This window comes from Podarcis melisellensis (assembly GCF_964234715.1).
Source record: "Podarcis melisellensis genome assembly, chromosome: 6".
Lineage (NCBI taxonomy): Eukaryota > Metazoa > Chordata > Lepidosauria > Squamata > Lacertidae > Podarcis > Podarcis melisellensis.
Genome location: NC_138538.1, coordinates 48120780 through 48248650, shown reverse-complemented (window position 1 = coordinate 48248650; position 127871 = coordinate 48120780). Strand labels below are relative to the sequence as shown.

Here is a 127871-nt window from a genome sequence, read left to right as displayed (position 1 = left end):
CAGAAATATTCTCCATTTCATTACAGTTTTCTGCAACATTTGGAGGTATCCTTGGTAGTAAGGGAAGGCACTCTGCATATGCTCAGAAATATTATTTATTTCATTGCAGCTTTCAGAACTGAATCCTGCTGCTAAATTATACCTGCTCAGGGAAGCTATCATGAATATGCCATGCAGTTTCCTTTGGCAAAAACTGACCACTTCCCCAAAAGAAGATTTTTTTTCAAGTCAGTCATTAAGAATGATTAATGCTAATATTTTGACTGTGGATGGAAAGAAGTGAAACTTTAAAATAGAAAGGAAGATAAAAGGAACTATTTCTGTATAATAACTTTGCATAAATATCCCATGATGCATGATGAATCACTTGGTAATCATGTAGAAGCGTCGGAGAAGACATCCGGCTGCAAAAAATGTTTTGTTCAGCTCTATAATTGGCAGTTCATTGACCGTGAACACTTGGTTTTATTTTTGCTTTAAGACATTAACAATTACATCAGCATTCCTAATATTAACCAGTGTCTGTAGTACTATATTGCTAAGGTAGGTTTTTAAAAATGCAAATTTTCACTGCAATCTAATAGCCACTAACTTTGAAAATAAGCCCCTTTCTTGGAAGTAGACATGTATCAAATTACAGTTAGAAAGGTATGAATGGCATCAATTCAAGTTTTCATACTATATACATGATATTAGGCGATATGAATTGCTGTGGTAAATTAATGCAGTTTTATGGTCTTCCTCAATGGATTTCTCACTCAATTTGACCCATATGCAATTGTTTGGCAGGATCTCTGGTTATTATGAGCCATTTTTGATCACAAGACGTGCTATTAAAATAAACCTCTTTTTTGCATTTATTTAGAATATATCTGAGCATATATTTTTGAACCTTGTTATGCATTTCCCACCAGCTCTGCTGAAAACTCTCCTCCCTGTCCTTACCAATGAAATCTGAGATTGCTCCCCTGTTCTCACAGCTTCTACCAAAAGCTGTTTGTTGAATAGAAGTTATGTATAAGATTAAAAAAAAACTACAGAAGCAGAAAGAGGGAACCTGCATAAAACTAGACGACTGCAATCCTTCTGGTGTATAGGATTGCCCTGGGTCAGATTAACAGGGCAAAATCCACAGCATTGGTTTCAAACAGATATTAAATATAGCAAATTTTACCAGCTAAGCATCTCTGACTATGTATGTAATTAAACACACACCCACACACCCACACACCTCTAGAGTGTCTTGGTTATTTAGCAACAATGCTACAACTATTAAGTATGAGAGAACTTGAAAGATCCAATTCTCAGGTAACATCTTTTGTATTTCACTCTGACAGGATTCCTCTTTCTGCTGCTCCTTTCTGAGCCCCTCCAATATTTCAAGGCATGCTCCTGTCTGCAATTTACCATAAAGTGTACCTGTTTCTAGACCCATTTCCTCTGTTTGCCCTTCTTTCATCCCTATCCCTTTCCACCTGGTTCAGCTCCCAGTGTAAAGGTGAGTGCCTGCTGCTGCTTTCTCAGGTGGCAACCCTGTACACCTGGACCTGAGAGCAAGTCCCTTTGCACTCAGTGGGACTTGTTTCTGAGCAGATATGTGTAGGGTTGCACTCTCAATCACTGGCAGCCCGCCTCTCGACCAGGGTATGTTGCTCAATGATTGTCGCATTTCATTTCATTCTCTTTCCTCACCTTATCTTTGTAATAATCTTCTTGTATCTTCCATAAACATGCGTCTTTTCTTCTCAGAATTGTGGGCATGGAGTGTTTTTGCCCAAATAACCACACAAAATAAACACAAGCTTTTGTGCAACCGTGGATGATTTTTCAAGTGTGGGTACCCGCTTTCCGAACCATTCACATGATGTAGAGAAGTACATACCTCCTTCTTTACAATGAGCATCAAATATTTCTTAGGTCAAATGGATGAAGTTGAATGAGCACATCACAGAATTCTAACTTCTATTGTCTAGTGAGGTTTCTGTGATGGACAGAAGCACTCTCAAAAAAGGTGGCTAATGCCCTCATCTGACAAAAAAACTTTGAGGAAAAAGCACTTCAGGATTTTTTGAATTTCCACATTCCTGTTATCTCCTTGTTTTAACTCCTCTCCTTGGCCATTTTCACACAAACCTTTAATTCAGATTAGCACACACACAGGGCCGGATTTAGGTTTGATGAGGCCCTAAGCTACTGAAGGTAACATATTTTAATATGTGATATTTTAGGGAGCAGGCTAGCTGGCGAGACCCATCACTTACATCATAGGAGCCCACGCAACACAAAACACTGTTGCTGTATGTAGGTTTAATTTTATTTGTTTTTTATCTTATATTTTGGAAATGTACATCCAGTTCCCCCCTTTAGATCTTATCTTAGATTTTGGAAATGTACATCCATATTTTTTCTTTAATTTTTTTGGGGGGGCCCCAAGAGAGTGGGAACCTAAGCTATAGCTTGTTTAGCTTATACATAAATCTGCCCCCACATCTTTGTTTCGATGCTATCTGTTCTTACTTAGATCCAATTCATATAACCATTGGATACCTGGTAGCTGACTGTGTGCAAATGTGGCTCATGCATGGAGCTGAACTATTGCACACCGCTGCAAATGCTTTTTAAAGAACAAAACAACAAACCTGACTCCTGCAGTAAAATCTGACACAGGATGGTGGCTGCAAATAATCAGATGGCTAGAAGCAGCCAAGGCGGTAGGCAAATCTCTCAGTTTCAGGTTCTCTCAGTCTTTCCCCCATTAAAAATTAGATTCTCTGCATTTCTACATCAGTTTGTGAATTTTGTTTAAGTCCTCGTGAAAATTCACCAGTGAATTTCTCCTAATATACACTTTTGTATGCAATTCTGTGCAATATACATGTTTTTGCAGAGCAATTTCCCCTGAAATAATGCATTTTGTATGCTATATTCACCAATATGTGCATCTTTATACACACATTACCCCAGTATATGCAGTTTCTTATGCATTACTTGGCCTAAAAGGAGAATTGCAAAATTCAGGGACTTTTGAAGGATGGCTGTGTTTCGATTCATGTATAGCTTCAGATAGTACAGATTTGGTAGGTTCACCTTTAAATGCAAACACTGTCAAGTTTCTCCTCCATCCCTACAGTAGGTGACAGCTTTTCAGTGGTCACTATACGCCAAATGTGACTTGATCTGGGGAGAGGAGTTAAAATGGAGGTAGCAGGAATATGAAGTCCTCTTTAAAGAAGTGAGCATACCTCTGTTTCTGGTTTCTGAAATAGGAGCCTGGAAGCTGGAGGCTGCAGAGCACTAACATGCCCCAGGCTGTTATTTAAAAAGAAAAGAAAAACCACACATGGCTGGTTGTGGCTCTCAGTCTGCCTCCTATGGAGGTCTGAATTGGGGGCGTAGGCTGTGGCTTGCCTCTTCAGTACCTCTGTTCATTGCTGATTTCAACCTCAAAACCTCTCCCCTCCATGTGATACCCTTTTTCCTCCAGTTTACTGGAAATCCCTTCTTTTTCTCTCAGTTGCTATGGCAACCATGAGAAGGTCAATTAGATAACGGATGTGCATGTAGGGATTAGATGTCAGATGGTTAACAGCCTGGCTTGATAGACAGCTTTTCCTCAATTTTTAACAACTTTGCTGTCGTAGTAACTGATTACCCTCAGTTGCAAAAACATAATAGCCTTCTGTAATTCAACTTCCTTCAAACGGCACAAGTGGTTTACACTTATGCTCAGGCATATTGTACCCTTTCCTAAATTACAAAATGTGCGACCCGTTTTTTTTAGTTTAAAAAACCCTCACTCCTGACTGCGCGCCAACTTTCTATGGAAAGCAAATCCACAAAGGTCAGGCTAACACGGAAAGCTGAATGAATATCTGTAAAAGTAAGGTTGGGAAATGCGATGCCCTGCTTACTATTTTGGGATCTTGAATTTAAGCTGCTGATTACAGAATTATACGAGTGGACAAGGCTTGATCAAATCCCACCACAGGCCATAAGGATACTGTGCACTTGCGTTGTATACACACAAGGACTGCAGTCTAGCTCGTTGTATTAATTAATCCAAAGAAATTTATTTCTAATGCTGTGGGATGCGGGTGGCACTGTGGGTTAAACTACAGAGCCTAGGACTTGCCGATCAGAAGGTTGGCGGTTTGAATCCCTGCGACGGGGTGAGCTCCCGTTGCTTGGTCCCAGCTCCTGCCAACCTAGCAGTCTGAAAGGATGTCAGTGCAAGTAGATAAATAGGTACCGCTCCGGCGGGAAGGTAAATGGCATTTCCGTGTGCTGCTCTGGTTCACCAGAAGCAGCTTAGTCTTGATGGCCACATGATCCGGAAGCTGTACGCCGGCTCCCTCGGTCAATAAAGCGAGATGAGCGCCGCAACCCCAGAGTCGGTCACGACTGGACCTAATGGTCAGGGGTCCCTTTACCTTTACTTTTTAAAGGGTATCATTAGCAACAGCAGCCTTGTCACCCCACTCCCAAATTCAAAAAGGCCAGTGGGCAGTATTAATAGTAATAGTAGTAGTAATTGCTGCTGCTGCTATCATCATCATCATCATCATCATCATCAAGGTGCTTACTCACAAACTCATCACCAAGAGGTAAGAAGGTGAGGCAGTAAGATCTGGCAGTTGGCAGCTATTTGGCCCTTTGACTACCTGTGTCTACGATAATGTCACAGTCCACACAGAACCGAGAAGTAGAATTAATCTGAATGTTGCAAACCTAAAATTACTGGTAATAATACCATATTGGCCCAAATATAAGCCGCACCTGCAAATAAGCCGCACCTTTAAAATTCAAAGGGGAAAAGGATAAAAAGACAATACCTGAATATAAGCCGCCTGCAAAAGTTGCCGTACAATCTCTAAAATCGTGAATCGCTATTCAATTGCTACAAATCCATAGGCACTCACACCCGTAAATGGCAAATGTAGAATAAAATCCTATGGGTACTAGAGAGGACCCGCAAGTGGGTTAAACACCTGTTCATAGCACTGTAAATACAAATAAAAAAAAAATATTGCACTGTAAAATACGGGGAAAGCCATGAATGACATTAGAATTAATTGCACAACAGTCTCAAGCTTGCAAATCAGAAATAAAACATTTTTTGTTCTGTTTTACCGTATGTCTGTTTCAGCAGTGATATCATAAAAGCCAATTTTTATAAGGTCGCGAATTTAAGCTACACTTTGACTTTTCATGGTCGGAATTTGGAAAAAAAAGTGTGGCTTATATTCGGGCCAATACGGTATATTAACAATAATGAATGAAGCAAACATAGTAGGGCAACTGGAGTGGAAAGTCAACAGTGATCTAGAGGAGGGAGGAAAATAAGCAAGGGTCCCACACCACTCTTTCAGTCCGGGGTTTGTTGACATATTTTCCAGCTGGCAATAGTTATGGTGGCCTCAGCCTCATTCTGGAGGGAGAGTTTGAAAACAAGTGGGGCAGTGGGAATGGTCTCAGATCAGGTTGTTCAGCACTGCTCACTAAGTTACCGTCACCACACTTTCTCCCTCAAACAGGAATGGTTGTCTTGTTTTTCGGTTTTGCTTTTTTTTGAAGGGGAAGAGGAATTCTCACTGGATCCAGCTGCTGGCTGTCCCTTGGGCCTCACCTCAGAAATCCAGCAGGCCTCTGGACCAGATAAAGGTTGCCTTTGATCCTTGACTGAAACAATCCTGTGGTGAAAGCATGATAATACAATCAGGTACGAGATATTGATATGATGAAGTACAGAAATGATGCAATAAGCTCTCACAGCCCTTTGTCCTTTACTGTTACCATTGGTGGTCCTGCTAGGGCCATTTCCCCATCTTAAACCTGATCTCTGGTGTGGCATGGATGCTACCCCACCCCTGGTGCTTTCCTTGGATTTGCTGCCTTGGAATTCCTCCTCCTTAGTGACACACGTTGATACAGGCTTCAGTTGCTCATGGTGAGGTATAAATATTCTGCAAATGCCTTGGAGGAGCTCTTTAGCCATACATTTTGGAGTATTGCCTTTTTGCCCAGTAACAGATTCTGGAGAATCCCTGCCATGCATTCCCCTCGTAATTTGGAGTCACTGTGTGGCACCATTGTCCCCTGGCTTTGGAATTATTGCTATGATTTTCATGCAATAAATAAGATTAAATTATCTGTATCTATAAAGAAGGAGCAAAGTCAAAAAAATCCCTCCCACTTTGATAAGAGCAAGACAGGGGCAAAGATTTAAGCTCTCTACCTTGGCCTGTCTTGAGGGTAGACCCCACCAGCTTTGTGTGAAACAAAACCAAACCCAGTGGCACAATGACATTGAACGTCACATCCTTTAAAAGACATAAACTACAGAAATATCTCACCTGAAAAGTCCCTTAGTTAGCTTGGATAGGCTGAGCCACTATGCGCAGCAGAATAAAATGGGAAATTTTGGGAATACGACTCTTTACCTACAAGTCTGAAGTAGTGCCATCCATTCAACTATCTCAGCATTCTTTTGCCTCATTCTGCTGAATGAAGCTGACTATGGCTTGGGACAGATTCAGCTAACTGGTCCCACCAGCAGAAGCCCATGAAAGATGTGCACTAGCACAGTTGGGCTTCCTTACCCCTTACCAGTAGTGCACACTGTTGGGGAAATCTCTGCTTGGCTTAAGAGCAAAGTGTTTTTCAATGAAGAACAATCTGGTTGAATAAGAAACCAAAAAAAACCCCTCATTTCACCACTTTGCTAAAAATAAGCACAGCCTGTGGTTTAAACTGTATAGAAACATGTCTCGTCTTGAACTCTTTAATGAAGTGAAACAAAAATCCATACATTAGTCATCCTTTACACAGTCTGGCTGGCAAGTCTAACTTGGACTAGTTTATTCTTATTCGTATTATTATGTCTGGCGGTTCCCTCACTGCGAGAAGCGAAGTTACAAGGAACCAGGCAGAGGGCCTTCTCGGTAGTAGTGCCCGCCCTGTGGAACACCCTCCCACCAGATGTCAAAGAAATAAACAACTATCTGACATTTAGAAGACATCTGAAGGCAGCCCTGTTTAGGGAAGCTTTAAATATTTGATGAATTATTGTATTTTAATATTTTGCTGGAAGCTGCCCAGAGTGGCTGGGGAAACCCAGCCAGATGGGCGGGGTATACATTATTATTATATTATTATGCTGGGACAGAGATGGTTAGACTGATACAGCTTTTTTTTTTGCCAGGAAAAGGATTTTCACAGGGAGTGGGGAGGATGTAGGAGTGGGATGAACATTTTGAATTTTTCTTTCCAGCTATTCCTTGAGTGGGGGCTAAAGCAAAACCCTCCTAAAAATACAACAACACGATGGGGAGGTGGGAAAGGAATTTCTATGAAATTTCCAGGAAGGGTTAGCCATCCAACTGACTTGACCTTAGAGGTGGCCAGGATTTTCCATGTTTTCTTTATATATATAATATTTTAAGTTTTAAAAGAAAACTTAAAATAAACAGTGCATCAACAAAATGAACACTGAACCACCTCTCTAGATAAGCAAGGTAAGCATTTTTTCAGTGCCATTATTTGCACTTCTGGGCAAAATTGTCAGATGAATCAGTTCCCAATCAGTTCCCAATGCTCACATCAGCACAAGTCTCCATCTGCAGCTTCCTGCTGGCTGCACTTCCTGGAAAGCCTTGGGATCAACTCCACAACAATTGCATTGTTTTGCTCCCAAGGCATCGCGTTGTTTTGCTGCCAAGAAAGTGTGGCTGGCCAGAAGTGTCTCAAGGTTCTCTCCATAGCATCTTACCAGCTGCACTTACAGGGCTGGTGGGGGTGTGGCCTGGGGAGACTCCCAAGGGCCAGAGAGAGAGAGGGCTAGAAGGGTGCATTTGGCTACTGGGCTTGGGATTCTCCACCCCACCTTTAACTCTTAAATTGCTACCATTAACTTTCAGTTTTCCTAATGACCCCTCCCCAGATGTGACAAAATCTGATGTGCGGGTTTCTTAACAATGTGTCCCCGAAGCTGTGAGCTTATGGAAAGTATACATTATGGAGATGTCTCTGGCAAGTGCAAAGAAAGCTGATTCTCTTCTACACAGCTTTCATAGATACCCCTGATTTGACCTTCGTCCTTGAGACCTTTTCATTTGTCAGGCTTTTTTCTTTCATTTTCAGAGGCCAAAGGTTGAGAGACATCAAAGTCCTTTTTTATCCCAAGTATCCTTACAATTATACAGGACTGCAGTCATGGATCCTGGCCACTAGAGGCCACTGTAGTCTTTATGCATATATAGAGAGACAAAGACAGCAATTGTTGGTGACGGAGTTGGTTTATTAGGGAGAGGGAATCAAACATGAACTAAAAATATCACAACGTAGCAAGTATCCAGACATCTGTTCCTTATCTCACATCCCAGTTACACACCCCATTTATGGGAGCTAATTCATTATTAAGTGTAGAACTATGGGTTGGCCACTCCCTCTCTCATCTGTTTTCTTGGTTGCCTTGTTGTGGAGCACACACTCCATATGCATAATGTCATATAATCCTAGAGTTGGAAGGTACCCCAAGGGTCATCTAGTCCAACCCCCTGCAATGCAGGAATCTCAGCTAAAGCAACCATGACAGATGGCCACCCAACCTCTGCTTAAAAACCTCCGATGAGTCCGCTACCTTCCGAGGGAAGATCAAGCAGCTCTTACTGTCAGAAAGTTGATTCTTAGCATCCATCTATCTCAAGAGACTATGGAGTGCAGCTCCAGGGGAGAAGTCAAACTTCTGGAGAATCACAGCAGCTGCTGTGGCATGCCGACACCTTCTAGGAACTATACATGTATTTTAAGAAGCAGATAAAATTGGGATATTATTTCATCTATTTCCATAAGGATATTGTAAGTGGCTTTTGAGATGTAACCCTGAAGTAGAGCTTCATACATTATAGTGACCTTTTTGATCATGCAGTGGGATTACTAGCATAAGATTAATAATATTTCATATTGCCCAGCTGTCTACAGGCTTCCAAAATGTAGCCCTTCATATCCGAGGTAATAAGAGCCTTATCTGTTGGTTTAAATATAACATGCACTCAACTGCCAATATGATAATGTTGTTGTGTAAATATACAATGTGACTGCATCTGGAATAAAGTTCTGGCCGCCTCACCTGAAAAAGTATTTCTCTCTCTCTCATAGTACTAGAACTTGGGGCTATCCAGTGAAGTTGAGTGTTGGAAGATTCAGTACAGTACAGACAAAAGAAAGCTCTTCTCACAGCGTATAGGAATTTGTTCCTACAAGAGATGGTGGTGGCCACCTCCTCAAACGGCTTTAAAAGAGGATTGAACAAATTCATTGAGGACAAGGGTATCAATGGCGGACAACCACAATGGCTATGTTCTACCATCAATGTTGGAGGAGGAATGCCTCTGGATAGCACTTACTAGGAATCAGAAGTGTGGATAATGCACTCCCATTCTGCTTGTGGGATTCCCATGGGCATCTGGTTGGCCACTGCAAGACAGGATGCCGAACTAGTTCTGCCTTTGGCTTGATTCCACAGCCACATCACACGGCCTCATGTACTTTCTCTACACTTGGAGAACACCGATGAATTTTATGTTTTAATTTCAATGGCAGATTCCAATTGTAAGATCACAGAGCGCACAACCAACGTCTTTGCTGTGGCCATCAAAACTAGATCACAATTATTGAAGGGGAAATTAGTCCAAATTTTCTGAATTTTTACCTGTTTCTGGATTTTATAATGTTCTTGCAAAAAGGGCACAATTTGTGTGCGGGGGCAGGTGCTTTGTTCCCCCCTACCCCACTTATCTTGACACTCTTACAGTATATTTGATGTTTATGGTCTGTTGACAAACTTGAATATTCATTATGTAAAGTGTAGAGTAACGTGACGACTCATTCAAAACATCTGCTGTCAGCATTTCCTAGTTCCTATAAGCTTTAAGTCTCAAGCATTCATTACCTCAGTGCCAACAAGACCATGAGGACTGCACTCATCTGCCTTCTGGGTGAGTAGGAAATTGCTAGGCTAAGAAATCCAACGTAAGCAAGGAGAAATAGTTCAGAGTGAGATCAAATGCATTGCACATAGAAGGCGGCAGACTCAGTCTCAGTCCCTGTCATCAGCAGTTAAGAGGATCAGGTAGTAGCAGGCAATGTGAAACAACTCTTTTCTTCCTGATACTCTGCAGATTGGCGTGTGCATGAACTTTCATTGGGCTACAACACAACAAACTGCAACGAGGACCATTTAGCCAAAGCCTTCAGCACACTCTATTTTCAGCGAAAGTGGTAGACACATATGCAAGGATTAGCACTAGCGTAACTCAACTTCCTCCCCTTTCCTCCCCCTATATGAACCCACACAGCCCCCAGCATCTGCGTTGGAGGTTTGGGAGAACCCCCAGAATAGCCCCAGGGGGCATGCGGGGGGGGGGGGAGGAGAGAAAGAGGGAGGACTTTCCAGCACACAAGGAGAAATCTTTGCATTGATGGACTGTTCTCTTTGGCACTGTGTTGAATACCAGGCTCTCCCAATAGCTCAGTTGGTAAAGCATGGTACTCTTGATTTCGGGGTCTTGGATTTGAGCCCCATGTTGGGCAAAAGTTTCCTGTATTGCAGGGGCTAGATGATCCTCATGCTCCCTTTCAACTGTACAATTCTATGATTCTATGATTAAGGAGGAGGAGGCGGCAGGGAGTTACAGGCCCTTCCAGGGAAAAAAAACACACACCTGGGAATATTTGAAGGATATCTATTTCAGTAAAAATGCAAAGGACCCTTTGGCATTTTAAAGATGAATGCATTCAATTTTGTGAGGAAGACTTTTCTGCTTTAGACATCTTTTTGCTTAATTTCCAAGCATCTGCCGTCTCAGCAACGTTCTGTTAAAAGAATCAATACAGGGCTTTCTATCCCAGCAAACAGGTGATTTTTAACACAAATTTATTTTGGTGTTTGGATCATTTTTCACAGGATTATCTCCGGATTTCTCATCCTCGAAAATGTAAAAGGTAGAAATTACTTCATCTGCTGCGGGATGAGGAGGGAAGGTCAGTGATAACTTAAGTTACTGCGGCTGTGATGCAGTGTATCTATGCCAGCTCATTTTCTTTGCAGTGAAAGCCTGCTTTTCATCATGTTGTCCCTTTTCTAAAGTTATCCATAACCACAGCAGCTTCTAAATTATTGAAAAATAAGGTTTTACAAAGCCCAGTCTGGGATGCTAGTTCTCCTGCGCTGCATAGAGCTCACTTGAACTTACGGGGACAGGCTAGTGCAATTCCAGCCATGTCAATGTGTTTGTATACTCCATATTTTTATGGAACATTCAAAACATTTTTGGTATTTGTTGGCAGCAAAAGTGGGACCATGCTGGTGATTTTCAGGGAGGGCTTCTCGCAGGGGCAGTAGTGGCAATCCTCCAGCTGGCGGCTAACCCCCCATCTTAAAGTGCCTTGTTCAGCAGCTTCCTGTTTTCACCATTTTCAATTTTGTATAATACACATATGCAAGTAAAAAAAGAAAGTGATAAAAATGCTTCTTCTTCTTTTAATAGGAGCACTTGGTCCACAGCAACAGCTCCCTGCTGCATATTGGATTCTTTTGGAATCAAAAGGTACATTTTGGACCATATCTGCAGCATTAGCAAATCATATGCTAAATAAACTGAATAGTGCACATAGCACCATGGAGTGGTGCCTGACACTGAACAGACACCAACACAGCAATTTCACCTGTTATAAATCAGCATATAAAGTCCATGCAACCATATACAAGTGACCTCATGGCACAGTGTAGATTGCTGTAGATTAGTAGAGCATTTGATTGCCACAGAACTAGCTGCAAAAATCCATTGACTAAGCAGCATTTAAAATTTAAATATTAAATCATAACAAAATCCAGGACAGGATAGCCAGATTAGGATTCTCAGTCTCAAGGATAGCTGTCATCAAGTTGCCAGATACTGAGATGAAGTAAGTACAGTGGTACCTCGGGTTACATACGCTTCAGGTTACATACACTTCAGGTTACAGACTCCGCTAACCCAGAAATAGTACCTTGGGTTAAGAACTTTGCTTCAGGATGGGAACAGAAATCGTGCGGCGGCACAGCAGCAGCGGGAGGCCCCATTAGCTAAAGTGGTGCTTCAGGTTAAGAACAGTTTCAGGTTCAGAACAGACCTCCAGAACAAATTAAGTACTTAACCCAAGGTACCACTGTACTACTTTTCCTGTCAAATGGAGGAGACTTTTCCTGGCCTCTTGCCATATTGCCATGTGACATTATTTGGACACATGCCTGCTGACTTGCTAGTAGCGATGAGTGCAGCCATGGTCCACCGTTGTCATTGGCCGATTCATCTGCCACTGTGACTCAACTGACAGGACCACCATAGAATTGTGGAGTGGGAAGGGACCCCGATAGTGATCTTGTCAAACCCCCTACAATGCAGGAGTCTCATCTAAAGCATCCATGACAGATGACCACCCAATCAGTGAAGGAGAGTCCACCACCCTGTGAGGCCTTGTGTGGATCCCAGATCCCCTCAATTGCTGCTCATTGCTTGGTCATCTATGGCCCTCTATCCTATCACTGTGACTTAATCAAAAGCTGACATTTATTCAGAGGGAACCAAGGCAGTATAAAATAGAGATGGTCTGAAAATATTGCATAGAGCTGATCATTGTTCCCTTTTCAGATGAAAGTCATTGCACTAGTTAGTACTGCTTCTGCATGTTTGGCGTAACTATTTGCTGGTTGTCCACACCTTCCTAAGTACTTGTCAATAAGACCTCTTCTGGATGAATTTGGATGAAAGAGGGCACCATTTCTGCCCTTGAAACACACTTTTTCTTTTCCTAGGTTTCTTTACTGGGCATGAGGAAGACACGGACTTCAATGGCAGTGGCATAGTCTGTGAAGAAGGATACAGGGTTGTATCTAGGAAAAAGATTTACCGGTATATGTGTATAACACTGTGACGCCAGATGGCGGTGTGGAGTCCCGTCTTTCATCGCTGTGATTTCCCTTCATGAAGTTTACAACACGTTTGACTGAAACGCTTCTTTAATGTGTCTTGATCCATCCTATGTTAAAGCTACTGTTCTGAATTTTGCCCCATGCTCTGCTTATATATCACAAACTGCTGCAAACATTAAATAATGGATTTTTTTTATTTTCCAGAAAAATGAAGAAAGCACTGCTTCAGGAAAACAACAGAAGGTGGAAAAGCCATAATCCAGTACTGTGTTTCGGTATCTATCTCCCATGTCCAAATTACAACAGAATGAAACTGGACAGACTACAGGAATGTTTCAGATCCAGACAAATATTCCTTGTTTGGTTGCCTTATCCTTTTTTAGAAAAAAGATTATTTTGCATTTTTGTAGACGTAACATAGAAGAAGACACCCCCTTTCCATCACAAGAGTACCTCCGAAAGTCAAGATGCTCCCATCTTTTCGATGTACCAGGATTCCAGAACCATGCAGATGCTGAACTCCAAGACCTTTCCTATTGATATTAGCATTTTCTCTCTGTAACTTAAAAAAACCCAATATCTTTTTTAGATCTCTAACATTCCTCTTGCACTTTCTATTTTTCGATGGGACAGTGTGTGCTCTTAACAAAGCAATGGATTGAAGAAACACAGCAGAGAGAACACATCACTATTATTGGAGCTGCTCAGCAGTGCCTTGGCAGCAGCACATTATTCGCAATAACTCTCTCTCTCTCTCTCTCTCTCTCTCTCACACACACACACACACACACACACACGGTGATCCTTGAGTGTGTGCTTGGGTTGTTGAATTGTGTGATAAATGAAGACTGTGAATGGATATATTAGACTGCATCGGGGCTTTGCATGGATGGACTTTAGAGGTCAATCCCCGTGAATGCCAGTTTGGTGTTATCCAGGACCAGTACACATGTGGGTAATCTGCTTGGAAATTGGCCCTTTTCAGTCCAGGATTCCAATGTGCTTTGATTCCAATGAATGTGAATGGATTATTAGGAGCACCAACCAATTATATATTCCACTTTCCAAATCATACTGGTCCGTCTTCTGAGATGAATATAAGGATAACTAAGAGAAACTAATGGGAGAACAAGGAGACACAGTCCTATCCCCTCTAGTCAGGTTATGGCAACATGTGATTACCAATGAGGGCAGGCATGGGGAACCTGTAGCCCTCCAGATGTTGCTGGACTATAACTCCCATAATCCCTGAGCATTTAAACCCCTAAATGGCCTCGGTCCAGTATACCTGAAGGAGCGTCTCCACCCCCATCGTTCTGCCCGGACACTGAGGTCCAGCGCCGAGGGCCTTCTGGTGGTTCCCTCTCTGCGAGAAGCCAAGTTACAGGAAACTAGGCAGAGGGCCTTTTCAGTAGTGGCACCCGCCCTGTGGAACGCCCTCCCATCAGATGTCAAAGAGAACAACTACCAGCCTTTCATAAGACATCTGAAGGCAGCCCTATTTAGGGAAGCTTTTAATGTTTAACAGACTATTATATTTTAATATTTTGTTGGAAGCCGCCCAGAGTGGCTGGGGAAACCCAGCTAGGTGGGCGGGGTATAAATAATAAATTATTATAATATTATTATTGGCCATGGTCCAACAGCATATGGAGGGCAACAAGTTCCTCCTTCCTGCATTAGGACTACCTGTATCTCACACTGTATTGCACAGTAGTTGCTATGCATTATTAATACAGCATGAAAAAGAAAATAAATCACAAGAAATGAATTTAACATCTTTTGGTGTTTTTCTCCCCTGCCTTGCCCTTCCTGCTGACCTCAGAAATGGCGTCCCAACTTCACTCACAATAACTGTAAGCTTTTGCACATGGATTACTACTAAAAGCTCAGCCTTGGGGAAGTTTATTAATTTGGAATTAACAGTTTTCAGGTCATATTTGCCAATGCCATGACCTGCAGGTTCTTTAAAGCAAATACTAATTTTAAAAGGACAACATTGGAGCTGCTACTTTTAGCTCAAATACACGGTTATGAATTTAAAATGCAATTTGAGTTACCGTATTTTTCGCTCCATAAGACGCACTTTTTTACTCCTAAAAAGTAAGGGGAAATGCCTGTGCGTCTTTTGGCACAAATGTGTGGTCCCTGGAGCCAAATCGCCCTTGCCCTGCACTCCTGGGCTGCTCTTTGGGGGTGGGGGGAGGAGCGACGCTGCTCTGCCGGCAGCCTCCACTTTCCCCTGATGCCCCAGCAAGGTTTGCAAGCAGCAGGAAGGCTGTGTGCTCCTGGGCTGCTCTTTGGGGGTGGGGTGGGGGAGCAGCAAATTGCCACCTCTCAGTGCCTCCTAAGTCAACTGCAAAGACTTGATTGCCTAACTGGATTCTGAGCTCCATTTGAAGTTTTAAAATATTAAGTTTGGGGATTTCTTCAAGCAGCAGTTTTGCGGAAATAGTCATAAATACATGCAAAGCATCTCCACAAACCAGTAATAGTGAGCTCAGCTAAAACTGAACAGGCATCTGGCTCAGGAACAGTTTAAACTGCACAACTATAACCGGACATCCTGTGTGTTTGTGTGTGGACCATGTTCCTAGCAGCTAATCTTTATTGCAGAAAAGAGGCACTGATATTCCACTCCAAATCTATAATCCATTATACAAATTCTTACAAGTACAGTCCACCAAAAACATTGTGTTCTCTTGGTATTGAATGGAAGCTATTTATCTGCCCTCTTTTCCTCCTCTGTTCTTTGCTCAGTCACTCCATTTTGAATCTTCCTTTCGAAACAACCATGCCTGTTTTGAGAAAACTTCACAGATTTAGGAACTGTGAAGTTCATTTGATTTCTTTGCTGTTCCTCCACACTCCAAGCACTTCTCATTTGCACAACCCTGGTTTCTCTCCCTGACTATTACCATTCTTCATTAATAACAGTAAAATGCTCAAGTTTTAGTTTATGCGACGGCTGCCAGTACTGACTTCCCAGTGATAATGAAAACAGCTACATTGTAATGGAATGTCTATCCTTTTCCCATTCTCTTCATTATATACTGTGGCTCACTTTAAAGCAGCAAAGCGGACAGGAGCAACCCGCTTTGCTGTTTTAAATAGTTTAGTACAACATTTGAGTACAATTTTTTTTTCTTGTTTTCCAGCTCTAAAAACTAGGCGCGTCTTATGGTCAGGTGCGTTTTATGGAGCGAAAAATACAATGAGTTGCTGTTGCTTAAAGGTACAATTATTTGGCAGTGCCTTTGCCAGTCCAGGAGCCTTTAAATGACCTTTTTTAAAAAGCATTAAATTCCAATTTCGATAGAATTGAAGCTCAAAAACATACACTCCTGGTTTAAATGAAATTTATAACCAACCAACCAAACAAACAACAACGATGAAATTCTTAGTGCACGACAACTTCAGAATGCCACACAGCTCTCAAAACAATATACTGAGACTTTAGTTATCTATTTAGCCAAGTTGTGCTCAGTGCCACAGTGTTTCCCAAATGCCACTATGATGCTGTGCCAAGCTAGCCCAAGACACTTTGCTGCCTGAGGTGAAAGACAAGAACACACCCTTTTCTCCATTTAATGCACACAATTCAATATGACGGGCACTTTTATTTCAACACTGGTCATGGGGCAATGCCCTCCACCATATTTGAGGGCAGCAGGCTAATTTAGGGGTCACAGGGCAGGCAGTGTGGCATCCAGAGCTATGCCCCTTAAACCCTCACTGCCACAATAATTGCTAGTAACCCTTCTGGTTTCTTAGGGAGGGGAAAACCCATCAGTAACTAAAATGGTCACAGTGCAGTGTGCATACAGAAATTGTTCCTCATTTCACACTTCAGTTAGATAAACAAGGAAGTAGTTCTTAATTGTAGAAATGGGGCTCGGGAACTCGCTCCCAAGTTAACTCGCTGCAGTTAATAGGGTCTTGGACAGGAGAATTCAAACCCCCAATCTGCCATTTTGGAGCGGGGAGGTTGCATCCTCGTTGGCACTAGCCAATAAACCCCCCAAAACATGGTGCTTGAGGCAGGGAAGGGGTCAGGGATAGGGGAGAAACTTGAATTAGTTTGCATTTGTAGCCAAATCTATCAATTCTACACTTTCTGAAACAATAAGCAAACTGAAGCCCAGCTATCCTTCAGAATTCTGTTATCAGAATTTTGTGATGCAGTTCTGCAACCTATCAGTGTTTACAAAAATAGCAATAGGAATGCGGTGGTCTACACCACTGAGCCTCTTGGTTAGCAGTTCGAATCTCCCCGATGGGGTGAGTTCCCGTTGCTCTGTTCCAGTTTCTGCCAGCCTAGCAGTTTGAAAGTTTGTGAGTAGATAAATAGGTATCGTTGCAGCGGGAAGGTAAACAGTGTTTCCATGCTCTCTGTCTTCCATCACGGTGTCCTCTTGCACCAGAAGTGCTTTAGTCATGTTGGCCACATGACCTGGAAAGCTGTCTGTGGACAAACACTGGCTCTCTCGGCCTGAAAGTGGAGATAAGCGTCACACCCCATAGTCGGTTTCGACTTAACTGTCCAGGTGTCCTTTACCTTTTTTTTTTACCTTTACAAAAATGCATAATTATTAAGGAAAATAATACAGAGGATTGCTGTGGGAAATAATGAAGGCAGTGTTTAAAGGCATATGTACTCAAGAAAAATGAAGACTCATTAAAATATAGAGGTCACCAAAGACACAGAACAGGAAGTCTCCTCTGTGGAACAAAGGCACAGGACAACAAGTTCAAAACATGAAAAAGCATAATTCAGGGGGAAATGTGCATGAAAATGAAGATACTAGTGAAAATATCATATGAAAAATACATTATATTAAGAAAATTGCTTGCAAAAAGGTGAAAATTAGTCAAAAACTGCCTCTACAAATGTGTTTATTAAGAGAAATTCACACTAAAATGCTGGTGAATTTTCAGAAGGATTTTTTTAAAATCGCAAATTGCTGCAAAATGGGGAGAGCCAAATGAAGATTGGAAGAATGAGAACTAGAGAGAACTGAAATTGACACATCCTTCCATCCCTAGTGGGGCACTCTGCTGGATCCCATGCCAACTGCTGCTGGGACCAAGAAACAGAGAAATGTGGAAAGTAGAGTCCACCCAGGTTTGGTATTTAGGTCTGTGTTTTTTAACATATTCAGAAGATTAGTGAATGGTGGCTCAGGGGAGGGCATTCTCTCCCTATGTTGTGGAACTCTCCATAGAAGTGTGCCTGGTGCCTTCATTATATAGCCTTTGGCAAATGCTGAAGATGTGCCTCTTTACTCTGACATATTTTTCGGACCCACTTTATTTCTGTGAATCTAAGTTGTTTTCAACTATTTTTAAGATTGTGTTTTAATTGTTGAAACCTGCCCTGGGACCTTAGAGTAAAGGATAGGTTATTATTACTACAGTGGTACCTCGGGTTACATACACTTCAGGTTACATACGCTTCAGGTTACAAACTCCGCTAACCCAGAAATAGTGCTTCAGGTTAAGAACTTTGCTTCAGGATGAGAACAGAAATCGTGCTCCGGTGGTGCGGTGGCAGCAGGAGGCCCCATTAGCTAAAGTGGTGCTTCAGGTTAAGAACAGTTTCAGGTTAAGAACGGACCTCCGGAATGAATTAAGTTCTTAACCCGAGGTACCACTGTACTATTATTGTTAATAATAAATGAATGAATAATGGTATAGAGTTAGGAGTGAGGTGGTGAAGTTGCTGATGATACCAAATGTTTCAGTGTGCTTTTTGTGAAAAGCTCCAAAAGATTCTCTCCTGATGGGATGAACAGTCAGTAAAATGGCAAATGCAGCTCATTGTAAGCAACAATAAAATGGTGTACCCTGGGGCGTTTGGTTTTTTTTTTTTTTTTGAAATTTTGCATATACTCTCAACTGACCGGGAAAGAGATCTTGGGGTCATAGTGGGGACTGAACTTGAATACTACTTATGGGAACTGTTCTAAACTTGTGGTTTCAGCATTTCTTAGTTCCTTTTTGCTTTAACTTCTAGTAACAAGCATAAACAAACCATTCATTAGCTCAGTACCAACAAGACCATGAGGACCACACTCAGCTGCCTTCTTCTGGGTGAGTAGGAAATTGATAGGCTAAGACATTCAACATAAGCAAGGAGAAATAGCTCAGAGGCAGAGCAAATGCATTGCATGTAGAAAGTTGTTGATTCAGGCTGCATATGCCCCATATATTTAAAGGCATATTTAAAACACATTCGCCCCCAAATGGTTCTCGGCATGGTAGTTTATGCTATAATTCCCAGCACCACCAAGAAGCAAAAGTTCTCAGGATTCTTTTCTCCCTCCCTCCCTCCCTCTCTTTTTGCAAGGGGATGTGCTTTAAGTGTGTTATAAATGCATGGTAGTATGTATGTACTGTTAGACAGGTAAGATACTAGCGGGTGATGTGAAAGACTCCTGTTTTCATTGGAGAAATGTCGGAGGTTGTGCTGTTAGGACTGGCTTGTGCAGGAACTTTCAAGTTTCATTGTGATGCAGTAGAATGAATTGCTGTGAAGACCATTTAGCCAAAGCCTCCATCACACCCCATTTCCAACTCAAGTGGCAGACTCTGATGTTCTGGGTGGTATTCAACTAAATAAAAGCACTAGTACAAGGGTAAGCACTAATGCAATTGGACCTCCCCCCTCCTACCCCTCTATGCACTGCACACTGCCCCCAACTCTGCTTTGGAGGGTTGAAGAATCCTACAGAAAAGACACAGGGGGAATGGGAGGGGAAGGGGGAACATTCTTCTGCATTGGAAGAAACCCTTGCTTTGAGAGAACATTGTCCTTGGTGCTATGCTGAATACAACCCTTTGTAATTATGATTAAGATGGAAGCGGGGGGAGGAAAGGGACAGACACAAACCTGGAACAACCAAAAAACATTAGAGGAAATCCGTTTCTGCAAAATATGAAGAAGTCTCTAGCATTTTAAAGATGAATGTACAGAATTTTATAAGGAAGAACTTTCTGCTTTAGGCATTTGTTGCCTCAGCAATGTTTCTTTTTTAAAATAAAACTCAGTATGGGGCTTTCTATCCTGGCAAACAGCTGTTTTTAATATCGTTTTTTAAATATTGGTCCTAGGATTTGTTATTTGTCAAGGGATTTGTCTTGGATTTGCTGTTGTGCACGAAGATGAAAGAGGTAAAAATTATTTTCTCCTGGAGAATATTTGGAAAAACGTGGGAGCAATAATTGATTCAATTTTTACAATTGTTTACTATTATTTTAATGTTGTTGAAGAGGGCAATGTTCTTGGCCTCTACTCCTTCCAGATATCCATCTATTTAAGAAATGTATTTAATCAAATGATCTATCAGCACATGTCATCACATGTCTTGCAAAAGAGTACAAATTTTGGGAAAAGGTGATGAAGGAAATTTCTGAATAATAGACCTCAAACTGTGGTTTTTATATATTTTTATGGGTCAAATATAGACTTAATATATAACCATAACATAGGAACTGAAAGTAATGTCAAACTACACGTGCATTGTCCTCTGTACCAGACTTTGGAATGAAAATAAAAGGGTGGAGAATTCCTGATGCATGGGTTTCACTTCAGAAGATGGCTAGCTAATTTGCAACTGCAAGATCCGGACAGAAAGTGAGATGGGGAGAATTAATATGGGCAGCAGTCAGCTTCTTAGTTGAAGCCCAGGGACAAAGGTTAATCCCTCTTTCTTTCCTTTATCTGCTGAATAGTCCATAGCGTTTATATTATGTACACATCCTATCCTCAAATGCAGTAGAAAGTACTTCCATGTAAAGATATCTTGTTCATGGGACTCTGCTTCTTTAAAAAATGTTAACAATTGCTGTTTCTTTGTAGGATCAGGTGGTCCACGACAATGGCGATTAGATAAAATTTTGAAGCCTTATGATATAGGTATGTTTTGGACCATGTTTGCATCGTTAGCACCTGTAAATCCCATGCTGGAGCAATTGAAAGAAAGGGTCACAATGCACATTGCTCCGTGGAGCCTGACACGGAACAACACGGCATTTGCACTTAGAATCATAGAATCATAGAGTTGGAAGAGACCACAAGGGCCATCGAGTCCAACCCCCTGCCAAGCAGGAAACACCATCAGAGCACTCCTGACATATGGTTGTCAAGCCTCTGCTTAAAGACCTCCAAAGAAGGAGACTCCACCACACTCCTTGGCAGCAAATTCCACTGTCGAACAGCTCTTACTGTCAGGAAGTTCTTCCTAATGTTTAGGTGGAATCTTCTTTCTTGTAGTTTGGATCCATTGCTCCGTGTCCGCTTCTCTGGAGCAGCAGAAAACAACCTTTCTCCCTCCTCTATGTGACATCCTTTTATATATTTGAACATGGCTATCATATCACCCCTTAACCTCCTCTTCTCCAGGCTAAACCTGCCCAGCTCCCTTAGCCGTTCCTCATAAGGCATCGTTTCCAGGCCTTTGACCATTTTGGTTGCCCTCCTCTGGACACGTTCCAGTTTGTCAGTGTCCTTCTTGAACTGCGGTGCCCAGAACTGGACACAGTACTCCAGGTGAGGTCTGACCAGAGCAGAATACAGTGGCACTATTACTTCCCTTGATCTAGATGCTAAACTCCTATTGATGCAGCCCAGAATTGCATTGGCTTTTTTAGCTGCCACGTCATACTGTTGGCTCATGTCAAGTTTGTGGTCAACCAAGACTCCTAGATCCTTTTCACATGTACTGCTCTCAAGCCAGGTGTCACCCGTCTTGTATTTGTGCCTCTCATTTTTTTGCCCAAGTGCAATACTTTACATTTCTCCCTGTTAAAATTCATCTTGTTTGTTTTGGCCCAGTTCTCTAATCTGTCAAGGTCGTTTTGAAGTGTGACCCTGTCCTCTGGGGTGTTAGCCACCCCTCCCAGTTTGGTGTCATCTGCAAATTTGATCAGGATGCCCTTGAGTCCATCATCCAAGTCGTTGATAAAGATGTTGAATAAGACCGGGCCCAAAACAGAACCCTGTGGCACCCCACTAGTCACTCTTCTCCAGGATGAAGAGGAACCATTGATGAGCACCCTTTGGGTTCGGTCAGTCAGCCAGTTACAAATCCACTGAGCGGTAGCATAGTCAAGACCGCATTTTACCAACTTTTTTTACAAGAATATCATGGGGCACCTTGTCAAATGCCTTGCTGAAATGAAGGTAGGCTACATCCACTGCGCTCCCTTCATCTACCAGGCTTGTAATTCTGTCAAAAAACGAGATCAGGTTAGTCTGACATGACTTATTTTTCAGAAATCCATGCTGACTATTGGTGATCACAGCATTCCTTTCTAGGTGCTCACAGACTGTTTGCTTAATGATCTGCTCCAGAATCTTCCCTGGTATTGATGTCAGACTGACTGGGCAGTAATTATTTGGGTCCTCTCTTTTCCCCTTTTTGAAAATAGGGACAACATTTGCTCTCCTGCAGTCTGCTGGGACTTCGTCTGTTCTCTAGGAATTCTCAAAGATGACTGCCAGTGGTTCTGAGATCACATCTGCCAGTTCTTTTAATACTCTTGGATGCAGTTCATCTGGCCCTGGAGACTTGAATACATCTAAACTAGCCAAGTATTCTTGTACTATCTCCTTAGTTATTCTGGGCTGTGTTTCCTCTGCTGAATCATTTGCTCCAAATTCTTCAGGTCGGGCATTGTTTTCTTTATCGGAGAAGACTGAGGCAAAGAAGGCATTGAGGAGTTCAGCCCTTTCTGTGTCCCCTGTTTGCATTTCACCATCTTCTCCTCTGAGTGACCCCACTGTTTCTTTGTTCTTCCTTTTGCTACGAACATACCCATAAAAGCGTTTTTTGTTGCTTTTAACCTCTCTAGCAAGCCTGAGTTCATTCTGTGCTTTAGATTTTCTGATTTTGTGTCTACACGTGCTGGCTATTTGTTTGAATTCCTCTTTGGTGGTTTCCATTTTTTCCATCCCTTTTCCATTTTTTGTACACATCCTTTTTAAATCTTAACTCAGTTAAAAGTTCTTTAGATAGCCACCCTGGCTTCTTTAGGCACCTTCCATGTTTCCGTCTCATTGGTATTGCCTGAACTCCCTTTCCTTTTAGTATTACTGTCCATGGGATCTCACCCAGCACTTCCCTAAGTTTTATGAAGTCGGCTTTCTTAAAGTCAAGAAATTGAGTCCTAGTATGCTTGGCTGCTCCTTTCCGCTGTATAGTAAACTTCAGAAGAGCATGATCACTCGCGCCTAATGATCCTTCCACTTCTACCGCACTAACCAGGTCATCAACATTGGTTAGGACCAGATCTAAAATGGCTGTTCCTCTTGTTGCTTCTCCCACTTTCTGGACAATGAAGTTGTCTGCAAGGTCAGTGAGGAATCTGTTTGACCTTATGCTCTTGGCTGAGTTTGACATCCAACAAATATCCGGGTAATTGAAGCCCCCCATTACTACTATCTCCCTTCCTTTTGCATGCTTGGCCATCTGTTCCAGGAAGGCATCATCTATGTCCTGTCCCATTAAACTTTAATTAGTTTAATGTAAATGCCCAGTGCACTTCCTTCTTTAAAAGTCTCACCACGGCAGAGGATTTCGCGCAGCAGCTAAGAAGGGCAGGAGAGGCAGCATCTTCCCAAAAGGAGTCCTGGAGCATGCGGTTTGTAAATCAAAAATAAGGTTTATTTACAAAACACCAAAAAACAATCCTGGCGACGAACCACACATCTCAGCAAAACACACACCCAAAAAGGGAGAAGGGGGAGAACAAACAAACAGGGGGACTATTTATACAGACTCATGTTCCTGGAAGCCTAATGACCTCCAGCTGCTCAGTGATTAGAGCGTTTCTGCTACTCTTTAACCCTTTGATAGCAACACCCCCTCTCGCTCGTAACACTGAGCTGTACCAACCTTAATACAAATTTAAACCTGAACAGAAACATTTATGAGATTGCGGACTCAAAGCTTTTGTAAAACCGTCTGCGAGATTTTCTTGGCTTGGACAATACTTTAGTTCAATTAAACCTTGTTTTACACTTTGGCATACATTTTGATAACGGATATCCAAGTGTTTTGTGTGCGCCTTGAATTGACCTGATTTAGCTAGTTTAATACAAGGTTGATTGTCTTCCCACACTCTGATAGGTAGGGAACATTCTCCAAACAATTCTTGTACCAGTTGCTTATAAAATTCCAGTTCTCTACATATATCTGATAACGCATTGAACTCAGATTCAGTTGAACTTAAAGCTATAAGTGATTGTTTTCTTGATCTCCAACCAATTAGTGCATTTCCAAATTTTATCGCCATTCCTGACACTGATTTTCTATCTGGTCCAGCATCTGCCCAACTGCTGTCGGCCCAACATTCAAGTTGTGTGCTGCCCTCTGCTGATAGTTTTAAGCGAAAGCTTTTGGTAGTTTGGAGATACCTTAAAACTCTTTTTACTCCTTGCCAAGCATGCATTGATGGTTTTTCAGCTTGTCTACACAGCATGTTGACAGCATATGTTATATCGGGCCGAGTCCACTGTGCAATGTGGAGTAGACTGCCTATCGCTGACTGGTAAACCCCGGGATTACAGAACTCTGCCTTTTGCTCAGTTTGAGCATCCTTTGTGTAACTTAACTCCATTGGGGTTTTAACACCAGCACAGTTGTTCATTTTAAACCTTTCCAGCAACTGCTGGATTTTAGCTTCTTGGCTAAGCCAATAGTTACCATTTTCATCTTGCTGAATTTTAACTCCTAGATAAACAGATACATTGCCTAGTGATTTTATCTGAAACCTTTCTCCAAGCTTTGTGGCAAATTGTTGTGCAAGTTTATCATCCTTTCCACTGTATAATAAATCGTCAACGAATATCAAAACTGCTTCTTGTTCACATGCCGAGCCTTTTAGATAAAGACACGCATCTGCTGCGCTCTTTCTGAACCCCATGCTCTCTAGAGCATCGTTTAAGCAGGAATTCCAATTACGGGCGGACTGTTTCAGCCCATAAATGGATTTGTGTAGGCGCCAGACCTGGTTTGGCTTGTCTCCTTCAAAACCTGGTGGTGGTGTCATATAGACTTCCTCCTGTAAGTCTGCATTTAAATAAGCCACATTGACATCAAAATGAAACAGCTTATTTCCCTTCTTAGCTGAAGAGGCTAGAAGCATTCTTAATGACTCCGATCTTGAAGTAGGGGCATAGATTTGAGAATAGTGAACACCTTTGCGCTGCGAAAACCCTTTTGCAACTAGCCGGGCTTTATATTGCAACTCTTCAGTAGTTGTGGGCTTTAAACGATATACCCATCGACAACCTACAGCTTGTTGCCCTTTCGGAAGCTCTGTACTTGTAAACACACCGAGAGACTTCATTGAAGCCATCTCTTTTTCCATTGCTTCCTGCCACTTTACGGCTTCTGAGCTTGGAAGCTGTTGTACTTCCATATAGCTTTCTGGCTCACACTGTGCCATATTTACGTATACACTTGTCACCTTAAACCGCTCTGGCGGCTTGCCCTTCGTGGCGCGTTTTGACCTGCGCAATTGCTCCTCTTGTGCCCCCTCTGACCGTTGGCTGTCAGAATCTGTCTCAGACTTTATGTCTGGACGTGCCTCTAGGGATAAAGACCTCCGTTTAGATACCTCCCTTGGGCTTGGTGTTGCAGGTGACCTGCTTTGCTTTTGCTGTCTGCTAGGCCTACTGACTGGCGAAGTTGGAGCACTCCTAGATTCTGGCTTTTCTACCTTAGGAGAAGAACCTCGTGCCTGATCAGAATCTGCATCTGAACCATGTGCACCATCCCCTTCTGGCTCATCACTCTCTGGACTTTCTTTCTCAGCATGAATGCCTAAATCATCTCTCAAAATGTCAGGGTTAGCGTGTAAGTGAGTCCATCCGGACTGCTCACAAAAATCAGCGCTCCTACTGAGGACCACTCTTGTAGTATCCCCACCTGGGTCCACAAACCTCCAAGATTTGGCATGTGGTTCGTACCCGCAAAAGATGAGTTTCCTAGCCATTGGACTTCCCTTTTTCCTTAACGCTTTTGGGATAAGTACATAGGCTTGAGATCCAAACACCCGAAAGTAATTAACTTTGGGCTTCTTCCCATATAAAGCAAAATAAGGCGTAGTATCAATTACCGAATTATATACTCGGTTCAGAATATGAGTAGCCGCCTGCCAGGCTTCCGCCCAGTAACTTTGAGGAAGTTTAGCATCAAACAACATAGAGTTTGCCAACTCTTGCAGAACCCTATTTTTACGTTCGGCCACGCCTCCTTCTTGGGGGGAATAAGGTGTAGACAGACGATGCTTAATTCCCTTTTTCTTAAAGAAATTCTGCAACACAGACCCGGTAAATTCTGACCCTCTGTCTGTCTGAAAAGCAAGTACTCTAGTACCGAATTCAAGTTCTACCGCATGAACCCAATTTTTAACTGTTTCTGCAGTATCTGCTTTTGTTTTGAGAGGAAAAAACCATGTAACCTTTGTTTTGTCATCCGAGAGACACAGTGCATACTTTGAACCTCCCATGCTAGCAACAGGCATTGGGCCACACAGGTCCATATGCACAAGTTGGAATACTTTGTCAGATTTCCTATCTGAACTGGGATAGCTGCATCTATGAACCTTCGCACTTTTGCATGCAGTACAATCCAAATACTTAGTACATTTGTTCAATTTGCACCCTTCTGATAATTCAGGTTGCCTTTTAACATACTGAAAATTAATATGCCCTAAACGGCGGTGCCATAAATGAACACAAGAATTATGGGTAGGCGTGTTCACACAACCAGCATGAACCTGTTCAACTTCATCTGGACTTGTCTCAAAATAATATAACCCATTTCTGCATTCCACCTGCAAAAGAGATACGTTATTCTTTGAAATAGTGCAAACCCCATTTTCAAACACAGTTTTAAACCCATTTCTATCAAGTTCTGACACAGACAAAATACACCCCTTTAGTCCCTTTAGCACGTAGGCATCAATTTCTGTTTGCAAACAATTCAAGAACACTGTGCCTACAGTCTCTAAGGAACGTTTAGTTGAATCTGCCATTGTCACAACTTTAGGGGTTTGCAAATGTCTGCAATTCTGCAAACGTACACTAGATGGCGCCACCAGGTGGTGAGATGCACCACTGTCGATCAACCAGCGTAGATTGCTGCCTTGGCCACGCCCTTGCATCAACGCCATTGCTGAAGCCATGTGCTGTGTGCTGTGGGAGTAGCCACGACCTCCTCCTCTTCTTCGACGTCCCCTGGAACTCCTTGTCTGGTAACTAGGGGTAACGGCCTTGTTGCTGTCTTGACCAGGTTCACGTGTGCAATTCCTGATTAGGTGGGAAGGGGAACCACAGCGAAAACAGTGTCTAGCTGCAAAAGCATTTACTGTGTGCTCAAACTCAGCATCAACACTCTTAGGCACAGCATAACTCCCCTTTAAAGACAAACCTCTTTCTCTTTGCCTTTTATCCTGTTCATCCGCAAGCCGAGAAGAAATGTATTCAAGGGTTAATTCAGTTGAAGGCATAGCTTCCAAAGTTAGAGCTAGAGTCTCATAGCTTTTATCAAGAGAAGACAACAATATGTATGACTGCTGCTCCATAGAGAAAGGAATGCCCAGCTGTCTTAGTTGATTAAAGGCAGACACCATTTTGGCAATATGTTCTTTCACACACGCTCCCGGTTGGAGACGTAAATCAAACAAACATCTTGTAGCATGGATCTTGGCCCCCGCAGTGTTTCTGGAATTTAACCGCTGCAGAACCGTCCAGACCTCATGCGTGTTCTTTAACTCAGAAACATAAGGCATTTGCTCTGGTCCCACTGCCAAAACTAGTAGACCTTGGGCTTTCCTGTCGCGTTTCTGTGAAGCTGCTGCTGCTGCTTTGGCTTCTGCAGACGCGTCTGCAGCTGCCTGTAAAGGCGGTGCTTCAGTACAGCTCCACAACTCTTTTGCTTGCAACCAAACCCTTACTCTAGCCTTCCAATCTTGGCAATTTTTTCCCATTGAGTCGCGTAAACGGGACAGTAAAACTTTCCTGGGACTCTGCCATCCTCCCTGGGGCTTAGGAACGATACTCACACACCTGTAGACCGTCTCCCAGCTGCTGAGGTGGCTCCTTGAGGAATCAGACGTCTTCCAGCGAGTACAAACTGCGCAGTGCCTCTTTAAAACTTTTCTAGGCACGTTGCAGGACTCAAGCTGCTTTGGAGGCTTTCGTTGTCGGCAACCGCTTCTGTCTTCACTCCAGTCCTTGCATAAATCACTCTGAACTGCTCTCCTTATCTCCTTCTTGACGTACAAACATCCCATAACCTGTCCCATTAAACTTTAATTAGTTTAATGTAAATGCCCAGTGCACTTCCTTCTTTAAAAGTCTCACCACGGCAGAGGATTTCGCGCAGCAGCTAAGAAGGGCAGGAGAGGCAGCATCTTCCCAAAAGGAGTCCTGGAGCATGCGGTTTGTAAATCAAAAATAAGGTTTATTTACAAAACACCAAAAAACAATCCTGGCGACGAACCACACATCTCAGCAAAACACACACCCAAAAAGGGAGAAGGGGGAGAACAAACAAACAGGGGGACTATTTATACAGACTCATGTTCCTGGAAGCCTAATGACCTCCAGCTGCTCAGTGATTAGAGCGTTTCTGCTACTCTTTAACCCTTTGATAGCAACATGTCCTCTGTTTGGCTTGGGGATCTATAGTAAACTCCCACAATGAGGTCACTGTTATTCTTCTCTCCTTAAATTTTGACCCAAATGCTCTCACTTTGGCTTTGAGGTTCTAAATCTTGGATCTCTTCACGGGTATACACATCCCTGACATATAACGCCACTCCTCCTCCTTTCTTGTCTGGTCTGTTTCTCTGAAATAGATTGTATCCCTCCATTATTACATTCCAATCGTGGGACTTATCACTTGTTATGAATCAGCGTGTAAATGTTATACGAAGCATGTACAAGCAACCCCATCACACAGCAGAATTTGCCAAAAACGTGTAGGCCATTGGCATGCATTTGATTGTCACAGTATGTACGCATTAAACCATGACAGAATCAACTTTAAAGTTAATACAGCAGCCTAAAGAATAGTGATCTGGGTGGCATTGCGAGCCTTGCCTCACCTTGGATCAGACTGATTTAACTGACCAATTGTGTCACAAATAACTCGGTTCTGCCCCCTCCCCCAACATAAAGCTTGTCCCTCTAACATTAGGCCTGCCCCCTCCCCAAATAAATCCTGGCTATGCCCTTGGGGCCACCATGTTATTCTTACTGGTATAATGATGTAGAGCCCTGACCCTATCAGAGACTATCAAGCCAGTATAAAATGGAGAGGGTTTGAAAATATTTCATAGCCAGCTGGTGGCAGTTCTTTCTAAAAGTATTTTGCATGAAAATCAGTGAGCTCATACTGTTTATATACTTGTCATTGTGATAGTTAGTATTGCTAAGTAACACTGCTTATATACTTGCGGATTAAATATTTGCTCCTTGTACACTTCTTCCTCGGGTGGCGCTGTGGTCTAAACCACAGAGCCCAGGGCTTGCCGATCAGAAGGTCGGTGGTTCGAATCCCCGTGACAGGGTGAGCTCCCGTTGCTCGGTCCCTGCTCCTGCCAGCCTAGCAGTTCGAAAGCATGTCAAAGTGCAAGCAGATTAAAATGTACCACTCCAGCAGGAAGGTAAACGGCATTTCCGTGTGCTGCTCTGGTTTCGCCAGAAGCGGCTTAGTCATGCTGGCCATATGACCCAGGAAAACTGTCTGCGGACAAACGTCGGCTCCCTCGGTCAGTAAAGTGAGATGAGTGCCGCAACCCCAGAGCCGTCTGCGACTGGGCTTAATGGTCAGCGGTCACCTTTACCCACATCTTCCTAAGACCAAACAGTTCTTCTCTGCCCTCAGTGCAGGAGGGCACAGCTTGCCTGTGGAATACCATTTTTATGTTTTCCTCTGTTTAGTTTATGTGGATGATGAAGACAGTATTACCAGTGACAATGACACATCCGTAGACTGTGGTCCTAATTCTGTTTCATATAATAAATCCAGCTGTGTCTGTGAAGAAGGATACAGGGAAACGACAACTTTGGGAACCAGTCACACCAGTTGTGAGAGTAAGTGTGTTAATTCTCAGATCCTTTAAATGGCATCTACTTGAGCTGCACAGTGATGAAATTTGATATTCAGTCATTGCTAATGTCATAACCAATGGCAATACGCCATTATTGTTCTGTCAATTCTAAACTGTTTCTCAGAGGGTTTTAATTGTCCTTGTTTCAACTGGCTTCTTTATTGTATGTTTTAATAAATGGCGTTTCATTCCTCTCTTATTGAATTGCTATTGTGTATTATCATCACAAATGAATGTCCTAATTGATTCTATAGTTGTAAACTGCTTACAAGCCATTCTGGAATGCAAGAAGTATATAAGTTAATAAATAACACTGGGGTTTTAGCCATCCCAAAGGGTAGAAAGTATTTCTTTATTATCAATAAAATCCTAATTCTGTAGGTGGAAAGATGGTGCAACTGTCAGGATCAGAAGCCGAAGCTCTTTAGGCACAGATATCAGCAGAGGATTGCTGCAAAACCTGGTGGGTTGAGGGTGGGGGCTACAATATATTCTTCACACATAGCAGTCTTCTCTTACACATATAAGCTTAAATTATTATTACAGTATACAAAAGCAATCCATGCTAAAAGTGTTTAGTATTTAGAAACCTGAACTCTTTTAGACCCCAGTTCAATACATTCAGAAATAACTAGTAGATATAATTTTTGATCAGAACAAATGGTGGCACAATCTGTCATCTCCACACACATAACAAGCACACAAATCGTACAAGTTTACATGGAGCTCATGCATTGCATGTTAGTTGTACATTATGTTTCCTTTACAGAAATTCCCTACCACTGCCAACCAGATATTGTAAGACAAAATGGTGGTCTAGGGGTGTGTTTCAATGCAACAGAACCAGAGGTATGTGTGTTGTGATATGTGTGAAATTAACACAGTTCTGTAAATCTGATATGCTTAACCTTACTGGGTTGGTTGGTATGCTAACACTGTCAATGTTTCTTCTTTGAAATGCAAATGGTGATTCTCCCCACTAGAACAGTAGTGCTAAATGCAGATTAGATGTTTTCATTGTTAGCTAACTCGCTCTCATTCTCCAAATCTGTTGAAAATTGAGGAAACTGGAGGGAAGGAGGAAATTGGACAAGGGAAATGCTTGATTCATGTTCTACTCACTCCTTTACTTTATGGATAAAGGACATTTAAAAAATGTTGAAGTGATTCCTTCCCATCTTCTGGAAATTTGTTTCTTCAGTTGGGCGGGTGGGTGGGGAAAACCATTTTCAACTGATTAGAAAAATAATTATTGGAACACATTATGAAAATCCTGTGCTAAGCATGTGTGGGAGGCAACCTGCTTATGATTTCTATATGCGGAGCTAATTACTCTATATATCCTCAATATTCATATATATTCATATATATATATATATATATATATATATGCTTTCGTAGATTTTCACGGGTACAGGAATGCAGGTTTTGGTGTCCTCGGGTGTCTTCCCGTGTAAAAGTTGGGGTGTCTAGGCGACGTTTCGACGAGGTCTCACTCGTCATCTTCAGGCTGGTGCTTTCGGCTTCTTGTTACTGGAACAGAGCAGGATCTCAGTGTTTGAGTTCCTATAAATACTGTTGAGGGGGTGTGGTGTATAGCCTCCAATGTTCTGGGCAGAGAGGAAGTTCCCAGGCTAGTGTGCCTTTTCTTCTTTTGTTCCTTAATTACTTGAGGGATATCTTGAGTGATTTCTTGAGTGATATCCTGAGTACCACTTAGGTGGGTCATTAGGTGTGGATTAGTTGCTAAAGTCTTCTGTCTTGACCTCTTGAACTTTGTGAAGAGTTTTTCTGAGAAGATGGCTGTACTGCACTTAGTTGTGCTCTGGCTTGGCTTCGTGTATAGGGGCGAGCTGTGGTTTTGTGGCCTGTGTCAGCCAGATCTGTGTAGGGATTGCAGGGGGGTGCAGCATCCGGAGGTGCCACCATACACGAAGCCAAGCCAGAGCACAACTAAGTGCAGTACAGCCATCTTCTCAGAAAAACTCTTCACAAAGTTCAAGAGGTCAAGACACAAAGACTTTAGCAACTAATCCACACCTAATGACCCACCTAAGTGGTACTCAGGATATCACTCAAGAAATCACTCAAGATATCCCTCAAGTAATTAAGGAACAAAAGAAGAAAAGGCACACTAGCCTGGGAACTTCCTCTCTGCCCAGAACATTGGAGGCTATACACCACACCCCCTCAACAGTATTTATAGGAACTCAAACACTGAGATCCTGCTCTGTTCCAGTAACAAGAAGCCGAAAGCACCAGCCTGAAGATGACGAGTGAGACCTCGTCGAAACGTCGCCTAGACACCCCAACTTTTACACGGGAAGACACCCGAGGACACCAAAACCTGCATATATATATATATATATATATATATATATATATATATATATATATAATATTTTGTGTTGCTCATTGTTTTAAAGTTTACTGGTTGTAAAATGCTTTTGTTGTATTCTGTCTTTGAGACTTTTATGTTCGTCACTAATAAATGTAATAAAAATTATTATTATTATGTTCCAGACCTCTCTCTGATGTTAAAGACAGGGTGTGTTAAGAAAGGGATTGGGGGAGGGTTGTGAAAGAACCACTGTTTTTGTGAAGAGCTGCTGGAAGGAAAGGGAGGAAACTGAAATAGGTCTTATCTGCCCAACATCTCTGTGAAGTAAGTTTGGCTGAGAGATAATGGGCAGATCCGCCCCATACATTTACAACATATTCAATGGACAATAATCACACAACTTCCTTCACAAAATCCTGGGAACTGTAGTTTGTTCAGAATTCTGCAAATTGTAGCCCTGGGAGGGGGGGAACTACAGTTCCTAGAATTCTTTGGGGGAAGTAATTTGCCTTAAATGCACAACTGATCTGCCCAGCAACATGGCCAAAGCTCTCCTAGTGAGCATCATACCTAAGAGGGGATTTGAATCTGGGTGTCTCTAATCCTAGTGCAACCATTATAACCACTATTTGGCCCAGCAAAATATTTTCTGCTCATGCCTGGGGAAATATCTGATCATTTGACGTAACCCAGCCTATACTACTTTTTTGGGGGGTATTTCATTGTATTTCCTTGTCAGCTGATCTCTGCCAACACGCATTTCTTCTCTTCTCTTAGAATTACTTCAGCCATAACACCAGTTTCTACTGCTCAGTGGTAGGGCCAGCCTTCAATGTTTTTTTATCCTTCTGTGAAAATGGCAGTGTGATACCAACTTCCTTGCAGGTAAGGCTTCCCAAGAACTGAGGCAACATTTGGCCACAGCATCTCCTTCCGGAGAGGTTCTGTGCCTTCCTGTTTGCAAGACTGTGTGGTTTCCTACTGTGTACTGTGGTCAGTGAAGGATGGGTGGATCTATGACAGTTTACACAGACAAGGCTTTCAATGTTCAAAACTGTTTCATTTCAAACAAATAAAAATATGGAGATCATGTGGCCCTGCAGGTGTTATTGGACTAGAACTCCTATCATCCCTACCCATTATCCATGGGAGAAGAATATAGAAAGAAAGATAATATTTTTTGGTCTTGAAGTGGTCTATGTAGTTGATATTAAGTTGTAAATTTTGTTGTTGTTTCACAATTAAAGAACAGACAGATAGGTAGATATTTTTTTTTTGCTCTAGGATAATGTACAACCATTGAGCCGTACAAAATCTACTGTGCTATGTACATATTCTGAGAATTCATTCATTTATTTATTGAATTTTTATACCGCTCTATACCTGGAGGTTTCAGGGCGGTTCACAAAAAAGATCACAATATATGAAAATAAAAACAATAATCCAATAACCCTCCTCTCCCCAAAGAGTCACATTTTAAATTTCAGCCAAATTTCAGCCAAAGGCCTGGTTAAAAAGGAATGTTTTTGCCTGGTGCCTAAATTTCAGTCCAATTTCAGCCAAAGGCCTGGTTAAAAAGGAATGTTTTTGCCTGGTGCCTAAAAGTGTATAATTAAGGCACCAGGCGAACTTTCCTGGGGAGAGCATTCCACAAATGAGGAGCCACTGCAGAGACGGCCTGTTCTCATGTAGCTACCCTCCTGCCTCTCTTGAAGAACTGATTGTAAGAAGGCAAGCAAGGTTTTGAATTGTCATGTGGTTTCTTTGCTTCTTGTAATGCTGCAGGACACAGTGGGCTCCGTTGACAAACTTCTTGTCAGCAGTTCCCTACAGAGTATTGAAACAAATGAGGAGCGTGTATCAGCTGTGACATTGGTTTTGGACGGACTGGCCTCAGCCGCAGTTGCAAAAGCTATTGCATCTCCAGAGCACCAATCTCAGACTGTGGTTACTAACTCAATAGGTAAGGAGAATTGTCCATGGCATTTTCTTGGCAGGGATACTGGAGTGGCTTGTCAGTTCCTGCTCTAGGTGGATCATGTTTAGTCAAAACTCTCCACTATGACCTGTCCATCTTGGGTGGCCCTGCACCGATAGCTTATAGTTTCTCTGAGTTGTTCAGGCGCCTTTGCCATGACAAGGCAGTGATCCAACTACCACACAATTGAGCTCATTTCACATGCTAGCAAGGTTATGCTTAAAATTCTACAAGGTAGGCTTAAGCAGTATGTGGACCGAGAACTCCCAGAATTGCAAGCTGGATTTCAAAGGGGCAGAGGAACCAGAGACCAAATTGCAAACATGCGTTGGATTATGGAGGAAGCTAGAGAGTTCCAGAAAAACATCTACTTCATTGACTATGCAAAAGCATTTGACTGTGTTGACCACAGCAAACTATGGCAAGTTCTTAAAGAAATGGGAGTGCCTGATCACCTCATCTGTCTCCTGAGAAATCTCTATGTGGGACAAGAAGCTACAGTTAGAACTGGATATGGAACAATTGATTGGTTCAAAATTGGGAAAGGAGTACGACAAGGCTGTATATTGTCTCCCTGCTTATTTAAGGCTGGACTGGATGAACCCAAACCAGAATTAAGATTGCCAGAAGAAATATCAACAACCTCAGATATGCAGATGACACAGCCTTGATGGCAGAAAGTGAGGAGGAATGAAAGAACCTTTTAATGAAGGTGAAAGAGAAGAGCGCAAAATATGGTCTGAAGCTCAACATCAAAAAAACTAAGCTCATGGCCACTGATCCCATCACCTCCTGGCAAATAGAAGGGGAGGAAATGGAGGCAATGAGAGATTTTACTTTCTTGGGTTCCATGATCACTGCATATGGTGACAGCTGTCACGAAATTAAAAGATTCCTGCTTCTTGGGAGAAAAGCAATGACAAACCTAGACAGCATCTTAAAATGCAGAGACATCACCTTGCCAACAAAGGTCCGTATTGTTAAAGCTATGGTTTTCCCAGTAGTGATGTATGGAAGTGAGAGCTGGACTATAAAGAAGGCTGATCGCCGAAGAATTGATGCTTTTGAATTATGGTGCTGGAGGAGACTCTTGAGAGTCCCACAGACTGCAAGAAGATCAAGCCTATCCATTCTGAAGGCAGTCAGCCCTGAGTGCTCACTGGAAGGACAGATCCTAAAGCTGAGGCTCCAATACTTTGGCCACCTCATGAGAAGAGAAGACTCCCTGGAAAAGACCGTGATGCTGGGAAAGATAGAGGGCACAAGGAGAAGTGGACGACAGAGGATGGGATGGTTGGACAGTGTTCTCGAAGCTACCAACATGAGTTTGATCAAGCTGCGGGAGGCAGTGGAAGACAGGAGTGCCTGGCGTGCTCTGGTCCATGGGGTCACGAAGAGTCAGACACGACTAAACGACTAAACAACAGCAACAACAGAGATTTAAGAGGGCTTTCAAAGCAGCAGCAGCAGCAGGAGGAGAAATGTTTTGTTTGTCTTCATTTTATATTGCTGAAACCCAGTGGATAAAATTCTGCTTCTGCTTCTCCTTTCCTTCCTTCCTTCTGTTTCCTTGTATTTCTGTTATGATGCTAACAGAAAGCCATGATTGGGGATTTTTTACCAGCTATATTGGAAGGTTGAGAAGGAAGGTTTGGAGATTTTGAGAGATTTCTCACACATAGGGATGGAAGAGAATTCTGTTTGGTCTGCACTTTAAACAGAACATACATGATTTGCAATTAACAGACTTATACATTGAGTGGAACACAGTTAAAAACTCCCCTGCATACAAAGGGGGTTGGGGGATGAGTACAAAATGTGTATATAAGGAGAAAATGGATGAAAGCACACAAACATTTTTCTTCCAAAAAAAGGTGCAGTAAATGGGTTGGAACAGACTTATTATTGAAGCATGTGAAACCAACTCAAATGGAAATAAGCTGATCCATACACCCCTAGTCATTTATAGTGATGGGTGAGCTCTCAATGGCTAGATCGGGAATGAGCTAGGCTTTTTGTGAACTTTCATGCTTAGTGTTTGGAAAAGTCAGTGTTTCATGGTTTGTGTTTCATGACATGTGTGCTCCTGCCTTCATGTCTGTTGTTGCAGTCCGTTCTGGGATTTGCTTTTTCATTGTCCCACAAACACATTGTTAGTCATCATGATGTGTATCTAAGAACCCTTCTTTGCTCATTGTAGTGATTCAAACCCACATAATAAGTGAAGAGGTTATTTCAAAAAATGAAGCTCTGCATTTAGAGGCTCAAGAAGACCAAATGACCATTGATCCTAGAGCAGTGATTGACAGGTTCACCCAAGGTATGCTTTCTGCTCATTTCTCAGATAACACTTGTTCAAGATAAAAAAAATAGCCACTTATCACAGTGCTTCTAAATCCCTTAGAAAAGTACCTTGAATATTCTCTTTCTTCAAACACACCAAACTTTTTACTATCTTTACCATGTACTTTTAACTAGTTTCATTGACTGTCAGCATCAATTTGACCTGTATTTCTCAGCAGTAAAAAAGTGCAACCTAATTGTACATATTTGAGAAGGAGGTCCAGTCTTCAGGTACAAACCACTGGCCCAGGCTGGGAAATGAGAATCTGGGACTTGTGGCAGGACAACTAGAAAATATGACTCCCTATCCCTTGTGGCTGGCATCAGGATGTGGTGTCCCTGTGTAGGGACAAACAGTGCATTGTGCAGACAGCAGCATGAGAAATTTATATGTGTGGAATTGCCTAAGGGACAATCAGATTCTTACTCCTGCAACACTCTATTCTACCAAAGAAAAGTACATGTGTGTATACTGAGGCAATCTTTGGTATGTGACATGTATTTTCACTATTCTGCCTCCGATATTCTTTCTGTCTCTTGCAGGTCCTGTCGCTGTGGCCTTTATGTCATACAGTGGACTGGGATCACTCCTGAGTGGGATTCTTCTGCAGGATGAGACTCAGCAGAGCAGGGGAATTCTGGGAGAAGTTTTCCGCATGAACTCCAGGATGCTAAGCGCTTCCACCAGCTGCTGGATGAGGAATATTTCCAGCCCTGTCAACCTCACCTTTCGTCACCTTGAGGTGTGTAAATGAATTCTGCAGAGGAGATCAGGGAAGTGTTTTTTCTGTTCATACTGTGAATATCTATTAAGACGTGAGAGAGACCCCTCCCCCAATGTCAAGGAAAAAGTAGAGCTGGGCCAAGATCCTCAGCTGAACTCCCTTTATTCATCCAAGCTTTGTTCCCTGACACTCAGATTCACAGGCAGATATCCTAGTTTATCAGAAATGTTGTCGTAGACATACTGTAGTTCCTTCTGTTTGTCATGTATTCTTTACCTGTTCAGGGGCGCCGACTTATAAAAAATATTGGGGGGCCCATACCGACTTATAAAAAATATTGGGGGGCCCCAAGACCTCCAAACCGCTGCTGCTGGGGGAACGAAAGGGGCGAGCCCTGGGCTGCCCCGACCTTAAGTGAACCTGTGAGGGCCCGCCCTTTGCGGCAGCCGATTGGCTGCCGCCGTGGGTGGCGAATATTAATGATGTATCATTTTTGTGCTTCATGCTGTGGCCACAGACATGTGATCTGATGGTGAATTTGGGGTGACCCAATGCAAAAATCCTGAGAATCCCTGTGGATCCATGCTTTGTAACCACGTTTTTGCACCATTGCAGCCCCAGGCAACAGTGGGTGTGTGATTTTGGGGGGGCAGGCTGTAGCCATGGACATGTTATGTGCTCTGATGGTGAATTTGGGGTGACCCAATGCAAAGATCCTGAGGATCCCTGTGGATCCATGTTTTGTAACCACGTTTTTGCACCATTGCAACCCCAGGCAACAGTGGGTGTGTGATTTTTGGGGGGCAGGCTGTAGCCATGGACATGCTATGTGATCTGATGGTGAATTTGGGGTGACCCAATGCAAAGATCCTGAGGATCCATGTGGATCCATGCTTTTTAACCACATTTTTGCACCACTGCAGCCCCAGGCAACAGTGGGTGCGTGATTTTGGGGGGGCAGGTTGTAGCCATGGACATGCTATGTGATCTGTTGGTGAATTTGGGGTGACCCAATGCAAAGATCCTGAGGATCCATGCTTTTTAACCACATTTTAAGTGGGGAGGGAAGGAAAAACACAGAATGGACAAGGAGCACGAGAGGGGTGTGCAGAGAAGCAGCTGGCTAAGAATGCAGGGGAGGGGTATAACGGCAGGGAGGAAAGGAAGGCAAAAGTTTTCCCTCACCTACCCACCCAAGCCAGCCAGCTCGCACACTCTCTCTCTCTCTCTCCCTCCTGCATGTTTTCGGCAGCACTCTGCTTTCCCCTCTCCTTGCCTGGAGGGGAGGGGCTTTCCCTGCTCTTTGTTCCGTTTGAGCAAACACAGCAAGGAAACAGAGGAGGGTGGGCAGTAAGACCCTGAGGCAGAATGCAGGAAAGCAGCCGCTTCCTCTTTTCAGGTTTCCCTTCTCCGACGCGCAGTTTGATTTTTGCCTGATTTTTCGGCTCCAGGGACCACACATTCGCTCTATAACACGTTCTATAACACGCGTGTTATAGAGGGAAAAATACGGTAATAATTTTCTTAAATTTTTTTGGGGGGTGGAGCCCCCCCAAATGAATTTTTGAGGGGGCTCGGGCCCCCTCAGGCCCCATGGAGTCGGCGCCTATGTACCTGTAACTTTGCGGCTCCTATTCTTTGCATCAGAAAGACGCATAACTTTCAGTGGACTTTCTCCAGGTCTTCCTCCAACCCTTCCCCTTTCTTACAGAATAAAGTTCCCCAGGAAAAAGTGGTTTGTGTCCACTGGGACTCTGCAAGCAGAAGTGGTGCCTGGTCCCCTGAGGGCTGCCAGCTCCTCCAGTCTAACAGCACTCATTCAGAATGCAGCTGTCAGTACCTGTCCAACTTTGCTGTGCTGATGGCCCCCACTCCAAAACAGGTGAGTCAGACTTAGGCCTGACAATGTCTGAGTTCCCTGTTGGAGGAAAGAGTGAAAGACCAGACCCTAAGTCACCGCTAATCCATTTGTTTTGGGTCTTGTTATAGTACCGTATTTCATGGATTAGATAGTGTGAGGCTACTCCAGAGTTAGTGGTGGAGAAACACATTCATAGAATACTTCTGCAAACTGCTGCAGGTTTCTCTGTCACCATTAATGGTTAAAAGGGCAATTCAGACACCTGATGTGCTGAGGTGCTGCACACTGGAGCTTGTGGAAGCTGAGGATTTTGTTCCTTTATGGAATCGAAATCTGCTAGATGCAGTGTAAAAAAACCATGTTTATCAAAAGTCAGTTTTTGGTTCTGAGAGCCACTGTCCTGTGTTACAGGGAGCTCTGATCCTCTCCATTATCAGCTACATTGGACTGATCATCTCGCTCATCTGCCTCTTCTTGTCCATTGTTACCTTTCTCTTTTGCCGCTCCGTCCAAAACAGCAGCACCTTCATCCACCTGCAGCTGAGTTTGTGCCTCTTCTTTGCAGACCTCATCTTCTTAATCGGAATTGACAAAACACACAACAAGGTATTTTGGCACATCTTTGAAGGATATGGCAGAGACTCGATAACTCTGCTCACTACCCCATCCAGTCATGCACTCTGATCCAAAGCAGTACAGGATTCTAGTACTGAGTACTGACAAAAGGGTGCCTTTTATTTCCATTCCAGATCCTGTGCTCGGTCATAGCTGGGACTCTGCAGTACCTCTTCCTGGCCTGCTTTGTGTGGATGTTCTTGGAAGGTGTGAACCTCTTCATCATCGTCAAGAACCTGAAAGTGGCAAATTACGGCGGTACCAGCAAGTGCATGAAGATATCCATGTACCTCTGTGGCTATGGGCTCCCTGCCATGATAGTTGGCATTTCTGCAGCAATTTCACCCGGGTCCTATGGGACCCATTATCAGTAAGTGTCCTTTTTAGAATATAGGGAGGCAGGGAGATCTGCAAAGGTCATCCTTTGAAGTCCTCTGTTTAAAATAATTGGATTGCCCATGTAACTAGTGCACCTCAATCTTGAATGTATTTACTGATGGATTTTATTATCACTCTACAGACCCAGGTTTGTGGGCTAACAGACACAAAGACCAGCTAAGGTTTTCCAAGCCCTTTCCACACACCCCAACACAATAAGGAAGTGGTAACTGTGATCTTAGTTAGAACGTTACTGGGCAGATGTGGATCCCACCTTCCCTGCAATCGCTGGATCCTCCTCCATCTATATTCAAATGGACATACTGGGCATTAGACATAAAACAGAATCAATCTTCATTGGGTTTCTATTTTCAGAATGAAACTACATTTATGAAAAAGTGTTTTTGAGAGGTATATAGTGAGGAATAGTTCCAGACTGTGTGGACTAGTTAGGGGAAAACAAACAAACAAGCTGAGTGAACACTGAATGTAGACTATATAATGTTGTGTACATGTAGCCGTGTTTTCAGGTGTAACTGCAGTTTTGGTGTTTGTGGGTTTTCCAAAAGTTATGATGATGGAATTTCTTTTTCCTTAGCTGCTGGCTTAACCATGAGAAAGGTTTTATCTGGAGCTTCCTGGGACCTGTCTGTGCCATAATCGTGGTCAGTAAAAATAGCTCTCATTCTCTAAAAATAACAGGAAAGTGGGGCAAAAATACAAGAAAACACAGACTGCTTGTTGAACATCTCCCTGCTTTATAACTGCTCAAGGAAAGGAAATATTTTATGGGCTGAGGTGCAGAATTCATAATTCTTGTTGTCAGCCAGATCTAGGCCAGGTCTTTGGCTTCATCTAATACTTGAAAGGAGTCCTGAGAGTTACTTCTATATTTGCCCTCATGCCTTCAGTTTAATTAGTTATCAATAATGTGCAATATCTCCTTTTTGCTACACTGATATGGGCTACAAATAATTTTGCAATGTCACTAGAAACTTTTTCAAACTGATAGTGAATCTGCATCACTCATCTAGAAGCTGGATATGAATAAAGTGAATTCCAGAGAGTTTGTTCATTGAAATGTCATCCTGATTGGTTTTCACAATATTTGCGGGAAGGTTATACAATGACCCAGTTTATTATTTCTGCTTAGTTCATGGAGCAGTTACATGAGTTACCAGTACATTGCCCCATCATTTTATTTCCTGCAAAAGGTGTGGTGTGTGTGTGTGTGTTTTACAAGCGGGTTTATTGCATGTAAGCACCAAATTTGTTTTCATTGCCCAACATAAATTTACTGCTTTGCAATTGAACCCCACTCACAAAATGCAACAGTCCTAAGAATTATGCTTCACATTTTCCCGTGGAGCACTTTTTATCCTTTCTCAAATTATTTTTCTTTTTCTCAGATCAACATTATATTTTTCTGCCTTATTCTGATGATCTTGCGTATGAAACTTGCATCTCTCAATTCTGAGATAACTACCCTCAGAAATACGAGGTAAGATAAACCACATAGTAGTGCAAAATCCAGCTGCCCGGTTTTAAGTGGTGATTTAAAAAACTGGACTTAGTGATTTGGCACCTGAGTTACTGGAACACTTCAGACATTGTAGCAAATCTTAACTGCTTTCCATCGCTACCCACAACTTTTCCAAGTCTTATGAAGCTTTGGTTTCCTTCTATTAAACATGAGTGAAGAACATGTACTTTCAAGGACAGCCACTGAGAAAAAGAGGGTTGTCTGGGATTCGTTCAGATAATACAACTTCCCAGTACTGCCCTTACCTTTTCATGACATCCATGCTGTTGCCTTCCTCTTTTGTAGGTCACTGACATTTAAGGCAATGGCCCATGTTTTCATCCTTGGTGTGACTTGGTGTCTAGGCCTCTTTCAGTTTGGCCCTCTGGCTGAGGTAATGGCATACCTGTTCACAATCACCAACAGTGTGCAGGGATTCTTCATCTTCCTGGTGCATTGCTTGCTGAACAAGAAGGTAATGTATGGAACAAGAGAGGGTAGTACTTAGAGCAAGCAATATCAAATAAAATGTAGGGCAATAGGATACAAGTGTCATTTAAATTCTACTCAATATTGATCCAGAGCAGATTCCAACATACAGTTAGCGGAGTAAAAACTTAGACCAGAGGCAATGAATATTTCATCCAGCAGAGCTTTACTGCTATTGAAGGCAAATGAGCATAATGGTCTCAGATCCAAAACATTCAGGATTGGCACTGTCCATAAGAAATCCAGTTGCAGCAGACTTAACTTAAACTTACAATACTTGTAATAAGTCTTAAACTGAACACTAACCCACAGAACACCACACCAGACGGAAAAGAGATAGAAAGAGAAAGTAAGTGAAACTCAGGCTCCTTCTGGCCCTGGTATTATAGTCGGCATGACCTTGACAGAAAGAGATAACAGAACCAGTTTAAACCAGCTGTACTCAGCTTCTCAAACATCATGAAGTTTCTTTCACACAGAGAAGCTTCCAGAATCCTCTTGAACTAAGTAGAATAGGAAAGATCTCTACACATCAGATCAATAGTTTCTGTACTAAGAAATGTAAATTGACAACAATATATAACTTAGTGCAAATTTTCAAGGCTGACTCCTGGTTTGTGGACCGTTGAACAAGGGACAATTTTGTTCCTTGCTCCCTGCAATACTCACTCCAAAGAAACAGAATTAGATTTAGTGTTTTTATGGGGAGACTAGAAATCTCTTCCTATTAGCTTTGTATTTTGAATCCTCAGGTGAGAGAAACATACTGGCGTTTGATTTCTTGCAAGAAAGATATCAAGCCTCCTGCTTCTGACATGACGATGACTTCTGTCCCCATCACCAGTCCCACGGTAAGAAAGGTGCACAATCCAGATATCTTAGCAATAATAATGTGGTTACCCTTGCTTCTGCCAGGTATTCATGGCATTCCATTGGATATCTACACATTTAGGGGGCAGATATGCTTCTCCAGCACATGCCATCCTCCTAGTAGAAACATAATCTCTCCGCAGATTGTAGCTGGGAGAAGATAGCTGGGCCATCATCTGGGTATCATATGCCTGGCTAGAAAGAGTAATGCTGGTGCAGGTTCTGAGATGTCTATGATTTCTGTACCTGTCAGTGTCCCCATGGTAAGACAGATGCATGATCCAGACATTTTCTCTAACCAGCAGTGATATGGTTAACCTTGCATCTCTCGGCCCCTAATATTCACAGAATTTCACATTCTTAGGACATCTGCCCTTTATAGGTGACAGATTTGCTTCTCCAGGGCATTTGTTCCTCCTACTATGAAATGCCATCTATTCACAGATAGCTGAGCTGTTGTGGGATTTTTATATACCTGGCCAGAAAGAGCAAAGCTGGTGTAGGCTGTGCATGATGTTGTACCTTCATTTCTGGGAGTTTTTCTCTACCTTTCTGGTTCAGCAGTAAATTGCTGAGTCAAGTGAAACCTTGATGCAACCTCGATGAACTCTAGAGAGCAATCAGAGCTCTGCCTGTAATAAAAAACATCACTTTGACCTGTGCTGTGCTGGACATTTTGAAACTTTCTTTTTCAACCATTCATTGCATGAGAATGAAAGACTCCCAAAATATCATGGGGGTGGAGAAAGGAAATTTCTTGGAAGTTTTGAGAGGGGTTTCCTTTCTTTAACTTCATCAGGTGGCCAAAGGTTTTCTTTTTTACAAGCTTTTTATTTTATTTTAATCCCATTCTGCTGAAATGGTGCAAAGCTCTTACTGCAGCTTCCCAATGGAAGGGAATTTCAGCCCAGCCTTAATTTCAGGCTCATTTTTTAATAAACTATTTGGTTTATAACCCTAGTACTGATCACTGCCTTGCAGGGTTTAACAGAGAGGAACATGGTGGGAGGAACATGTTGTTCATTGTGCAGCCTGGAGCTCGCACAGCAATTTCGCCCTAATTGGTCCCAATACCATTGCGTGATTGCAGTGCAGCCAACTTGGGATGCAACAGATTTGATAGATCCAGTATTCCATGGAATGTTTCGTAGGAAATGTGTTCAGATATTATGGATTACAGTTTTTAAAAGGACTGCTTTTTACTATTAGAGTTGCAGGTTGAGTGTTGTAGAAAATTCTCCCTGCTGTTAAATGCTGGTTTCTTAAAGGCTGAAGTGGCCGATAGGTTTCTGTGTTAAAGGTAGACAGACTCACACATTCTGAATTTCGCACTCTTTTGCTTATGCATAACCTGTGACCTAAGGAACTTCTTTCCTTATCTTTTCCAGAGGAAAGAGGAAAGCACTGCTTCAGGGAATCAACAGATGGTGGGATGGGGGGCAGAGCCGTAATCAAATACCATGTTTTGGTCTCTTCCTTCTGCATCCAAAATACAACTGAATGAAACTGGACGGACTACAGGAATTTTTCATATCCAAGCAATTATTCTTTGTTTGGTTGCCTTCCAGCTTTTTAAGGTACCAGGATTTTAAAAACCATGGAAACCTTCATTTTCAAGACATTTCCTATTGCTATTACGATACACTGTAGATCTCAAACACTCCTGTTGCCCTTTGAAGTTTTAGGTAATAGAACATGATGAGCTTAACAAAGCAATGGACATTGAACAGAGGAGAAGACTCATGGCTGTTACTGGGACTGCTTCATAGTGTCTTGGCAACAGTACCCTAATGGCAATAACTACTTACTTTAGGTAGCACTGATCAAGTCTGTACCTATATATTCATATTCTGGCTGAGGCCTTTGAGGCAAATTTTCCTTTGAAACCCAGGTTCTCACAAATATTTGGGAACATTAGAAAAGCTCAGCTAATAATTTCACCTGCTGTCACTTGAGATGAAATATGTATACATATATGCATACATACACAAATACGATGATTCTTGAGTGTGGAGAGAGAGAAAAACACCAGGAAACACTGAAAATGTTTGTTGTTATTTATTTTCTTTCCCTTTCCTGCCCCCCTTGTTGACATCGGAAATGGCACCCTATCTTAACTTAGATTAACTATAGGATTTCACACATGAATCGCAAAAAGCAAAACCTTAGCTTTGGGACAGTTTATTAATTTGAGATTCATAATTTTCAGATTGTATACTCTATGCCATATTAGCAGGTTCTTAAAATACATCATCCAGATGCTTATTTTAAAACAACACAATTGGAATCACTACTATTAGCTCAAATATCTTGCTATGAAGTTAAAATGAAATTTGGATAAGCTGATTACATGAACAGGCACAATTATTCTAGGTTGCCTTGGCAGCAAAACCTGTCTGTTTGCCCTGTCAAATGTACTATCATATTCTCAAAGGTGCTTGTTGAAAGCCTTTGAAGACTTGAGACACTGCTGCCAGCACGAGCCTCCGAGTGACCCAAACCTCAGTCCAAATACCCCAAACCTATATCTGAGCCAAAGACTCCCAGAACCCTGGCTAGCCACTTGGGAAAATCCATCCTCAAACCACAAAGCTCCTCTGGTTGGAATTCTGACTGCTTGGCCGTCTGACCAACCAAAAACCCTCACAAATAACTTATCACCCCCTTTCTCCTCAACTGACAAATCTCAGCTATCCTACCAACAATTGACAGTTAACTCGCAACTGACTGGAACCACTAGTTGGCCAGCAAATGATTTTCTTCTCATGCTTGGAATAATATTAGACCTTTAAACATGCCTGGGATCACTTAAATCACCACAACAGTTTCTACTGCTCAGTGATGGAGTCAGCCTTCCACCATCCCTCTGAGAAAATGACAGTGTGACACCAACTTCCTCACAGGTAAGGCTTCCTAAGAACTGAAACCATGTTTGGCCACAGCATCTCCTTCCTGAGACGATCTGTGCTTTTCTTTTGCAAGACTGTGTGGTTTCGTTTTGTGTACTGTGGTCAGTAAGGGATAGGAGGATTTATGACACTTTACTCAGATTATGCTTCCAATGCTCAAAATTGTTTAATTAAGAAAAATGCAGGGAGACGATGTGGCCTTGAAGATGTTATTGGACTAGAACTCCTATCATCCTTATCCATTATCCATGGGAAAAGAATATAGAAAAACAGATAATATGTATCTGTTTTGAAGTTGTCTATGTTGTTGGTATTAGATTAATTGTGAAAAAACCACAAAAATATAAAGAATAGACAGGAAAGTACTTTGCTTTGCTCCAAGTCTCTCTCTCTCTCTCTCTCTCTCTCTCTCTCTCTCTCTCTCTCTCTCTCTGTGTGTGTGTGTGTGTGTGTGTGTGAGAGAGAGAGAGAGAGAGAGAGAGAGAGAGAGAGAGATAACTAAGTCAAAATCTCTGCAGAACTTAGAGCTTACAGGAGCCAGAGACTCCTATTTTCCTGCTGCTTTCCCCCAGGGAAAACTGCTGTTTAGTGCTCAGTTGGAGCAAACGGCAATTTGGGTTTTCTCCGGGCTGATCTTTGCTCTGATTTGGCACTAAAGAGTGGGTTTTCTCTGGGAAAGGAATGGGGCATGGGGGAAAAAATGCTCTGAAGCATGCCTAGTAAGCATGGGTCAAGCAGAAAACCATTTGGACTTGTGCTTTCTAGTCATGGGAAAAGCAGAAGTGTGGAGGAGCCTATTGGAGTGATTCTGAGAGTGGGCCTTTGTCCCTCCCCTCGCCTGCCCACTGACATCTGAAATGGCACCCCAGCTTCACTCACATTAGTTATAGGATTTTGTACATGAATCACTAAAAAAGAAGAAGATTTGGACAGTTTTTTAATTCATAATTTTCAGGTCATATATGCCACAACAGTGCTACCACCTGCAGATTCTTTACAAACTTTAGACAAATATTACTTTTTAAAGGACATCATTGGAGTTGCTATTTTTAGCTCAAATACATGGCTATGAAGTTAAAATGCTATCTGCGTAAGTCAATTAGATGAACGACTTGCTGTTGTTAAAAGGCACAATTATTTTAGACTGCCTTTGCCAGTCCAACTTGGTTGTTCTCCCGGTCAAAGATACTGTAGTATTCTCTGATGAACACGTCTCCTAGGTTCCAGCTGCCATCAAATGTGTATCCGAAACCACTAAAGCAGCCGACTTGTTTCTCCTAGAGAGAAGGAAAGGGATAGTCATCACATGCAGGAGGTTCTACAAAAATATCACCCCAGAAAGTAATTGGGTAGCAATGCATACAGTAACATTCCAGAACAAAGAAGGAAGAGTTTCTCCTTAAAAAGATAAATAATGTAGATACAACAACAATACAATAGTAATTGTGCACAAGACTGTACATTATGTGTTTGGTCTCTTAATCAACAGGATGATCTCCCAATCAATATAAACCAGAGAATTGTACAAATAAGCAAAGTATTGAAAAGTGATAGGAATCCTCCACAATTCCAAAATGCTTTTTGCCTACAAAGGTAGTGGGTGGGGGTGGAGAACACTCCCATTGGAATCATGGGAACACAGGGAGGTGCCTTAAGCTGAGTCAGACCACTGGCCCTCTAGAACAGTATTGTCTACAGTTTGACCGACTGAGTTTCATGCAGAAATCTTAGCCAGCCCTACTTGGAAATGCTGGAGATCTTCAAGTTGCAAAGCAAATGCTCTGCCACTGAGCTATGACTCCTCCCTGTGGAGCTGATGAAGAGCACAAGAGAATGGTTTCCTATCTCCTCCCCTGCCTTGCCCCCTGCCACAAAGGCAGCATTCAAGTGAATGCAAGAGGCAGTGACGGTACAGATGTGCAGCATGGGCCCATCCACATTCCTGTTTGGGCCATGGGATTTTGAAACACTCTAGAATGTATCATCACCACAAGAAGGAGATGAGGGGAGGAAAAATAGTGTTTGCTTCCAGCTTCTGTCTTCTCTGCAACTTCCATGCAAATATTTGGAACACCTGAGCGCTCCATAGATACATTGCTACATTTTGATGTAAGGTGTAATATGCATCCTGAGGATAAGTGGGCACCCAGGTTTTGCACTAATGGGGGCAACATTCTGGGGATAGGAATAATTATTCTGTGGTCAGAGATACAATATCTGTAGTCAGAGATACAATACAATTGTACTGTATTGTACAATACAATTCTGTAGTCAGAGATACAATACAATCAATAAATCATGTTGGTATGGAATTGGGATGCTGTTCAGCAGAGCAGAGCCATTATCCGAATTTGGATTGATTTTTTCCCTATCAGACATGCATGTATTAGCCCAGCATTTCTGACATTTTCAGCATATCTAATAGGATTTCCCCCTAAATATTTATTCCATTTTTTCTGTTTTCAGCCCATGTGTTCATAAAGATTTTGCACTTTAAATCTGCCCCAACCCCTTTTGAATTTGCATTCTTATGGCAAGTAAATGAGATTCGAGAATGATTATGTACCTTTAGAGTGTAGGCTGATGGAGGCAAAGGATAGTGGATTCCATTGATTACAAAAACAACGTCTGGCATATTGGAGAGTTTACTGCAGTTGATTTCACTCTGAAAAAAATAAGGAAGAGAGCTGAGTTCTTGTGTTGTTCTGATGATGAAGGAAATGAACTGGCAAACCTCAAGCTTGGTTAAGAAATGCAGTGGACTCATCCCAGTGCCAATCTCAGGAAAGAACCTTAAGAGAGAACTTGAGTATTCTGGACTTCCCTTCAGACCATCTAATGTAGCACACATGAACAGTGAATTGAACAGTGCATTGTAGCACAGTAACAGGGCATAGCGTGTTCTCCATCACTGAGAGCACATGTTGCGGTTGGGGATTCCAAGACACCTTGCTGTTTCTGGGCAGATGGTTTGGCCAACTCGTAAGCGGGGGCGGGCTGTTACTGGGGAAATTTAGATGTTGCCATTTAGTGATTGACAGCCCTATTTGTTAAATACAAGGCACGCAGCAACGGACATCCTCTTTCGCTGCGTGCTTCGGATCACCCGCCCTCCCTTCCCTAATGTTAGGCTGTTTGCTTGACCTTGCTATTGCCTGTCATGGGGTCGTCTGCTTTGGGGCAGGGGCCCGGTAGGAATTTTGCCATTTGGCTGATTAGTGTGTGCCACTTGGTTTTCGCCTACCACTTAGCAAATCGTCACAACTTGTAAGGTTTGCGGTTAGGCATTGGTCTGGAATTGGTTGCTGGAGGGGTATGGATTCGGCTGTGCCTGCTCCTCCAAAATGCTGCTGCTGCTGCTGAAGGGTTTTACCGTTAAAGGAACCCAGGGGTTCCCCCAAGCTTTTGTCCGAAACCCCCTGGCAAGGGGCTAGGGACACGCAAGCCCCTGGGAGCATGCTGGGGAGAGGTGAGGCATGGTTCCCAGTCCCGTCTCTCTCCCCAGGTGACTTACCCTTCCTGACTTCGCGGGGGGTGTGAATGTAAGAGCTGTCCCTGTGCGGGGGCAGTTAGTGTTACCAATGCCTAAGCAGCCACTGACATTGCTGTATTTGAATAAAGTTGTGGCCAAAATTATGCCAATTTTTTTTTTTAAAAAATTAAGTATCAATTGTGTTTTCCTTTGGGGTGTATTGGGGACCTCGACACGCAACTAGCTGAAGATTGCAAACAAATAAACTCAAAGCTTTGAGTCCAGTCTTCATATCCCAAACCATATCCTCTCAATTAAGATGATACAACCATCCATTCTAAATTCTGCTCTGAGACCAAATTCCCCATTCTAAAGGGATGCTGATGCCATGCTGACACACTGAATCTGTATGTCTGTTCTTTCTTGAAATATTGTGTTTGGGGAAAAGAAAGATATCACAACTGGGAATACAACTATTTTGAGGAGAGGCAATGGTACTAGATAATAGCAGCAAAGCTTGCCCCCCTCTCTCTGCAGATGGAGTGCAAAAGAATTGTGCACCTTTCATATTTGTACTCAAGAAGGACCTTCCGCAAGTTTAAGGTTGCATGACAAGGTACATCTGCTGAACTTCCTTCTTCTGCATAACTCTTAAAGGTCCTCTTTTGCCAAGAGCCAATAAACCCATGAAAAACATATCCTCACTTCAGCTAACTTTGTTAATTCAACATTAGGCCCATTTTTTCATTGGATGTCACACTGGTCCAGCCAAACTCCAGTTTGTTTCCTTTTCCTGCTCTTACCATTGCCTCTCCTTCCTGCACTCTCACTACATACTCACAAAGCCTTGCATGCCATATCCCCTATGCTCAGGCACATTAGTGTGCATGAGCAATACCATGAAGAACTGTGAAGACTAGGACTGGGATGCAAGCAGGAATCCGAGGTCAAGCCTAATCTTAAGCACCTTACTCTGCATGTATCTGAAATGTGAGCTCAGCTAATGATATGGGGTCTCTTTCAGCTACTGTGTGAAGACAATGGCCAAAAAGTAAAACTTACCATGCCAAAGTGCGTTGGAGTGGCTCCAATGGCTTTTTCGATTTTAATCATATCATATTTGGGGCCAAGCAAGAGGGATGTCCCTGTATCAACGATTCCGTGGCATCCACCTTTGCAGGCAATCTCTGTACCATTCACTAAAACGCTGAGAAATGAGAAATCATTAGACTGTGACATAGAACATTCATTGGATCAGACCACTGGTCCATCGAGCTCAGTATAGTCTATGGTGAATGGCAGCAGCTCTCCAGGATTTAAAATGTGTGGTTCTTCTAACCACGTTTGGAGATATCAGTTATTAAACCAGGGATCTTCTGCATGCAAAACATAGGCCCTACCACTGAGATACAACCCTTCCCCAAACATGGACTTAAAACAAAATGGATAGTGGGATATGATAAGTGGTTTCAGGAAGCTATCCATCCCTATGTAGCTTAGGTTCTCCATTGTGCTAGCCAATATTACATCACATATTGGAAGCTGTAGACGGTAGTAAAGCAAAATGCATGAACTATTGATTGTTAGGTCTTCAGGGCAGGAACCTGTCCTTATATACACTGTAGATCACCATGAACATAATAAATAAATAAATAAATAAATAAATAAATAAATAAATAAAATGATAATAACATTGACAATTCATCCTAACAACTGACATTTTGCAAATACAAAGTAAACTACATATTAGTATTTACATTTTATTGCAAATCCTTCTCTTCATTTCCTTTTGTGCCTTATATTTTTAGCTAGCCAATAACTAGGGCTGGATCTGCACTGACATGTAAAAATGCCATTGAAGGATTTTATTTTAAAGTTACATAGCTCTCAATGTAATTTCTCATTGCCAACTGATTGCGTCTCTGCAGCACAGCGCTGGTGTCATATTTTTATAACACATTTTAATGTTATAACTGACCAGTATAGATTTGGCCAATGAATATTAGTCACATAAAATTTCCATTGTTATCGTAGACGGCACCTACTTTCCCTTGTGGCAGTCCATATGTTAAGAGTACCTTAATGCTACAACATCAACTACTAACAATAATTCCTGCTTACCTATCCAGTGCAATCTGCCAAAAACCCGACTGATAATTAACAGGTATCCAATTAATACGACCAGTATAGTGAGATTGATCAATTCCACCAAAAATGAACTCACTTCCTCTTTTCTTTCTGAAACATGAATATATGGTGTGCTGTTACCAAGCCATTCATTCAGAATAAGTTGAACTGCATGTTAAAAAACGAATGTATCATATTCTTGTACCTCTGTGCAAATTACTACCGAAAGAGGAAAAAAAGAAAGGAACATTCGTAATGCACCAGTATCTAATTGTGAACAATGAAGGCTCTAAGATTCTGAAAGGTGAATGCTGTTAATACTGTATACTTTTCCTGTTTTGTTCTCCAGATCACCATGCTTCCTGTTCTGCTTTGTACATCACACACTGACTCCCCCCTTCATAATCTTCATAAGATTTGTTCTTCCCTAATTGGTTTTCATTGTGATTTTAAGGGAGCCAGTTTGGAGCAGTGGAGGCCATTCCAACCTCAGTTTACCTCCAGCCAGCCTCACCTGCCTGCCTGCTTGCACCCAGTCCAGGGAGTGTCATTGCCTGTGAGATGCCTTCCCCTCAGTCAGTCTTACTGCTGCCATTATATACACAGCAGGGAGGAGAATGGGGAAGAAAGCGAGAATTGGTTGTCTTTGCTTGTGACTGGCTATGCTTCCACATACTGTTTGCCTTCCTGCCTTCTGCCCTAGAAAGGCTAGCTGACATCACTCCACCCTTCACTCTGGCCTTTGTCTGTCTAACTACTAGCAAGTAGAAGGAGGGGGTCCCACTTATTTGCTGGCTAGCACAGAGATCCTTCCTTTGTTGCCTGGATAACTCATCACCTAGGCTATCACTTCAGCAAAGAAGCTAGCCTAGCTATTCCAGGAATTCGAATCCTCGATTAGATTTTATCACTTGTTGGATCCAGGAATTAAAGGGGTCTTGCCATACAGCCTAGGCCTCTCACAACTCATAACAATACATTTTGCTGACTACTTGACCTTAAAAATAGACAGGTGAAAAGGTCTTTGTAATGCTGTCCTCCCATTATTCTGGATGGGGTACTGTTGCAATTGGGAACAGAGATTCCATAAGTGTTTTTAGGTAGGAGGGTCTCAAGGTGATCCAATATTAAATTAAAATCAAAAGCGATGTGAGCTATACTGATGAGATATAATCTAATTTCCTATTCTGCATTTACATAAATTATAGAATGCTCTCCGTCTTCACTCTCAGCCTCTCAACCTTCCCACATCAACATAGTTCACCTGAACTTGGCTCTTCCCTTAAAGCAAAGCTCTTCTCTCAAGGAGCAAAGAGCAAGATGGCACAGTCAACAAATCAACTTAGCAGTAAAGCAAAATAGTATTTACCTGCTGAGATAAACAGAAAATTGGTGTTTCTCAAGCAAGCCTTCCTTCATCAGGCTATCAAAGAACGGAGTTGCTTTTTCTTCAGAAAGGGAGGGGTATGCTAAGCCCAGGATCCCATCAAATGGCATGTTGACAAAAGCTTTACCTGGCTCAATGGTACTCAAGCCAAATCCCTGATGAGAAATGGAAAGACTGGATACCTAGGAGAGAAGCAAAGTACAGTGAAGTACAGAGCAGGGTTCTACTAGTGATGTTCATCTGCTTATTGACACACACAAACACACACACACACACACACACACACACACACACACACACACACGTGATGTATTGAAGGTGCAGCCCTGTGCATGTTAACAAAAAGGAAACCTCATCAAGCAGTGTTCTGTCTTGCTTTTCTTTTTAAACATGTATGGAATTTGGCTTTCCAGAGAATAATATTCAAATGTGGATAGCGGGTAAGAGTGACACATCCCAGTTTTAAACGTTTTTATTCAGAAGTAAATCTCAACAATTTCATTGACATTTACTTCAGGATCCCATGATTTTGTACTGCTTCAATTTTGTATTACTTTGATGCTCACAATGGACTATGCTGCTATGTGGGGAATGCTTTGATGTATATTAAAAATCAAACTCAGGGTTGGCATGTTCCCACCATTTTTTATTTTATTTGGCAGTAGCCCTTTCTGCTTCCCCCCAATAATAATAATAATTCTCATTTTCTTGATTGATATTGGATTGAACCTTTCTATGATATGAAGTGATATCTAAGTATGTGTCACAGAACTATCATAGTAAGTCACCAGTTGGTTCTTTTTTGTTGTATTGTATAATGTTTTGATTACTCAGTAAAGTCTTTTTAAACAAAAAACAAAACAAAGCTATTAAGTTAAAATATATTTTGTTTTGAGTTCCTTTATATGCATCCATCTGCAGCTACATCTACATATGTATTTATGTATATATGTATACGTGTGTGTGTGTGTGTGTGTGTGTGTGTAGCCAGAGGAAATAATGGGCTGTTTTGTTTTTCCTGTGGTAAAATTTGAGTTCCAGCATTCAAACAGGCTGAGATTCACTGGCCTTGGAAATGCACAGAACCAATAGCTGAGTATAACATTGTACTGTACCTGTATAATACTATTAGTTTACCTTAACTGTATCAAATACCAATATTCCTTTCATGCTTCCGGTCCCATACACAATGTGGAAGTGTTTTCCTGTTCTGCGGAAGGTAGAAGACTTAGATGAGTCAAACCTCCGATGTTTTACTAAAAGTAAAAAAGAAAGAAAGCATTAAATAGATATTAAAATTGTGTTTAATTAATCATAGATATCAGGCAGAAATCACAGTATAAAATAAAACTATTGTAAAATTTTAAAGTAAAGGGTATTTGGAAAATACTAGCAATCTTGTTAGTCTACCTGCAGGAAATATTTAGATAAAATTGGGAGCTATTATTATTTAACTGAATAAATTTTCTCTCCCCACAGACATGCATATATTCATTCTAACATTTTCGTACCATTAACTAAAAATGTCTGTGTTCGATGATGGGAATTGAGTTTCACACAACCAAATCCACTTGATATTCTTGTATACTCTTATGCGTGTTTACTCAGAAGTAATGCCTCTAATGGACTTTGATGGCACTTCCTTCCAGGAAAGTGGGTATATAGGATTGGAGGCTCACTTGTCAATCCAATGCATATTTATTCAGAAGCAAGTCCCTGTGCATTCAGTGAGTCCTAGGTAACTGGAATTATAGCCTCAACCAGACTCTGGATTTCTGGTTGTGAAATAATGAGCCTATTCCTTATAGCTCCCCACCACCATTTTACATCTGACTAACATGTTTGAATACTTTGAGATACTCAGTTACTTACGGCATGCCTCACTACTGCACTTGACAGATGGTACCCAGAGATCGGATGACCCAGTGTCAAAAACAACAGAGAACTTCTGTGGCGGGGTTCCAATGTAGATTGTTCCATAGTATTCGAGCTGTTGATTTATAAAACAAATACACTTTGTAACACTTATTTTGGTTACTTCTCTCTTTTTTTCGGCTTTTGAAAATTTTAGTCTCTCACAGATATGCAAGCTAATCACTGTAAATTCGAGTGCCACATAACTAACTGAAGGGTGGAAGCAGGAAATAGATTCTTGGCAAAGATTGGTTCATGCAGAAAGGGGATTTCTTTTCCCTCAAATAAATGAAGAATAAACATCAAAATGTTCAAGCTGAATGCACAGAAACATAACCTACAATCAGCAAAGATACAACAGTAGGGCTACCAATTTCCCCCAGTGTCCTTCTGTGCATAGTCAGTAAGGTAAAATAATATTTTTCTGGCTCACATCACCCCAACTTGCCCTACATGTGGTTCAGTAGGGTGGCCAGATGCAAAGGAAGTCAGGACTCACAGACCTTTAATGGATGTGTAGAATTAGGGTTGTTATTTAGCAAAGGGCATTTCAGCAGGTGTTAAGTTTGCATGATGAGAAATCACTCCTGCTGGAAACATCAAAGGTGCAAGAGCTCTGTTCTCTTTTGCATCTAGCTCCCCCTAGGTGTCAATGGGATTTCAAAGTGCTTAACTATGGGTGGATCATGGGTACAATCCATCCAAAGTTAGTTTCAACATGTCCCATAGAAATCAACAAGGCTTTAAGCTAGCCATGACTAAATCATATTCGGTTGCTTTTAGTGGGAATGACTAAGTCTTGCTTAATTGTGCCTATTATGTTCTTAAGCCTGCATGCCGAGATAAATATAAAAAGGGTCTCAACTGAGTCTCATGTATATATTTGGGAATGTTGTTCTGCAGCACAGCAAATTGATAAAAGCAAAACATGAACTCACATCCAAGAAATCCAGAAGCGGTTCCTTAGACACATGGCCATTTTTTGCAAAAGGGAGGTATTGACAAAAGAAGCCATAACACTGTTTCAAAAGAAAATCTTCCAACAAGTTTTCCTCCCTGAGAATCTTTCTTAGACTCTTCCTCCTCTCCAAAGAAATCCTGGTACAAAACAAACAAACAAACAACAACAACAACGTATTTATATGCCACCCATCTGACTGTGTTACCCCAACCACTCTGAGTGGCTTACAACAGATTAAAACACAGTAAGATATCAAACATTTCAAACTTCCATATACAGGGCTCCCTTTAGATGTCCTCTAAAAGTCAGGTAGTTGTTTATTTCCTTGACATCTGATGGGAGGGCATTCCACAGGGCGGGCACCACTACCAAGAAGGCCCTCTGCCTCGTTCCTTCAGGGAGGGTGCAACTACTGAAAAGGCCCTCTATCTGGTTCCCCGTAATGTGCTTATTTTGCAATTAGTCTTTCCACTCTATAGTCCAAAACTTAAGAATAGGTTTGATGCAGTGTGTATATATGTATATATACACACAAATATAAGTGCGCGTACACCCACCCCCACCCACCCCACACGTTCTTAGATTTGTAGATACAATTCACACTCCCTTTCCTCTCTTGCTTGATTAGTTAATCAGAAAGCACATATGTCTGTGAAGTAAATATCAGCAACATACTGATAACTTACTTAAAGAGACATTCGGAGAGAGTAATAATGGTGAAGAGAACTGTAAGGCACTTCATCCTGCTTGTTCAGCAGAGGCTGCTCCAGTTTCTCTAGTGTTTGTTGCAGAAATGCTCTTATTTTATAGCTCCTTGTGAAGTATTCAATGTTATTGGAAGGGTGAATTATGATATTTCATCACAGAAAGCCCCTCCCATTCCAGGAAACCAAAACTGACCAGTCATATTTCTTTGTAAATATGCTGAAATTTTCCCTAAGGTGTGTCCTCATCATAAAATATTTTCAGTTATAAATAAATCCAGTGAATAAATTGCCATACATTATATTTTCATATCTTATTTGAAACCATGAAGATGTGCTGATGGCCAATGCAGGCCAGTAGTCTTCAACCAGTCCAGACTCAAGACTAGAGATAGTGGAGAAATTCATCCAGGCAAACTGAACAGGCCCATGGTTTGCGTGTTCATTGTCTTTGTGGTCTTGCTTACAGAGAAATAGGGTGGCTTTCCAATACAGGGGCTGAGCTTGCTTGCTTGTTTGTCTTTGAGAATTTTGCCAGTATGGCAACATTGCTTTCTATACAATTCAATCAGCTTCTGTCAGACTTGGCATCTGAACTGAAGTGCCTGCTACTACTGAAATCTGTATTTGCTTTAACTTCAGTCTCATTGATTGATTGTGGGGAAAATGATGTTAGCCATTAACTAATAACATTCACCATCTTATTCTTGTCTCTCCCACCCCTGCCCCCTGTGACTTTAGCCTCCTTCCTGCATTTTCTTAGTCCTTTCTCTATTGCCACTTACAGGTCTTCCCTCCTTTTACACTTCTTCCTTTTGTCAGCTCACTGCCTGTCCCCTTTCCCTCTCTGTTGACACCTTCGTCTACCTTCTCTTTACCTAATCACACAGCGGAGTCCTCTCTTTCTCTCACCATATTCTACTGTCTTTCACCAGCTTTTATTGCTTTTCTTATAGGCATTCAAAGCCATTCCATCACGCTCGTATGGCCCAATAAGAATTAGCTAAAATCATCTCTCCACCCCTTCTTCACACACGTAAATCTACTTCTGATGCACATGGAAAGTTTAGCACATATTTCTTCATGTGTAGCTCACCAGAACATTAAAAAAAATAAAAGTGTTGGTGTGAGGCTGAGTGAAATGGGCATATGACCAGATACCCTGAGAAGGGAGAAAGGTAAATATGAAGCAGGATGAAGGTGAAGGGCAACAGGGCCACTTGAGGCATTAGGAACTTGACAGCCGAACAGAGAGACCTCTAAATGGATCCCTTCTCTCTGCCCATTAAGGAACTTTCCCCTTCACCCAGTCTTATTGCAGGTTGCTGGGAGTATTATTGGAATAAACATGTGTTCCGGCTCCCTCCAATTCTTACCACCTTCAACCACCAGATTCCTGTCATCACTGGTAGGGTCCAGAGGATGCCATCATGGCAGCAAATGGGCAACCAAGCTCTCCCACTGTACTGACACTTCTGCATTCCAGCATCCTTCCATTCCTGGAGGAGTTGAGTCCAGAAGGCCACAGAAACAGGCTAGAAAGTGAACCAAGAACCTCTGCTGCATACAGAGGTAGAGCCAGGGCCAGCCCATCCATGAGACAAGGTGGGATGACCACCTTAGGCAGCGAGATCCACAGGGGCAGCAGATCCCGCCTCCAAGGAATGCATCACCTGCTGTTGCTGCCATTGCCATGTGCTCCTTGCATGCCGGATCTGCTGCCTCCTCAGCAGCCCCCCTCCATGCCACCTCTACAGCGACTTGGAGGAGCTACTGGTCTCCTCTTAGGTTCTGCATTCACCCAACATGATTCAGAGCTAACATGGGACTGAACTTTCAACTTAATGCGTTTTAAGAATTGGGTAGCAAGAAAAACAAGGAAACTTGGACCTAATCTAAATTCCACCAAAACAGATGAATCACTTTTATTTGGGTGTGATCATTAATGGTGCAACATCAGGAAGGTGATATAGCTTTCACAATCACTCGTTTCTTCAGAAGAAGTTTTGCAAAAGCAACAGCTGTGAGGATGAAGACAGCAAATAGGTGTGATTTCCTTTATGCTGGAGAAATTTGTAAGTTCCAACTCAAAGCTCAAAGCTGCAGTTCAGCTGCCCCAGAAATAAGGAAAGGCAGGTTGACTCTTCAGTAAGCTTGGTTATTTTATCCTTAACAGTTGTTTTTATCCTCCAGTCTTCCTTGGAGAATTGTTAAGGTAAGCAGCCTGTTTTTTTCCAGGAGCTTCCCCCCCACCCCCGATCACTTCCTAAAAATAGGTGATACATTGGCTACTTTCCAGGTTTGTTTCCATTCTATTCTCCATTTGGACAAGACTTATTTCTTTTAAAGAAGCCTTCTTGCCTATACTAGCTTCTTCGACATTGCTCATTAACTATGCTGGTATCCTTTGGTCTTTCATGGTATCTTTCCTGATCTGTACTATACAGTCAGTGGATGGTGAAGCAACCTAAAAACTCCTTGACCAAAAGACTCACCCATGTTCTAGCATGTTGAAAAGGCTGCCAGGTTTGGCCCTTGAATCAGATGTCTCATCTGGTCAGAATGTGAAATTGTGAAAGGAGGCCGTGAAAACAGATGTTGCTCCAGAGAAACCACTAGCTGGTGAGGGGGCACAGTCCTTTCACTGCCACACAGTTTAGGACAATATGTGATTATCAATAAGGGCAGGCATGGAGAACTTTTGACCCTACAGTTTCCATCATTCCTGAACTCCGGCCATGCAGGCTGGGGCTGAACTGCAGCTCAACAACATACAGGGGCCCACAGGTTCCCTGTCCCTGCAGGAGGAGTGCTTGTATCCGTGACAACTCTCCAGTTCTGTGTGTGGTATTAGTGTACAGTACTCGCTGTGTATAATTTATAGGGCATAAAAAAGAAATAAATGAGTAAAAATACTGTTGATGTACATTGGTGGCTTTTTACTCTCTCTTTCTCTCCATAACTTAAACTTGACTGATCCTGAGACTGGGCCCTTTGCCCTTGCCTTTTTCCTCCCCATTGACTTCAGAAATGGCACCTCAGCTTCACTCACATTAGCTATAGGGTACACAAGCTATAGGGTTCACTCACATTAGCTATAGGGTACACAAATCACATCCAAAAGCTTAGCCATGGAACAGTTTATTAATTTGAAATACATAATTTTCAGATCATATATGCCACAACAATGCTACCACCTGCATCTTCTTTGAAGGCATATGATGAACATAATTTTAATAGGATACCGAGTGATAGTATTTGTTCAAATACATTGCTATGAAGTTACGATGACGTTGGCATTAGTTGATTAAATGAGAAACTACAGCACTTGCATAGTTTAAATGCAGAATTTTTTTTACACTGCCTTTGCCAGTCCAACTTGGTTGTTCCCCCTGTCAAATATACTGTAGTATTCTCTGAGGAACATATCTCCTAGTATCAAGTGATCATAATCTTTGCTGCCAGAGCTAAAACCACTCTTGCAATGGTCGTCATCCTAGAAAGAAAGGAAAGGAAAGAATATCCTTAAGATGTGGGTGATTCGACATCCATATCAACCAAGAAATTAATCTAGGTAAAAATGCACAAGGAAGGGTTGCCATATTTTAAACCCTAGCATAAGGTAACATTCCAACATAAAGAAGGCGAAGGAAGGATTTTTCCTGGAAGAAAAGTCTCAAAAGGAAATAAATATTGTAGATGTAACACTAGGACAATAGTAATGGTGCACAATATTGTAAATCGTGTATTCAGTCTATAATACTTAGCACAATACCTTAATAATGAACAACCAAATTGTACAAGTTGCGTGTTGAGTCCCACAATGCCACCCACCAAAAAAATTCACACTTCACACATGATTTTTTTTGTTTAAGGTTTTTGGCATAATTTTGGCCACAACTTTATTAAAATACAAAAAATGTGAGTGGTTGCTTAGGCATTGGTTGACTATCTGTCCATGCCCTCAGGGACAGAGCTGGCCCTTCCGGATTCCAGCGGAAGCCAGCGTGGGAAACAAGTATTGGGTGAGAAATGAAGCTGGGAATCAGACTAACACTTCTCACCCTCATGTTCCGGTGGGGCTTGCACGGCCCAAGTCCGACTCCGGGGACAAGGACGAAAAGAATGGCAAGCCCCTGGATTCCTTTAACGGAATTCCCTTCGCATCATTTGGAGGGATAGGCACTTACCCCTCCAAGCACCAATTTAACCAATGCCTAACCGCCAACCTTACAAGTTGTGACGATTTGCTACGCAGTAGGCAAAAACCAAATGGCACCAGCCAATCAGCCAGATGGCAAAATTCCTACCAGGCCCCCGCACCAAGGCGAACGACCCCATGACAGGCATAGCAAGGTCAAGCGATATGAAAAAACCACCCTATAAAAGGGAGGGAGGGCGGGTGATCCGGTGCAAAAATGGCCAAGAGGACGTCCTACGTCTGGCCCCTGTATTTAAAGACTCTGACCCCTCCTCCAAATTGGCAACAATCAAAACTCCCCAGCAACCCAAAGTTAACCACTTAAAGGCTTGGGTTCCTCACCAAATTTGCCTAGTCACTGCAGGGTGGCCTGTTTCCCCAACCGCAACACGTGCTCTCTGTTAGGGAGAACACGCTTTGCGTGTTGAGTCCCACAATGCCACCCACCAAAAAAATTCACACTTCACACATGATTTTTTTTGTTTAAGGTTTTTGGCATAATTTTGGCCACAACTTTATTAAAATACAAAAAATGTGAGTGGTTGCTTAGGCATTGGTTGACTATCTGTCCATGCCCTCAGGGACAGAGCTGGCCCTTCCGGATTCCAGCGGAAGCCAGCGTGGGAAACAAGTATTGGGTGAGAAATGAAGCTGGGAATCAGACTAACACTTCTCACCCTCATGTTCCGGTGGGGCTTGCACGGCCCAAGTCCGACTCCGGGGACAAGGACGAAAAGAATGGCAAGCCCCTGGATTCCTTTAACGGAATTCCCTTCGCATCATTTGGAGGGATAGGCACTTACCCCTCCAAGCACCAATTTAACCAATGCCTAACCGCCATGGAGCCCTCAGCTCACCGCCAAACCACTCACAGCCTCAACCAAGACCTCAGCTTGGTCACCACCGCACCAATCCAAGCCTCATTCCCTGAAGCAGAAAGGTGCACACCATCAGCACTGGGGAAAAAAAAGGATGGCCTCTGAAAAAGAATCTTGGGGTGGGAAATCACATCACCACCCAGCTCCAAAACCTTTTTGACCACCGCAGCATTGATGCGTTTTCTGGCCCTTTCAGTGGCGGCCGGGCAACGACTGCCCCTCCAAACGCAGCGTTGCAAGAGCTTTGACCAAAAGATTCTCGCTGTTGGCACCATTGCCCGCAGCGTCTCCAGGTCACCCAAAATTGCAGCACGTAGTGACAAGCAGTCCATGGTCACTATGTCGTTCTCGCCCAGCTGCACCACAATAGCAGCTGGCGGCCCCTCCAGGAGCAACTGCCTCCGGATACTTGGCAGGAACTCTGACCAGCGCATTCCTCGTCTGGACAGCCAGGACAACTGAACGTGTGGAGGAAGACCGAGATCTGGACCCCATCCAGATTGCTGTGCTGCGACGCCAGCCCAATGGACGATACTGTGCCCCACCATCCAAATGCGGACCACCGCTAAACCTAATAAAAGTATAAAATAAAAGCAGTGTAAGATACCAATTGTCAGCGAACATAACCTTTGAACGCATTTGATTTCCAGCGACCCAAATCCTTTATTATGGCAGCTGACAAGCCCCAGTGGGCAGCTGTCGTGGCAGCCCCTATCCTAAAAGAATGGGGGGCGAAACCTTGTGCTGTGCCGCCACAAGCCAGAATCGCCTTACGCATCACCTTTGCAAACTGGTGTCTTGACAGGGGCAAACCATTCTCATGCCTTAGCAGAGGCCCCATTGGTTCACGACTAGCAGCACCTGACCTCAGCAGGGCAGCACTGATGACTGGGCCCCACCATATCGTCAGTACCAGCAAACATTGTGGGGAAGCAAATAATCCCAAGGCAATCGCATCCCGCCAGGCGTCGTTCCCCTTAGGGGAAAGATGCACCCCATCTGCCCTAAAGAGGGCAACAGCCTTGAAGAAAATAGCAGGGTGCAATATTACAGAACCACCTAAAGCAAGGGCCTATTTTATTTTATTTGTTATTTTATTTTATTATATTTACTTTATTTTATTCTATTGTCCACCACCTTATTAACATGCTTTCTGGCCTGCTCAGTGGTAGTTTGTCTAGGCATTGGTTCCCGACTAGCTGCACCTGACCTTAGCAGGGCAGCACCGATGACTGGGCCCCACCATATCGTCAGTAAAAATAAACAGTGTGGGGGAGCAATGAAACAGGATCAGACTCAAGCTCACCCCCAAATGCTCCCAGGGACTCTTGTGTGGCCCTACCCCTCGAAAAGGGTCGACAAAAGCATAGCGAATCCTTGGATTCCCTTAATGGAATATCTTTGCGCATTGGAGGGGATAGGTGCTCCAACCCCCCCCTCCAGACCACCTTGAACCAATGCCTTAAATTATTTTGAGTCCAGGGAGAGCTGCCATCAACTCAATCCAAGTCCTCTTGCATGCAGGAAAGCAAACTTATGCTGGAGGAAGACAGCAAATATTCTCGCCCAGCTGTACCACCAGCACTGCGGGAGGACCTGCACAGGTCACACTCGACCACACCAAAGGAAGGATCTCCTCCCAAAGCATTCCCCATCTGGACATCCAGTAAATGTTCACATGGGCAGGAAGACTGAGATGGCGCCCCATTCCAAACTCGTCAACATGCTTGTCAGCCTAGTGTACGATGCTGTGACCCAAATGTGCACAGCTGCTCCTATGAAAAAAGGAAATAACAGACAAGCATCAGCACAGACATCATTTGACACTTCTTGATATAACCCTTGTCAGCGTCAGACTTCCAATGACCCGTATTCACAATCCTGTCTACTGACAAGGACCCCAGTGTGCAGCCTTTGCAGCAGTCCTATTCGGAAGGAATGAGGCGTGTTCAGCGGTAAGCAAGCCGCAGGCTGTGATAACTGGTGCATGACGTAAGCACATTGATGCCTGGCTAACGGGAACCCATTTTCATGCACTAGGAGCGGGCCAGCCCCCAGGGAATGAAAAGCCAAATATTATGTTATCCATAACCAGGCAAGGGCCCTCCTCACTTGTGGCGGGAACCCTGATTGTGGCACTCCTGCCCACTAAGTCTGTTTTTGAGTTCCCGATTCTAAAGACAAGCTCCAAAGGATAAGGAAAAGTCCTGAAGCAATAAGCCTCCAGACTCTCAGCCCCATGCTGGCACCAACAACCATTTTCCTAACCCTCAGTGCGAAAATGCAATGGACTACTGAAAGGAATCTCGCCTTGATCTTTAACCAGCAGACAAGTTTTAACTTGTTGCAGATACTACATAGGTAAAATTGACAAACTTCCTGCCCGCTGTCCTATGAGGTTGGAGCCTATTCCAACCTTCCAAGGCCCTGCGCACTATAAACTTTATACAAGGGTCTCTGAAAATTAAGCTTCAGTGTAACAGATATTGCAGCGGACTGAATTCTGATAGTTATAACAGCACGCCCAATCTGCAGCAGGTGGACCAAATACTGCAGGATCTGCTCAGAGGATAGGGGCCAATTCATCTGAATGGCCGAGGACTGCCAGCTTAAGGCTAAGAAATCCATCCAGGCCATCCCATAAGAGCTAAAAGCAGAAGGGGAAATGGAAGCTGCTGCTCTCTGTAAATACTAATTGTTGTCAAAATGCCACAGGTGGTCTGGAAAAGTCTGGCAACAGCTGAGATCTGAAGCACTTCATCTGAAAATGGGATAGAGTGACAGCAACATCATTAGAGGATCCCGTAATTTGGAGAGAGGAAAGCACAATATTAAACCTTAAGCGGCGCAGTTCGAAAGCGTGAGCGGAGGGGCGGAGAATCTGCTGGAGCGTGAGGACTGTTTTGCCAAGACGCTCACCACTACCTGGTTATCAGACCAAAAGCAGATCCGATGGTCACTGAACTCCTCGGGCCACATGTGAACTGCTACTACAATGGGGAAAACTCAAGAAAAGTTATGTCACATGATTGCCTCATCACACCGGGCTTGAGGCCATAGCTTTGCACACCAGCGGCCCTTGAAATAAAACCAAAGGGCAAAGATCCAGCAGCACCAGCATGAACCTGAAAATCCTTGTGCAGGTTCAAGGTATCCTGCCATGACGAACTACTATTGCATCCATTCAGGAATTGCTACCATCGCCTGATATCTGCCTTCACCACACTTGGTAGGCATACACAAAGGTAAGGGCACCTCAGGCCGCAGGCAGCTTGGCCTAGTGGGAAGATTAATTAAGTGGCCCAGAGGAAGTATTACAAAATAACTTTCTTCAAGGCAGACAGCTTCTCCATAGGCAAGTGGTTTGTTTTAGCAACAATATCCACTGGATCCCTAAATAAAATGGGAATAAGGGCAAAAGGTATTGAGCTATTGCTTGCCAGCTTCCAGCCCCCGCTTGGGCAGGGGGCATCTTGTGCTGCCATCATGATATGCAAATTTACAGGGCCGACGCTGGCCAGAACCCCTAAAGAAGTCCTGACAAAGCTGCCGCCGAGCCAGCTTCCTTTTCCGACACACACTCTGTGCAATGCAAAAAACACGCTCTGTGCAATGCAACTACACACTCCGTGCAATGCACACACAAACCCTCCGTGCAATGCAACTACATACTCTGTTCAATGCAACTACACACTCCGTGCAATGCAAAAAACATGCTCTGTGCAATGCAACTACACACTCCGTGCACTGCACACACAAACCCTCTGTGCAATGCAACTACATACTCCGTTCAATGCAACTACACACTCCGTGCAATGCAAAAAAAACACGCTCTGTGCAATGCAACTACACACTCTGTGCACTGCACACACCCTCCGTTCAATGCAACTACACACTCCGTGCAATGCACACACAAACCCTCCGTGCAATGCAACTACGCACTCTGTGCAATGCACACACACTCTGTGCAATGCAACTACACCCTCCATGCAATGCACACAAATTCCGTGCAATGCAACTACACACTCCGCGCAATGCACACACACACTCTCTGTGCAATGCAACCGCACCTTCCGTACGATGCAACAACACACTCCGTGCAATGCAACAACACACCCCTGTGCAATGCAACAATACACTCCGTGCAATGCAAACACACTCTCTGTGCAATGCACACACCCCTGTGCAATGCCACTGCAAATCTCTCACGCAATGCAATGCAATTGCAGCCCGTGCAGCGCTGTGCCCTGCAACGCACAGAACAAACTGCAATGCGGGCACGCAAAGGTGCTTACTCCCACTTGCATATTGCAAACGTGGCGCCCGTTACATCCCTCGCAGTGAGGTAAACACCAAAAGGACCTAGGTGTCCAGGTAGAGCAATGGGGGAGCATGCAGCTGTCCCATACAGGGACCAATCCTGCAACCTGGGCATTACCGGCACTATGCGCTGACCCAGTGAAACCAATGCTTATAGACCACATAAGGACACTATTCAGGCCGGAAACGCTTCCAGGCCATCAAATTCTAGGACAAAGCCCTAGGATCACCTGCTAGGCCAGGCATAATTGTTTCCAGTGAAATAGGAGAGTTGAGGTAGCCCACAGCTTGCCCTTTTAGAAGGAAGCACCCCTTCAAGAAAACCCAAAGTTCTTTTATCACAAATGGGCAGAACTACCCAGCAACAGAATAGCCTAAAAGGAGCAGTTAGTTTTGTTTTGTTATAACAATGGCTAAGAGGGGGTTATGAACCCTGTCTCCCAGGTCCTAGTCTTACACTTTAGCCACTAAGCCACAATGGCTCGTCTCTAAAATGGCATTCACCACTATCAGGGCAAAACAAACTTAAAGAAAATAAACTTGTTCAGAAATGGCATAGTTCAAGAGCATATACAGAGTGCTCTAATCCTTGGAGGCAGAGAGCCTCTGGGGCCGTCTGCCTCAGATATACATTAGGAGCAACTGGGCCTGCAAGCAGATACATTCCTATAGCGAGAATGAGTCACGTTACAGAGACTTAACAATTAACTGCTACCTGTAGCAGACTTAGGCTTGGAAGTTAATGTGCAGGCCGAATAGGCCTCCCTGTTTCTGCTCTTGAAAATCTTAGTCTCATAGCAATATTAAAGGAAGCCAAATTAGTGCTCCCACCCAAGGCTAGCTTAAAATTTGGCCAACAGCGCTGCACACACTCAAATTAAAGCCAACCTTCGGGGATACTATAAACGAAAGTGATTCCAGCTAAGCTGGGAACAGCCCTGACTAGCCCCACAATTTCAACGAGAGAAATGGGGGAAACCTTTTGCGAAAGAAAGCCCCTAACGGGGGCTCTTTCCCTATTGGGAAAGGCAAGCCACAGATACAGGGAGAATCTTCCCACAGGGCAGGGTAAGGGGTGGGATGGGAAATAGAACAGGAAAAGGGGGGAATTAAATTATTTAAGGGACTAGAGAGGATTAAAAAGAAAGGGGAAATAAAGAAATAAAGAAATGTAACCAGACAATGAGAAGATTGTCCAAGTGCTCCAAATGATCCGGTGCAAAAATGGCCAAGAGGACGTCCTACGTCTGGCCCCTGTATTTAAAGACTCTGACCCCTCCTCCAAATTGGCAACAATCAAAACTCCCCAGCAACCCAAAGTTAACCACTTAAAGGCTTGGGTTCCTCACCAAATTTGCCTAGTCACTGCAGGGTGGCCTGTTTCCCCAACCGCAACACGTGCTCTCTGTTAGGGAGAACACGCTTTAGCAAACTATTTTTAAAATTATAGGCAGTCTCCACAATTCAAAATGGTTTTTGCTCTGCTCTGTTGGAAGAAATAATTGCATTGAAATGCCATCTTATCCCTGGAATTATGCTGGCTTAATGATGATAGAATCAGTTCCAGAAAAGGAATCTTTGCCAAGCCTACTTGGAAATGTTGGAGGTTTACACTGTGAACTTCTGTTGACAAAGCAAATCATCTACTATTGAGCTATGGCCCCTCCCTATGGAGTCAGTGGAGATCACAAGAGACTTATTTCCCATCTCCTCCTCGCTCCACCTCTCCTGCTAGCTATAAAGGATAGGATCACTGTGTCCCTCCGCCAAGAGAAGCCCTTCTTCGGGGCTACATGTGGTGTATTAAGATGGTGCTGAGAATGAGATTTAGAAACTCTCTTGATTGTGTCATCACTACAAAGAGGAAACGAGGGGAGAAAGAACATTATTTGCTTCAAAATTCTTCCCTATCTGCAACTGCCAAGCAAACACATCTGAGAGCTGCATACAGTATATATGTTGCTATATGTGATGGAAGGTTTAAGTCCTTCTCGGGGTCATCAGGCACCCATGTTATACAACATGTCAGAGGCAACCTTCCTGGGTTGGGAATCATCTGTAGTCAGAGATACTATACTAAACTGTCATAAAACTATGTTGGTGGGGAATTTGCATTGGCCTTTTTTTCTATAAGACTTGCAAGTTTGGGTCCAGTTTTTCTGACCGTCTCAGGATATCTAATAAGCTTTCTGCCCCAAAATGTATTTATTCCCCCCCCCTGTCTTTAGCCCATGTGTTCATAAATATTTTGCGCTTCTAATCTGCCCTAAACTGTTTGAACCTGCATTATTATGGCAAGTAGATAGTAGTCCAGTTCTATCATATACCTTATGAGTATAGGCTTGTGGAGTCAAAGGATATTGAATTCCATTGATTACAAAAACAACATCTGGCATATTGTGGAGGTTTCTGCAGTTGAAGGAATGCTGAAAGAGATAAGGAAGAGTTGAGTTTTTGCATTATTCTGATCATGAAGGAACTGAACCAGCAAACCTCAAGTTTGCTCGAGAAATGTCATGGATTTGTCCCTGAGCCAATCTCAGGAAAGCAAACATACCGCTTTAAGTGAGAACTTAATAACCATCTAGTGTAACTCACAGGTTTGAACAGCACACTGTAGAACACTGTAGCACAGAAGCACGCCATCTAGCTGAATATTACAAATAAATCATCTCAATACTTCACATCTAAACCTCACAGTCTAAAGCAATGGAGATGATGCAATCCATTTTTAAAGTCTGGTATGAGCCCAAATTCCCCATTCTAAAATGGGTGCTGATGGCAGGCTGATGTACTGAATCTGTGTTGAGAGATGTTGTCTGGAGGAAATAAAGCCAATGTATTTTGCGGACAGACTACAGTACGAAATAACAGCAGTGCTCTCTATCCAGGGCTTTCTCGGCCGCGGCTCCAATCTGGTGGAACTAGGGCCCTGCGGGACCTGACATCTTTCCGCAGGGCCTGCAAGACAGAGCTGTTCCATCAGGCCTTTGGTCAGGGCGCAGCCTGACACCCTCCTCTGGCAATCTGCACAGAATTTTGCTTGATGGTTGCCATTAATTTGATCTTAATTTGATTTTAATTAATTTTATAATGAATGTTTTTAGAATGCTGGACTACTTTGATTGTTGTTAGCCGCCCTGAGCCCAGCTTCGGCTGGGGAGGGCGGGATATAAATTAAATTTATTATTATTATTATCTCCCCCTTCCTTTACTGGTTGTCACAGCTTATTTTCTTTTCCTGCCATTTCCATTGTTGTAGCTTGGGTGCTCATGCACATTTGCATGCATGTGCAGTAAGTATAAGTATCATGAAGAACCATGAAGCCTGACACTGAGGTGCCAGCAGCTGTAGTCCAGGAGGCAGGGGCACCAACTTGGGCCCCAGATTATGGGTGCCCAATGGCACCTGCGACGTAACATGACGTGTTGACATTATGATGTCATGTTACATTGCACACACTACAGCAGTCCCTGGTAGGCCTCCAATGCAATCTCCGGGGTCATGTCTGAGGTCTCTCAAAGCCTCCAATGTCACTTCCAGTTTCTCCTGAAAGTGCTTTGGGAGGCCCCGCAAGGCCTTGGATGTGACTTCCGGGGCCTTGCGAAGCACCCTAAATCACATCGGAGGCTCCGCAGTGCGGGTGCCAAACACCCACCATTTTTTGTGTGGTGCCTGGGCCCCCATGGGCCCCCTGGAGTTGGTACCAGTGCCAGGAGGTATCCAAAGTCAAGTCTAATCCTCACCACCTTCAGTTGTGTGCCTCTGAAACCTGAGCTCCAGCTAACAATTAGAGTATGGAGTGTGGACACTAGAGTGATAAGGATGAAACGCACCCTCTATCTGTCCATGTATGGGACTTGGACGTAGAAGAACGGTTTTCAGCAGAACTAATAACTGCTGAAAGTTCCTTCTCTGCACAACTATTAAAGGTGCAAGAGTTTTGTTGTGTTTTGCATCTGGCCACCTTTCATGTACTGTATAGTGGATTCTTTTCAGAACCCTGAATATAGGAAAGGATAGCTAGATAGCCCAAAGCACATACAACAGTACAATAAACCCATGGGACATTCTCAGGTTATGTCATATAAAAATGGCAAGGTCACACATGAAATCACCATCAGTCAGAGAGAAGCTTCCATGGATCATTCTCTCATTGCATCAGGATCTTCCAAGAGCCAATCAGCCTATTGAAAAAAGGACATCACTTCATTTAATTGTGTGGATTTAGCATTAAGTTCACTGGAAGTGTTTATTTCACTGGACGTCACCCTCCCAGATTGTTTTCTTTCCCTGCCATTTCCATGGTCATAGTTTGTATGCTCATGTACATTTGCATGCATGTGCAGTATCATGAAGAACTATGAAGCCTGGCACTGAGGTTTCAGCAGTTGCAGTCCAGGCGATATCCTAGGTCAAGCCTAATCCTCACCACCTTCGGTTGTGTGCCTCTGAAACTTGAGCTCTAGCTAACAATTAGAGTATGGAGTGTGGACGCTGGAGTGAAAAGGCTGGTACCAGGCCTCTTTCAGCTACAGTATGAAGACAACCAGCAAAAGTCAATCTTACTTTTGTAACTCCAATGGCTTGTTGGATTTGGCTAATTTCAGATGCTGGGCCGAGCAAGAAGGACGTCCCCGTGTCAAGAAGTGCTTCACAGCCATCTCTGCAGGCGATTGCCTGACCATACACTAGAATGCTGAGAAATTGGACATCATTAGATTCTTTAGATTCTGACATGAAACGCAGAGAGCAGCTCTCCAGGATTTCAGAGAGGGAGTTCTCATAGCACTGCCTGGAAATATCAGCTATGCAACCTAGGTGGAATAAAAAAACCATTCTGAAAATGCTATTTTAAAAATAATAATAATTAAAAATACATTGAATTTTCCGTACGGCTCACCATCAACATCTTGCGTCACATTGTATATTTCACTTAAAACACACTTAAAACGTTTTCTTTGCAGTTGTATAGCTATGTCCCTGGAGCTTCTGCTTGCAAAGCAAATGATCATCAGCTGAGGTAGGGCCCTTCCCCAAACATGGGTTGGTTTTTTTAAATGGAGAGTGGGATGTGATAAGTACTTTCAGGTAGCCGCACTGGAAATAGTACAAGGCATAAAACAAAACTCATGAACTACAGATTGTAAAGTGCTCAGAGCAAGGACCTGCCCTCATATGCTCTGTAAATGCCATTTATAAGAACGGTCCTATATAAGTCATTCTAACAACGGACAGCTAGAAAACACAAAGTAAGTTGCACATTCGTATTTACATTTTATTGCCCTCCATCTCTTCCTGTTTAGCTAACTAGTAGCCATTAAAATTATTCAGACAAACTTTTCAGTTTTATTGTACCCAGTCAATAAGTTAAGATTAACAATAATATTGCTAATACTATTAATAAGAATAATTCCTGCTTACCTGTCCACTTCAATCTTAAATTTCCTATATGTGGCAGGAATCCAGTTAATAGGACCAGTGAAATAAGATTGATCAATTCCACCAAAAATGATCATGCTCCCATCTGTTTTTCTGAAACATAGATATATACTGTGCTGTTGTCAAGTCATTCATTCAGAATAAGCTGGACTGCATATTTAAAAAGTGTATGTATCATGTTCTTGTACCTCTGTCCAAATTAGACAGACAGACAGAGAGAAAGGAACTTTTGCAGTGCACCAGTATCGACTGGTGAACACTGGACAATGAAGGCTTTAAGATTTTGAAAGGTGAATGCTGTTAATGTTCTATATATCACCATGCTTCCTATTCAGCTCTGTATATCACACACTGACTTCCCCCTTCACAATCTTCATAAGTTTTGTTCTTCTAATTGGTTTTCATTGTGATTTTAAGCAAGCCAGTTTGGGGCAGTGGAGGCCATTCTGCGGAAATGGCTTCTACTCCACCAACCTCAGTCTACTTCCAGCCAGCCTCAGCTGCCTGCCTGCCTGCCTGCACCCAGTCCAGGGAGTGTCACTGTCTGTCAGTTTCCTCCTCCTTAGTCTGTATAATTGCTACCATTATATCCTCAGCTGGTTGGAGAATGCAGACAAAATCAGCTGGCTTCATTTGTGGCTGGCTCTGCTTCCATCTACAGCTTCCCTTCCTGCCTTCTGCCCTACAAAGGCTTGCTACCTCCCTTTCAAAAAACCATTAAGGTTGCAGTGCCAGGCACTGTAGCACTGACTTCTGAGCTGACATGTACAGGATGGGCTGTATATTAGCCACCCGATGGGAGGGAGCAATTTATACCCTTTGGTTCTTGATCTACCCCCAAAATAGTCAGGTGAAGTGGTCTTTGTGATACTATCCTCCAGTTATTCTGCATGGGGTAGGATAGTGAATTGGAGCAAAAACTCCTAAAGTGTTTTTTGGGGGGAGGTTTCAAGTTGGTACAATATTAAATTAAAATGAAAATGAAAAGGATGAAATACAATATTTTTTTAATTCCGTATTTCCATGCATTAAATAATAGTAAAAGAAGCAGGGGTGTTGACCTCTTCACTCTCTGCCTCACGTCTTTCCACCTCCCTCTCTTCCCACATTAACACTTAGCTCACCTGAGCTTGGCCCCTGCTCTCAAGGCACAACAAGCAAGATGGTGCAGTCGACTGCTGGGTACTAGAAAACTGGAGGGACCTTTTCTTCATCAGCATCAAGTAGCCTTGACTACAATAGCTTATTCATCCCTGGAGGGGCTCAGCATTCTGACCAAACTGGGGATTGAGGTTCTAGTCCCCTCTACCCATTAACCTCTGTGCAAACAAAGCACAGTGGCAGACAGAATTAGCCAACCTGTAAAGTAATCTCAGGTGCAGTTTCCTTCCATGAGTCCTCCATCAACATGCAACAAATCTTCTTAGCAGTAAAGCAAAATAGTGCTTACCCGCTGAGATAAACAGAAAATTCGTCTTTCTCAAGCAAGCCTTTCTTCATCAGGTTCTCAAAGAATGAACTTTTTTTCCAAGGGTTTAAGCCGAGGATCCCATCATATTTAGTTCTGGAAAAGGGGTCTTCTGACTCACTGGTACTCAAGCCGAATTCCATATTGGAAATGGTAAGATCAGATATCTAGGAGTAAAACACAGTCTTCCCTTACTTTTGTATCACGTTGTAAAGTACAGAGCAGGCTTCTATGAGCATTGCATTCAGGCTACAATCCTGTGCATGTTAACATGGAAGGAAACCTCATTTGACCTTTCAGACAATAATATTCAAACATTTATAGTGGCAGGTAATAAAATATTGGGGGTGGCAGGTAAGTCCCATCCTGCATAATTGATCACAAGACACAGTCCATGCGCACCATTTGAATGGCAAAGCCCATTAACTTTGAGGGGCGGCCCCCATCATATAATATTTGGGGGGTGAAGGGACCATGGCCCATAAGAACTGGCTTCTATGGATAGTGGGCAAGAGCAAATTAGGTCCTAGTTTTAAACCTGTTTATTCAGAGGTAGGTCTCATCAATTTCATTGATATTTACTTCAGGGTTGCATAACCTTAGTACTGCAGCTTTAATTTGTACTACTTTGATTGTAACAACGACAATTTAAAATAAACTGAATTCCTTGAGGAGCAGCCATCAATGTATATATACTGTGCATAAATATCTCCACAGAATATAAAGGGCTGATTCAGTTTTTACTGCTTTAAATTTTCCAGGATTCAAAAACATTGAGAAGTATCATCCTTGGAAATGCACAGAAGAGTCAATATTTTTATAAGCTTGTATTCTCAACTTGTCCTGTATCTATAAAATACTATTAGTTTACCTTGACTGTATCAAGTCCAAAGATCCCTTCCATGCTTCCTTTCCCATACTTAATGGAGAATGGCTGTCCTGTTCCTTGGAAGGTAGAAGACTTACTTGGGTCAAATCTATGGTGTGTTTCTAAAGGTAAAAAGGAAACAGAAATTAATTAATACAAAAACAGCTTTTAATCAGTGATCAATAGCAGAAACAAACTGAAGGTATAAATTTTCTGAAGAGAATAATTGTAATAAAAGGACATTGGAAAACACTAGGGAAATATTTAGATAACAGGAGCTGGGATGTATTACTTTTTTTACTAATCTCACCAAACACAATTTTTTTTACTAATCTCGCCGAATAATTGATGCTTTTGAATTATGGTGCTGGAGGAGACTCTTGAGAGTCCCATGGGCTGCAAGAAGATCAAACGCATCCATTCTTAAGGAAATCAGCCCTGAGTGCGCACTGGAAGGACAGATCCTGAAGCTGAGGCTCCAATACTTTGGCCACCTCATGAGAAGAGAAGACTCCTTGGAAAATATCCTGATGCTGGGAAAGATGGAGAAGGGGACGACAGAGGACCAGATGGTTGGACAGTGTTCTCAAAGCTACCAGCATGAGTTTGACCGAACTGCGGGAGGCAGTGGAAGACAGGAGTGCCTGGTGTGCTCTGGTCCATGGGGTCACAAAGAGTCGGACACGACTAAATGACTAAACAACAAAAGACTGTCCCCGGGACAGGTGAGGCTGCTGATCCCTTATTTTCAAATCTGAAAGTTGACAGCTATGTACAAGGTGGGGACTCAGATTGAGCACCTTGCAGCTGAGAATGGCAGGCTCATGCTGCTCTCTCTGTATTAATTGTAAACTACTGTAAATCTTCCAAGAAACTCATTACTTCTTTTTGGAGCTTGTTTGCCTGCCTGAGATCATTATACCTGATCACTGAAAACTAAGATCTCTCTCTCCAGCAGTGGAGTGCCCTGTTTTGCCACTTGAAGCATAATGGGATGTGCCCCCACTCTACTACCCTGCCCCCCTCCACTGCCCCCCTTACTTGGGCTGTGTGGGGACACTGATGACACATCAGGTAAATGGGTATAGGATTGCAAGCCCACATCAGGTAAATGGGTATAGGATTGCAAATTCTACACATATTTATTTAGACGTTGGCATCACTGAGTTCAATCAACCCTACTCATATGTAAATAGAATTATGACCTGAGTCTGCAATGCTGGATTGTGAAATAATGAATCCATTCCTTTACACAACTTCATAGGCCCCCCCAGGTCATTTTTAATATCAGAGTGACATGCTTGAAGACTTTTTTATAGTCAGTTACTTACGGCATGCTGGACTACTGCAATAGACAGAGGGTACCCAGAGAGTGGATGATCCAGTGTCAAACACAACAGTGAACTTCTGTGGTGGGGTTCCAATGTAGATTGTTCCATAATATTCAGTCTGTTAATTCATAAAACAAACACAATTTGCAAAACTTTCCTTCTTTTTAGGCTTTTGAACATTTTACTTCCTCACAGATATGCAAGGTAATCACTGTAAATCTGTGCTACATTTTTTTTAAAAAAAAAATAGTTAGAAAGGAGAAATTTATTTCCTGTCAAAAGTGGGATAATGTGAAAAGGGAATTGTTCAAATAAACAAATAATAAACGACATAATGTAAAAGCAGTATGTGCTTTAACATAACTCACAAACAGGAGAAATACAGCAGAACTGACATTTTCCCCACTTCAAATAACTTCTGTGCATAAGAAATAAGTGCCATTGTAAAAACCTGCAGTTTCTAAATATATATATAATAACAGATTTTAAAAAAAGAATAGATTGAGACAATCTGGGATATGCAGCGAAAGATGAAAACAATTTTAAGGAACTACAGAAAAGGGGGGAGGGAAGTCAAGATTCAAAGTGTAAGAATTACTGTTGATTGATTTGTAAAATATTTTCCTTTTTGTTATAATTGAAAATTATAATTTTTTAAAAAAAAAACAAGTACCATTTATTGCCATAGAAGAGCTCTCACAATGTTCACCACAAAAAGCAAGCTAAAGTACCATTTTTCTGGCCTACACAACACCCTGGCTTCATCATTTTCCTGCTCTGCCCTTTAATAAGATGCCTAGATGCAAAAAAGAACACGGTTCTCATACCTTGAATAGTTGTAATAAAGGGGCGCTCAGCATCTGTGAACTTGAATGAAAAGCCACAATCTGCTGAAATTCCCTCTTCTACACAACTATTAAAGGTGCAAGAACCCTGTTCTCTACTGTATCTGGCTACGCTAGGTGTCAATGGGATTTCAATGTAATTAACTTTGGCTGGATCATAACTCCTCTATGGTAGTTATCCCGCAAAAGTTAGTTGCAACTTCTTATGTTGAAAACAACAGGGCTTTGTGATAGTCATGACTAAGTCCCATTGTGTGATTGAGTTGTGGCTGTGTTTTGCTGAATTGCATCTAACATATTATGTTGATAACCTCTGGGTGTCAGGAGAAATATGAAGAAGTATCTCAACTGAGCATCATGAAAACTTTGAGGAAATGTTGTTCAGCAGCACAGCAAATTGATAAGAGCAAAACTCTTTTGAACTCACCTCAAAAGAGTTCAGAAGTGGTTCTTCAGCCACCTGGGCAGCATTAGAAATATCTGAGTTGTATTTTGTACCAATGTCATAACGGTATTTCTGAAGAAGATTTTCCAGCAGATTTTTCTCCTTGAGTGTGTCTCTAACTTTTGTCCCTCTCTGCAAGGGAATCCTGGAACATAAGAAACAAAATTACTAGGTTTGGATTTTCTGTCTCCCTAAAATTTGCTATTTTGCAACCTGTCTTTCCACTCCATAACTCCAAACATAATAATAGGCTTAATATCACCATCCCATCATAGCCATAGCTAGGTAATCTTGCGCTCCTGGCAGAACTGTCCAGATTGTGCCTCTTAGCCACTGACAAATTAGGTTTTCTTTCCACCTCTCCTCCATCCCCCCTTCAATTCACCCTCTATTTAAAACCTTTTCTAATGAGGCAATAATTAATATTTTTATAGACATATTTATGGACATATTTTAGCCAATTTTGTGCCCCCCCTAGCCTGTGTCCCTGGTGGGGGCCCACCTTGCCACCCCCTAGTTACAGCCCTGCACACCTTCCAAACTCTCTTAACTACTAGATCTAAGTTATTCCAAAAATTTGGTACTTAGAAAATTGAAGTGAAAGTCTGCACCCACTCAATGCAATCAAAGTCTTTTTTTAGGATCAAGAAATAGTAACATAGCCTATAATCTTGCACACATTCATTCATGCATCTTTTCCATAGACATGGGTGGGATTTGAACAGCTTTTATGCAGGGGAAAGAAGCCTGTGGATCTCCAGAGGTTGTTGAGCTCCATGTCCCATCAGCCCCAACCAGCACGGCAAATAGTCAGGGATGGTGGGGGTTCAAGTCCAGCAACATATGGAGTGTTAGGATCCTAGTTCCTGTTGTAATGCATGACAGGGATGATAATCTCCTTTATCTCTCAATTAATTTAAGGAAGATAGCTGAAAAGAAAAAAAAAACTGTAGGTGTGTAGCGTGTTTAATATTTGACTGACATAAAATGAATTCTTTGCAGCCCATTTTTTAAGATTCCTTTTGTTTCTATTAGTGTCAGCAGCACTTCAAAGTGTGCTATTGGGCCCTCAATTGCTGATTACAAAGAACAGTTTGACAATTCCACTTTCTCTTGTCACTTCGGACATGCTGTGGTGACCTTCAGGTGCTGAGAATCATCCTGTTACTGCGCTACTTAAGGCAAGGGATAAAAAAAGCACACACACAAATGCCCCAAAATATTGTTCCATCTCAAATTAGACGTAGCCATGCTTTCTTCAGTGAGTCTATGTGCTTCTACCCTTGTAACTGCGGCCAGAGGACCATTTTGCATTTATTAACCTCCTCTCAGCTGTGTGTATATGTTATATATATATATATCTGAAAAATTATATAAGATTTGAAGTTATAATTCACACACTCTCTCCTCTTCATTAGTTAATCAGAAAGTGTAGCTGTCAGATGAGTAAATATCAGCAACAAAACAATAACTTACTTAACAAGACATTCGGAGAGAGCAACAATGGTGAAGAGAACTGCAAGGTACTTCATCCTGTTTGTCCAGTGGGGGCTGCTCTAGTTTTTCTGGTGCTTGTTAGGGGAAAACTCTGTTATTTTATAGATGCTTGAGAAGTGCCCACCATCATCTAAATATCATATTTCATCACAGTAAGTCCAGCCCATACTTGGAAATGAGAAGTAATCAGTCACCTTGCTTTGTAAACAGAATGAAATCATACCTAAGAGGAAGTCATGTATTCAGCATTTAATAGGGTAAATATCTCACTCGCTGGATTGTCACCTTGTTGGGGGTGAGTGGGCTTGCACATTCCTATCACCCTTGTGAGCAAAGCCATCAGGAGTCGCGTACTCCCAGCAGAGTCACCCAAGACGGTAAGGTCAAAGGGAAGGATCTAGACAAAGAATGATCCAAGAAGTCCTCAGAAGCTGAACAGGTGGAAGATAACAAGATATGTTACAATGGCTGTGAAGGTAGATGAAGGCTGCAGCAGATAAGAATCTACCAGTCGTTGTGGTACTCATGCCATCAAAATAGAGCCTTACTGCGAAGACTGAGTGTTGGTCAGCATGCACTGATCTACATACATAAAACAAATTCATGTGCAGGCTTCTTCCAAAACCCCATCCCAAACCCAAACCCCCAAAGTCCCATGGCCATCGGCAAATAGTAACGGGGGAAGGACCGTGAAATCTGGAATATATATATCAGAATATGCACTGCTTGCAAATGAAGCACTGTGACACTCCAGAAATTTTTCATGTGCAAACATAATTAAAATCATGACCACATGTGACCACCTCAAGAGCACATGAGCACAAATCATCATGAATGGGAAAAAAGAAGAGAAAAGGATGCCAGGAAGGACCTGAAATTGCACAAAAAGAAATGAATCAATCTTATTTTGGGGGATTGTCATTTCCTTAAGGGTGATATACCAGCCATTTAGGAACAGAGAAAGCTACCTTATACAGAACCAAGCTGTTAGTCCACCTACATTATATCAGCAAATGTTCTCATGCCCTTGATGGGTATATCTACCGGCATTGTATGTCCAAAGAGCAAATTTACCACTCTTATCTGTGGTCCTCAACACATATATTTGAGCACAATCACTTTGATGTCTTATTAATAACAAATGTAAATATTTATCACTGCTATTGGACTAAGCATTCTAATGGAAATTTGATAAGCTGCTCAAAATGGAATGAGATAAGCTTCTCAATAACTTTGCAGGTGTGTGTTAGGTTAAGTCTGAACGCTTAAGTCCAGTCAAAGGCGACTATGGGGTTGCAGCACTAATCTCGTTTTTCAAGCAGAGGGAGCCAGAGTTTGTCTGGAGACAGCTTTCCAGATCATGTGGCCAGCATGACTAAACCTCTCCTGGCGTGACAGAACACTGTTTACCTTTCTAACGCATTAGTGCCTATTTATCTACTTGCACTGGTATGATTTCGAACTGCTAGGTTGGTAGAAGCTGGAACAGAGCAATGGGAGCTCACCCCGTCACATGAATTTGAACTGTCAGCCTTCTGATCAGCAAGCCCAAGAGGCTCAGTGGTTTAGGGTATATCTGAACCAATTTTTCCTCATGGATTTGCACCTAATCGGAATGTCCTGTGATGATCTTCTGCACAACATCCTGAATTTTGCTTTACTTTCACAGTCCAAACCTGATGGGTAAATGTCTTTCAAGTGTGTGCTATTCAATTGTCTCAAACACAACAAGGGTTAAGAATTCTGAAAAATTTTAGTCAACTGGAGGTGCAAGAAAAACTAAAAATTATGAAAGGACAAAAGTCACTCTACACCTCTGAAAAAGTGGCTTGTTTGGCCTTTAGAACAGCAATTTTAAGGAGAAAAAAATTATTCAGGAGAGCAAACTCTTATCTGACAGAATGCCTGGTTTTAAAAATTATTTTAACGGTATAAAGTATTTTATTCTGTTTATGTAGTTTGTTTTTTGTAATGTCATTTTGTAATGTCACTTTCTACATATCTCCATTTGAAGAACTGTCCATTTATTCCTACTCTTGCCTTCCGGCTTTCCAGCTAATTCCTGATGCTGAGGAGGACCTCTCCTCTTAGCCTATGACTGCCAAGCTTAATCAGGAGTCATTGGTGAGGAACTTTGTCAGAAGGTTTTCGAATGTCCAAGTATGCTTTGTTGACCAGATCATCTCTATGTGCTTGTTGACACTTTCTCAGAACTCTAGTAGGGTTTGTGAGACAACTCTTTCCCTTGGAGGAGCCTTGCTTGGTTCATAAGAGCCAACTCCTTGGGGCTGAGGTCCCCCCCCAATAAAATATTTGAGTGGACCCATGGACCCCAAAGTTGATGGCCATTGCCATTCAAATGATTTTTGTGTACAGCATCATATGATTGATTATGTGGCGTGAGGCTTACCTGCCTCCCCCAATATTTTATTTAACTTGACACCCCAAGGTTGGACATTTTATCCTTATTAATACTTTCCACCAGTTTTTGCTGGAGAATTGTTATGGTAAGCAGCCTGCTATTTCCAGGAGGCCCCCTGGATCCTGTCCTAAAAATTGCTGATACATTGTCTACTTTCCAGGTCTTGGGTATGATGATCTTAGGGACAAGTAACATGTTTTTGTTAGAAGATCAGTGATTGCACATTTTCATTCACTGAGAACTCTTGGGTGGATGCCATGTAGACTCGGTTATTTGTCCATTTTTATTTTGTTTATTAGGCTTAGAACTTCATTTCTTATCAGCATTCATCAGTTCTTCAGAGTTGATCCTACAAAAGTTAAATCATGGTTCCGGGATCTGCCCAAAATATTCTGTTGTGACGGCTGAAGCAGAAAACTCAGTCAGCTTCTCTATGATTCCCTCACCCTCCTTTAGCACTCATTTGACTCCCTCTAGCCCAGCCATCTCCCTGCATATTTGAAGTTCTTCTTGTTAGTCTTAATCTTTTATGTGTGTTCATCAATTTCCTTTCTAGCATCCCTTATGGTGTACCTGCACATTTATTTATTTTTTGGGCAATGTTTGCAGTGATGGAGTGTAAGATACAATTACCCAGGGTGGGTGCGTGGGGCAAACCCTCAAGGGTGGTGGGGCACAGAGGAAGCCCACTGCAGCTTGCCTCGCAAAGTGGCACATGCGACGCACTCACATTCCGCAGCCAAGCAGAGGAGGGAGATGGCAACACTGCAGCCAACTCTCCTGCTCTCCGCCCCTGGGTCAGGCTTCACCCGGGAGTGGAGCTTACACGAGGTTCCACTGAGTGAGCCTGTCATGGGGGCACTTGGTTGCACCCCCTCCGAAGCAATACACCAGGGCCACGGTCCCCCAGCCCCCCCACCTTACTGTCTGCTTGCACTTTTTTCTTTTCTTCCCCCCCCCCCACCAAAGTTTGTGTTATTTTTTATCTCAGTTTGGACAAGACTTTATTTGTTAAGGGAAGCCTTTCGCCTCTAGTAGCTTATTTGACTCTGCTCTTTAACCATGCTGGTATCCTTAGGGCTTTCATGGTATCTTTCCTGATCTGTAGTATACAGTCAGTGGGTGGTGAAGCAACCTAAAAACTCCTTGACCAAAAGACTCACCCATGTTCTAGCATGTTGAAAAGGCTGCCAAGTTTGGCCCTTGAATCAGATGTCTCATCTGGTCAGAATGTGAAATTGTGAAAGGAGGCAGTGAAAACAGATGTTGCCCCAGAGAAACCATTAGATGGTGAGGGGGCACAGTCCTTTCACTGCCACACAGTTTAGGACAATATGTGATTATCCATGAGAATGGCACCTCAGCTTCAATCATATCCAAAAGCTTAGCCATGGAACAGTTTATTAATTTGAAATACATAATTTTCAGATCATATATGCCACAACAATGCTACCAACAGCATCTTCTTTGAAGGCATCTGACGAATATAATTTTTAATAGGACACCGAGTGATAGTATTAGCTCAAATACATTGCTATGAAGCTACAATGACATTGGCATTAGTTGATTAAATGAGAAACTACAGCACTTGCATATTTTAAATGCAGGACTTTTTTTACACTGCCTTTGCCAGTCCAACTTGGTTGTTCCCCCTGTCAAATATACTGTAGTATTCTCTGAGGAACATATCTCCTAGTATCAAGTGATCATAATCCTTGCTGCCAACGCTAAAGCCACTCTTGCAATGGCCGTTATCCTAGAAAGAAAGGAAAGGATATCATTAAGATGTGGGTGATTCGACATCCATATCAACCAAGAAATTAATCTAGGTAAAAATGCACAAGGAAGGGTTGCCATATTTTAAACCCTAGCATAAGGTAACATTCCAACATAAAGAAGGCGAAGGAAGGATTTTTCCTGGAAGAAAAGCCTCAAAAGGAGATAAATATTGTAGATGTTACGCTAGGACAATAGTAATAGCACACAGTATTGTAAATTGTGTATTCAGTCTATAATAATTAGCATAATACCTTAATAATGAACAACCAAATTGTACAAGTCAGCAAACTATTTTAAAATTATAGGCAGTCTCCACAATTCAAAATGTTTTTTGCTCTGCTCTGTTGGAAGAAATAATTGCACTGAAATGCCATCTTATCCCTGGAATTATGCCGGCTTAATGATGATAGAATCAGTTCCAGACAAGGAATCTTTGAGTTTTAAACTGTGAACTTCTATTGACAAAGCAAATCCTCTACTATTGAGCTATGGCCCCTCCCTGTGGAGTCAGTGGAGATCGCAAGAGACTTATTTCCCATCTCCTCCTCGCTCCACCTCTCCTGCTAGCTATAAAGGATAGGATCACTGTGTTCCTCTGCCAATAGAAGCCTTTCTTCAGGGCTACATGTGGTGTATTAAGATGGTGCTGAGAGTGAGATTTCAAAATTCTCTAGATTGTGTCCTCACTACAAGAGGAAATGAGGGGAGAAATAACATTATTTGTTTCAAAATTCTTCCATATTTGCAACTGCCAAGCAAACATATCTGAGAGTTGCATATAGTATAGATGTTGCTATATGTGATGGAAGGTTTAAGTCCTTCTCAGGGTCATCAGACACCCATGTTATACAATATGTCAGGGGCAACTTTCCTGGGATGGGATACTATACTAAACTGTCATGAAACTACCAGTATGTTGGTGGGGAATTTGTATTGACTTTTTTTCTATAAGACATGCAGGTTTGGGTCCAGCTCTTCTGACTGTCTCAGGATATCTAATAAGCTTTCTGCCCAAAAATGTATTCCATTTCCCCCTTCTTTAGCCCATGTGTTCATAAATATTTTGCACTTCTAATCTGCCCTAAACTGTTTGAACCTGCATTATTATGGTAAGTAGATAATATTCCAGTTCTATCATATACCTTACGAGTATAGGCTTGTGGAGTCAAAGGATATTGAATTTTGTTGATTACAAAAACCACATCTGGCATTTTGCGGAGGTTTCTGCAGTTGAAATAATGCTGAAAGAGATAAGGAAAAGAATTGAGTTTGGACATTATTCTGATTATGAAGGAATTGAACCAGCAATCCTCAAGTTTGCTTGAGAAATGTCATGGATTTGTCCCTGAGCCAATCTCAGGAAAGCAAACATACCGCTTTAAGTGAGAACTTAATAACCCTCTAGTGTAACTCACAGGTTTGAACAGCACACTGTAGAACACTGTAGCACAGAAGCACGCCATCTAGCTGAATATTACAAATAAATCATCTCAATACTTCACATCTAAACCTCACAGTCTAAAGCAATGGAGATGATGCAAATGGGTGTTGATGGCAGGCTGATGTACAATCTGTGTTGAGAGATATTGTTTGGAAGAAACAAAGCCAGTGTATTTTGCAGACAGACTACAGTACGAATAACAGCAGTGCTTTATCTCTCCCCCTTCCTTTACTGGATGCCACAGCTTATTTTCTTTTTCTGCCATTTCCATTGTTGTAGCTTGGATGCTCATGCACATTTGCATGCATGTGCAGTAGGTATCATGAAGAACCATGAAGGCTAACACTGAGGTACCAGCAGCTGTAGTCCAGGAGGCAGGGGCACCAACTTGGGCCCCAGATTATGGGTGCCCAATGGCACCTGCGACGTAACATGACGCGTTGACATTATGATGTCCAATGCAATCTTCGGGGTCATGTCTGAGGTCTCGCAAAACCTCCAACATGACTTCCGGTTTCTCCTGAAAATTGCTTCGGGAGGCCCCGCAAGGCCTTGGATGTGACTTCTGGGGCCTTACGAAGCACCCAAAGTCACATTGAAGGCTCTGCAGTGTGGGTGCCTAACACCCACAATTTTTGTGGTGCCTGATCACCCATGGGCCCCCTGGATTTTGTACCAGTGCCTAATCCTCACCACCTTTGGTTGTGCGCCTCTGAAACTGGAGCTCCGTCTAACAGAGTAAGGAGTGTGGACACTAGAGTGATATGGATGATACAGGGCCTCTTTCAGCTACAGTATGAAGAAAATCAGCAAAAGTCAATCTTACCTTGCCAATGGCTTGCTGGATTTGGTTAATTTCAGATTTTGGACCAAGCAATAAGGACGCCCCTGTGTCAAGAACTGCTTGACAGCCATCTCTGCAGGCGATCTTCTTAGAATTCACTAGAATGCTGAGAAATTGGAAATCATCATATTCTTTAGTTTCTGACATGAAACATTATAAAGCCACACTGTATGGAGCAGCTTTCCAGGGTTTCAGATAGGGAGTTCTCATAGCACTGCCAGAAGATATCAGTTATGGAACCTGTGACCTTCTGTTTGCAAAGCAATTGATCTGCCACTGAGGTAGGGCCTTTCCCCAAACATGGGTTGATGTTTTTTTAATGGAGAGTGGGATGTGATAAGTACTTTCAGGGAGTTGCATTGGAAATTGTAGAAGGCATAAAACAAAACACATAAACTACAGATTGTAAGCTGCTCAGGGCAAGGGCCTGCAATCATATACTCTGTTAATGCCATTTACAAGAACGGTTCTATATAAGTCATTCTAACAACGGACAACTAGAAAACACAAAGTAAGTTGCACATTCGTATTTGCATTTTATTGCCCTCCATCTCTTCCTGTTTAGCTAACTAGTAGCCATTAAGATTATTCAGAAAAACTTTTCAGTTTTATTGTACCCAGTCAATATGTTAATATTGCAAGGGACGCAGGTGGCGCTGTGGGTAAAACCTCAGTGCCTAGGACTTGCCGATTGTATGGTTGGCGGTTCGAATCCCCGCGGCGGGGTGAGCTCCCGTCGTTCGGTCCCAGCTCCTGTCCACCTAGCAGTTTGAAAGCGCTTTTAAGTGCAAGTAGATAAATAGGGACCGCTTATAGCGGCAAGGTAAACAGCGTTTCCGTGTGTTGCGCTGGTGCTGGCTCGCCAGCTGCAGCTACGTCACACTGGCCACGTGACCTGGAAGTGTCTTCGGACGGCGCTGGCTCACGGCCTCTAGAGCGAGATGAGCACGCAACCCTAGAGTCGGACACGACTGGCCTGTACGGGCAGGGGTACCTTTAATATGTTAAGATTAACAATAATGTTGCTAATACTACTAATAAGAATAATTCATGCTTACCTGTCCACGGCAATCCGCCATTGATATTTATATATGACAGGAATCCAGTTAATACGACCAGTAAAATAGGATCGATCAATTCCACCAAAAATGATCATGCTCCCATCTGTTTTTCTGAAACATAGATATATAGTGTGCTGTTGTCAAGTCATTCATTCAGAATAAGCTAAACTGCATATTAAAAGAGTTAATGTACCATGTTCTTGTACCTCTGTCCAAATTAGACAGACAGAGAGAGATAAAGGAATTTTTGCAGTGCACCTGTATCTACTGGTGAACACTGGACAATGAAGGCTCTAAGATTTTGAAAGGTGAGTGCTGTTCATGTACTTTTCCTTTCTTGTTCTATATATCACCATGCTTCCTATTTAGCTCTGTATATCACACACTGACTTCCCCCTTCATAATCTTCAGAAAATTTGTTCTTCTAATTGGTTTTCATTGGGATTTTAAGCAAGCCAGTTTGGGGCAGTGGAGGCCATTCTGCGGAAATAGCTTCTACTCCACCAACCTCAGTCTACTTCCAGCCTGCCTGCTTGCTTGCTTGCACCCAGTCCAGGGAGTGTCACTGTCTGTCAGATTCCTCCTCTTTAGTAAGTCTCATTGCTGAGAATGCGGAGAGAGGGAGAATTAGCCGGCTTCATTTGTGCCTGGCTCTACTTCCACCTACTGCTTCCCTTCCTGCCTTCTGCCCTAGAAGGGCTTGCTACCTTCCTTTCACAAAACCATTAAGTGTGCAGTGCTGGGCACACTTACTCAACAGTAGAGCTGACATGTACAGGATGAATTGCATATTATCCACCTAATGTGATGGAGAGATTTATCGTTATTGATCTACTCCCAAAATAGTCAGGTGAAAAGGTCTTTGCCTTTGCATTACAGACCTCTAATTATTCTGCATGAAGTAGGATTCTGATGTGGAGCAAAGACTCCAGAAGTATTAAATTAAAATCATAAGTGAAGGTAGCTAGATGGATGGATGTGTGTGTGTGTGTGTGTGTGTGTGTGTGTACCGTATTTCCATGCATTACAGAATAGTACAAGAATTAGAAGCAGGGGGGTTGGCCTCTTCACTCTCTGCTTCAACTCTGTCTTCCTCCCTCTCTTCCACATTAACACTTAGCTCACCTGAGCTTGGCTCCCGCTCTGTTCTCAAGGAACAAGCTGCAAGGGGGGTGCAGTTGACTGCTGGGTACTAGAAAACCGGAGGGACCTTTTCTTCTTCATCATCAAGTAGCCTTGACTACAATAGCTTATTCATCCCTGGAGGGGCTCAGCATTCTGACCAATTTTGGGATGGAGGTTCCAGTCCCCTCTACCCATCAACCTCTGTGCAAACAAAGCACAGTGGCAGACAGAATTGTACAGCAGGCAAAGCAATAGCCAACCTGTAAAATAATCTCAGGTGCATTTTCCTTCTATGAATCCTCCAAGTACACACAACAAATCAACATAGCAGTAAAGCAAAATAGTGTTTACCCGCTGAGATAAACAGAAAATTCGTCTTTCTCAAGCAAGCCTTTCTTCATCAGGTTATCAATGAATGAACTTCTCCGCCCAGGGCCTAAGCCGAGGATCCCATCATATATAGATTTGGAAAAGGGGTCTTCTGACTCACTGGTACTCAATCCAAATTCCATATCAGAAATAGTAAGATTGGATATCTAGGAGAAACACAAAATATTCCCTTACTTTTGTATCATGCAGTAAAGTACAGAACAGGCTTTTATGAGCATTGCATTCAGGCTACAATCTTGTGCATGTTAACATGAAAGGAAACCTCATTTGACCTTTCAGACAATAATATTCAAACATGGATAGTGGCAGGTAATAAAATATTGGGGGTGGCAGGTAAGTCCCATCCTGCATAATTGATCACAAGACACAGTCCATGCACACCATTTGAATGGCAAAACCCATTAACTTTGGGCGGCGGCCCTCATCAGATAATATTCGGGGGATGAAAGGACCATGGCCCATAGGAATTGGCTCCTATGGAGAGTGGGCAAGAGCAAATTAGGTCCTAGTTTTAAACCTGTTTATTCAGAGGTAAAGGTAAAGGGACCCCTGACCATTAGGTCCAGTCATGGCTGACTCTGGGGTTGCGGCGCTCATCTCGCTTTATTGGCCGAGGGAGCTGGTGTACAGCTTCCGGGTCATGTGGCCAGCATGACTAAGCCGCTTCTGGCTAACCAGAGCAGTGCACAGAAACGCCATTTACCTTCCCGCCGGAGCGGTACCTATTTATCTACTTGCACTTTGACGTGCTTTCTAACCGCTAGGTTGGCAGAAGCAGGGACCGAGCAACGGGAGCTCACCCTGTCGTGGGGATTCAAACCACTGACCTTCTAATCGGCAAGAGCTAGGCTCTGTGGTTTAACCCACAGTGCCACCTGTGTCCCACTATTCAGAGGTAGGTCTCATCAGTTTCATTAATATTTACTTCATGATTGCATAACTTTAATAATGCAGCTTTAATTTGTGCTACTTCGATTCTAACAACAACAATGTTAACATGAAAGGGAACCTCATTTGACCTTTCAGACAATAATATTCAAACATGTATAGTGCTGGGTAATAAAATACTGGGGGTGGCAGGTAAGTCCCATCCTGCATAATTGATCACAAGACACAGTCCATGCACACCATTTGAATGGCAAAGCCCATTAAATTTGGGCGGCGGCCCTCGTCAGATAATATTCGGGGGATGAAGGGACCATGGCCCATAGGAACTGGGCCCTATGGAGAGTGGGCAAGAGTGACTTAGGTCCCGGTTTTAAACCTGTTGGTCTCATCAATTTCATTGATATTTACTTCAGGATTGCATAACCTTAGCACTGCAGCTTTAATTTGTGCTACTTTGATTCTAACAACGACAATTTAAAATCAACTTCTTGATTACCACATATTGTGTTCTGAATTCCTTGAGGAGCAGCCATTCTATGAATATATACATAAATATATCCAAGTAATATAATGGGCTGATTCTGTTTTTACTGTTTTAAAGTTTCCAGGATTCAAAAACATTGAGATGCATTGGCCTTGGAAATACACAGAACAGTTAATTATTTATAAGTTTGTATTCCCAGCTTGTCCTGTATCTATAAAATACTACTGTATTAGTTTACCTTGACTGTATCACGTCCTAAGATCACTTCCACGCTTCCTTTCCCATACTTAATGGGGAATCGCTTTCCTGTTCCATGGAAGGTAGAAGACTTCTGTGGGTCAAATCTCTGGTGTCTTACTAAAAGTAAAAAGAAAACAGAATTTAATTAATATAAAAAACAGTTTTTAATCTGTGATCGATAGCAGAAACAAACTGAAGGTATAAATTTTCTGAAGAGAAAAATTGTAATAAAAGGACATTGGAAAACACTAGGGAAACATTTAGAGTGCCTGGGGAAACTCAGCCAGATGGGCAGGGTATAAATAATAAATTATTATTATAATTATTAAATTATTATAGATAACAGGAGCTAGGACATATTATTATTTTACTAAGGAAATTTGACCTAACCCTGATCATTGAAAACTGAGATATCTCTCTCCAGCAGTGGAGTGTCCTGTTTTGCCACTTGAAGCATAATGGGATGTGCCCCCACTCTGCTACCCTGCCTCCCCACCCCACCCCTCCTCCACTGCCACCCTTACTTGGGTTGTGTGGGGGCACTGATGACAGCTGGTTCCAGTGATATTTAGCAAGATCTCACCAAAATCTTGCCAGATCTTGCATGCTCCATGAGATCTGATGGGATATCACCAGAAACTGGTGCTGCTGCTGGTGCCAGCCAACAGGACACCCACGGGTGCCACCTCTTCTGCTTCTGCTGCCCGGGGTAGCTACCATACGCTGCCTCATGGGTGTGCCAGCTCTGTCTCTTCTTCCACCATATATATTTCAAAGAACCACATTGTTTTAGCATTATCATTTTGTACCTGTCACTAAAAATGACTGTGCACAATGATGGAAACTGGGTTTTACAAAATCAAATCTACTTGATTTATTGTGTACTCTAGTACGTGTTTACTCAGGAGTAACTTCTATAATTGAGTTTAATTTCTCCCAGGTAAGTGAGCATATAGGATTGCAGACTATGTGTATTTATTTAGAAGTCCCATTGCATTCAATGAGTCTTAAAGGTAAAGGTAAAGGTACCCCTGCCCGTACGGGCCAGTCTTGACAGACTCTGGGGTTGTGCGCCCATCTCACTTAAGAGGCCAGGGGCCAGCGCTGTCCGCAGACACTTCCGGGTCACGTGGCCAGCGTGACATCGCTGCTCTGGCGAGCCAGAGCCGCACACGGAAACGCCGTTTACCTTCCCGCTAGTAAGCGGTCCCTATTTATCTACTTGCACCCGGAGGTGCTTTCGAACTGCTAGGTTGGCAGGCGCTAGGACCGAGCTGCGGGAGCGCACCCCACCGCAGGGATTCGAACCGCCGACCTTTCGATCGGCAAGTCCTAGGCGCTGAGGCTTTAACCCACAGCGCCACCTGCGCTCAATGAGTCTTACTTTTAGACACCTCAATGAGTCTTACTTTTAGGCAAATAGAATTAAGGCCTCAACCAGACTGGTTATGATATAATGAACTCTTTCCTTTATGCTACTTCGTTTCCTTCCTTGTGTATATCTGGCTAACATGCTTAAACACTTGGACATTCTCAGTTACTTACTGCATGCTTTATCCTTGCAATAGATAGATGGCACCCAGAGAGGGGACGATCCAGTGTCAAACAGAACCTTGAACGGCTTTGGTGGGGTTCCAATGTAGATAGTTCCATAGTATGTCAGCTGTAGATTTATAAAACAAATATGCATTGCAGCACTACCCTGCCTCTCTCTTTTGGCTTTACATTTTAGTTCCTCATACTTATGCAAGATAATCCTGTAAATCTGAGTACTTAACTAAGAGGTGAGGTGGGGAGAGGCAGAAATAAATCACAGTCTTTCATAGGGTAATGTGGAGAGGACCTTGTTCAAATAAATGAAAAATAAACAGTATAAATTGTTGAAACTTGAAAGATACAGCAGTAGAGCTGACATGCCCTTCCCATGTATATCTGTTTATCTCACTTAATCCTTAGCCTTTTCTTCTCTTGAAAAGACTTAGAATCAGAGGCAGCAGAGGTTTAGAATCTGAGTTTTCCTTCTCCTTGATGGGCTACATTCCCAAGTTAACAAGCCCCATCTGCCCCTCACTTCCCTCTACAGCAGGGGTAGTCAACCTTTTCATACCTACCACCCACTAATGTATCTTTCTTGGCGGTAAAAATTTCCTTACTGCTCGTCAGTGCTCAATGGAAGGAGGATTCAGCTTGTGCCGTAGAACCCCCTACTGCCCACCCAGAATCCTGAAACGCCCACTAGTGGATGGTAGGGACCAGGTTGACAACCCCTGTTCTACAGCATGTACAGAAACCGCTTTCTTGACAGTTCCACCCACTATTGGTCTCATCCGCTCAATCCACCAGAGCCTGTCTTTTCATGCAGAGGACGTTCCCAACTCACCAAGGGTCTCACACCCATTGGCTCCCCTCACCTGATTTAGCTAGCAGTGCTGACAAACCTTTAAGGGTCTTTAGCAAAGAGACTCTGAGCAAGTAGAAGCTTGCAAGATGACAAACCACTCTTGTTGAAGCACTGTATTTTACACCACTACAGATATTACAGATGAAAGAACTCTGATCTCTTTTGCATCTGGCCAATGGGAGTTCCTAAATGCTTAACTTTGGATAGTGCTTAACTGGGGGCAATCCAGCAACTTGTCCCATAGAAATAAATGGGGCTTTGATCTAGCCATGGCTAAATCCCCTTTCCATGCTTTCAGTGGGAATGAATCATGGGTGTGATTTGCTTAACTGATTATGTTGACACTCCTGGGTGTCAGGAGAAATATGAGGTATTTCAATCAAACATCAGGAAAACATTGGTGAAAATTTGCTCAATGGCACAGCAAATTGATAAAAGCAAAGCAGACTCACATCCCCACGGTTCTTAAGTGGTTTCTTAAATCGGCCACGTTTAGAAAAGGCTGTGATAAATTCTGTATCAATGTCATGATGGGTTTTCTGAAAACTTTCTAGCAAGTTTTTCTCCCTGAGCATCCCTCTTCGCCTCTTCTCTCTCTGCAATGGAATCCTGGTACAAAATAAATGAATGATCATGCTTGGATTCTTTTCTGCTCCTGTCAATGTGCTTATTTTGAAATCAGCCTTTCATAATTAATAGGTTTAATGCCATCACCACATCCAAACATTCTCAACTACCAGGTCTAAGCATTTCCAAAATTAAGGCATGTAGGAAATGAAACTTAAAGGTCACATCTACTCAACATGACCAAAGTCTTTCTCAACATCAATAAAGACTAATATACATTACAATCTTGCACACAGTCATTCATGCATCTTCTCCATTGACTTCAACAGGATTTGAACAGATGTAATTCGGGGTAAGAGAACCTGTAGATCTCCAGATGTTGTTGAATTCTGGCAACGTAAGGAGAACTACAGCTTTCCCATCCCATCTGCAATAGAAGGGAGAAACACATATGGATCTGCTTCAACTCTCAATAATTTTAAGGAAGTTAGCCAAAAGAAAAGAAAAACCTGTAGATCTGTGGGTGTTTAGCATTTGACTGAGATAAAATGAATTCTTGAGATGCCTTTTTGTTTCAATTACTGTGAGCAGCAGTTTAAACATGCTATTGTACCTTCAAATAGTTGAATGCCAATAACAGTTTGGCAGTTCCACCTTCTGTTGTCTCTTCAGACATGAGCATCACCCTGCTACAGGGCTAGCAAAGGCAATGTGACATATTGGGTTAGAAAATATAACACACACACACACACACACACAACTCAAAAGAGCTGAAACAAAAATATTGCCCTGTCTCTAGTTAGAGATTAGTCACTTTTTCTTAGTAAAATCTACATTCTTTAAATTTAGAAAATTAACATTATTTCATATCATTGATAAAAAAATCTGGCGATCCTAAAATGACAAGAAAATCAATATTTCAATAGTTAATTTTAAAAACAGTTAGGTGTTGGCCACTTTTTTCCAATCTATGTTCTGCTGCACTTTTGGCGCCTACAACATATTGCTTTCTACTAAGTGTACACACACACACACACACCTATAGATGTGTTATTAGTTCTGAAGATGCAATTCACATTCCCTCTCTCTCTTCCCTTGCTTTATTAATTAATCAGAAAACGCAGCTGTCAATAAAGTAAATATTAGCAACTTAATGACCACTTACTTAACAAGACATTCAGAGAGAGCAACAAAGGTGAAGAGAATTGCAAGGCACTTCATCCTGCTAGTTCAGCAGAGGCTGCAGCAGTTTCTCTGCTAATTGCTCTAGAAACTCCATTATTTTATAGCTGCTTGAGAAGTAACCACCATTTTCTAAAGAACAGGTGGTCATATTTCATCACAGAAAGTCCAGCCCATTCCAGGAAACCAAAATTGATCAGTCACATTTCTTTGCAAATATGTGGAAATCACACATAAGATTTCAACATATACCAGGCATTCCCAACCTTTGGCCCTCCAGATGTTTTAGACTACAATTCCCATCATCCCTGACCACTGGTCCTGTTAGCTAGGGATCATGGGAGTTGTAGGCCAAAGGTTGGGGAAGCCTGGCGTATACCACTGTAAATATAAACAATTCCGTGGAATATGTTGCCATGCATTCTATTTCCAACTCCTGTTTGACACCCTGGAGACTCACTGACAGTCAGTGTAGTCCAGTGGTCTTCAACCGGTCCAGACAAATAATGATTGAGCAAAACAATTATTTTAATAATAATTTTTATAATTACTAAAATCATGTAATAATAATTTATTTATTTTTTTAAATGTTGGAGCAATTCATACAGGTGAACTGAGCACCAAACAAACCCAAAGTTTGCAAGCTTGTTGTCTTTGCGAAGTTGTCTTGCTTGCAGTGGAATTCTGTGGCTTTTCCTCATACCGGGGTGGTCCTTTTTTGAGAATTTATCCAGTATGACAACATTGCTTTTAATACAACTTAGTCAGCTGCTGCCATCATTGACATTTGAAGTGAAGTGCCTGCAACTGCTAAAGTTCCAAGGAATGCATTGCCTGCTGTTGCTGCTATTGCTATGTGATCCTAGGAGGCCAGATCTACTTGGAGGAGCTACTAGTCTCCTCTTACCCCAGGAAGGAAATGGTGGAGGCTGTCATCTTGAGTATCCTAGGTTGTGCATCCACCCAACATGATTCAGACCAGGCCCCTCTTCCCTGGCAGTGGGTAGGGTGCCATGTTTTTGCTTGCCTCAGGTGCCAAAATGTCTTGGGCCAACCCTGGAGGGGAAAAAACCCCTGTAACAATAGCAACTGATTCCATTCTTGACAATTAATAGCAATTCCCTTTATACCAAATAATAATTTGAAATTTAGATCCTTTGATAATTACTGTTACCAAACAGTAGGGCCATTTGCAGTGAAGCCTTATTTTCTGATAAAAATGTAAATGAATGATAGTTAATTGTTGTTTCCCAGGTTCCTCATAATTTGATAAATTTTACACTGCCTTACTTTGGTTTATAGTATAAACTTTGGTTTATAGTATAAACTTTATACAGTATGAATTTTTTGAACTCATTTAATGACCTCAAGGCCTAGATTTAATTACTGATTTTTTTATTAGGCCATAGGAATTCATTTCTCAAACATTGCCACATTCTCATTGTTTCCTCAGTAGCTGTTATAGGAAGATGTTGAAACCAAAAAAAAGCTTATATTGGATAAGATACTGATCATGCTTGCATATATTCATCTGGAAAAAGCTAGTTTTAAGAATTCCCATCTTTCCATTTTTACTTTATTTATTTATTCTTCCAAGTATAATAATTTACTGAGCAGGGAGAGTCTGTGGCAGAGAGAAGTGCAGAAGCAGAAGCAGAGATGAGTCAGGCTGGTGACCAAGCCAGGATGTCTCCCGCTCCTGCTGCAACAAGCTACCCTCCCTCCTGATCTCCCAGAACTAGAAGAGGTATGAAGAAAGAGGAGCAAAGACAGGTGCACCAGTGGAATCTCAGATTGCTTGGGAGGGACCTGGGAGAGAAGGAGACTTAGGCAGCTGGGGGAAGGCGAAGACCTGCAGTCCCCACAACTGCCTCATAGGGGCAAGATCAGCTAAGAAGAGCTGCCGTGCTCACTAGGCCTGGTACTCTTGAGCAGACCTTGTTTCTTCTAGTAAAGAATTAACTTCACTTAGTCTGTGTGATTTATTGTTGACCTGCTTTTGACACCCACTCCTGGCAGCTAGCAGCCAGGGCAGAAGGTGGGGGGGCGGGCAGTTCACTGCACCAGCCTGGGCTTGGGTGAAAGAACATGTCCACCTAATCCATTCTCTCTGCCCACAAGCCCAGTCAGAGAAGGTTGGAGTGCTCTGTAACAGAAGTATTTTAGAGAGCCAAAATTTTATGAAACTGTTTTTTTCCATTAAAAATATTTATTTCTCTTAAATAACACAATTAGTTCAGGTCCTGACAAGGATCTATATAGAAGGCAATGTACAGCTTATATGAGTCAAAACATTTTCTAATGTGTGGAAAGTCCTCTGTTTTCATTTCTTGCCTCTTAATGGTTTTTTTGTACAGTTGTACCTCCGAAGTCAAACAGAAACCATTCCAGAAGTCCGTTCAACTTATGAAACATTCCAAAGCATGGCTTCTGATTGGCTGCAGGAAGCTCCTGCAGCCAATCGGAAGCCGCAGAAGCCCCGTCGGACATTCGGCTTCCAAAAGAACGTTTGAAAACCGGAACACTCACTTCCAGTTTTCAATTGTTCGGGAGCCAGAACTTTCGACTCCCAAGGCATTCGGGAGCCAAGGTACGACTGTATAGTTTTATTTCTGTGAGATATATATATATATATATATATATATATATATATATATGCTTTCGTAGATTTTCACGGGTACAGGAATGCAGGTTTTGGTGTCCTCGGGTGTCTTCCCGTGTAAAAGTTGGGGTGTCTAGGCACTATACGATCATGGCCGTGATCGTATAGTGCCTAGACACCCCAACTTTTACACGGGAAGACACCCGAGGACACCAAAACCTGCATATATATATATATAGAGAGAGAGAGAGAGATATATAATGATACAGCAGAATACATTGCAAGAGAGTCGTTATGCTTCAAGCCTTGCGCAAATTTCATTTTATTAGGCAATTTTCCACAATTGCTATCTGTCATACTTGATTGTAACAATTTGTCAAAGAGATAATCTCCACATTCTTCCAGTGTCTCCTTATTACAAGCCTGTCCTCTAGCAAAATGGAACCTATTAAGGGTTTGAACTGTAAGTTAGTATTATCTTGTGTGGAAAGATGGAACAGCAGAAACGCTGGACATATTGTCCAGCAATTGCTTTTATTTCGACAAATATTTGGCCCCCAAACTGAACCACTTCCCCACATGTCCACCATGTATGTTGATTAGAGCCAAACGGGCCATATCCTCTCCAACAGTTTGGTGAATAAGACAATCTAATATGAGCTAAACATATAGGCGTGAGATACCATTTTTGCAATATTTTAAGTGCTATCTTTCATTGAGGTTGAGACAGATTTAAAAGGAAATTTCCCCACAGTGATGCCCAGACCTCTTTATTAATAGTGACAGTAGGCTTCCCACATCTGACTTAGACCATCAGATGTACCCATATCTATTAAGATTAGCATACTATACAGTCTAGACACCAGACTCTGTTCCATCCATTTCATGAAAACGTTGATGTGCTCCGATATTATCAGATACAGTTCTAAAAAGGGACACTTCTTATGAGAGTGGTAGGTCTTCATGAATATTATAAAAACCTCTTCCCTTACAGTGTGGTTCTTTCAGTTAAATTGCTATATTTGCTTTTTAAAGGTGGAAGTTGCTAATAAATTTCTATGCTAAAGCTAGGCAGGCTTCCCTGTTCTGAAATCTGGACTGAATGCCATCCAAAATTCAAATGAAGCTGCACAGACCACAGGAATTTTTCATATCCAGGCAATTATTCCTGGTTTGGTAGCCACCCCCCATCTTTTGAATGCACTAGGAATCCAGAACTGTGGATACTCTGGTTTTCAAGACATTTCTTACTGCTATCAGAATTTTCTCTCTGTAACTTTAAAAAAAATACACTGTATATCTCAAATACATTCACATTACATTTTTAGATAACAGAATGTTTGATCGTAACAAAGTTTGAACAAACACAGGGGAGAGGACATATGGCTTTGACTAGGGCTGTTCAATAGTCCTTTAGCAACAGTACCCTACTGGCACTGATGAAGTCTGTACCGAGAAACCTACACAAGTAACTATAATGATACATAAACAAATGTGGCTGTCTTTGAGTGTGGGCTGGGTTTGTTGTTGTCAACCTGAAAAGTGTGATACAACTTTAAAAGCAAATGAGGACTGTGGAGGAATGTGTTTGGACTTCAAAGATCAGTCCCCTCAATCTAATGAGCAATTCATCCAGTTAATTGGCATTAACTATAGGCTGACATTAACTATAGATTTCCGCACACGAATCACTACAGAAAGCCAAGCTTTGAGCCAGTTTCATAATTCATAATTTTCAGAATGTCTGTGCCATAGCAATGCTTCCACCTGCAGGCACTTTATAGTTATTACTTTTAGAAAGGCACAACTGGATCTACTTTAATTTTTTCTTCCCAAAGTATCACAATTTGCTGTATAAAGTAATTTCTTATGGGGGGGGGGGCGAGCAGGCAACTTACAATATATTTTAGTGGTTTAGATTTTTCTTTTGAAATTTAGTTGTTTCTTCTATATATATTTTTAAGGAAAAGCCTCTTAAAACTTAAAGCTCTCTTTGGTTAATATTAATCTTGCATCCCTAGCTCCACACCCAATAAGCACTGGGCTTATTGCAGCAAAATACCAGGCAAGGTTTTGCCCAGTATCTTGCCTGTGTGATGGGCTCTTGGGGAAAGGCTGTGCAAAACAGGATGCCCAGAAACCTAGGTGCTTATTTAATGAGCAATTTCTGCCACTCTTTCAGCATGACATGCCAGCTGTGGGTTTGCCAGTACAAATGCACACAAAGTGGTGAGCAGAGCTGGGGGAGAAATTTGATTCTGTTCACATTGAAAGGCCAGCCAACAAATGCCAAAATGCAGCCACCTTTCAGGATTTGGACTTCTCCAAATTTTGCGGGACAATTCTCCCGCAAAGCAATGGGTGCAAAAAAATAAAAACCCACATACCAGGGTTATGCATTGGTGAAAATAACATACAAAAACATACTTATGCATATTTGGCAAAATGGTATGCAAACATGCATATTAGGAAGCATTAGAACTAAAATTATGTGAATTTTCATGAAGATGTTTTTTAAATTCTGGAAATGTGGAGAACTGAAGTTAAGGCTGGAAAAGGAAGAAACTGGGAGAAAGCTAAATGGGTGGATTTGCCCATCCCTGGTGGTGAAGCTTCCTGGAGAAAGGATGTTTTCAGTACAGGATCCAGATATGGTTGCATTTCAATTGATCCAAATGGATTATTATGAGTAACATCTGATTATACACTCACTTTTCAAACTGTTCTTGCCTGCCTAACAAGGTGGCTCTAAGGATAACTAAGATAGGAATCACTTGAAACTATTAGGGCAGCAAGGTAACACAGATGTATCCTCTCCACCCAGTTTAGGGCAAAATGCGATGATCAATTAGGAATAGGATGGTGAACCTGGGCTTCTTTGGATGTTGCTGGACTGCAACTCACTTATGGGGGGGGCACAGGTTCCCCATTCCTGAATTAGGAGCTCCTATATCTCTAGTCACTCTCCAATTCTGTGCATTGTTTTATTGCACAGTAATTTATATTTATAAGCTATAAAAAAGAAAAGAAATAACAACAAATAAAGTATATTGATGTGTTTTTTCTCTCTATAACTTGCACTGGAGTGATTCTGAAAGTGGGCCCTTGCCTTTCCTTTCCCCTCCCCTGCTCTGCTTGCTGACCTCTGAAATGGCACCCCAACTTCACTCATATCAACTCCTAGGCAGTGAGGTCCCTTTGGTCCCCCAATAAAATATCTGAGCTCCCCCCCTTAATGGGCAATGCCATTCAAATAGTGTGTGCACACTGCTTCATGTGATTGATTATGCAGGGTGGGGCTTACCTGCCCCCCCCCTATTTTATTCAAATAGGCACCCCTGACTCACATTAACTATAGGCTTTTACACAGAAATCGCTAACAAAAAACCTTAGCTTTAGGACAGTTTATTAATTTGAAATTCACCATTTTCAGATCATATATGGCATAACAGTGCTATCATCTGCAGGTTCTTTAAAGACATTAGATAGATATTGCTTTTAAAAGTACATAACTGGAGTCGCTGCTTATTTGCTCAGATAAATAGCTATGAAGTTAAGATGCAATCTGAGTAAGTTGATTAGATGAGCAATTACAGGATGTTGTTTAAAAGCACAGTTATTCTAGACTGCCTTTGCCAGTCCAACTCGGTTGTTCTCCCGGTCAAAAATACTGTAATATTCCCTGATGAACACATCTCCTAGGATCCAGAGGTCCCCAGCTGTGTTTTGGAAACCGCTAGTGCATTCTGCTTGCATCACCTAGAAGGGAAGAAAAGGACAGCCATCAGATAGGGGTTATTCTACATAAATACCCATCTAGGTAAAAAATGCATAGGGTAACATTCCAACGTTTAAAAAAGGAAGTTGCAGGATATTCTCTGAAAAAGTCTCAAAAGAAATGGAGAGAAATAACACAAAGTCAACAACAAAAGAGACAATGGTGCACGTTATGTATTCACTCTATCAATAAATAATTTAATATCCTACTCAATTCAAATAAGCAAATTGTACAAGTATGGATAGTACTGTATTTAAAAGTTATAGGAAATCATGATTCTGACATTGCTTTTGTTCTGCTCTGTTGAAAACAATCATTGAATGGAAATGCAATCCTATCCTTGGAATTTGTACAGGGAAAAGGTCGTGCCAGTGTGGCGAATTTGCACTGCTGCACTGACATTAACCTTATTCCTGGTTGACATCACCACCACCACAAGGGGGGGGGGCATTTGATAGGGAGAAGAGCTTAGTTGGATGACAACAGAATGTGACAATATGCCTGCAAAAGAAGCTGTCTAAACGGGGGGGGGGGGGATACTTCCATTGAAGTCATAGGAAGATAGGGAGCTGCCTTATACTGAGACAGACCATTGCTCCATCCAGCTTATTATTGTATACACTTACTGGTAGCAATTCTTCAGGGTTTTGGAGATGCCACAAATGGAAGATGCCACAAATTGAAACTGGGGCCTTTAGCATGCAGTGTAGATGCTCCAGCCCTGAGCTACGGCCCTTCCCTGTGGAGTCAATGAAGGGCCCAAGAAAAATGCATTGATTCCTGCATAGCAGAGGGTTGGACTAGATGTTCCTTGGGGGTTGCTTCCAATTCTGTGATTCTATGATTCTATTAAGTGCTACTTGCTTCCTCCCACCTGCCTCTGCTACATCAGCAGCACAATAGTGGCACAGCACAATCATAGAATCAATCTGCCAGGCATCCTATATTGAAAACATATTGTATGCTAGGGTTTGTATGATGTTACGTTGCTGCTGTATCCAGGTTATTTTCTTTTTTCCCTTTTGGATGGAGTGGGGAAATTGTTAGACTCCCAACTCCCATCAACCCCAGGCAGCATGACTAATGGGCAGATATGATGGGAGCTGGGGGCACACCTCATTGGGAGGGCCACAGGTTCCCTATCAATGCTTTAGGGCAAGGCTTTGCCTTCAAGCCTTTGGTGTGGAAATGGAGGAGCTATTACAGATGGAGCAATCAGGGGCAGTGGGTGCAAAGGGGCCCTTTTTCTTGCATTGTGTTTCCAGTGTTAAACTTGATGCATTGGGAAATAGGATAACGCGGGGAGTGAGATTTTGAAATTCTCTGGATTGTACAATATCTGATAAGAAGAAACAAGGGGAGAAAAACAGAGCATATTTCCACATTCAGCCATCTTTGCAACAGTAAAACAAATACCGTATTTTTCGCTCTATAAGACACACCAGACCATAAGACACACCTAGTTTTTGGAGGAGGAAAACAACAAAAAAAATATTCTGAATCTCAGAAGCCAGAACAACAAGAGGGATCACTGCGCAGTGAAAGCAGTGATCCCCCTTGCTGTTCTGGCTTCTGTGATAGCTGCACAGCCTGCATTCGCTCCATAAGACGCACACACATTTCCCCTTACTTTTGAGGAGGGAAAAAGTGAGTCTTATAGACTAAAAAATACGGTAACTTGCAGCATTTGAGCACTGTATTTATAGCTTGATCTCAGGAGGCTATTTTTGGTGGAAGGTGTAATGTGAGTCCTCCTGGGAACGATCGGGCACCCAGGTCTTCCACCTTAATGGGGCACCTTTCCCAGGATGGGACTCATCTGTGGTCAGAGATACAATATTAACAGTCATGACTATGTTGGTAGAGAGTCTCTTGATCCTTGACAGGACAGAGTCATCTTCTGTACCTGGGTTGACCGTTTTCTTTCGTGAGATACACAGGTATCAACCCAGCTCTTCTGATAGTGTCTGTAAATCTAATAATATTTCTTCCCAAAGATTTCTTTCCTTTTTCTGGTTTGCAGCCCATTTGTTCATAAAGATTTTGCCCTGCTGATAAACCCCCAAACCCTTTTGAACTTGCACTCCTGATGAGTAAATACAATTCCGTAATTCAGTAAATATAAATCTGTTTTGTACCTGATTAGTATAGGCTGAAGGGGTGAGAGGATACTGGATTCCGTTGATTACAAAAACAACATTAGGCATATTGGGGAGGTTACCACAGTTGATTTTATACTGAAAAAGATAAGGAGGAGTGTTGAGTTATTCTGAAGGAAATGAACATGCAAACCTCAGGTTTGCTCAAGAAATGCAGTGCCCCCCCCCCCACCCACAAAGTGTGTCTCAGGAAACCACACCTTCCACTTTAAGTGAAATTCTGAAACTTCTGGACTTCACTCTGATAAGCATCTGGTATAACCCAAAGGCCTGAGCGGAATATTGTGACATAAAAGCAAAGCAACTCACTGAAGACTACAAGTGAATCAACCTAAAACTTCTCATCTAATCTTCATACATAACAACCATGTGCCCCAACCAATTCAGATAATACAGCACTGCATTTTAAACTCTGGTCTGAGTCTAGATTCTTCATTCTGAAGGTGGAGCAATTTTGCATGCTGAAGTAATGAATGCCTATGTACACTCTGTGCTGAAGAACACTGTTTGAGGGAAAGAACCCCTTTTTACAATTATCAGTCAGGATATTTTGAAGAGAGACAATAGTACAAATTAATGACAGTAAGGTTTCTCTCTCTCTCTCTGTGCGGGTAGTGTGGTCGGATCCAGAACTGGACAGGACTCTTGCACCTTTCATAGTTGTGTAAAAGAGTAAATGTCTTAGCCTGTCATGCAAGCTTACACCTACTGAAAATCCCTCTTCTACACAACTATTAAAGGTGCAAGAGCCCTGTCCAATTCTGCATCTGGTCACCTTACATAAATTGCAAACCGTTCTCAGAACATACAAAAGTCCAATAAACTCATGGGACATTCTCAGGTTACCCTTGTCATATGATAAAGGCAAGGTCACATGTGAAATTCCAGTCAGATAGAAGATTTCACAGATCATCCTCTCATTACATCTGGATCTAACAACAGAGGGCAATTTACCAAGAGTAAACAAGCCTTTCAGAATGAATGCCATCATTTCAGCTCTCTTTGTGAATTCAGTATTAGGCCCACTGAAGCTGTTTCTTTCCCTGGATGTCACCCAGGCTCAGCTAAACCTCAGCTTGTTTCCTTTTCCTACTATTGCCATTGTCTCTTCCTTCTGCATGCCTTATACATGCTCACAACGGATGCTACCACTCCAGTCTTACACACCGTATTTCCTTATGCTTCTGCACATTTGTGTGCCTCTGCAGTATCATGAAGAAACATGAAGCATGGGACTGAGATGCCAGCAGCTGTAGTCCAGGAGGAAACCGGGATCAAGTCTAATCCTAACCATTTTATGTTGCGCATATCTGAAACCCGAACTCTGGCTATGGATTTGAGTACTGACTGTGGATGCTAGGGTGCTTTTGAGTCTTTTTCAGCCACAAAGTGAAGAGAATTGGTCTGAGAGAGTAAATCTTACCTCGCCATACTGTGCTGCAGTAGCTCCAATGGCACTTTGGATTTTGCTAATTTCATATGCCGGACCAGCCAAGAGGGACGTCCCTGTGTCAACAATTGCTTGACAGCCACCACTGCAGGCAATTGTCTGACCATTCACTTGAATGCTGAGAAATTGGAAATCATTAGATTTAGACATGGAACATACAAAACTGCCATATACCGACCATTAGTCCATCTCACTGAGTAAACTCCAAGCTGACTACCAGGGGCTCATCAGTGCTTCAGATAAGTCTTCCTCCTAGCCCTACTTGAAGTGACTGAGCCTGTAACCTTCTGCATGCAAAATGAAAATGCTCTGCCATTGAGCAAAGGACCTTCCCCCAAACATGAACTTAAAACAACATGGATAGCGGGATGTCATAACTGCCTTAAGGTAAGCTCTCCATTCTCATTAAGGGAACGTTCTCTCCTGTGTTAGCTGATATTACATCATTGGAAATTGTAGAAGGCAATAAGACCACAGGCACTATAGCTTGCAAGCTGTTCTGGTCTGGGACCTGTCCTCTTACACTCTGTAAAAGTGCTGTTAATGAGGATTCTATATAACTAGATAATGATAATAACTAGTCAGTTCGACCTAACTGCCAACTAGCAACTACAAAGTAAACTGAACATTAGTATTCACATCTTATTGTCCTCTAGCTCTTCCTTTCTTTTTGTATTTAATCTTTTTAGATAGTAGTAGTAGTAGTAGTAGTAGTAGTAGTAGTAGCAACAGCAGCAGCAGCAGCAACAGCAATTTCTGCTTACCTGTCCACTGCAATCTGCCAATAACCTTGCTGAGTGACAGGAATCCAGTTAATAGGACCAGTAAAGTAAGAGTGATCAACTCCACCAAAAATGACCATGCTCCCACTTGTTTTTCTGAAACAAAAATATATGGTATGCTGTTGGCAATCAATTCATTCAGAATAAGATAAACTACACATTTAAAATGTGAATATCACTTACTTCTGTACCTCTGTCCCAATTCCCATTAAGAGAGAGAGAGAGAGAGAGAGAGAGCAGGAAGGTGTATAATATCTCACAGTGAATAAGTATTTATTGGTGGTTAGCGAATTTCGAAAGGCAAATTCTGTTAATACATTTCTCCAGTCTTGTCAAGTACATAATAATATTGGAAACTCTGGTCTGTATATCACAAACTGATTTCCCCCTTCATAATCTCATAATGTCTTTCATTTTCCTCCTCCTTAGTGTCACTGTTACCCTTGTAGTTCTCAGCCAGAAAGAGGACAAGAACTAGAATTGTCACCACCTGGAAGATTGCAGTCTTCCTTTCACAAGACTTCAGTCCTGTGCACACTAACTCATGAGTATCACTGTCTTCTAAACTGACGTATATAGAACTGGGCTGCATATTATACTCATGGTGAGAGGGGAAGATTGACACTTTTTGTTGACTCCTGTACCTCAGAAACAGGTGAAATTATCTTTGCAATAATGCCCTCCAGTTATTCTGGATGGGGTAAGTTTGTGATTTGGAGCAAAGACTCCAAAAGTGTTTTTATAGGGATATCAAGATGGTTCAATTGAAATCAAAAGGGATATTAACTCTACTGATGAGATAGTAATTACCGTATTTTTTGCACCATAACACTCATTTTTTTCCTCCTAGAAAGTAAGGGGAAATGTCTGTGCATGTCTGGAGCGAATGCCTGCGGGTGGCGGGGGGGATCTGCTGCAGTCGTGAGCAGAGAATCCATGGTTCCCCTTGCTTCCCTCCTCCGTGGTTACAAAGCATGGATCCACATGGATCCTCAGGATTTTTGCATTGGGCTACTCCAAACTCACTGTCAGATCACATGTCTGTGGCTACAGCGTGAACCACAAAAATCATATATCCACTATTTTGTTTAGAATATTTTTTTTCTTGTTTTCCTCCTCTAAAAACTACGTGCGTGTTATGGTCTGGTACGTGTTATAGAGCGAAAAATACGGTAATTAATTATTCTATTCTACATTTTCACAAATTATAGAATAGTAAAAGAATTAGAAGCAGAAGTCTTGGCCTCTTCTCTCCCTGCTTAACTCCGTCTACTTCCCTCTCTTGATTCCTCCCAGCTATACAAAACAAATAATATTACCAAGAGATAAAAACACTATTTACCGGCTGAGATAAACAGAAAACAGGTTTTGCTGAACTAAGCCTTGTTTCACCATGTTATCAAAGACCGGAGTCGCTCTATCAACAGCAATGTTTGGGTAGCCTAAGCCCAGGATCCCATCAAACTGAGAATAGACAAATATGATGCCTGGCTCACTGCTGCTCAGGCCAAATGGCTGATCTGAAACGGCAAGACCGGATACCTAGGAGAGAAACAGAGTAGACCTTTACTTTCATGTCAAGCTGTGATCCGCAGAGCAGGTTTTTACTACTAATGTATTAAGACTTTAGTTCTATGCAAGCAAACTAAACCCGGTAGGGTTTATTTCTCTTTTTCTTTTAACCATAAAACAAGATTAATCTGTAAAAAGGTGCAGAGCAAGTAGTGGCTCTTTTAATCTTGATTTTTTCTTGAAGATGAAACTTCTTTATAAGACCAACTGTGTCTTGACATTTTGTACATGAATCAATAACGTCTCCTATGTACCCCGCATACAGTGATCATCTGGGAGGCTTCCCTTTTATCAGATAATTTCCACAGGGCATGTGTCTTATATTCGTTCATCAATGTTTGTTTCTGTTTAACAGGCTTGCACCTTCTTTTTCAATCTGTTAATTCAGAAGGAAGTCCCATCTATTTCACTGAAATTTACTTTAGGATCCTATGACTTAAGGACTCCAGCTTTAATATTGCATGGCTCTGATTCTCAAAATGGCCATTAAAAATATACACTATTTGGATAATTTGGATAGTTTGTTCTGAATTACTTGATGTGCATCCATCTACACATCTTTGAAGGAAAAACTGCTTTCCAGTTCCAGCATTCAAGCAGACTGAATTGCATTGGTTCTAGAGATGCCTATAACATTGTCTTCGCAGTTTGTACTGTACTCATGTAATGCAACTGAACTGAGTTGAATTACCTTCACTGTATCATATCCCAAGTACCCTTCCATGCTTCCTGTCCCATACTGAATGGATATGGTCTGTCGGGTGCTTTGAAAAGTAGAAGACTGAGATGGGTTAAACCTCTGGTGCTTTTCTAAAAAGAAAAAGAAAACAGTGTTTAATTAATGTAAAAATGGCTTTTAATCATAGATATAAGACTACAGTATAAATTTGGTTGCTTGAAGAAAACTATTGGAAAAAGGAAAGTGTAGGGCATTTGGAAAATATCTAGTATATCTTAGGGATTTTGTTAGTCTACTAACAGGAAACGTTAAATAAAACTGGCAGCAGAAAAACTCATATATTCAAAAAAGCATATTCTTTTTAGCATTTTCATTTTTGTATACATTACTAAAAATAATTGTGGACAAAAAAAATGGGAATTAAGTTTTGCAAAACCAAATCCACATGATTTGAAGTAAAGCTCCATAATTGAATCTGAAGGAGCTTACTCCCAGGAAAGTGGGTATAGGATTGCAAGCCCACCTTCAATTCTACACATATTTATTTAGAAGTTGGTCTCACTGAGTTCAATCAACCTTACTCATAGATAAATAGAATTATGACCTGGGTGAAATAATGAATCCATTCCTTTACACCACTTCATAGGCCTTCCCAGTCCATTTTTAATATCAGAGTGACATGCATGAAGACTTTTTTATAGTCAGTTACTTACGGCATGCTGGACTACTGCAATAGACAGAGGGTACCCAGAGATTGGATGATCCAGTGTCAAACACAACAGTGAACTTCTGTGGTGGGGTTCCAATGTAGATTGTTCCATAGTATTCAGTCTGTTAATTCATAAAACAAACACAATTTGCAAAACTTTCCTTCTTTTTAGGCTTTTGAACATTTTACTTCCTCACAGATATGCAAGGTAATCACTTTAAATCTGTGCTAAGTACATGCAACATACCGTGGTACCTCAGGTTACAAACGTAATTCGTTCCAGAGGTCCGTTTTTAACCCAAAGCGTTTGTAACCTGAGGTACCACTATATTATGTTGATTACCTCTGGGTGTCAGGAGAAATATAAAGAAGTATCGCAACTGAGCATCATGAAAACTTTGGGGAAATGTTGTTCAGCAGCACAGCAAATTGATAAGAGCAAAGCATCAACTCACATCCAAGGAGTTCAGGAGTGGTTCTTCAGCCACCAGGGCAGCCTTAGAAAAAGCTGGGTTGTATTTTGTACCAATGTCATAACGGTGTTTCTGAAGAAGATTTTCCAGCAGATTTTTCTTCTTGAGAGTGTCTCTTACTTTTGTCCCTCTCTGCAAGGGAATCCTGGAACATAAGAAACAAAATACTAGGTTCAGATTTTCTGTCTCCCTAAAATTTGCTTATTTTGCAACCTGTCTTTCCACTCCGTAACTCCAAACATAATAATAGGTTTAATCTTACCACCTCATCTAAACTCTCTTAACTACTAGATCTAAGCTACTCCAAAAAAGGGGGGGAGCACTTAGGAAATTGAACTGAAAGTCTGCACCCACTCAATGCAATCAAAGTCTTTTTTTAGGATCAAGAAATAGTAACATAGCCTATAATCTTGCACACATTCATTCATGCATCTTTTCCATAGAATGGGTGGGATTTGAACAGCTTTTATGCAGGGGAAAGAAGCCTGTGGATCTCCAGAGGTTATTGAGCTCCATGTCCCAACCAGCAAGGCAAATAGTCAGGGACGGTGGGGGTTCAAGTCCAGCAACATATGGAGTGTTAGGATCCTAGTTCCTGCTGTAATGCATGACAGGGATGATTATCTCCTTTATCTCTCAATTAATTTAAGGAAGATAGCTGAAAAGAAAAAAAAACAAGTGTAGGTGTGTAGCGTGTTTAATATTTGACTGACATAAAATGAATTCTTTGCAGCCCATTTTTTAAGACTCCTTTTGTTTCAGTTAGTGTCAGCAGCACTTCAAAGTGTGCTATTGGGTCCTCAATTGCTGATTACAAAGAACAGTTTGACAATTCCACTTTCTCTTGTCACTTCGGACATGCTGTGGTGACCTTCAGGTGCTGAGTATCATCCTGTTACTGCGCTACTTAAGGCAAGGGATAAAAAAAGCACACACACAAATGCCCCAAAATATTGTTCCATCTCAAATTAGACGTTAGCTATGCTTTCTTCAGTGAGTCTATGTGCTTCTATCCTTGTAATTGCTGCCAGAGGACCTTTTACATTTACTAATCTCCTCTCAGTTGTGTGTATGTGTTTATATATGTGTCTATATCTGAAAAATTCTATAAGATTTGAAGTTATAATTCACAATCCCTCTCCTCTCTATTAGTTAATCAGAAAGTATAGCTGTCAGAAGAGTAAATATCAGCAACAAAACGATAACTTACTTAACGAGACATTCGGCGAGAGCAACAATGGTGAAGAGAACTGCAAGGTACTTCATCCTGCTTGTCCAGTGGGGGCTGCTCTAGTTTTTCTGCTGCTTGTTGGGGAAACTTCATTCTTTTATAGCTGCTTGAGAAGTGCCCACCATCATCTAAAGATCATATTTCATCACAGAAAGTCCAGCTCATACTTGGAAACGAGAAGTGCTTTGCTTTGTAAACACGATGAAAGAGGAAGTTATACATCCAGCATATAATAGTGTAAATATAAATATCAATGAAGTCAGTGAATGTGTTGCAATGCATTCTGGTTTCATCTCCTGTCTGAAATTCTGGAGAACTGATAACAGTCAGCATATGCTATGCTGAGCTAGAGGGACCAGTGGTCTCACTCTGTATTAAAGGTAAAGGGACCCCTGCCCATTAGGTCCAGTCGTGGCTAACTCTGGGGTTGTGGCGCTCATCTCGCTTTATTGGCCGAGGGAGCCAGCGTACAGCTTCCGGGTCATGTGGCCAGCATGACTAAGCCGCTTCTGGTGAACCAGAGCAGTGCACGGAAACGCCATTTACCTTCCCACTGGAGTGGTACCTATTTATCTACTTGCACTTTGATGTGCTTTCAAACTGCTAGGTTGGTAGGAACAGGGACCAAGCAATGGGAACTCAAGCCATCGCGGGGATTTGAACCGCCGACCTTCTGATCAGCAAGTCCTAGGCTCTGTGGTTTAACCCACAGCGCCTCCCGCGTCCCTTGACTCTGTATTAAACCGCTTATTTTTATCATTTAAATTTGTATACCACCCTTCATTCAAATATCACAGTGCAATTCACAACATATAAATAGAAAATGACAACACAAAATATGTAATAAAGCAAAAGCAAAGCAAAAACCCTCCTCCCTGTAATGACCCTTATCTTAAGTGTCATCAAGTATATGAAACGTATCATGGTTGAGGACTGGAGCACAGGATGTATGCTTTATGTGTGTTGCCCTTCTTGCATTTGGGTCGCCTGCCTTTTCCCTGTGGCAGAAGGCAAGGCGTGTTATGGTCCTCCCTACTGCGGAAAGGGTTGGGCGAGGGGTCAGAAGCAAAACCAGCTATGGCTACGCTTTTGTGTTTTTAATGAGCATTTTGCTCACATGACTTGCCCTGTTCTGCAGTCAACAAACAGAAAGACACCCCACAGTGGGGAAGGAAAGAATTTTATCTAACAGGCAAGGATGCAAGAAAAAGATGGAAGCAAGATTGAAAGGAACCTTTCATAGAAGCAAGATGTCTGTAACACTATCCCTGTTTTCATTTTCATTTTTCATTTTCTGCTCCATGGAGAGTGATCCATTAGTAAAATATTGGAGTAGAACCAGCACAAAGCCTCTACTGAAGGAGCCCTTTACAATTCTGTTTATGCTCTGGAGAGTCCACTAAAAATCAGAATGATCTCTTGCACTTTCCCAGACAGTTGTGAGGATGCTATTCCAGCAAAGGAGATGCTGATTCAGCAGGAGGACTGGAGTCCTCCTGGGCAGGTGATTAAGATACAAGCAGAATTGTTAGTGGATCAGTGGTACACAATGAGATTCATTTGGACTGTCTGATCAAAATCTCAGTAATTCTGCATATTGCTATGGCATGCTGTTTATTCTTTGGAGGCTCAAGAGCTATGGGGATCTGAACTTCATTGTCAGGATTCATACATTTAATTTTCAGGTTAATAAAGAGCCACAACAAAGGCAGGGGCCTATTATTTTCCAGTCAAAACCATGCATGCCATTAATTTTAGCCATTCTGTCCTTACCTATCAGGCTAGACTTCTGGCTTTAAATGTTAGCTTCCCAATCTTCCATGACCTCCAGGCCCCTGATGCTTGAAAAAGCTGCATCCTTGGGAATAACTTCAATTTAAATCAAGACGATATACTTCAAATAAATATGTTTACAAAGGGGTGTAACAGATATACATGACATATACATTGTCTCAGTGAGCAGCCACAGGCTACTTTCCAATGTTGTTAAGTACTGCCAAGGAGAAGGAATGCCTAGAAATATTCTTCTCCCCCCAAACCTTGATTCCAGTCTTCAAGCCTCCAGGTGCCAAATTTTCTCCTACAACCAGGCTCGAAATTCCTGTTCTGATTTTTCACTAGGATTCCCCTATAATCTACTAGCGATAAATAAATGCAGGCCTGCTCCAGTTTACATGAACTTGATCAATGTTTTATATTTTCAGGGGGAAGTATAGTTTTGGTGCAGGTAGGTTTTATGAAAGTTCTGTTGATTGCCTTTCTTTTTACTTAGCTGCTAGATTAACCATGGGAAAGGTTTTTATCTGGAGATTCTGGGGATCTGTATGGTCAGTAAAAATAGCTTTTGCTATGAAAAGATAGAAAAATGAAACGATTTAGTAGAACTGACTCTGGGACAAAAAACACAAGAAAATGTGGTGCCATCATTTCTTGCAGGTGTATAACACAACAAATTATTGGCACAACAACAGTGCATTAGTGGTGGTTTTATTCTATTTGTGTGTAAATGATTTCAGAATATGCATTGCTTGCAAATGAAGCACTGTGGCACTCCAGAACTTTTTTCACGTGCAGACATAATTAAAATCAGGACCACATGTGACCACCTCAACAGCACATGAGCACAAATCATCATAAATTTCAAAAGAAGAGGAAAAAATGGGGGGGGGGTGGATGCCAGGAAGAACCTGAAATTGCACAAAAAGAAATGAATCAATCTTATTTTAGGAGTTGTCATTTCCTTAAGGGTGATGGGTTACTGGGTTCATCGGAAGACGTCGTGGAAAAATAACAGCAGTGAAAACAAAACAGGAAAAAGGTGCAATTTCCTCCACACAGTGAAATTTGTACCTTCCAACTTCTCCTGTGACAGCAGCAAATTTACGGGGGCAAAATGGAAGGGGTAGAGGCAGCCAGCCATTTAGGAACAGAGAAAGCTACCTTATACAGATCCAAGCTATTAGTCCACCTACATTATATCAGCAAATGTTCTCATGCCCTTGATGGGTATATCTACAGGCATTGTATGTCCAAAGAGCAAATTTACCACTCTTATCTGAGGTCCTCAACACATATATTTGAGCACAATCACTTTGATGTCTTATTAACAACGTATGTACATATTTAACACTGCTATTGGACTAAGCATTGTAATGGAAATTTGATAAGCTGCTCAAAATGGAATGAGATAAGCTTCTCAATACCTTTGCAGGTGCATGTTAGGCAAAAGGTGAAGGACCCCTGAACGCTTAAGTCCAGTCAAAGGCGACTATGGGGTGGCAGCACTCATCTCACTTTTCAGGCTGAGGGAGCCAGTGTTTGTTTGGAGACTAAACCGCTTCTGGTGTGACAGAACATTGTTTACCTTCCCGCCGCAGTAGTACCTATTTATCTACTTGCGCTGGTAGGTTGGTAGAAGCTGGGACAGAGCAACGGGAGCTCACCCTGTCATGGGGATTCAAATTGCCAACCTTCCGATCAGCAAGCCCAAGAGACTCAGTGGTTTAGACCACAGTGCCACCCGTGTCCCTAGATGTGTGTCAGGGTATATCTGAACCAATTCTTTCTCATGGATTTGCGCCTTATCTGAATGTCTTGTGATGAACTTCTGCACAACATCCTGAATTCTGCTCTACTTCCAAGGTCCAAACCTGATGGGTAAATGTCTTTCAAGTGTGTGCTATTCAATTGTCTCAAACAGAACAAGGGTTAAGAAGACTCTTGAAAATTTTAAGTCAATTGGCAGTGCAAGAAAAACTAAAAATTCTGAAAGCACAAAAGTCACTCTGCACCTCTGAGAAAGTGGCTTGTTTTGCCTTTAGAGCAGCAATTTTAAGGAGAAAAAATTGTAGAGATAAGCTACATTCTTCAAGAGAGCAAACTCTTACCTGACAGATTGCCTGATTTTAATAATTATTTTAACTGTATAAGGTATGTGATTCTGTTTTATGTATTTTGCTTTTTGTAATGTCTTCTGCTACGCAAATAAATAATATTTGTATTAATTCATTCAAGTGTATGCAAATATATAGACCTGTCTCCTCCCAACCTTTATTCCTCCATTGCTCCTCCAATATCTGAACACTCCTGTTGTTGGAGAGTGACATAAAAAAAGCATTTCCACCTATTCTTCTGTCCTCCAACAACATTCACCTCATACAGGTTGTTTCTTACTGGCATTTTTCATGCCATGACGTTGCTCCAACTAATTCTGTATACCAGTGAGATGGAAGTTCTCCACTAGCACCTGTTTGCACTCCAGAAATATTATTGGTATGGATGGCCCATTTTAATGCAAAATATGTGGTACTGCTTCTCATTTCTCAAATATTCCATTCAATGTGATCTTCTGGTGCAATATCACATCTTCAGAGCATGCAAGACTTCAATGTTGATAGGAAAATGAGTCCCTTCTCTTGTTAGCGCATTCATTGCAGTGTGGAATGTGGTTACAGGAGTTCCAGTGACTAGTGTTAGATATTGCATGTGACTTCTGCACAACTCTGCCAGTTTTCCTTGCCATTTTGTAACTGCATTTTGGGACAAATGTTGTGTGAATGAACACAGTGATTCTAATCTGTCTTAATTTCTGGATAAAAAAAGTGCATAGTTTATGAAATTTGCTATCACAAGATGTGCTCGGGGCCACCAGTTTAGATGACTTCTTGGAGGATAAAGTGATTGGCTATCAGTGGCTACTAGTCTTGATGACTACACATTACCTGTAGTTATCAGAGTTATGATGCTCATTTCTGTGATACAGCCTCCTAAAAAATTCTATCACATGCTTATGGTTGACATAATTACTCTGATGAATATCAGTAACGGGATCACGCTACTGTTTGTGATTCACATAGGCATCTGGTTTGTCATTGTGAAAAACAGGATGCTGGACTAAAAATAGGTCTTTGGTCTGATTCAGCAGGGCTGCTCTGACGTTCTTAACACCAGAAGGGTATTTCGTCCTGCACAGCTGTGCCCCACAGCTGGATAGATTGTTTAAATCTCAGCAGCTTTTAGGGATTGCGATCTGAAGTTTGGTGAATACTTACTTTTCATTGCCAGTGCCGTCACAGAACGGCAGAACAAAAACTATGGGTGATATCCATATCCTTTGTCCCATCAGTACAAGGATTTCTGTCCATGCAATGGGATTATCCTCCCTCTTCTTGCACTTTTAGTCTTCAACTTGGTACAAGATGGGCATTTGCACTAGACAAACATTTGGCCTGGTCCAACAGGGCTCCCTATTCTCTTGTTCTATTTCCTCAATTCAATTTTATTGCATATTTCCTTTATTAGATTTGTGCGTGAGTTGTCATGATGCAACAGGGCATTTGAATTTGACACTGAAGTACTTAAATGAGTCGAAACACATTAGTTACCAACTTTATCTTAGTGAATAAATAAAGAGCTCTGGTGCTGTAGGTCACCTTTTCTACAAAGCAACCTTTTTAGGATGTTGTACGTGGCAAGTATGAATTCATTTAGCAGGCCACCGCCTCTTGCACAAACCTCTCATTGTCTGGCACATGGAGGGGGGGTGTTATTGCATGATATTTTAAATGTGCAAAGTTGTCACATTCAAAATGATAATGTGAGGAACACCACTATTATTCACATTTTACAGATGGGGAGCCAAGTGAAAAATGGAGACTTGCCCAAGGACAGGGTGGAACGTGAACCCAGGCTTGCCAGAGGGGTAGACAACAGGGATATCTATAGGCCACAAACATAGGCACATGGGCCATTTACCTGCTCCTTAGACTTCTGTGCAAGAGACTAGTTCAATCTCAGTCCCTGTTTTATCCATATTGCAGACAGGGGTGATAGCAGGGCCAACCAGCACAGCAGTAGACAAATTCATAGAGGACAAGGCTACCAATTACTACTAGCCATGATGGTCATATTCTACTGCCACTGACAGACGCCCCATGCCTCCAAATACCTGTTGCTCAGAACTGCAGGTGGGAAGAGTGCTCAGTTCCTGCTTACAGGCTTCCCACAAGCATCTGGTTGGCTATTGAGAGAACAGGATGTTGGACTAGATGGGCCATTGGCCTGATCCTGCAGGGTCTTCTTCCCATAGTGCATTCGCACAATTTCCTTTTTGTCCTATTGGTGAAACAGGTTTCTGAAGCTGTACAAAAAAACAGTAAAACCTATTTATCAGTGGCAAAAGTAAGAGAATTGTCCATGTCATGAGAAGTGGCCTCTTTTTCAAGCATCTATGAAAAGGCTTTGAACTTTTGGCTCCAGCCAAAGAGTTCCCAAAACAATACCACAATTTCACAACAAGACAGAAGTTCCATACATATATAATATTATGAACGACTGCAGGGAAATAATTCAAAGTACAATACAGCACACATGATGGTTAAAAAAACAAATGTACACATTACAGAGAAACATTCCGCATTATATGGCATATTCAGGCCCCATAATTCTGGGCTTCAATCCACAGTCAAAGCAATGTACTTGAGGCTGCGATTTGGATATACACATCTTCAGCAGTGAGCCTGCTAGGAATTCACGCTCAGACCATTTTTCAATAGATGTACACATTGTCAAATTGAGTCAAGATAAAAAGCAATGCTTTCCTCTTGATTCCAGTGAGAGCTAACTGTGTGGAATGCAGATATGGTCAGTCCTTGTGGCAATCATATCACTTGTCTTTCTCTTTCCCTCCAGCCATCCCCCTTGAGGAATGTTTCAAGGTTTTTATTAATTTATTTTAAGGATTGGCTTTTTATTTTCATATTTTATTAAATAATCTGTGAGGTGGTATCTACATAAACAGGAGAAACAATTCCACTGGCTGAGTTTCTGGGGGTGGAGGTGGAAGAGTGTTTAAGGGAAGAAGTAATAGTCTGCCCAGAGCATATGGAAGCCTGGAAACTGGTACTGGAAGAATACAGCACTCCCTCTCCCTCTCTCTCTCTCTGTGTCAGTAGAGGGGGTGCATGTCAACTGCAGAGCTCACCCAATAGCGAAAAAACTTATACTTATTCAGGCTTTAATAATGAAAATCGGGGCAGGGCCAAACTAGACGGGACTTTGAACTTTAAAGATTTAATAGCAGTCATGGATGAGGAGGAGGAAGAATATAACCAAGACCACAGTACTAGGGGCAGCTGGCAGTTGCAGAGGGGATTTTATTAGGGGAAATCTATAGGGGGAAAGGTTTGAACCTCCCATATTGCAATCCTGATTTGATTTTTTTCACACACACACACACACATGCTCAGAGTGGCATTTGAAAACCTTTAAAAACCAGTGGCTGAGGCTGATGGGGGACGTAGGCTGAAACATGTGTAGGGTTGGAGTGTCTGCTCTAGACAAGCCCAACTGATCAACAGCCTTTTTAGGATGGAGTGCAAACAGCAATTCCCCAAACTTATTTCAATTAATCAATTATATTCTAAAATCTCCCCTGATTAATTTGTGAGCACAATTCTTGTGTGTTGATGAATCACTGACTCCATTAATGTCAATAGACAATGCTTGGGTGAATGGACACTGAATTCTTCTCATAGGATGTCAAAGACATAAGGATGTGTTTAATATGCACTGCAGATTAGGAAGGACTATACAGCTTTCCTTTCCATTAAAAGTCCATACTCTTGAAGTCTATTGAACATCGGTATCGACCATCAATGAATTTGGAGCATATGAAGTTTGGCAAACATGGACAGGTATGATGTTGCCGTTTTCCAAAGAAAGGGACCTTTCAAAGAAAACACAAAATGAAGAATGTTAATAATATGCTATCAGTGAAACCCAAGGTAAATGCTTTAGAACAGAGCTGGGCAGACTTGTGGAATCTACTTTGTGTTTTTGCTAGAACTCCCAGGTCCACAGCAGATCTGGTTCAAGGGGTGGAAGCAATTAACTATTGCATCCCAAAAGCTATTCACTGGACTAAACTGCAAATATGAGTACAAATAGACATCTACAAATACTACAAGCTGGACTCTAATACTCTAATACTAGCCAGCACACATGTACAAAGATCAGACAGAAAGCAACCACATCAGATGTACAGTGGTACCCCGGGTTACAGACACTTCAGGTTACAGACGCTTCAGGTTACAGACTCTGCCAACCCAGAAATAGTACCTCGGGTTAAGAACTTTGCTTCAGGATGAGAACAGAAATTATGCGGTGGCAGCAGGAGGCCCCTTAGCTAAAGTCATGCTTCAGGTTAAGAACAGTTTCAGGTTAAGAACGGACCTCCCGAACGAATTAAGTACTTAACCCGAGGTACCACTTTATCGTGTCCCTCTCCTTCTATTGCTCTTCTGCCTCCACTCTGCCCTTGCCTCCATGCCTGAAGACAAGTAGACAGACAAGCCAACCACTGCTCAGAGACATTCCACACCCCTTCAGGCATGGCAGCACCCTGTCCAAATGTGCTCCCCCTCTTCTGACCAACTATGTTTTGTTTTGTTTTTGTTTTTTTTTAAATAGTGCATCAGCAGTCATTAAGAACATTAAAATCAAAGGATGTTGGTTTGTGGGCCGTGGCCACTTGCAAATACCTTATGACTGATGGGGTGGCATTCATCTCCCTCTTGCCCTAATGGCGTGCACATCCGGAGCCCCCGGAGCCACAAGCTGATGGCGCAGCATGTCCCAACTCCACACTGGAGGTCCCTTTCACAGGCCTAGAAGAAAGATGCACCACAGTAGTATGAATTAGCAACATGGAGGAAACTACTATTGCTGGTAACAAACTGACTTGTCTGGAGGTGCAATTGTATCTAGGAAATTTAAAGGTGTGGTGCCCATCTCTGGTGAAGAGCTTTTTAGGATAGAAAAAAAACCATTATGTCTCGGAGACATTGCGGAGTAGGAAGAGTAGCCATGTTGGTGGTGATTATAGGGGCACAGGTTTTTGTGTAAGCAGTAGTAACGTTTAGACAAGGCTGGCACCAAGGGTAAGGGCCTCCCAGTGTGTCTGCCCCTCTCCTGAAGGCAACAGCATTGCAGCAATCTGTGGTGGGTGCCTGTGAGCTGCCCATTGTTTCTATTTTCCCCAGCAGGTAGCATCTCTCTGTGGCATTGTGGGAACATCCAGAAAGCGGCTAGGATTGTTGCTGTCATATTAACATGGAGGAGCTGAAGGATATTTACAAATTTATCTGGGCAGCCGATTTTCAGAAGGACAGTCCACAGGGCATTATGATTTACAGTGTCAAAGGCCTTAGTCAGGTCAATAAATGCCATATACAGGGGTTGGTTTTGCTCTCTGCATTTTTCTTGAAGTAATTGAGTGGTGAAAATCATATCCACTGTCCCCCTAGAAGGTCTAAAACCATTTTGGGATTCAGGAAGAGTAGCCTTCAATATTGTTATGAGACGGTTTGCTAAGAATTTTGCCGACCGCAGCTAATAAGGAGATGCCTCGATAGTTTCTGCAATCTGTTCTATCACCTTTTAAAAAGAGATTGATAATTTTGGCATCCCTAAAGTCTGCTGTGATCTCTCTCCCCAATTTTTTTCAATGAGCTTGTGAAGTTGTTGTGTAAGTTCAATTCCGCACACTTTGAAGGCTTTGGCAGGTATCCCATCAGGTACACAACTCTCCCAGATTTGGAGATACTGCAAGCTCATCTCTAATTTGCCTTTGGTGCAGCTCTTACTAAATATTTTTCTCTTCACTCTGCAATCCTACCTGACTACTCCTCATTTGTTTTGTTTTTTCTTTTGGAGCATGAAAAATCTGATGAATTGGTTACACTGGACTGTATTTGGTATCCCATTGGCACAACGGTTTCCACTTGTGTAATGGGAACTCCCTTCCCACCCCCCACCCCCCAGTGTCTGCCCTACACTTCCCCAGAGGGTTGGGGAAACATCTAGAAAAGCTCTAGGGGGCATGTGGGGAAGGAGTGGAGGAGAGACTCAGTGCTACATTGCATTCCACCCTCTGAAAGGTGGGGTGGACATAGTGGATCTTGCCATTGAGCACTCCATTGGATAATATGTCATAAGATCCCTTCCAGCTATGACCTTGCATAATTTTTTAAAAAAATGGTTATTGGTTTATAGATGTAGCCCTAAAGTGGGTTGATCTTTTTAAAACATCTACTTCCACTGTCATTCAAAAACCATCTGACTCACTCACACAGCTGTGACAATTTAAATAGATAAAAGTCAGGACAAATACGTAATAATGCAATTTGCTGCATCTGTTAAAATTCAAATAGTTTAAATTAAGTAAAGATGAGGAAAATAAGTATCAGTCTTATTCAAGGAAATGCCAAACAAATAAAAATCAAGTTCTGCCAAGCTTATTCATGAGACATCACATTGAAGCCATCAGAATTATTTAAGGAACAGGAAGTAACCCATCAATAATGAAACTACCACAACCCAGTTATTAGAATATGAAGTTTGACAGTTTCATCCTTGTTTGATAGGGGGGGGCTGGGGAAGATGACTGTGATGGAGTATTGACGAAACAGTGGTACTTGACATTTGACTTTGAATTAATTTGAATTCTTCTTGTTTTAGACCTATATAGAATAGCATTTATGAAGTTGTTTAAAAGCATTTATATCACAAAAAATTCCATGCCACATCTAAATAAGTGCTCTGTATCATTGGAAGCAATTTTATTTTTCACAGAAGAATACTGTTTTTCCCTCAAAAGACCACGTAATATTTTTGTCCATTGAAGAAGTGGAAGTCCTTGCATCAGCTGATGAGACTCCTTAGGCGAATCCCACTGATAGTTACACATTGTTGCAAAGCAATTTCCCATAATATGGTGCTTTTATAGACTATTTTCACTTATATATGCATTGAAATGCTTGGGTGGTTACCCTGCCTAGTTTCCATGCTGTGCTTTTACATCAATTTTAGCAGAAGCTGCCTTGAGCCTTAGAAAGCCACCTTATTAATGCTTTGTTGCTGTTTTATCAGCTGGCTTTTCTGCCACTTCTACACCATCTTTATATATATAGCAGTGGCTTTCTAAACACTTAAGCAGCCTTCAGTTCTAAAGAGATTTCCCAGCAGCTTCATAGGAAGCTGCCTTATATTGCATCAGACCATTGTTCTATCTAGCTTAGTATTCTCAACACTGGCTGGCATCTGCTCTCTGGGATTGCAGGCAGAGATTTCTCCCAAGCTGTACCTGGAGATGCTGGGAATTGAACCTGCAACCCTCTGCATGCAAAGCAGACAATCTACCATTGACCTACAGTCCTTCTCCAACCACAAACAGGATTTTGCCCTAGAGCTGATGTAGAAATCAGCTGCTGTGTGGAAATAGCTACTCACGCAAGCGCTCTTCTCACATGAGTGGTGTAACATGCAGTACTGAAACTTATGAAACATCTCTGGGGCTACCTTTGCCATTTTTCTAAACACAGAATAAACTGCTGCAATCTTCTATAAAGGCCTTAATTAACACATGGAGGTATTAATTAGGTGTTAAAATATACTTTAAATATAAAATTTGCACCAGCTCTGGTAATAATAGGCATTTTAAAGCTACTTTAAGTTGTGAAACAGCAGCATTGGGGGGGGGGGAGTTTTCTTATCATTTTGTGTAGGAAATTCTATATTGGAAATAAACAAGTTTGGCAGAATCAGTAATATTGAGTGGCAAAAACTATGTATCCAATGTTAGTTCTACTTCAAGTAGACCTACTGAAAGTAATGGACATAACTTAGGTCCATTAATTTTGATAGGTTTGCTCTGAATTGATTTAGTGTGATACAACCCACTATCAAGGAAGAAAAGCATTTCAATAATTAAGGTTGTGTTTATAGTGAACATTTAGAGAACTATTCTGTATCGCAGACAAAAAAAAGCAATTCTTACTATTCAGTATTGCTAGTCAAATTCAGCATTGTTGTTTTTAAAAATTAAGATGGAAAAATAATTTGACATTCATTTAGCTTGCACACTAAACTCTTGAACCATTACATAAATGGGTTAGGGTCACATTTTAATTCCCCACCCTCCTCTGTGATCACAAATATTTTTCCAACCACCCCCCCCCCCAACTTCAATATAAGTTCAAGCAAAATATTTGCACCCAGTTCCATGACTCCAGGACCTGGAGCTTTGTGAAGCTGAAAATACAGCAAGCCTTAAATAATTAAAATACTTTGTGTCACTCTTGTCCTTTTCTTTTGATGTTTTATTTCTTTTGTTGTCATTTTGCAGGGTTAGATTTGTTTTTTTTCCCTTTTCAATCCCGAAGTTGCATTAAATGGATGTATGTCCTTAATAAAGGGTAAAGTAACATTTTTACTGTCATATTAAAAAATGAAAGCCATCCCTTCATTTCTTCCACCCTGGCTCTAAACATATAAACATGCAAATCACAGTCCACTTCTTTCAGTCAAGCTTGTCCCATCAACTTTACCAGTGCAGTGGTTAGACCTAAGTAGCAGAGCCCAAATCTGAATTAAGCATGGCCATATATATCAGCTGACAATAGAAGGTAACACAGCTTTCTAATTGCTACTGTAAGTATTGCCATGACATTAAATGATAGCAATTCTAGTTTTTAAAATGCAGATTTGGGGCTTCTGCCAAGAAGACCTTTGCTCTGGAGAACAAATTTCTAGTTTGCTTCTGACACACACTTGCCAAAATCATGGTCCCATCTCCCTAGCAAATGGGGTACAAGTTCCCACACATCCCTGCCAGACCTTCTGCCACAATTAGAATCAGACGACCGAAGTAGAAAGAAAAGAACAACTTACCCCTGTGATTACTGCACACTCATACAAGGTTATCAACAGAAAGATGCACATGATTTGGATAGTTATTTTCATGGTGCTTGAAAGAATAAGGAGATCCTTGTCTTTTCCCTCCTCTTCACAGCCTCTCTTTCATGTCACGGCTGCACTGTGGTGTCGCGAGTCCCTCTTCTCCTTTCTGCCTTGTTAGGTTCTCAACGAGAGCTGATCACACCCCTCTCTCCTGCCTCTCTATTTAACATCTTCTCAGCCCCTTTCAATCTCTTTTACTGATGTGAGACTTGCTGTGATGATCCCCGATACCACAGACAAGGCTCGTATCCATAACATAGCAAAACAGGAGGAGGACGATGATGACAGCAGTCTGGGGGCTTTGAAAGATTTATTGCACGTGGAATTTAATCACACATCATTTTTAAGATTGCTTTATTTTTAATGTAATGTTGGTGGATTTACAAGACGTTGAAGTCTTGTGGCTTTAATTATCCATTTGTATGAATTTACCAATTTATTATCACTTATTATCATTACCTTTAGATATCAAAGGGAGTTTAAGGTGGCAAACATTTGCCATCACAACAACCCTGTGAGGTAGGTTAGGCTGAGAGACAGTGACTGGCCCAAGGTCACCCACTGAACTGACTGAGTAGGGATTTGAACCCTGGTTTCGCAGTTCCTACTCTGACACCCTAGCCATTACATTACAGTGGATCACCAGTGTTATGCCCATATGTACACCTTTAGGCCTTTAGAAAGGAGTGGGTGGAATATAAACTAGAAGTACATGGTCTCCTCAGAGACAACAGTGGTTAGATTACACTAACTGATGCATAGTAACTGAGTTGGCATAAGCAGTGGGTTACACCACCATAGCTAAAGGTTGAGAACTCTGTACCTGGAAAGAGAATCTCAGCCTTCTAGTCCTATCCAACAAGTAAAAGACAAATTCTCTTCTGTAGGCATAGGCAAACTCGGCCCTCCAGATGTTTTGAGACCACAGTTCCCATCATCCCTGACCACTGGTCATGTTAGCTAGGGAGTTGTAGTCCCAAAATATCTGGAGGGCCAAGTTTGCCTATGCCTGCTCTACTGAGACCAGCACATGGTTAGAAGCACAGAAATCTACCTTATGCCAGGACCTAGCCCATAGATGTCTACTCTAGAAATGGCTTCCTTGGATCTCAAATGGAGGGATTTTACATCACTGTCTATCCAATTCTTTTAACTGGAGATGTCCAGAGCTATATTTGAGGCCTTCTGCATACATAGATGCAACAAAGCAGAACTAGGCTAAGACATTTTGCTGCCTGATGTGAAGGGCAAGATGGTGTCACCCTTCTCCCATTTCTGCTGCATTGGCAGTTGAACTTCAACATTAGTTATGAACAGCCAATGAGGACAAAATGGGGCACATGAGTTCTGTGTGAGTGTGGAGTAGTGGTTAAGGGCGGTGGACTCGTAATCTGGGGAACCGGGTTTGTGTCTCTGCTCCTCCACATGCAGCTGCTGGGTGACCTTGGGCTAGTCACACTTCTTTGAAGTCTCTCAGCCTCACTCACCTCACAGAGTGTTTGTTGTGGGGGAGGAAGGGAAAGGAGAATGTTAGCCGCTTTGAGACTCCTTTGGGTAGTGATAAAGCAGGATATCAAATCCAAACTCTTCTTCTTCTTCTGAGCACATGTTAATTTATACATAGAGATTCAAATTCAGAAACAAACACTAGAATCTAACTGGAAATGCACTGCATCTCACCATAGTGGGAAAGACTGGGACCAGGGGGCTTTTGATGTGTGTTTGCTGTCCAGGTGCTGACTTATGATGGGCAACTTCAAGGCCCCTGAAGCTCTCCCATCTGATGCCTCTTTCTCATGAAGTTGGACAGAGCCCTTCAAAGAGAGAGCTGTTGTTTCTAAAGCAGGGACACTGTTAGAGCTCTGGGACTTAGAGAGCAGGATAGGTTCCACTAACCCACCTCTTTCAATCTCCATTCTAAAAGGGTGCTTTGATCGAGCAGTGTCACCACTGCACCCTCCTTCTGCTGGGGAAACAAATGTTTCCAAGACGTCCTCCTGAAATAATATTCTCAGAGAAGTGAGGCTTCACTTGTGAGAAACAATGGTCTGGTTGCAGTATCTAGTGTGGCCAGCAAATCTCAAGGGAGAACATGAACTGGGTAGTCCAAGAGCACATGCGATTTCTGTGCTTTACTGTCTTTGTTGCGACAAACAATGCAAACTTAGTGCCCCACTACCAACAAGTAGCAGTGGGCTGAGAGGGGTCCCTTCCTTCTTAACTTACCTAGGTAGTTTGCAGGCTGCCTCCCTCATATAGAAGTGCAGCTAGGAAAGAAGAATGGATGAGAAAACGGTGAACACCTCTCACCCACCCCAAGTAGCTGATGGCAAAGGCAGAAATTAGCAGAGAAAGGGCAGTCCCCTGCACCCAGTTAAACTCTGGGTCATTAAATGTGTCTGCATTCACCATGAACAGCTCTTTGTAAAAATGCACACAATGTTTTTTGGGGGTGGTTTTTGCTAATTATCAGAATTGCAGCTGCAGTCCAAACTAAAATTGCTCTTCTGAAACTGCTATTTCCATTGGGAGGAAATCCCATATTGGGAGGAAATACCCTTTTGGCACCAAGGCAAACAGCCATTTTAAAGTTGTATTTTGCCTTTCTATCTGCTGTGATTCTGATAGTTTCCAGGGAGCCTTCCTCAGGTGCAGTATATATATATATATATATATATATATATATATATATATATATATATATATATATATAAAGTAATCATGAAATACAATGATGCATCTTTGTATTAAATGCATTTGATGTTACATCTAATTTGGCCCTAATTGTGAGAAGCACTTTATATGCCTGAGATGGGGCTCACTGCTGTCTGAGATAAGAAGGGGAGTTCATGCTCACCTGAGCAACTTTCTTAAAGTAAAGTGCCTTTCATGGTATTTGTGGATAGTCACTAAGCTAACTGTAGAAGTTGCCTCCGATTTAATCAGCAGAAGTCAGAACTCAATGTGTAAGGGCCCCTCCAGAATGGAGTTTTGTTTTGCCGGTGTTTTCTGCAGCATATCATGTCATCTGGAGGGGCACCCCTGTACTGTGTTGCAACCAAAGTGGGACAAGAAAATCCTGGCACATTTTTAGTAAAAAAAGCTGCAGGGTTTTAGCAGGACATTATGGGACATGCAGTGATTTGCAATGAAGCAGTATGTTCACCCCAAAACCTTTACAGGCAGTATTGAAAGCAGAATGCTGTATAACATCCCTGACATCATCAGGTGCATAAATCATCATGACTGCACAGTAAAGAGGATTTCTCAAGGGACCCCAAAGCATCGATCAGCAGCAAGCAAAACAGCAGCATCTTCTCATGGCAAATGAACATGGCACACATGACAAGAGCAAGATAAATGTGAAAAAAGAGCAACCGTCCACAGGGTTCCAAGGTTCAATTGCAGAATAACTTGCAAAGTATGGCTTGACTATGTGCAAGGGCATTGCAGGCGCAAATTAGTTAACTGTGGAGAGAAATGTTTCCGTTTTATTATAAGTCATTTGTGAGTACCCACCTATCTGCTTAAGTCAGAATAGGTAATAAATAAACCACTGATATATTTATATTGCAGCATCCTGATGAGTCAGGAATTAGAATTAGAATTAGAATTATAAGCCAGGAGCCCCTAGACTCCTCCTATTAATCTTCCTGGCATTTGCCTTAGGATGACATTTATTTTCAACTAACCTTACTTGCTTTTTGCTTGCACTGAAATCCTCCAGTGTGATCCTGGATCTGTAGAGGCTGCTGCTGTTATAGTTGTTCTCATTCTTCTCATTCCCACCTTCACCATAATCATTGACAACAATCCTGTCCTTCTATTGCATTAGGCTCTATCTTTTTCATAACCAGTGCCCACCATTTACACCTACCTACACCAAGAGGTGCTTAATTTGTTTTCAGCACATATGATTGTCTTTCTCCTTCTTTTCTTCCTCCTTTCTTTTTCTCCTGTCTTTCCCTCCGTCAACTTTCTCCTCCATCCCAGCTCTGTCCTCTGAAAGAGTAGACTTGGCCCGCCACAGGCTACTTTAGCTTTAAAATGTGAAGGAAAGAATCACAAAACATGAGGCGATAGTTAGTGAGTCAATAAGAACAAAAGTGGTGTATTCTGGTTGGATGCCAGATGCCACAAGGCAAGATGAATTGGGAGTTGCAGGACAATGGATAGCTCCAATACAGCTATCCATGGTCCTGAAGCCAGCTCTGACAAAGCCTCTTTCTGAACCCCTGCCCCAGACTACTTTCCAGGCTCTGCCTCCTTGTATTGAACTCAGATCCTTAAAGGGCAAACCGTCTGTAAATTGTGGGGGTAAAAATTGCTCCATTCAATCCAATTTCTTTGATTGGGTTGGGAGTTGCATATTAATATACACTAAGAAAATGTTCAGGTATGCAGAACTCCTCAGAAGATCACCAGACTCTGTGTAATATGGTGTATTGCTCAGTTTGTGATTGATAAGGCAAGTTCCAAGTCTTACTCCAAAATAATTAGGAAATGGTAATATGTCAGAGAAATCCTTGTTTAATATGCGTACTAGACCAACCAGATATATGGGTACAAAGCAATGCATGAAGGAGTCTGATGCACTCAGCATAATTCTTTAAAGATAACTCAGTTGAAACTGATGTGTTTAATCCCAATATTCATAATTTATTGAACACCTAAAAGATATAAGCCTAAGAAAAACAGGTCTTGCCTGGATGGGCTTGTAATCTAATATATTGTGTAATATGGTGTATTTACAAAAGACAAAATAAATTAAGCTAGAGGAAGAAAAGGAATATGCCGAAATTTAAATTATAACACTTTAACCTTAGATTAGGTGAGGGTCAAACTAGACATTTGTAATTTTATTTAGCCTTATTTGTTTATCTTCTTTGTAAATCTCTATGAAGGTGTTGTTGTTGTTGTTGTTGTTTACAATCAAGTCATAAAATCTAGAATTCTAGAACTGGATGGGACCCCGAGAGTCATCTCTAGTCTGACCCCCTGCAATGCAGGAATCTCAGCTAAAGCATCCATGACAGATGACCCCCCCCCCATCCTCTGCTTTAAAAGCACAACTTCCTAAGGGAGACCGTTCCACTGTTGAACAGCTCTTACTGTCGGAAAGTTTTTCCTGATGTTTAGCAGGAACATCATACACCCTGCTTCTACTTACCTTGCAGTATCCCCCATTGAACTCAGTGGGGCTTAATTCCAAGTAGTTCTGCATGGGCTTGTGCTGTAAAATGGTATCATAGTAATGCAACATGAAGCAAAGTAAAAGAACAAACCAAAACAGAAAGGAAATTCAAAAGAAAGGAAAGAATGAACTCCTTTGTTTGTTAACAATTGAAATGGAAAGACCAGGGCTATGGATGGAATCTGAAAGCAAAACTATCAAAACTGTTTAGCTTGAGGAAGGGGAAATGTCAGACTGGAGATTACAGTCAAGCCTTTTCATGTTTATTGCAGTTAGAAATCTACTGGAAATTTAGCAACAGATTTGACACGAATGGAATATATGCTAGATAGTTGAACTATATAACTGGAAGCACATTTCCTGTTCCTAATTTAGATGCTCACATGCCATGTTTAATTACCCAGTTCTCTAAAAGTGCATCAGCAACTTTCTCTGCTGGGAACCAGTAATTATTTAGAAGATGGGACTTTTTAGATTGCCCTGGTGCTTCAATACCATCCCAGGGTGCATGGCTGTGAGTTAATTACCGTGAACCACCGAAGAAACCAAGCAAATAAGAGCTTATCCCAGCAAGTGAGCAGAAATCAAATGTGGCAATACAAAGGTACATCCTGTGAGGCAAAGCTGACCTGTTGCCTGTGTTGTGTCCTGTGGTTAGGGTTTCTCATCCCATTGGCAACCACACTTCCTTCATTTAATTTATGAACTGGGATCAATGGATTGTAAAGGGATGTGACTCCACCCTTGGAGGTTGTGTTCTAGTCATTCACAAATGAGATAATTCACATACATGCATGAATGTGTGTGTGTGTGTGTGTGTGTGTGTGTGTGTGTGTGTTTGGGTCTACACACACACACACACACACACACACCATTCATCCAGTCTATGATGCCCAATTATTATTATTATTATTATTATTATTATTATTATTATTATTATTATACCCTGGCTTACAGCATATATAGAAACATAATAAAGCATCAAACATTAAAAACTTCCCAATACAGAGCTGCCTTCAGATGTCTTCTAAAAGTTATGTAGTTCTTATCTCCTTGACATCTGAAGGGAGCGTGTTCCACAGAGAGGGTGCCACTATTCTATTAAAGAAACAGACATAGTTGCCCCCCGAGGGTACTCAAGGGTACGGAGTACCAGCACTTTTTTCCCTAGAAGAAAAGCACTGGAAAAGCACCCTAAATGGCCTCGGCCCAGTATACCTGAAGGAGCGTCTCCACCCCCATTGTTCTGCTCGGACACTGAAGTCCAGCGCCAAGGGCTTTCTGGTGGTTCCCTCACTGCGAGAAGCCAAGCTACAGGGAACCAGGCAGAGGGCCTTCTCAGTACTGGCACCTACCCTGTGGAATGCCCTCCCACCAGATGTCAAAGAGAAAAACAACTACCAGACTTTTAGAAGACATCTGTTTAGGGAAGTCTTTAATGTTTAATAGACTATTGTATTTTAATATTTTGCTGGAAGCAGCCCAGAGTGGCTGGGAATACCCAGCCAGAAGGGCGGGGTATAAATAAATTGTTGTTGTTGTTGAAAGGGGAGGAACATCAGGCTTGGGCGTAGTCCATCTGGCAGTCCATGTGGCCCTCAGAAATTTCCTCAGGCCACATCCCTCAC

General features: G+C 42.1%; 6 protein-coding genes across 6 annotated transcripts; 1 reads left to right on the top strand and 5 right to left on the bottom strand.

The window, feature by feature from the left end:
• Window positions 1-10949: 10949 nt before the first annotated feature.
• On the top strand, window positions 10950-45267 carry LOC309372521 (adhesion G protein-coupled receptor E3-like). The gene is made up of 20 exons (XM_081916158.1): window positions 10950-11001; window positions 11547-11606; window positions 13175-13245; window positions 18987-19063; window positions 20084-20143; window positions 20832-20888; window positions 29931-30083; window positions 30870-30949; window positions 33219-33326; window positions 34227-34404; window positions 36620-36739; window positions 37306-37505; window positions 39199-39369; window positions 39760-39954; window positions 40098-40333; window positions 40940-41006; window positions 41751-41842; window positions 42170-42343; window positions 43110-43203; window positions 44611-45267. Exons 4-20 carry the CDS (start codon window positions 19033-19035, stop codon window positions 44671-44673), a joined length of 2079 nt encoding a protein of 692 aa, XP_081772284.1. The 5' UTR covers window positions 10950-11001; window positions 11547-11606; window positions 13175-13245; window positions 18987-19032; the 3' UTR covers window positions 44674-45267.
• A 1823-nt stretch (window positions 45268-47090) lies between these two features.
• LOC309372524 (embryonic pepsinogen-like) lies at window positions 47091-56766 on the bottom strand. Its single transcript, XM_081916161.1, has 9 exons — window positions 56679-56766; window positions 55970-56129; window positions 54990-55107; window positions 54255-54373; window positions 53100-53299; window positions 51725-51841; window positions 50666-50810; window positions 48698-48796; window positions 47091-47408 (listed from the first exon to the last, which is right to left on the bottom strand). The coding sequence occupies exons 1-9, from the start codon at window positions 56732-56734 to the stop codon at window positions 47271-47273; spliced, it is 1152 nt and encodes a 383-aa protein (XP_081772287.1). The 5' UTR covers window positions 56735-56766; the 3' UTR covers window positions 47091-47270.
• A 3055-nt stretch (window positions 56767-59821) lies between these two features.
• Window positions 59822-78087, bottom strand: LOC309372525 (embryonic pepsinogen-like). Its single transcript, XM_081916162.1, has 9 exons — window positions 77972-78087; window positions 76478-76640; window positions 75206-75323; window positions 73878-73996; window positions 72989-73173; window positions 71521-71631; window positions 70666-70795; window positions 68423-68521; window positions 59822-60192 (listed from the first exon to the last, which is right to left on the bottom strand). Exons 1-9 carry the CDS (start codon window positions 78025-78027, stop codon window positions 60052-60054), a joined length of 1122 nt encoding a protein of 373 aa, XP_081772288.1. The 5' UTR covers window positions 78028-78087; the 3' UTR covers window positions 59822-60051.
• Window positions 78088-81798: 3711 nt separating this feature from the next.
• Window positions 81799-92885, bottom strand: LOC309372526 (embryonic pepsinogen-like). The gene is made up of 9 exons (XM_081916163.1): window positions 92800-92885; window positions 91520-91676; window positions 90212-90329; window positions 88665-88783; window positions 87016-87200; window positions 85537-85650; window positions 84461-84584; window positions 83336-83434; window positions 81799-82170 (listed from the first exon to the last, which is right to left on the bottom strand). The coding sequence occupies exons 1-9, from the start codon at window positions 92853-92855 to the stop codon at window positions 82030-82032; spliced, it is 1113 nt and encodes a 370-aa protein (XP_081772289.1). The 5' UTR covers window positions 92856-92885; the 3' UTR covers window positions 81799-82029.
• Window positions 92886-98807: 5922 nt separating this feature from the next.
• On the bottom strand, window positions 98808-108351 carry LOC309372523 (embryonic pepsinogen-like). Its single transcript, XM_081916160.1, has 9 exons — window positions 108231-108351; window positions 107003-107165; window positions 106552-106669; window positions 105851-105969; window positions 104930-105129; window positions 103570-103683; window positions 102779-102923; window positions 101335-101433; window positions 98808-99177 (listed from the first exon to the last, which is right to left on the bottom strand). Exons 1-9 carry the CDS (start codon window positions 108284-108286, stop codon window positions 99040-99042), a joined length of 1152 nt encoding a protein of 383 aa, XP_081772286.1. The 5' UTR covers window positions 108287-108351; the 3' UTR covers window positions 98808-99039.
• Window positions 108352-115481: 7130 nt separating this feature from the next.
• On the bottom strand, window positions 115482-121281 carry PROK1 (prokineticin 1). Its single transcript, XM_081917426.1, has 3 exons — window positions 120981-121281; window positions 116792-116917; window positions 115482-115977 (listed from the first exon to the last, which is right to left on the bottom strand). Exons 1-3 carry the CDS (start codon window positions 121050-121052, stop codon window positions 115858-115860), a joined length of 318 nt encoding a protein of 105 aa, XP_081773552.1. The 5' UTR covers window positions 121053-121281; the 3' UTR covers window positions 115482-115857.
• Window positions 121282-127871: the final 6590 nt, after the last annotated feature.

What these genes read in the sequence shown, in the direction of transcription:
- LOC309372521 (XM_081916158.1), top strand. Translation starts at nt 19,033, where the DNA reads ATGAGGACCACACTCAGCTGCCTTCTTCTGG. An exon ending in CAGTCACACCAGTTGTGAGA is followed by an intron (nt 30,084 to 30,869) that starts GTAAGTGTGTTA and finishes TTTCCTTTACAG; the next exon opens with AAATTCCCTACCACTGCCAA. An exon ending in TCACCTTTCGTCACCTTGAG is followed by an intron (nt 37,506 to 39,198) that starts GTGTGTAAATGA and finishes CCTTTCTTACAG; the next exon opens with AATAAAGTTCCCCAGGAAAA.
- LOC309372524 (XM_081916161.1), bottom strand. Translation starts at nt 56,734, where the DNA reads ATGAAGTGCCTTACAGTTCTCTTCACCATTATTACTCTCTCCGAATGT. An exon ending in CTCTCCGAATGTCTCTTTAA is followed by an intron (nt 56,130 to 56,678) that starts GTAAGTTATCAG and finishes GTTTTGTACCAG; the next exon opens with GATTTCTTTGGAGAGGAGGA. An exon ending in CTCCAACGCACTTTGGCATG is followed by an intron (nt 48,797 to 50,665) that starts GTAAGTTTTACT and finishes TATTTTTTTCAG; the next exon opens with AGTGAAATCAACTGCAGTAA.
- LOC309372525 (XM_081916162.1), bottom strand. Translation starts at nt 78,027, where the DNA reads ATGAAGTACCTTGCAGTTCTCTTCACCATTGTTGCTCTCTCCGAATGT. An exon ending in CTCTCCGAATGTCTTGTTAA is followed by an intron (nt 76,641 to 77,971) that starts GTAAGTTATTGT and finishes CTTATGTTCCAG; the next exon opens with GATTCCCTTGCAGAGAGGGA. An exon ending in AAGCCATTGGAGTTACAAAA is followed by an intron (nt 68,522 to 70,665) that starts GTAAGATTGACT and finishes TATCTCTTTCAG; the next exon opens with CATTCCTTCAACTGCAGAAA.
- LOC309372526 (XM_081916163.1), bottom strand. Translation starts at nt 92,855, where the DNA reads ATGAAGTGCCTTGCAATTCTCTTCACCTTTGTTGCTCTCTCTGAATGT. An exon ending in TTTTCTGTTTATCTCAGCGG is followed by an intron (nt 85,651 to 87,015) that starts GTAAACACTATT and finishes TCTATGTTTCAG; the next exon opens with AAAAACAGATGGGAGCATGA. An exon ending in TCCAGCAAGCCATTGGCAAG is followed by an intron (nt 83,435 to 84,460) that starts GTAAGATTGACT and finishes TATCTCTTTCAG; the next exon opens with CATTATTTCAACTGCAGAAA.
- LOC309372523 (XM_081916160.1), bottom strand. Translation starts at nt 108,286, where the DNA reads ATGAAGTACCTTGCAGTTCTCTTCACCATTGTTGCTCTCGCCGAATGT. An exon ending in TGGCAGATTGCAGTGGACAG is followed by an intron (nt 102,924 to 103,569) that starts GTAAGCAGAAAT and finishes CCAATTTCTCAG; the next exon opens with CATTCAAGTGAATGGTCAGA. An exon ending in CTGCAGCACAGTATGGCGAG is followed by an intron (nt 101,434 to 102,778) that starts GTAAGATTTACT and finishes TATCTTTTTCAG; the next exon opens with TATAAAATCAACTGTGGTAA.
- PROK1 (XM_081917426.1), bottom strand. Translation starts at nt 121,052, where the DNA reads ATGAAAATAACTATCCAAATCATGTGCATCTTTCTGTTGATAACCTTG. An exon ending in AGTGTGCAGTAATCACAGGG is followed by an intron (nt 116,918 to 120,980) that starts GTAAGTTGTTCT and finishes TCTTTCTTCTAG; the next exon opens with GCCTGTGAAAGGGACCTCCA. An exon ending in GCCACCCCATCAGTCATAAG is followed by an intron (nt 115,978 to 116,791) that starts GTATTTGCAAGT and finishes TTTCTTTGAAAG; the next exon opens with GTCCCTTTCTTTGGAAAACG.